The sequence below is a fragment of the Camelus bactrianus genome, chromosome 31, assembly GCF_048773025.1.
Source record: "Camelus bactrianus isolate YW-2024 breed Bactrian camel chromosome 31, ASM4877302v1, whole genome shotgun sequence".
Classification (NCBI taxonomy): domain Eukaryota; kingdom Metazoa; phylum Chordata; class Mammalia; order Artiodactyla; family Camelidae; genus Camelus; species Camelus bactrianus.
In genome coordinates, this window is record NC_133569.1 from 2,421,096 (window position 1) to 2,565,274 (window position 144,179).

Consider the following 144,179-nt stretch of genomic DNA (forward strand, 5'->3'; position numbering starts at 1 on the left):
CGTTCCCTTTGTGCTAGATGAACGAACGTCTCTCCACATGCTCAGTTCTGAGAGATAAGTGTGTGTGAAAGCCGTCCTTCACATAGCTTGTTGGGAACACAAAGTTTCTCTTCAGTTCCAAACTCCACTCCATACATATATATGGGGAGGTACTAGCTCCAACTCGGTTTTACAGTGAAAACTGCAGGAAATTCAAACCGGCACTAGGAAACAGACCGAGAAACCAGAGTAAAAGTTTCTCCTGCAAACCGTTCCCTTTGTGCTAGATGAACGAACGTCTCTATACATGCTCAGTTCTGAGAGATAAGTGTGTGTGAATGCCGTCCTTCACCTAGCTTGTTGGGAACACAAAGTTTCTCTTCAGTTGCAAACTCCACTCCATACATATATATGGGGAAGTACTAGCTCCAGCTCGGTTTTACAGTGAATACTGCAGGAACTTCAAACCGGCACTAGGAAACAGACCGAGATACCAGAGTAAAAGTTTTTCCTGCAAACCGTTCCATTTCTGCTAGATGAACGAACGTCTCTCCACATGCTCAGTTCTGAGAGATAATTGTGTGTGAAAGCCGTCCTTCAACTAGCTTGTTGGGAACACAAAGTTTCTCTTCAGGTTCAAACTCCACTCCATACATATATATGGGGAGGTACTAGCTCCAACTAGGTTTTACAGAGAAAACTGCAGGAACATCAAACCGGCAGTAGGAAACAGACTGAGAAACCAGAGTAAAAGTTTCTCCTGCAGACCGTTCCCTTTGTTCTAGAAGAAAGAACGTCTCTCCACATGCTCAGTTCTGAGAGATAAATTTGTGTGAAAGCCGTCCTTCATCTAGCTTGTTGGGAACACAAAGTTTCTCTTCAGTTGCAAACTACATTCCATACATATATATGGGGAGGTACTAGCTCCAACTCGGTTTTACAGTGAAAACTGCAGTAACTTCAAACCGGCACTAGGAAACAGACCGAGAAACCAGAGAAAAAGTTTCTCCTGCAAACCGTTCCCTTTGTGCTAGATGAACGAACGTCTCTCCACATGCTCATTTCTGAGAGATAAGTTTGTGTGAAAGCCGTCCTTCAACTAGCTTGTTGGGAACACAAAGTTTCTCTTCATTTGTAAACTCCACTCCTTACATATATATAGGGAGGTTCTAGCTCCAACTCGGTTTTACAGTGAAAACTGCAGGAACTTCACACCGGCACTAGGAAACAGACCGAGAAACCAGAGTAATAATTTCTCCTGCAAACCGTTCCCTTTGTGCTAGATGAACGAACGTCTCTCCACATGCTCAGTTCTGAGAGATAAGTGTGTGTGAAAGCCGTCCTTCACCTAGCTTTTTGGGAACACAAAGTTTCTCTTCAGTTGCAACTCCACTCCATACATATATATGGGGAGGTACTAGCTCCAACTAGGTGTTACAGTGAAAACTGCAGGTACTTCAAACAGGCACTAGGAAACAGACCGATATACAAGAGTAAAAGTTTCTCCTGCAACCCGTTCTTTTTTGCTAGATGAACGAACGTCTCTCCACATGCTCAGTTCTGAGAGATAAGTGTGTGTGAAAGCCGTCCTTCACATAGCTTGTTGGGAACACAAAGTTTCTCTTCAGTTGAAAACTCCACTCCATACATATATATGGGGAGGTACTAGCTCCAACTCGGTTTTACAGTGAAAACTGCAGGAACTTCAAACCGGCACTAGGAAACAGACCGAGAAACCAGAGTAATAGTTTCTCCTGCAACCCGTTCCCTTTGAGCTAGATGAACGAACGTCTCTCCACATGCTCAGTTCTGAGAGAAAAATGTGTATGAAAGCCGACCTTCACCTAGCTGGTTGGGAACACAAAGTTTCTCTTCAGTTAAAAACTCCACTCCGTACATATATATGGGGATGTACTAGCTCCAACTCGGTTTTACAGTGAAAACTGCAGGAACTTCAAACCGGCACTAGGAAACAGACTGAGAAACCAGAGTAAAAGTTTCTTCTGCAACCCGTTCCCTTTGTGCTAGATGAACGAACGTCTCTCCACATGCTCATTTCTGAGAGATAAGTGTGTGTGAAAGCCGTCCTTCACCTATCTTGTTGGGAACACAAAGTTTCTCTTCAGTTGCAAACTCCAATCCATACATATATATGTGGAGGTACTATCTCCAACACGGTTTTACAGAGAAAACTGCAGGAAATTCAAAACGGCACTAGGAAACAGACCGAGAAACCAGAGAAATAGTTTCTCCTGCAAACCGTTCCCTTTGTGCTAGATGAACGAACGTCTCTCCACATGCTCAGTTCTGAGAGATAAGTGTGTGTGAAAGCCGTCCTTCACCTAGCTTGTTGGGAACACAAAGTTTCTCTTCAGCTGCAAATTCCACTCCATACATATATATGGGAAGGTACTAGCTCCAACTCTGTTTTATAGTGAAAACTGCAGGAACGTCAAAACGGAAGTAGGAAACAGACCGAGAAACCCGAGTAAAAGTTTCTCCTGCAACCCGTTCCGTTTGTGCTAGATGAACGAACGTCTCTCCACATGCTCAGTTCTGAGAGATAAGTGTGTGTGAAAGCCGTCCTTCAACTAGCTTATTGGGAACACAAAGTTTCTCTTCAGTTGCAAACTCCACTCCGTACATATATATGGGGAGGTACAAGCTCCAACTCGGTTTTACAGTGAAAACTGCAGGAACATCAAACCGGCACTAGGAAACAGACCGAGAAACCAGAGTAATAGTTTCTCCTGCAACCCGTTCCCTTTGTGCTAGATAAACGAACGTCTCTCCACATGCTCAGTTCTGAGAGATAAATGTGTGTGAAAGCCGTCCTTCACCTAGCTTGTTGGGAACACAAAGTTTCTCTTCAGTTGCAAACTCCACTCCGTACATATATATGGGGATGTACTAGCTCCAACTCGGTTTTACAGTGAAAACTGCAGGAACTTCAAACCGGCACTAGGAAACAGACTGAGAAACCAGAGTAAAAGTTTCTTCTGCAACCCGTTCCCTTTGTGCTAGATGAACGAACGTCTATCCACATGCTCAGTTCTGAGAGATAAGTGTGTGTGAAAGCCGTCCTTCACCTAGCTTGTTGGGAACACAAAGTTTCTCTTCAGTTGCAAACTCCACTCCATACATATATATGTGGAGGTACTATCTCCAACACGGTTTTACAGAGAAAACTGCAGGAAATTCAAAACGGCACTAGGAAACAGACCGAGAAACCAGAGAAATAGTTTCTCCTGCAAACCGTTCCCTTTGTGCTAGATGAACGAACGTCTGTCCACATGCTCAGTTCTGAGAGATAAGTGTGTGTGAAAGCCGTCCTTCACTTAGCTTGTTGGGAACACAAAGTTTCTCTTCAGCTGCAAATTCCACTCCATACATATATATGGGTAGGTACTAGCTCCAACTCGGTTTTATAGTGAAAACTGCAGGAACTTCAAACCGGAAGTAGGAAACAGACCGAGAAACCCGAGTAAAAGTTTCTCCTGCAACCCGTTCCCTTTGTGCTAGATGAACGAACGTCTCTCCACATGCTCAGTTCTGAGAGATAAGTGTGTGTGAAAGCCGTCCTTCATCTAGCTTGTTGGGAACACAAAGTTTCTCTTCAGTTGCAAACTACATTCCATACATATATATGGGGAGGTACTAGCTCCAACTCGGTTTTACAGTGAAAACTGCAGTAACTTCAAACCGGCACTAGGAAACAGACCGAGAAACCAGAGTAATAATTTCCCCTGCAAACAGTTCCCTTTGTGCTAGATGAACGAACGTCTCTCCACATGCTCAGTTCTCAGAGATAAGTGTGTGTGAAAGCCGTCCTTCACCTAGATTTTTGGGAACACAAAGTTTCTCTTCAGTTGCAACTCCACTCCATACAAATATATGGGGAGGTACTAGCTCCAACTAGGTGTTACAGTGAAAACTGCAGGAACTTCAAACAGGCACTAGGAAACAGACCGATATACAAGAGTAAATGTTTCTCCTGCAACCCGTTCCTTTTGTGCTAGATGAACGAACGTCTCTCCACATGCTCAGGTCTGAGAGATAAGTGTGTGTGAAAGCCGTCCTTCACATAGCTTGTTGGGAACACAAAGTTTCTCTTCAGTTGAAAACTCCACTCCATACATATATATGGGGAGGTACTAGCTCCAACTCGGTTTTACAGTGAAAACTGCAGGAACTTCAAACCGGCACTAAGAAACAGACCGAGAAACCAGAGTAATAGTTTCTCCTGCAACCCGTTCCCTTTGTGCTAGATGAATGAACGTCTCTCCACATGCTCAGTTCTGAGAGAAAAATGTGTATGAAAGCCGACCTTCACCTAGCTGGTTGGGAACACAAAGTTTCTCTTCAGTTACAAACTCCACTCCGTACATATATATGGGGATGTACTAGCTCCAACTCGGTTTTACAGTGAAAACTGCAGGAACTTCAAACCGGCACTAGGAAACAGACTGAGAAACCAGAGTAAAAGTTTCTTCTGCAACCCGCTCCCTTTGTGCTAGATGAACGAACGTCTCTCCACATGCTCATTTCTGAGAGATAAGTGTGTGTGAAAGCCGTCCTTCACCTATCTTGTTGGGAACACAAAGTTTCTCTTCAGTTGCAAACTCCACTCCATACATATATATGTGGATGTACTATCTCCAACTCGGTTTTACAGAGAAAACTGCAGGAAATTCAAAACGGCACTAGGAAACAGACCGAGAAACCAGAGAAATAGTTTCTCCTGCAAACCGTTCCCTTTGTGCTAGATGAACGAACGTCTCTCCACATGCTCAGTTCTGAGAGATAAGTGTGTGTGAAAGCCGTCCTTCACCTAGCTTGTTGGGAACACAAAGTTTCTCTTCAGCTGCAAATTCCACTCCATACATATATATGGGAAGGTACTAGCTCCAACTCGGTTTTATAGTGAAAACTGCAGGAACTTCAAACCGGAAGTAGGAAACACACCGAGAAACCCGAGTAAAAGTTTCTACTGCAACCCGTTCCCTTTGTGCTAGATGAACGAACGTCTCTCCACATGCTCAGTTCTGAGAGATAAGTGTGTGTGAAAGCCGTCCTTCAACTAGCTTATTGGGAACACAAAGTTTCTCTTCAGTTGTAAACTCCACTCCGTACATATATATGGGGAGGTACAAGCTCCAACTCGGTTTTACAGTGAAAACTGCAGGAACATCAAACCGGCACTAGGAAACAGACCGAGAAACCAGAGTAATAGTTTCTCCTGCAACCCGTTCCCTTTGTGCTAGATAAACGAACGTCTCTCCACATGCTCAGTTCTGAGAGATAAATGTGTGTGAAAGCCGTCCTTCACCTAGCTTGTTGGGAACACAAAGTTTCTCTTCAGTTGCAAACTCCACTCCGTACATATATATGGGGATGTAGTAGCTCCAACTCGGTTTTACAGTGAAAACTGCAGGAACTTCAAACCGGCACTAGGAAACAGACTGAGAAACCAGAGTAAAAGTTTCTTCTGCAACCCGTTCCCTTTGTGCTAGATGAAAGAACGTCTCTCCACATGCTCAGTTCTGAGAGATAAGTGTGTGTGAAAGCCGTCCTTCACTTAGCTTGTTGGGAACACAAAGTTTCTCTTCAGTTGCAAACTCCACTCCATACATATATATATGGAGGTACTATCTCCAACACGGTTTTACAGAGAAAACTGCAGGAAATTCAAAACGGCACTAGGAAACAGACCGAGAAACCAGAGAAATAGTTTCTCCTGCAAACCGTTCCCTTTGTGCTAGATGAACGAACGTCTCTCCACATGCTCAGTTCTGAGAGATAAGTGTGTGTGAAAGCCGTCCTTCACCTAGCTTGTTGGGAACACAAAGTTTCTCTTCAGCTGCAAATTCCACTCCATACATAAATATGTTGAGGTACTAGCTCCAACTCGGTTTTATAGTGAAAACTGCAGGAACTTCAAACCGGAAGTAGGAAACAGACCGAGAAACCCGAGTAAAAGTTTCTCCTGCAACCCGTTCCCTTTGTGCTAGATGAACGAACGTCTCTCCACATGCTCAGTTCTGGGAGATAAGTGTGTGTGAAAGCCGTCCTTCAACTAGCTTGTTGGGAACACAAAGTTTCTCTTAAGTTGCAAACTCCACTCCATACATATATATGGGGAGGTACTGGCTCCAACTCGGATTTACAGTGAAAAATGAAGGAACTTCAAACCGGCACTAGGAAACAGACCGAGAAACCACAGTAATATTTTAACATACAACCCGTTCCCTTTGTGCTAGATGAACGAACGTTTCTCCAAATGCTCAGTTCTGAGAGATAAGTGTGTGTGAAAGCCGTCCTTCACTTAGCTTGTTGGGAACACAAATTTCTCTTCAGTTGCAAACTGCACTCCATACATATATATGGGGAGGTACTAGCTCCAACTCGGTTTTACAGTGAAAACTGCAGGAACTTCAAACCGGCACTAGGAAACAGACCGAGATACCAGAGTAAAAGTCTCCCCTGCAACCCGTTCCCTATGTGCTAGATGAACGAACGTCTCTCCACATGCACAGTTCTGAGAGATAAGTGTGTGTGAAAGCCGTCCTTCACATAGCTTATTGGGAACACAAAGATTCTCTTCAGTTGCAAACTCCACTCCATATATATATATGGGGAGGTTCTAGCTCCAACTCGGATTTACAGTGAAAACTGCAGGAACTTCAAAACGGCACTAGGAAACAGACCGAGAAACCAGAGAAATAGTTCATCCTACAACCCGTTCCCTTTGTGCTAGTTGAACGAACATCTCTCCACATGCTCAGTTCTTAGAGATAAGTGTGTGTGAAAGCCGTCATTCACCTAACTTGTTGGGAACACAAAGTTTCTCTTCAGTAGCAAACTCAACTCCATACATATATATTGGGATGTACTAGCTCCAACTCGGTTTTACAGTGAAAACTGCAGGAACTTCAAACCGGCACTAGGAAACAGACCGAGAATCCAGAGTAATAGTTTCTCCTGCATGCCGTTTCCTTTGTGCTAGATGAACGAACGTCTCTCCACATGTTCAGTTCTGAGAGATAAGTGTGTGTGAAAGCCGTCCTTCACCTAGCTTGTTGGGAACACAAAGTTTCTCTTCATTAGCAAACTCCAATCCATACATATATATGGGGAGGTACTAGCTCCAACTCGGTTTTACAGTGAAAACTGCAGGAACTTCAAACCGGCACTAGGAAACAGACCGAGATACCAGAGTAAAAGTTTCTCCTGCAATCCGTTCCCATTGTGCTAGATGAACGAACGTCTCTCCACATGCTCAGTTCTGAGAGATAAGTGTGTGTGAAAGACGTCCTTCACCTAGCTTGTTGGGAACACAAAGTTTCTCTTCAGTTGCAATTTCCACTCCATACATATATATGGGGTGCTACTAGCTCCAACTCGGTTTTACAGTGAAATCTGCAGGAAATTCAAGCCGGCATTAGGAAACAGACCGAGATACCAGAGTAAACTTTTCCCCTGCAAACCGTTCCCTTTGTGCTAGATGAACGAATGTCTCTCCACATGCTCAGTTCAGAGAGTTAAGTGTGTGTGAAAGCCGTCCTTCACCTAGCTTGTTGGGAACACAAAGTTTCTCTTCAGTTCCAAACTCCACTCCATACATATATATGGGGAGGTTCTAGCTCCAACTCGGTTTTACAGTGAAAACTGCAGGAAATTCAAACCGGCACTAGGAAACAGACCGAGAAACCTGAGTAAAAGTTTCTCCTGCAAACCGTTCCCTTTGTGCTAGATGAACGAACGTCTCTCCACATGCTCAGTTCTGAGAGATAATTGTGTGTGAATGCCGTCCTTCACCTAGCTTGTTGGGAACACAAAGTTTCTCTTCAGTTGCAAAATCCACTCCATACATATATATGGGGAAGTACTAGCTCCAACTCGGTTTTACAGTGAATACTGCAGGAAATTCAAACCGGCACTAGGAAACAGACCGAGATACCAGAGTAAAAGTTTCTCCTGCAAACCGTTCCCTTTGTGCCAGATGAACGAACGTCTCTCCACATGCTCAGTTCTGAGAGATAATTGTGTGTGAAAGCCGTACTTCAACTAGCTTGTTGGGAACACAAAGTTTCTCTTCAGTTTCAAACTCCGCTCCATACATATATATTGGGAGATACTAGCTCCAACTAGGTTTTACAGAGAAAACTGCAGGAACATCAAACCGGCAGTAGGAAACAGACTGAGAATCCAGAGTAAAAGTTTCTCCTGCAACCCGTTCCCTTTGTTCTAGAAGAAAGAACGTCTCTCCACATGCTCAGTTCTGAGAGATAAATTTGTGTGAAAGCCGTCCTTCATCTAGCTTGTTGGGAACACAAAGTTTCTCTTCAGTTGCAAACTACATTCCATATATATATGGGGAGGTACTAGCTCCAACTCGGTTTTACAGTGAAAACTGCAGGAATTTCAAACTGGCACTAGGAAAAAGACCGAGAAACCAGAGTAAAAGTATCTCCTGCAACCCGTTCCCTTTGTGCTAGATGAACGAACGTCTCTCCACATGCTCAATTCTGAGAGATAAGTGTGTGTGAATGCCGTCCTTCACCTAGCTTGTTGGGAACACAAAGTTTCTCTTCAGTTGCAAACTCCACTCCATACATATATATGGGGAGGTACTAGCTCCAGATCCGTTTTACAGTGAAAACTGCTGTAACTTCAAACCGACACTTGGAAAAAGACTGAGAACCCAGAGTAAAAGTTTCCCCTACAACCCGTTCCCATTGTGCTAGATGAAAGAACGTCTCTCCACATGCTCAGTTCTGAGAGATAAGTGTGTGTGAAAGCCGTCCTTCAACTAGCTTGTTGGGAACACAAAGTTTCTCTTCAGTTGAAAACTCCAATCCATACATATATATGGGGAGGTACTAGCTCCAACTCGGTTTTACAGTGAAAACTTCAGGAACTTCAAACCGGCACTAGGAAACAGACTGAGAAACCAGAGTAATAGTTTCTCCTGCAACCCGTTCCATTTGTGCTAGATAAATGAACGTCTCTCCACATGCTCAGTTCTGAGAGATAAATGTGTGTGAAAGCCGTCCTTCACCTAGCTTGTTGGGAACACAAAGTTTCTCTTCAGTTGCAAACTCCACTCCGTACATATATATGGGGAGGTACTAGCTCCAACTCGGTTTTACAGTGAAAACTGCAGGAACTTCAAACCGGCACTAGGAAACAGACTGAGAAACCAGAGTAAAAGTTTCTCCTGCAACCCGTTGCCTTTGTGCTAGATGAACGAACGTCTCTCCACATGCTCAGTTCTGAGAGATAAGTGTGTGTGAAAGCCGTCCTTCACCTAGCTTGTTGGGAACACAAAGTTTCTCTTCAGTTCCAAACTCCTCTCCATACATATATATGGGGAGGTACTAGCTCCAACTCGGTTTTACAGTGAAAACTGCAGGAAATTCAAACCGGCACTAAGAAACAGACCGAGAAACCAGAGTAAAAGTTTCTCCTGCAAACCGTTCCCTTTGTGCTAGATGAACGAACGTCTCTCCACATGCTCAGTTCTGAGAGATAATTGTGTGTGAATGCCGTCCTTCACCTAGCTTGTTGGGAACACAAAGTTTCTCTTCAGTTGCAAACTCCACTCCATACATATATATGGGGAAGTACTAGCTCCAACTCGGTTTTACAGTAAATACTGCAGGAACTTCAAACCGGCACTAGGAAACAGACCGAGATACCAGAGTAAAAGTTTCTCCTGCAAACCGTTCCCTTTGTGCCAGATGAACGAACGTCTCTCCACATGCTCAGTTCTGAGAGATAATTGTGTGTGAAAGCCGTCCTTCACCTAGCTTGTTGGGAACACAAAGTTTCTCTTCAGTTTCAAACTCCACTCCATACATATATATGGGGAGGTACTAGCTCCAACTAGGTTTTACAGAGAAAACTGCAGGAACATCAAACCGGCACTAGGAAACAGACTGAGAAACCAGAGTAAAAGTTTCTCCTGCAACCCGTTCCCTTTGTTCTAGAAGAAAGAACGTCTCTCCACATGCTCAGTTCTGAGAGATAAATTTGTGTGAAAGCCGTCCTTCATCTAGCTTGTTGGGAACACAAAGTTTCTCTTCAGTTGCAAACTACATTCCATATATATATGGGGAGGTACTAGCTCCAACTCGGTTTTACAGTGAAAAATGCAGGAACTTCAAACCGGCACTAGGAAACAGACCGAGAAACCAGAAAAATAGTTTCTCCTGCAACCCGTTCCCTTTGTGCTAGATGAATGAACGTCTCTCCTCATGCTCAGTTCTGAGAGAAAAATGTGTGTGAAAGCCGACCTTCACCTAGCTTGTTGGGAACACAAAGTTTCTCTTCAGTTGCAAACTCCACTCCGTACATATATATGGGGAGGTACTAGCTCCAAATCTGTTTTACAGTGAAAACTGTAGGAACTTCAAACCGGCACTAGGAAACAGACTGAGAAACCAGAGTAAAAGTTTCTCTTGCAACCCGTTCCCTTTGTGCTAGATAAACGAACGTTTCTCCACATGCTCAGTTCTGAGTGATAAGGGTGTGTGAAAGCCGTCCTACACCTAGCTTGTTGGGAACACAAAGTTTCTCTTTAGTTGAAAACTCCACTCCATACATATATATGGGGAGGTACTAGCTCCAACTCGGTTTTACAGTGAAAACTTCAGGAACTTCAAACCGGCACTAGGAAACAGACCGAGAAACCAGAGTAATAGTTTCTCCTGCAACCCGTTCCCTTTGTGCTAGATAAACGAACGTCTCTCCACATGCTCAGTTCTGAGAGATAAATGTGTGTGAAAGCCGTCCTTCACCTAGCTTGTTGGGAACACAAAGTTTCTCTTCAGTTGCAAACTCCAATCCGTACATATATATGGGGAGGTACTAGCTCCAACTCGGTTTTACAGTGAAAACTGCAGGAACTTCAAACCGGCACTAGGAAACAGACTGAGAAACCAGAGTAAAAGTTTCTTCTGCAACCCGTTCCCTTTGTGCTAGATGAACGAACGTCTCTCCACATGCTCAGTTCTGAGAGATAAGTGTGTGTGAAAGCCGTCCTTCACCTAGCTTGTTGGGAACACAAAGTTTCTCTTCAGTTGCAAACTCCATTCCATACATATATATGTGGAGGTACTATCTCCAACTCGGTTTTACAGAGAAAACTGCAGGAAATTCAAAACGGCACTAGGAAACAGACCGAGAAACCAGAGAAATAGTTTCTCCTGCAAACCGTTCCCTTTTTGCTAGATGAACGAACGTCTCTCCACATGCTCAGTTCTGAGAGATAAGTGTGTGTGAAAGCCGTCCTTCACTTAGCTTGTTGGGAACACAAAGTTTCTCTTCAGCTGCTAATTCCACTCCATACATATATATGGGAATGTAATAGCTCCAACTCGTTTTTATAGTGAAAACTGCAGGAACTTCAAACCGGAAGTAGGAAAAAGACCGAGAAACCCGAGTAAAAGTTTCCCTGCAACCCGTTCCCTTTGTGCTAGATGAACGAACGTCTCTCCACATGCTCAGTTCTGAGAGATAAGTGTGTGTGAAAGCCGTCCTTCAACTAGCTTGTTGGGAACACAAAGATTCTCTTCAGTTGCAAACTCCACTCCGTACATATATATGGGGAGGTATTAGCTCCAACTCGGTTTTACAGTGAAAACTGCAGGAATTTCAAACTGGCACTAGGAAACAGACCGAGAAACCAGAGTAAAAGTATCTCCTGCAACCCGTTCCCTTTGTGCTAGATGAACGAACGTCTCTCCACATGCTCAGTTCTGAGAGATAAGTGTGTGTGAAAGCCGTCCTTCACCTAGCTTGTTGGGAACACAAAGTTTCACTTCAGTTGCAAACTCCACTCCATACATATATATGGGGAGGTACTAGCTCCAGATCCGTTTTACAGTGAAAACTGCTGTAACTTCAAACCGACACTAGGAAAAAGACTGAGAACCCAGAGTAAAAGTTTCCCCTACAACCCGTTCCCATTGTGCTAGATGAACGAACGTCTCTCCACATGCTCAGTTCTGAGAGATAAGTGTGTGTGAAAGACGTCCTTCACCTAGCTTGTTGGGAACACAAAGTTTCTCTTCAGTTGAAAACTCCAATCCATACATATATATGGGGAGGTACTAGCTCCAACTCGGTTTTACAGTGAAAACTTCAGGAACTTCAAACCGGCACTAGGAAACAGCCTGAGAAACCAGAGTAATAGTTTCTCCTGCAACCCGTTCCCTTTGTGCTAGATGAACGAACGTCTCTCCACATGCTCAGTTCTGAGAGAAAAATGTGTGTGAAAGCCGACCTTCACCTAGCTTGTTGGGAACACAAAGTTTCTCTTCAGTTGCAAACTCCACTCCGTACATATATATGGGGAGGTACTAGCTCCAAATCGGTTTTACAGTGAAAACTGTAGGAACTTCAAACCGGCACTAGGAAACAGACTGAGAAACCAGAGTAAAAGTTTCTCCTGCAACCCGTTCCCTTTGTGCTAGATAAACGAACGTCTCTCCACATGCTCAGTTCTGAGAGATAAGTGTGTGTGAAAGCCGTCCTACACCTAGCTTGTTGGGAACACAAAGTTTCTCTTTAGTTGAAAACTCCACTCCATACATATATATGGGGAGGTACTAGCTCCAACTCGGTTTTACAGTGAAAAGTTCAGGAACTTCAAACCGGCACTAGGAAACAGACCGAGAAACCAGAGTAATAGTTTCTCCTGCAACCCGTTCCCTTTGTGCTAGATAAACGAACGTCTCTCCACATGCTCAGTTCTGAGAGATAAATGTGTGTGAAAGCCGTCCTTCACCTAGCTTGTTGGGAACACAAAGTTTCTCTTCTGTTGCAAACTCCAATCCGTACATATATATGGGGAGGTACTAGCTCCAACTCGGTTTTACAGTGAAAACTGCAGGAACTTCAAACCGGCACTAGGAAACAGACTGAGAAACCAGAGTAAAAGTTTCTTCTGCAACCCGTTCCCTTTGTGCTAGATGAACGAACGTCTCTCCACATGCTCAGTTCTGAGAGATAAGTGTGTGTGAAAGCCGTCCTTCACCTAGCTTGTTGGGAACACAAAGTTTCTCTTCAGTTGCAAACTCCATTCCATACATATATATGTGGAGGTACTATCTCCAACTCGGTTTTACAGAGAAAACTGCAGGAAATTCAAAACGGCACTAGGAAACAGACCGAGAAACCAGAGAAATAGTTTCTCCTTCAAACCGTTCCCTTTGTGCTAGATGAACGAACGTCTCTCCACATGCTCAGTTCTGAGAGATAAGTGTGTGTGAAAGCCGTCCTTCACCTAGCTTGTTGGGAACACAAAGTTTCTCTTCAGATGCTAATTCCACTCCATACATATATATGGGAATGTACTAGCTCCAACTCGTTTTTATTGTGAAAACTGCAGGAACTTCAAACCAAAGTAGGAAAAAGACCGAGAAACCCGAGTAAAAGTTTCCCTGCAACCCGTTCCCTTTGTGCTAGATGAACGAATGTCTCTCCACATGCTCAGTTCTGAGAGATAAGTGTGTGTGAAAGCCGTCCTTCATCTAGCTTGTTGGGAACACAAAGTTTCTCTTTAGTTGAAAACTCCACTCCATACATATATATGGGGAGGTACTAGCTCCAACTCGGTTTTACAGTGAAAACTTCAGGAACTTCAAACCGGCACTAGGAAACAGACCGAGAAACCAGAGTAATAGTTTCTCCTGCAACCCGTTCCCTTTGTGCTAGATAAACGAACGTCTCTCCACATGCTCAGTTCTGAGAGATAAATGTGTGTGAAAGCCGTCCTTCACCTAGCTTGTTGGGAACACAAAGTTTCTCTTCTGTTGCAAACTCCAATGCGTACATATATATGGGGAGGTACTAGCTCCAACTCGGTTTTACAGTGAAAACTGCAGGAACTTCAAACCGGCACTAGGAAACAGACTGAGAAACCAGAGTAAAAGTTTCTTCTGCAACCCGTTCCCTTTGTGCTAGATGAACGAACGTCTCTCCACATGCTCAGTTCTGAGAGATAAGTGTGTGTGAAAGCCGTCCTTCACCTAGCTTGTTGGGAACACAAAGTTTCTCTTCAGTTGCAAACTCCATTCCATACATATATATGTGGAGGTACTATCTCCAACTCGGTTTTACAGAGAAAACTGCAGGAAATTCAAAACGGCACTAGGAAACAGACCGAGAAACCAGAGAAATAGTTTCTCCTTCAAACCGTTCCCTTTGTGCTAGATGAACGAACGTCTCTCCACATGCTCAGTTCTGAGAGATAAGTGTGTGTGAAAGCCGTCCTTCACCTAGCTTGTTGGGAACACAAAGTTTCTCTTCAGATGCTAATTCCACTCCATACATATATATGGGAATGTACAAGCTCCAACTCGTTTTTATAGTGAAAACTGCAGGAACTTCAAACCAAAGTAGGAAAAAGACCGAGAAACCCGAGTAAAAGTTTCCCTGCAACCCGTTCCCTTTGTGCTAGATGAACGAACGTCTCTCCACATGCTCAGTTCTGAGAGATAAGTGTGTGTGAAAGCCGTCCTTCATCTAGCTTGTTGGGAACACAAAGTTTCTCTTCAGTTGCAAACTACATTCCATATATATATGGGGAGGTACTAGCTCCAACTCGGTTTTACAGTGAAAAATGCAGGAACTTCAAACCGGCACTAGGAAACAGACCGAGAAACCAGAAAAATAGTTTCTCCTGCAACCCGTTCCCTTTGTGCTAGATGAACGAACGTCTATCCACATGCTCAGTTCTGAGAGAAAAATGTGTGTGAAAGCCGAAATTCACCTAGCTTGTTGGGAACACAAAGTTTCTCTTCAGTTGCAAACTCCACTCCGTACATATATATGGGGAGGTACTAGCTCCAAATCGGTTTTACAGTGAAAACTGTAGGAACTTCAAACCGGCACTAGGAAACAGACTGAGAAACCAGAGTAAAAGTTTCTCCTGCAACCCGTTCCCTTTGTGCTAGATAAACGAACGTCTCTCCACATGCTCAGTTCTGAGAGATAAGTGTGTGTGAAAGCCGTCCTACACCTAGCTTGTTGGGAACACAAAGTTTCTCTTTAGTTGAAAACTCCACTCCATACATATATATGGGGAGGTACTAGCTCCAACTCGGTTTTACAGTGAAAACTTCAGGAACTTCAAACCGGCACTAGGAAACAGACCGAGAAACCAGAGTAATAGTTTCTCCTGCAACCCGTTCCCTTTGTGCTAGATAAACGAACGTCTCTCCACATGCTCAGTTCTGAGAGATAAATGTGTGTGAAAGCCGTCCTTCACCTAGCTTGTTGGGAACACAAAGTTTCTCTTCTGTTGCAAACTCCAATCCGTACATATATATGGGGAGGTACTAGCTCCAACTCGGTTTTACAGTGAAAATGCAGGAACTTCAAACCGGCACTAGGAAACAGACTGAGAAACCAGAGTAAAAGTTTCTTCTGCAACCCGTTCCCTTTGTGCTAGATGAACGAACGTCTCTCCACATGCTCAGTTCTGAGAGATAAGTGTGTGTGAAAGCCGTCCTTCACCTATCTTGTTGGGAACACAAAGTTTCTCTTCAGTTGCAAACTCCATTCCATACATATATATGTGGAGGTACTATCTCCAACTCGGTTTTACAGAGAAAACTGCAGGAAATTCAAAACGGCACTAGGAAACAGACCGAGAAACCAGAGAAATAGTTTCTCCTTCAACCCGTTCCCTTTGTGCTAGATGAACGAACGTCTCTCCACATGCTCAGTTCTGAGAGATAAGTGTGTGTGAAAGCCGTCCTTCACCTAGCTTGTTGGGAACACAAAGTTTCTCTTCAGATGCTAATTCCACTCCATACATATATATGGGAATGTACTAGCTCCAACTCGTTTTTATAGTGAAAACTGCAGGAACTTCAAACCGGAAGTAGGAAAAAGACCGAGAAACCCGAGTAAAAGTTTCCCTGCAACACGTTCCCTTTGTGCTAGATGAACGAACGTCTCTCCACATGCTCAGTTCTGAGAGATAAGTGTGTGTGAAAGCCGTTCTTCAAATAGCTTGTTGGGAACACAAAGATTCTCTTCAGTTGCAAACTCCACTCCGTACATATATATGGGGAGGTACTAGCTCCAACTCGGTTTTACAGTGAAAACTGCAGGAATTTCAAACTGGCACTAGGAAACAGACCGAGAAACCAGAGTAAAAGTATCTCCTGCAACCCGTTCCCTTTGTGCTAGATGAACGAACGTCTCTCCACATGCTCAGTTCTGAGAGATAATTGTGTGTGAAAGCCGTCCTTCACCTAGCTTGTTGGGAACACAAAGTTTCTCTTCAGTTGCAAACTCCACTCCATACATATATATGGGGATGTACTAGCTCCAACTCGGTTTTACAGTGAAAACTGCTGTAACTTCAAAGCGACACTAGGAAAAAGACTGAGAACCCAGAGTAAAAATTTCCCCTACAACCCGTTCCCATTGTGCTAGATGAACGAACGTCTCTCCACATGCTCAGTTCAGACAGATAAGTGTGTGTGAAAGCCGTCCTTCACGTAGCTTGTTGGGAACACAAAGTTTCTCTTCAGTTGAAAACTCCACTCCATACATATATATGGGGAGGTACTAGCTCCAACACGGTTTTACAGTGAAAAATTCAGGAAATTCAAACCGGCACTAGGAAACAGACTGAGAAACCAGAGTAATAGTTTCTCCTGCAACCCGTTCCATTTGTGCTAGATAAATGAACGTCTCTCCACATGCTCAGTTCTGAGAGATAAATGTGTGTGAAAGCCGTCCTTCAACTAGCTTGTTGGGAACACAAAGTTTCTCTTCAGTTGCAAACTCCACTCCGTACATATATATGGGGAGGTACTAGCTCCAACTCGGATTTACAGTGAAAACTGCAGGAACTTCAAACCGACAATAGGAAACAGACTGAGAACCCAGAGTAAAAGTTTCCCCTGCAACCCGTTCCCATTGTGCTAGATGAACGAACGTCTCTCCACATGCTCAGTTCCGAGAGATAAGTGAGTGTGAAAGCCGTCCTTCACCTAGCTTGTTGGGAACACAAATTTTCTCTTCAGTTGCAAACTCCACTCCATACATATATATGGGGAGGTACTAGCTCCAACTCGGTTTTACAGTGAAAACTGCAGGAACTTCAAACCGGCACTAGGAAACAGACCGAGAAACCAGAGTAAAAGTTTCTCCTGCAAACCGTTCCCTTTGTGCTAGATGAACGAACGTCTCTCCACATGCTCAGTTCCGAGAGATAAGTGTGTGTGAAAGCCGTCCTTCAACTAGCTTGTTGGGAACACAAAGTTTCTCTTCAGTTGCAAACTCCACTCCATACATATATATGGGGAGATACTAGCTCCAACTCGGTTTTACAGTGAAAACTGCAGGAACTTCAAACCGGCCCTAGGAAACAGACCAAGAAACCAGAGTAAAAGTTTCTCCTGCAACCCGTTCCATTTGTGATAGATGAACGAACGTCTCTCCACATGCTCAGTTCTGTGAGGTAAGTGTGTGTGAAAGCCTTCCTTCATCTAGCTTGTTGGGAACACAAAGTTTCTCTTCAGTTGCCAACTCCACTCCATACATATATATGGGGAAGTACCAACTCCAACTCGGATTTACAGTGAAAACTGCAGGAACTTCAAAGCGGCACTAGGAAACAGACCGAGAAACCAGAGTAAAAGTTTCTCCTGCAACCCGTTCCATTTGTGCTAGATGAACGAACATCTCTCCACATGCTCAGTTCCGAGAGATAAGTGTGTGTGAAAGCCGTCCTTCAACTAGCTTGTTGGGAACACAAAGTTTCTCTTCAGTTGCAAACTCCACTCCATACATATATATGGGGAGGTACAAGTTCCAACTCGGTTTTACAGTGAAAAATGCAGGAACTTCAAACCGGCACTAGGAAACAGACTGAGAAACCAGAGTAAAAGTTTCACCTACAACACATTCCCTTTGTGCTAGATGAACGAACGTCTCTCCACATGCTCAATTCTGAGAGATATTTGTGTGTGTGTAACCCGTCATTCACCTAGCTTTTTGGGAACACAAAATTTCCCTTCAGTTGCAAACTCCACTCCATACATATATATGGGATTTTACTAGCTCCAACTCGGTTTTACAATGAAAACTGCAGGAAATTCAAACCGGCACTAGGAAACAGACAGAGAATCCAGAGAAAAGTTTCCCCTTCAACCCGTTCCCTTTGTTCTATATGAACGAACGTCTCTCCACATGCTCAGTTCTGAGAGATAAGTGTGTGTGAAAGCCGTCCTTCACCTAGCTTGTTGGGAACACAAAGTTTCTCTTCAGTTGCAAACCCCACACCATACATATATATGGGGAGGTAATAGCTCCAACTCGGTTTTACAGTGAAAACTGCAGGAACTTCAAACCGGCACTAGGAAACAGACCGAGAATCCAGAGTAATAGTTTCTCCTGCAACCCGTTCCCTTTGTGCTAGATGAACGAACGTCTCTCCACATGCTGAGTTCTGAGAGATAAATGTGTGTGAAAGCCGTCCTTCAACTAGCTTGCTGGGAACACAAAGTTTCTCTTCAGTTGCAAACACCAATCTGTACATATATATGGGGAGGTACTAGCTCCAAATCGGTTTTACAGTGAAAACTGCTGTAACTTCAAACCGGCACTAGGAAACAGAGAAACCAGAGTAAAAGTTTCTCCTGCAACCCGTTCCCGTTGTGCTAGATGAACGAACGTCTCTCCACATGCTCAGTTCAGAGAGATAAGTGTGTGTTAAAGCCGTCCTTCACCTAGCTTGTTGGGAACACAATGTTTTTCTTCATTTGCCAACACCATTCCGTACATATATATGGGGAGGTACTAGCTCCAACTCGGTTTTACAGTGAAAACTGCAGGAACTTCAAACCGGCACTAGGAAACAGACTGAGAATCCAGAGTAAAAGATTCTCCTGCAATCCGTTCACTTTGTGCTACATGAACGAACGTATCTCCACATGCTAAGTTCTGAGAGATAAGTTTGTGTGAAAGCCGTCCTTCACCTAGCTTGTTGGGAACACAAAGTCTCTCTTCAGTTGCAAACTCCACTCCATACATATATATGGGGAGGTACCAGCTCCAACTCGGTTTTACAGTGAAAACTGCAGGAACTTCATACCGGCAAGACGAAACAGACTGAGAAACCAGAGTAAATGTTTTTCCTGCAACCTGTTCCTTTTGTGCTAGATGAACGAACGTCTCTCCACATGCTCAATTCTGAGAGATAAGTGTGTGTGAAAACCGTTCTTCACCTAGCTTTTTGGGAAAACAAAGTTTCTCTTCATTTGCAAACAACACTCCATAAATATACATGGGGAGGTACTAGCTCCAACTCGGTTTTACAGTGAAAACTGCAGGAACTTCAAACCGGCACTAGGAAACAGACCGAGATACCAGAGTAAAATTATCTCCTGCAACACGTTCCCTTTGTGCTAGATGAACGAAAGTCTCTCCACATGCTCAGTTCTGAGAGATAAGTGTGTGTGAATGCCGTCCTTCACCTAGCTTGTTGGGAACACAAAGTTTCTCTTCAGTTGCAAACTACAATCCATACATATATATGGGGAGGTACTAGCTCTAACTCGGTTTTACAGAGAAAAATGCAGGAACTTCAAACCGGAACTAGGAAACAGACCGAGAAACCAGAGAAAAGTTTCTCCTGCAAACCGTTCCCATTGTGCTAGATGAAAGAACATCTCTCCACATGCTCAGTTCTGAGAGATAATTGTGTTTGAAAGCCGTCCTTCACCTAGCTTGTTGGGAACACAAATTTTCTCTTCAGTTGTAAACTCCACTCCTTACATATATATTTGGATGTACTAGCTCCAACTCGGTTTACAGTGAAAACTGCAGGAACTTCAAACCGGCACTAGGAAAAAGACCGAGAAACCAGAGAAATAGTTTCTCCTGCAAACCGTTCCTTTGTGCTAGATGAATGTACGTCTCTCCACATGCTCAGTTCTGAGAGGTAAGTGAGTGTGAAAGCCGTCCTTCACCTAGCTTGTTGGGAACAGAAAGTTTCTCTTCTGTTGCAAACTCCACTCCATACATATATATGGGGAGGTTCTAGCTCCAACTCGGTTTTACAGTCAAAACTGCAGGAATTCCAAAACGGCTCTAGGAAACAGACCGATATACCAGAGTAAATGTTTCTCCTGGAACCCGTTCCCTTTGTGCTAGATGAACGAACGTCTCTCCACATGCTCAATTCTGAGAGATATTTGTGTGTGTGGAAACCGTCATTCACCTAGCTTTTTGGGAACACAAAATTTCCCTTCAGTTGCAAACTCCACTCCATACATATATATGGGATGGTACTAGCTCCAACTCGGTTTTACAGTGAAAATTTCAGGAACTTCAAACCGGCACTAGGAAACAGTCCGAGAAACCAGAGTAAAAGTTTTTCCTGCAACCCGTTCCCTTTGTGCTAGATGAACGAAAGTCTCTCCACATGCTCAGTACTGAGAGATCAGTGTGTGTGAAAGCCGTCCTTCACCTAGCTTGTTGGGAACACAAAGTTTCTTTTCAGTTGCAAACTACACTCCATACATATACATGGGGAGGTACTAGCTCCAACTCGGTTTTACAGTGAAAACTGCAGGAACTTCAAAACGGCCCTAGGAAACAGACCGAGAAACCAGAGTAAATGTTTCTCCTGCAACCCGTTCCCTTTGTGCTAGATGAACGAACGTCTCTCCACATGCTCAATTGTGAGAGATAAGTGTGTGTGAAAGCCGTCCTTCACCTAGTTGTTGGGAACACAAAGTTTCTCTTCATTTGTAAACTCCACTCCTTACATATATATGGGGAGGTACTAGCTCCAACTCGGTTTTACAATGAAAACTGCAGGAAATTCAAACCGGCACTAGGAAACAGACAGAGAATCCAGAGAAAAGTTTCCCCTTCAACCCGTTCCATTTGTTCTAGATGAACGAACGTCTCTCCACATGCTCAGTTCTGAGAGATAAGTGTGTGTGAAAGCCGTCCTTCACCTAGCTTGTTGGGAACACAAAGTTTCTCTTCAGTTGCAAAACCCACTCCATACATATATATGGGGAGGTAATAGCTCCAACTCGGTTTTACTGTGAAAACTGCAGGAACTTCAAAGCGGCACTAGGAAACAGACCGAGAAACCAGAGTAAAAGTTTCTCCTGCAACCCGTTCCATTTGTGCTAGATGAACGAACATCTCTCCACATGCTCAGTTCCGAGAGATAAGTGTGTGTGAAAGCCGTCCTTCAACTAGCTTGTTGGGAACACAAAGTTTCTCTTCAGTTGCAAACTCCACTCCATACATATATATGGGGAGGTACAAGTTCCAACTCGGTTTTACAGTGAAAAATGCAGGAACTTCAAACCGGCACTAGGAAACAGACTGAGAAACCAGAGTAAAAGTTTCACCTACAACACATTCCCTTTGTGCTAGATGAACGAACGTCTCTCCACATGCTCAATTCTGAGAGATATTTGTGTGTGTGTAACCCGTCATTCACCTAGCTTTTTGGGAACACAAAATTTCCCTTCAGTTGCAAACTCCACTCCATACATATATATGGGATGGTACTAGCTCCAACTCGGTTTTACAATGAAAACTGCAGGAAATTCAAACCGGCACTAGGAAACAGACAGAGAATCCAGAGAAAAGTTTCCCCTTCAACCCGTTCCCTTTGTTCTATATGAACGAACGTCTCTCCACATGCTCAGTTCTGAGAGATAAGTGTGTGTGAAAGCCGTCCTTCACCTAGCTTGTTGGGAACACAAAGTTTCTCTTCAGTTGCAAACCCCACACCATACATATATATGGGGAGGTAATAGCTCCAACTCGGTTTTACAGTGAAAACTGCAGGAACTTCAAACCGGCACTAGGAAACAGACCGAGAATCCAGAGTAATAATTTCTCCTGCAACCCGTTCCCTTTGTGCTAGATGAACGAACGTCTCTCCACATGCTGAGTTCTGAGAGATAAATGTGTGTGAAAGCCGTCCTTCAACTAGCTTGTTGGGAACACAAAGTTTCTCTTCAGTTGCAAACACCAATCTGTACATATATATGGGGAGGTACTAGCTCCAAATCGGTTTTACAGTGAAAACTGCTGTAACTTCAAACCGGCACTAGGAAACAGAGAAACCAGAGTAAAAGTTTCTCCTGCAACCCGTTCCCGTTGTGCTAGATGAACGAACGTCTCTCCACATGCTCAGTTCAGAGAGATAAGTGTGTGTTAAAGCCGTCCTTCACCTAGCTTGTTGGGAACACAATGTTTTTCTTCATTTGCCAACACCATTCCGTACATATATATGGGGAGGTTCTAGCTCCAACTCGGTTTTACAGTGAAAACTGCAGGAACTTCAAACCGGCACTAGGAAACAGACTGAGAATCCAGAGTAAAAGATTCTCCTGCAATCCGTTCACTTTGTGCTACATGAACGAACGTATCTCCACATGCTAAGTTCTGAGAGATAATTTTGTGTGAAAGCCGTCCTTCACCTAGCTTGTTGGGAACACAAAGTCTCTCTTCAGTTGCAAACTCCACTCCATACATATATATGGGGAGGTACCAGCTCCAACTCGGTTTTACAGTGAAAACTGCAGGAACTTCATACCGGCAAGACGAAACAGACTGAGAAACCAGAGTAAATGTTTTTCCTGCAACCTGTTCCTTTTGTGCTAGATGAACGAACGTCTCTCCACATGCTCAATTCTGAGAGATAAGTGTGTGTGAAAACCGTTCTTCACCTAGCTTTTTGGGAAAACAAAGTTTCTCTACATTTGCAAACAACACTCCATAAATATACATGGGGAGGTACTAGCTCCAACTCGGTTTTACAGTGAAAACTGCAGGAACTTCAAACCGGCACTAGGAAACAGACCGAGATACCAGAGTAAAATTATCTCCTGCAACACGTTCCCTTTGTGCTAGATGAACGAAAGTCTCTCCACATGCTCAGTTCTGAGAGATAAGTGTGTGTGAATGCCGTCCTTCACCTAGCTTGTTGGGAACACAAAGTTTCTCTTCAGTTGCAAACTACAATCCATACATATATATGGGGAGGTACTAGCTCTAACTCGGTTTTACAGAGAAAAATGCAGGAACTTCAAACCGGAACTAGGAAACAGACCGAGAAACCAGAGAAAAGTTTCTCCTGCAAACCGTTCCCATTGTGCTAGATGAAAGAACATCTCTCCACATGCTCAGTTCTGAGAGATAATTGTGTTTGAAAGCCGTCCTTCACCTAGCTTGTTGGGAACACAAATTTTCTCTTCAGTTGTAAACTCCACTCCTTACATATATATTTGGATGTACTAGCTCCAACTCGGTTTACAGTGAAAACTGCAGGAACTTCAAACCGGCACTAGGAAAAAGACCGAGAAACCAGAGAAATAGTTTCTCCTGCAAACCGTTCCTTTGTGCTAGATGAATGTACGTCTCTCCACATGCTCAGTTCTGAGAGGTAAGTGAGTGTGAAAGCCGTCCTTCACCTAGCTTGTTGGGAACAGAAAGTTTCTCTTCTGTTGCAAACTCCACTCCATACATATATATGGGGAGGTTCTAGCTCCAACTCGGTTTTACAGTCAAAACTGCAGGAATTCCAAAACGGCTCTAGGAAACAGACCGATATACCAGAGTAAATGTTTCTCCTGGAACCCGTTCCCTTTGTGCTAGATGAACGAACGTCTCTCCACATGCTCAATTCTGAGAGATATTTGTGTGTGTGGAAACCGTCATTCACCTAGCTTTTTGGGAACACAAAATTTCCCTTCAGTTGCAAACTCCACTCCATACATATATATGGGATGGTACTAGCTCCAACTCGGTTTTACAGTGAAAATTTCAGGAACTTCAAACCGGCACTAGGAAACAGTCCGAGAAACCAGAGTAAAAGTTTTTCCTGCAACCCGTTCCCTTTGTGCTAGATGAACGAAAGTCTCTCCACATGCTCAGTTCTGAGAGATAAGTGTGTGTGAAAGCCGTCCTTCACCTAGCTTGTTGGGAACACAAAGTTTCTCTTCAGTTGCAAAACCCACTCCATACATATATATGGGGAGGTAATAGCTCCAACTCGGTTTTACAATGAAAACTGCAGGAAATTCAAACCGGCACTAGGAAACAGACAGAGAATCCAGAGAAAAGTTTCCCCTTCAACCCGTTCCCTTTGTTCTAGATGAACGAACGTCTCTCCACATGCTCAGTTCTGAGAGATAAGTGTGTGTGAATGCCGTCCTTCACCTAGCTTGTTGGGAACACAAAGTTTCTCTTCAGTTGCAAAACCCACTCCATACATATATATGGGGAGGTAATAGCTCCAACTCGGTTTTACTGTGAAAACTGCAGGAACTTCAAACCGGCACTAGGAAACAGACCGAGAATCCAGAGTAATAGTTTCTCCTGCAACCCGTTCCCTTTGTGCTAGATGAACGAACGTCTCTCCACATGCTCAGTTCTGAGAGATAAATGTGTGTGAAAGCCGTCCTTCAACTAGCTTGTTGGGAACACAAAGTTTCTCTTCAGTTGCAAACACCAATCTGTACATATATATGGGGAGGTACTAGCTCCAAATCGGTTTTACAGTGAAAACTGCTGTAACTTCAAACCGGCACTAGGAAACAGAGAAACCAGAGTAAAAGTTTCTTCTGCAACCCGTTCCCGTTGTGCTAGATGAACGAACGTCTCTCCACATGCTCAGTTCAGAGAGATAAGTGTGTGTTAAAGCCGTCCTTCACCTAGCTTGTTGGGAACACAATGTTTCTCTTCATTTGCCAACACCATTCCGTACATATATATGGGGAGGTACTAGCTCCAACTCGGTTTTACAGTGAAAACTGCAGGAACTTCAAACCGGCTCTAGGAAACAGACTGAGAATCCAGAGTAAAAGTTTCTCCTGCAATCCTTTCCCTTTGTGCTACATGAACGAACGTATCTCCACATGCTAAGTTCTGAGAGATAAGTTTGTGTGAAAGCCGTACTTCACCTAGCTTGTTGGGAACACAAAGTCTCTCTTCAGTTGCAAACTCCACTCCATACATATATATGGGGAGGTACCAGCTCCAACTCGGTTTTACAGTGAAAACTGCAGGAACTTCAAACCGGCAAGACGAAAAAGACTGAGAAACTAGAGTAAATGCTTTTCCTGCAACCTGTTCCTTTTGTACTAGATGAACGAACGTCTCTCCACATGCTCAATTCTGAGAGATAAGTGTGTGTGATAACCGTTCTTCACCTAGCTTTTTGGGAAAACAAAGTTTCTCTTCATTTGCAAACACCACTCCATAAATATATATGGGGAGGTACTAGCTCCAACTCGGTTTTACAGTGAAAACTGCAGGAACTTCAAACCGGCACTAGGAAACAGACCGAGATACCAGAGTAAAATTTTCTCCTGCAACCCGTTCCCTTTGTGCTAGATGAACGAAAGTCTCTCCACATGCTCAGTTCTGAGAGATAAGTGTGTGTGAAAGCCGTCCTTCACCTAGCTTGTTGGGAACACAAAGTTTCTCTTCAGTTGCAAACTACACTCCATACATATATATGGGGAGGAACTAGCTCCAACTCGGTTTTACAGTGAAAACTGCAGGAACTTCAAACCGGCACTAGGAAACAGACCGAGAAACCAGAGAAAAGTTTCTCCTGCAAACCGTTCCCTTTGTGCTAGATGAACGAACGTCTCTCCACATGCTCAGTTCTGAGAGATAATTGTGTGTGAAAGCCGTCCTTCACCTAGCTTGTTGGGAACACAAATTTTCTCTTCAGTTGTAAACTCCACTCCTTACATATATATGGGGAGGTACTAGCTCCAACTCGGTTTACAGTGAAAACTGCAGGAACTTCAAACCGGCACTAGGAAACAGACCGAGAAACCAGAGAAATAGTTTCTCCTGCAAACCGTTCCCTTTGTGCTAGATGAATGTACATCTCTCCACATGCTCAGTTCTGAGAGATAAGTGTGTGTGAAAGCCGCCCTTCACCTAGCTTGTTGGGAACACAAAGTTTCTCTTCTGTTGCAAACTCCACTCCATACATATATATGGGGAGGTTCTAGCTCCAACTCGGTTTTACAGTCAAAACTGCAGGAATTCCAAAACGGCTCTATGAAACAGACCGAGATACCAGAGTAAATGTTTCTCCTGGAACCCGTTCCATTTGTGCTAGATGAACGAACGTCTCTCCACATGCTCAGTTCTGAGAGATAAGTGTGATTGAAAGCTGTCCCTCACCTAGCTTGTTGGGAACACATAGTTTCTGTTCAGATGCAAACTCCACTACATATATATATGGGGAGGTACTAGCACCAACTCGATTTTACAGTGAAAATTGCAGGAACTTCAAACCGGCACTAGGAAACAGACCGAGAAACCAGAGTAAAAGTTTCTCCTGCAACACGTTCCATTTGTGCTAGATGAACGAACGTCTCTCCACATGCTCAGTTCTGAGAGATATGTGTGTGTGAAAGCCGCCCTTCACCTAGCTTGTTGGGAACACAAAGTTTCTCTTCAGTTGGTAACTCCACTCCATTCATATATATGGGGAGGTACTAGCTCCAACTCGGTTTTACAGTGAAAACTGCAGGAACTTCAAACCGGCAGTAGGAAACAGACCGAGAAACCAGAGTAATAGTTTCTCCTGCAACCCGTTCCCTTTGTGCTAGATGAAAGAACGTCTCTCCACATGCTCAGTTCTAAAAGATAAGTGTGTGTGAAAGCCGTCCTTCACATAGCTTGTTGGGAACACAAAGTTTCTCTTCAGTTGCAAACTCCACTCCATACATATATATGGGGATGTACTAGCTCCAACTCGGTTTTATAGTGAAAACTGCCGGAACTTCAAACCGGCAGAAGGAAACAGACCGAGAAACCAGAGTAATAGTTTCTCCTGCAACCCGTTCCCTTTGTGCTATATGAACGAACGTCTCTCCACATGCTCAGTTCTGAGAGATAATTGTGTGTGAAAGCCGCCTTTCAACTAGCCTGTTGGGAACACAAAGTTTCTCTTCAGATGCAAACTCCACTCCGTACATATATATGGGGAGGTACTAGATCCAACTCGGTTTTACAGTAAAAAATGCTGGAACTTAAAACCGGCACTAGGAAACAGACCGAGATCCAGAGTAAAAGTTTCTCCTGCAACCCGTTCCCTTTGTGCTAGATGAACGAACGTCTCTCCACATGCTCAGTTCTGAGAGATAAGTATGTGTGAAAACCGTCCTTCACCTAGCTTGTTGGGAACACAAATATCCTCTTCAGTTGAAAACTCCACTCCATACATATATATAGGGAGGTACTAGCTCCAACTCGGTTTTACAGTGAAAACTGCAGGAACTTCAAACAGGCACTAGGAAACAGACCGAGAGACCAGAGTAAAAGTTTCTCCTGCAACCCGTTCCATTTGTGCTAGATGAACGAACGTCTCACCACATGCTCATTTCTGAGAGATAAGTGTGTGTGAAAGCCGTCCTTCACCTAGCTTGTTGGGAACGCAAAGTTTCTCTTCAGTTGCAAACTCCACTCCATACATATATATTGGGAGGTACTAGCTCCAACTCGGTTTTACAGTGAAAACTGCAGGAACTTCAAACCGGCACTAGGATACAGACCGAGAAACCAGAGTAATAGTTTCTCCTGCAACCCGTTCCCTTTGTGCTACATGAACGAACGTCTCTCCACATGCTCAGTTCTGAGAGATAAGTGTGTGTGAAAGCCGTCCTTCACCTAGCTTGTTGGGAACACAAAGTTTCTCTTCAGTTGCAAACTCCAGTCCGTACATATATATGGGGAGGTCCTAGCTCCAACTCGGTTTTACAGTTAAAACTGCAGGAACATCAAACCGGCACTAGGAAACAGACTGAGAAACCAGAGTAAAATTTCTCCTGCAACCCTTTCCATTGTTCTTGATGAACGAAAGTTTCTCCACATGCTCAGTTCCGACAGATAAGTGTGTGTGAAAGCCGTCCTTCACCTAGCTTGTTGGGAACACAAAGTTTCTCTTCATTAGCAAACTCCACTCAATAAATATATATGGGGAAGTACTAGCTCCAACTCGGTTTTACAGTGAAAACTGCAGGAACTTCAAACCGGCACTAGGAAACAGACTGAGAAACAAGAGTAAAAGTTTCTCCTGCAACCCGTTCCCTTTGCGCTAGATGAACGAACGTCTCTCCACATGCTCAGTTCTGAGAGATAATGTGTGTGAAAGCCGTCCTTCACCTAGCTTGTTGGGAACACAAAGTTTCTCTTCAGTTGCAAACACCACTCCATACATATATATGGGGAGGTACCAGCTCCAACTCGGTTTTACAGTGAAAACTGCAGGAACTTCAAACCGGCACTAGGAAACAGACCGAGATACCAGAGTAAATGTTCCTCCTGCAACCCGTTCCCTTTGTGCTAGATGAACGAACGTCTCTCCACCTGCTCAGTTCGGAGAGATAAGTGTGTGTGAAAGCCGTCCTTCACCTAGCTTGTTGGGAACACAAAGTTTCTCTTCAGTTGCAAACACCTCTCCATAAATATATATGGGGAGGTACTAGTTCCAACTCGGTTTTACAGTGAAAACTGCATGAACTACAAACCGGCACTAGGAAACAGACTGAGAAACCAGAGTAAAAGTTTCTCCTGCAACACTTTCTCTTTGTGCTAGATGAAAGAACGTCTCTCCACATGCTCAGATCTGAGAGATAAGTGTGTGTGAAAGCCGTCCTTCACCTAGCTTGTTGGGAACACAAAGATTCTCTTCAGTTGCAAACTCCACTCCATAAATATATATGGGGAGGTACTAGCTGCAAATCGGTTTTACAGTGAAAACTGCAGGAACTTCAAACCGGCACTAGGATACAGACCGAGAAACCAGAGTAATAGTTTCTCCTGCAACCCGTTCCCTTTGTACTACATGAACGAACGTCTCTCCACATGCTCAGTTCTGAGAGATAAGTGTGTGTGAAAGCCGTCCTTCACCTAGCTTGTTGGGAACACAAAGTTTCTCTTCAGTTGCAAACTCCAGTCCGTACATATATATGGGGAGGTCCTAGATCCAACTCGGTTTTACAGTTAAAACTGCAGGAACTTCAAACCGGCACTAGGAAACAGACTGAGAAACCAGAGTAAAATTTCTCCTGCAACCCTTTCCATTGTTCTTGATGAACGAAAGTTTCTCCACATGCTCAGTTCCGACAGATAAGTGTGTGTGAAAGCCGTCCTTCACCTAGCTTGTTGGGAACACAAAGTTTCTCTACATTAGCAAACTCCACTCAATAAATATATATGGGGAAGTACTAGCTCCAACTCGGTTTTACAGTGAAAACTGCAGGAACTTCAAACCGGCACTAGGAAACAGACCGAGAAACCAGAGAAAAGTTTCTCCTGCAACCCGTTCCCTTTGTGCTAGATGAACGAACGTCTCTCCACATGCTCAGTTCTGAGAAATAAGTGTGTTTGAAAGCTGTCCTTCACCTAGCTTGTTGGGAACACATAGTTTCTGTTCAGATGCAAACTCCACTACATATATATATGGGGAGGTACAAGCTCCAACTCGATTTTACAGTGAAAATTGCAGGAACTTCAAACCGGCACTAGGAAACACACCGAGAAACCAGAGTAAAAGTTTCTCCTGCAACCCGTTCCCTTTGCGCTAGATGAACGAACGTCTCTCCACATGCTCAGTTCTGAGAGATAATGTGTGCGAAAGCCGTCCTTCACCTAGCTTGTTGGGAACACAAAGATTCTCTTCAGTTGCAAACTCCACTCCATACATATATATGGGGAGGTACTAGCTGCAACTCGGTTTTACAGTGAAAACTGCAGGAACTTCAACCAGGCACTAGGAAACAGTCCGAGAAACCAGAGTAAAAGTTTCTCCTGCAACCCGTTCCCTTTGTGCTAGATGAATGAACGTCTCTCCACATGCTCAGTTCTGAGAGATAAGTGTGTGTGGAAGCCTTCCTTCACCTAGCTTGTTGGGAACACAAAGTTTCTTTTCAGTTGCAAACTCCACTCCATACATATATATGGGGAGGTACTAGCTCCAACTCGGTTTTACAGTGAAAACTGCAGAAACTTCAAACCGGCACTAGGAAACAGACCGAGATACCAGAGTAAAATTTTCTCCTGCAACCCGTTCCGTTTGTGCTAGATGAACGAAAGTCTCTCCACATGCTCAGTTTTGAGAGATAAGTGTGTGTGAAAGCCGTCCTTCACCTAGCTTGTTGGGTACACAAAGTTTCTCTTCAGTTGCAAACTACACTCCATACATATATAAGGGGAGGTACTAGCTCCAACTCGGTTTTACAGTGAAAACTGCAGGAACTTCAAACCGGCACTAGGAAACAGACCGAGAAACCAGAGAAAAGTTTCTCCTGCAAACCGTTCCCTTTGTGCTAGATGAACGAACGTCTCTCCACATGCTCAGTTCTGAGAGATAAGTGTGTGTGAAAGCCGTCCTTCACCTAGCTTGTTGGGAACACAAATTTTCTCTTCAGTTGTAAACTCCACTCCTTACATATATATGGGGAGGTACTAGCTCCAACTCGGTTTACAGTGAAAACTGCAGGAACTTCAAACCGGCACTAGGAAACAGACCGAGAAACCAGAGAAATAGTTTCTCCTGCAAACCGTTCCCTTTGTGCTAGATGAATGAACGTCTCTCCACATGCTCAGTTCTGAGAGATAAGTGAGTGTGAAAGCCGTCCTTCACCTAGCTTGTTGGGAACACAAAGTTTCTCTTCTGTTGCAAACTCCACTCCATACATATATATGGGGAGGTTCTAGCTCCAACTCGGTTTTACAGTCAAAACTGCAGGAATTCCAAAACGGCTCTAGGAAACAGACCGAGATACCAGAGTAAATGTTTCTCCTGGAACCCTTTCCCTTTGTGCTAGATGAACGAACGTCTCTCCACATGCTCAGTTCTGAGAAATAAGTGTGTTTGAAAGCTGTCCTTCACCTAACTTGTTGGGAACACATAGTTTCTGTTCAGATGCAAACTCCACTACATATATATATGGGGAGGTACTAGCTCCAACTCGATTTTACAGTGAAAATTGCAGGAACTTCAAACCGGCACTAGGAAACACACCGAGAAACCAGAGTAAAAGTTTCTCCTACAACACGTTCCATTTGTGCTAGATGAACGAACGTCTCTCCACATTCACAGTTCTGAGAGATAAGTGTGTGTGAAAGCACCCTTCACCTAGCTTGTTGGGAACACAAAGTTTCTCTTCAGATGAAAACTCCACTCCATACATATATATGGGGAGGTACTAGCTCCAACTCGGTTTTATAGTGAAAACTGCCGGAACTTCAAACCGGCAGAAGGAAACAGACCGAGAAACCAGAGTAATAGTTTCTCCTGCAACCCGTTCCATTTGTGCTAGATGATCGAACGTCTCTCCACATGCTCAGTTCTGAGAGATAATTGTGTGTGAAAGCCGTCCTTCAACTAGCTTGTTGGGAACACAAAGTTTCTCTTCAGATGCAAACACCACTCCGTACATATATATGGGGAGGTACTAGCTCCAACTCTGTTTTACAGTGAAAAATGCTGGAACTTCAAACCGGCACTAGGAAACAGACTGAGAAACCAGAGTAAAAGTTTCTCCTGCAACCCGTTCCCTTTGTGCTAGATGAACGAACGTCTCTCCACATGCTCAGTTCTGAGAGATAAGTGTGTGTGAAAACCGTCCTTCACCTAGCTTGTTGGGAACACAAATATTCTCTTCAGTTGCAAACTCCACTCCATACATATATATGGGGAGGTACTAGCTCCAACTCGCTGTTACAGTGAAAACTGCAGGAACTTCAAACCGGCACTAGGAAACAGACCGAGATACCAGAGTAAAAGTTTCTCCTGCAACCCGTTCCCTTTGTGCTAGATGAACGAACGTCTCACCACATGCTCATTTCTGAGAGATAAGTGTGTGTGAAAGCCGTCCTTCACCTAGCTTGTTGGGAACACAAAGTTTCTGTTCAGTTGCAAACTCCACTCCATACATATATATTGGGAGGTACTAGCTCCAACTCGGTTTTACAGTGAAAACTGCAGGAACTTCAAACCGGCACTAGGATACAGACCGAGAAACCAGAGTAATAGTTTCTCCTGCAAACAGTTCCCTTTTTGCTACATGAACGAACGTCTCTCCACATGCTCAGTTCTGAGAGATAAGTGTGTGTGAAAGCCGTCCTTCACCTAGCATGTTGGGAACACAAAGTTTCTCTTCAGTTGCAAACTCCTGTCCGTACATATATATGGGGAGGTCCTAGCTCCAACTCGGTTTTACAGTTAAAACTGCAGGAACTTCAAACCGGCACTAGGAAACAGACTGAGAAACCAGAGTAAATTTTCTCCTGCAACCCTTTCCATTGTGCTTGACGAACGAAAGTTTCTCCACATGCTCTGTTCCGACAGATAAGTGTGTGTGAAAGCCGTCCTTCACCTAGCTTGTTGGGAACACAAAGTTTCTCTTCATTAGCAAACTCCACTCAATACATATATATGGGGAGGTACAAGCTCCAACTAGGTTTTACAGTGAAAACTGCAGGAACTTCAAACCGGCACTAGGAAACAGACTGAGAAACAAGAGTAAAAGTTTCTCCTGCAACCCGTTCCCTTTGCGCTAGATGAACGAACGTCTCTCCACATGCTCAGTTCTGAGAGATAATGTGTGTGAAAGCCGTCCTTCACCTAACTTGTTGGGAACACAAAGTTTCTCTTCAGTTGCAAACACCACTCCATACATATATATGTGGAGGTACCAGCTCCAACTCGGTTTTACAGTGAAAACTGCAGGAACTTCAAACCGGCACTAGGAAACAGACCGAGATACCAGAGTAAATGTTTCTCCTGCAACCCGTTCCCTTTGTGCTAGATGAACGAACGTCTCTCCACATGCTCATTTCTGAGAGAAAAGTGTGTGTGAAAGCCGTCCTTCACCTAGCTTGTTGGGAACACAAAGTTTCTCTTCAGTTGCAAACACCTCTCCATAAATATATATGGGGAGGTACTAGTTCCAACTCGGTTTTACAGTGAAAACTGCAGGAACTTCAAACCGGCACTAGGAAACAGACTGAGAAACCAGAGTAAAAGTTTCCCCTGCAACACTTTCTCTTTGTGCTAGATGAAAGAACGTCTCTCCACATGCTCAGATCTGAGAGAAAAGTGTCTGTGAAAGCCGTCCTTCACCTAGCTTGTTGGGAACACAAAGATTCTCTTCATTTGCAAACTCCACTCCATACATATATATGGGGAGGTACTAGCTCCAACTCGGTTTTACAGTGAAAACTGCAGGAACTTCAAACCGGCACTAGGAAACAGACTGAGATCCCAGAGTAAAACTTTCTCCTGCAACCCGTTCCCTTTGTGCTAGATGAAAGAACGTCTCTCCACATGCTCAGTTCTAAGAGATAAGTATGTGTGAAAGCCGTCCTTCACATTGCTTGTTGGGAACACAAAGTTTCTCTTCAGTTGCAAACTCCACTCCGTACATATATATGGGGAGGTACTAGATCCAACTCGGTTTTACAGTGAAAACTGCAGGAACTTCAAACCGGCACTAGGAAACAGACTGAGAAACCAGGGTAATAGTTTCTCCTGCAACCCGTTCCCTTTGTGCTAGATGAACGAACGTCTCTCCACATGCTCAGTTCTGAGAGATAAGTGTGTGTGAAAGCCGTCCTTCAACTAGCTTGTTGGGAACACAAAGTTTCTCTTCAGATGCAAACTCCTCTCCGTACATATATATGGGGAGGTACTAGCTCCAACTCGGGTTTACAGTGAAAAATGCAGGAACTTCAAACCGGCACTAGAAAACAGACCGAGAAACCAGAGTAAAAGTTTCTCCTGCAACCCGTTCCCTTTTTGCTAGATGAAAGAACGTCTCTCCACATGCTCAGTTCTGAAAGATAAGTGTGTGTGAATACCGTCCTTCACCTAGCTTGTTGTGAACACAAATTTTCTCTTCAGTTGCAAACTCCACTCCATACATATATATGGGGAGGTACTAGCTCCAACTCCGTTTTACAGTGAAAACTGCAGGAACTTCAAACCGGCACTAGGAAACAGACCGAGAAACCAGAGTAAAAGTTTCTCCTGCAACCCGTTCCCTTTGTGCTAGATGAACGAACGTCTCTCCACATGCTCAGTTCTGAGAGATAAGTGTGTGTGAATGCCGTCCTTCAACTAGCTTGTTGGGAACACAAAGTTTCTCTTCAGATGCAAACCCCTCTCCGTACATATATATGGGGAGGTACTAGCTCCAACTCGGTTTTACAGTGAAAAATGCAGGAACTTAAAACCGGCACTAGAAAACAGACCGAGAAACCAGAGTAAAAGTTTCTCCTGCAACACGTTCCCTTTGTGCTAGATGAAAGAACGTCTCTCCACATGCTCAGTTCTGAAAGATAAGTGTGTGTGAATACCGTACTTCACCTAGCTTGTTGGGAACACAAATTTTCTCTTCAGTTGCAAACTCCACTCCATACGTATATATGGGGAGGTACTAGCTCCAACTCGGTTTTACAGTGAAAACTGCATGAACTTCAAACAGGCACTAGGAAACAGACCGAGAAACCAGAGTAAAAGTTTCTCCTGCAACCCGTTCCCTTTGTGCTAGATGAACGAACGTCTCACCACATGCTCATTTCTGAGAGATAATTGTGTGTGAAAGCCGTCCTTCACCTAACTTGTTGGGAACACAAAGTTTCTGTTCAGTTGCAAACTCCACTCCATACATATATATTGGGAGGTACTAGCTCCAACTCGGTTTTACAGTGAAAACTGCAGGAACTTCAAACCGGTACTAGGATACGGACCGAGAAACCAGAGTAATAGTTTCCCCTGCAACCCGTTCCCTTTGTGCTACATGAACGAACGTCTCTCCACATGCTCAGTTCTGAGAGATAAGTGTGTGTGAAAGCCGTCCTTCACCTAGCTTGTTGGGAGCACAAAGTTTCTCTTCAGTTGCAAACTCCAGTCCGTACATATATATGGGGAGGTCCTAGCTCCAACTCGGTTTTACAGTTAAAACTGCAGGAACTTCAAACCGGCACTAGGACACAGACTGAGAAACCAGAGTAAATTTTCTCCTGCAACCCTTTCCATTGTGCTTGATGAACGAAAGTTTCTCCACATGCTCAGTTCCGACAGATAAGTGTGTGTGAAAGCCGTCCTTCACCTAGCTTGTTGGGAACACAAAGTTTCTCTTCAGTTGCAAACACCTCTCCATAAATATATATGGGGAGGTACTAGTTCCAACTCGGTTTTACAGTGAAAACTGCAGGAACTTCAATCCGGCACTAGGAAAAAGACTGAGAAACCAGAGTAAAAGTTTCCCCTGCAACACTTTCTCTTTGTGCTAGATGAAAGAACGTCTCTCCACATGCTCAGATCTGAGAGAAAAGTGTCTGTGTAAGCCGTCCTTCACCTAGCTTGTTGGGAACACAAAGATTCTCTTCAGTTGCAAACTCCACTCCATACATATATATGGGGAGTTACTAGCTCCAACTCGGTTTTACAGTGAAAAATGCAGGAACTTGAAACCGGCACTAGGAAACAGACTGAGAACCCAGAGTAAAAGTTTCTCCTGCAACCCGTTCCCTTTGTGCTAGATGAAAGAACGTCTCTCCACATGCTCAGTTCTAAGATATAAGTATGTGTGAAAGCCGTCCTTCACATTGCTTGTTGGGAAAACAAAGTTTCTCTTCAGTTGCAAACTCCACTACGTACATATATATGGGGAGGTACTAGATCCAACTCGGTTTTACAGTGAAAACTGCAGGAACTTCAAACCGGCACTAGGAAACAGACTGAGAAACAGAGTAAAAATTTCTCCTGCAACCCGTTCCCTTGTGCTAGATGAACGATCGTCTCTCCATATGCTCAGTTCTGAGAGATAAGTGTGTGTGAAATCCGTCCTTCACCTAGCTTGTTGGGAACAAAAATTTTCTCTTCAGTTGCAACCTCCAAACCATACATATATATGGGGTGGTACTAGATCCAACTCGGTTTTACAGTGAAAACTGCAGGATCTTCAAACCGGCACTAGGAAACAGACCGAGAAACCAGAGTAAAATTTCTCCTGCAACCCGTTCCTTTTGTGCTAGATGAACGAACGTCTCTCCACATGCTCAGTTCTGAGAGATAAGTGTGTGTGAAAGCCGTCCTTCAACTAGCTTGTTGGGAACACAAAGTTTCTCTTCAGATGCAAGCTCCACTCCGTAAATATATATGGGGAGGTACTAGCTCCAACACGGTTTTACAGTGAAAAATGCAGGAACTTCAAACCGGCACTAGAAAACAGACCGAGAACCCAGAGTAAAAGTTTCTCCTGCAAACCGTTCCCTTTGTGCTAGATGAAAGAACGTCTCTCCACATGCTCAGTTCTGAAAGATAAGTGTGTGTGAATACCGTCTTCACCTAGCTTGTTGGGAACACAAATTTTCTCTTCAGTTGCAAACTACACTCCATACATATATATGGTGAGGTACTAGCTCCAACTCGGTTTTACAGTGAAAACTGCATGAACTTCAAACAGGCACTAGGAAACAGACCGAAAAACCAGAGTAAATGTTTCTCCTGCAACCCGTTCCCTTTGTGCTACATGAAAGAACGACTCTCCACATGCTCAGTTCTGAGAGATAAGTGTGTGTGAAAGCCGTCCTTCACCTAGCTTGTTGGGAACACAAAGTTTCTCTTCAGTTGCAAACTCCAGTCCGTAGATATATATGGGGAGGTCCTAGCTCCAACTCGGTTTTACAGTTAAAACTGCAGGAACTTCAAACCGGCACTAGGAAACAGACTGAGAAACCAGAGTAAAGTTTCTCCTGCAACCCGTTCCATTTGTGCTTGATGAACGAACGTCTCTCCACATGCTCAGTTCCGACAGATAAGTGTGTGTGAAAGCCGTCCTTCACCTAGCTTGTTGGGAACACAAAGATTCTCTTCAGTAGCAAACTCCACTCCGTACATATATATGGGGAGGTACTATTTCCAACTCGGTTTTACAGTGAAAACTGCAGGAACTTCAAACCGGCACTAGGAAACAGACTGCGAAACCAGAGTAAAAGTTTCTCCTGCAACCCGTTCCGTTTGTGCTAGATGAACGAACGTCTCTCCACATGCTCAGTTCTGAGAGATAAGTGTGTGTGAAAGCCTTCCTTCACCTAGCTTGTTGGGAACACAAAGTTTCTCTTCATTAGCAAACTCCACTCCATACATATATATGGGGAGGTACTAGCTCCAACTCGGTTTTACAGTGAAAACTGCAGGAACTTCAAACCGGCACTAGGAAACAGACTGAGAAACAAGAGTAAAAGTTTCTCCTGCAACCCGTTCCCTTTGTGCTAGATGAACGAACGTCTCTCCACATGCTCATTTCTGAGAGATAAGTGTGTGTGAAAGCCGTCCTTCACCTAGCTTGTTGGGAACACAAAGTTTCTCTTCAGATGCAAACACCTCTCCATACATATATATGGGGAGGTACTAGTTAAAACTCGGTTTTACAGTGAAAACTGCAGGAACTTCACACCGGCACTAGGAAACAGACTGAGAAACCAGAGTAAAAGTTTCTCCTGCAACACTTTCTCTTTGTGCTAGATGAAAGAACGTCTCTCCACATGCTCAGATCTGAGAGAAAAGTGTCTGTGAAAGCCGTCCTTCACCTAGCTTGTTGGGAACACAAAGATTCTCTTCAGTTGCAAACTCCACTCCATACATATATATGGGGAGGTACTAGCTCCAACTCGGTTTTACAGTGAAAATTGCAGGAACTTCAAACCGGCACTAGGAAACAGACTGAGAAACCAGAGTAAAAGTTTTTCCTGCACCCCGTTCCCTTTGTGCTAGATGAACTAACGACTCTCCACATGCTCAGTTCTGAGAGATAAGTGTGTGAAAGCCGTCCTTCATCTAGCTTGTTGGGAACACAAAGTTTCTCTTCAGTTGCCAACTCCACTCCATACATATTTATGGGGAAGTACTAGCTCCAACTCGGTTTTACAGTGAAAACTGCATGAACTTCAAACAGGCACTAGGAAACAGACCGAGAAACCAGAGTAAAGTTTCTCCTGCAACCCGTTCCCTTTGTGCTAGATGAACGAACGTCTCACCACATGCTCATTTCTGAGAGATAATTGTGTGTGAAAGCCGTCCTTCACCTAACTTGTTGGGAACACAAAGTTTCTGTTCAGTTGCAAACTCCACTCCATACATATATATTGGGAGGTACTAGCTCCAACTCGGTTTTACAGTGAAAACTGCAGGAACTTCAAACCGGTACTAGGATACGGACCGAGAAACCAGAGTAATAGTTTCCCCTGCAACCCGTTCCCTTTGTGCTACATGAACGAACGTCTCTCCACATGCTCAGTTCTGAGAGATAAGTGTGTGTGAAAGCCGTCCTTCACCTAGCTTGTTGGGAGCACAAAGTTTCTCTTCAGTTGCAAACTCCAGTCCGTACATATATATGGGGAGGTCCTAGCTCCAACTCGGTTTTACAGTTAAAACTGCAGGAACTTCAAACCGGCACTAGGACACAGACTGAGAAACCAGAGTAAATTTTCTCCTGCAACCCTTTCCATTGTGCTTGATGAACGAAAGTTTCTCCACATGCTCAGTTCCGACAGATAAGTGTGTGTGAAAGCCGTCCTTCACCTAGCTTGTTGGGAACACAAAGTTTCTCTTCAGTTGCAAACACCTCTCCATAAATATATATGGGGTGGTACAAGTTCCAACTCGGTTTTACAGTGAAAACTGCAGGAACTTCAATCCGGCACTAGGAAAAAGACTGAGAAACCAGAGTAAAAGTTTCCCCTGCAACACTTTCTCTTTGTGCTAGATGAAAGAACGTCTCTCCACATGCTCAGATCTGAGAGAAAAGTGTCTGTGTAAGCCGTCCTTCACCTAGCTTGTTGGGAACACAAAGATTCTCTTCAGTTGCAAACTCCACTCCATACATATATATGGGGAGTTACTAGCTCCAACTCGGTTTTACAGTGAAAAATGCAGGAACTTGAAACCGGCACTAGGAAACAGACTGAGAACCCAGAGTAAAAGTTTCTCCTGCAACCCGTTCCCTTTGTGCTAGATGAAAGAACGTCTCTCCACATGCTCAGTTCTAAGATATAAGTATGTGTGAAAGCCGTCCTTCACATTGCTTGTTGGGAAAACAAAGTTTCTCTTCAGTTGCAAACTCCACTACGTACATATATATGGGGAGGTACTAGATCCAACTCGGTTTTACAGTGAAAACTGCAGGAACTTCAAACCGGCACTAGGAAACAGACTGAGAAACAGAGTAAAAATTTCTCCTGCAACCCGTTCCCTTGTGCTAGATGAACGATCGTCTCTCCATATGCTCAGTTCTGAGAGATAAGTGTGTGTGAAATCCGTCCTTCACCTAGCTTGTTGGGAACAAAAATTTTCTCTTCAGTTGCAACCTCCAAACCATACATATATATGGGGTGGTACTAGATCCAACTCGGTTTTACAGTGAAAACTGCAGGATCTTCAAACCGGCACTAGGAAACAGACCGAGAAACCAGAGTAAAATTTCTCCTGCAACCCGTTCCTTTTGTGCTAGATGAACGAACGTCTCTCCACATGCTCAGTTCTGAGAGATAAGTGTGTGTGAAAGCCGTCCTTCAACTAGCTTGTTGGGAACACAAAGTTTCTCTTCAGATGCAAGCTCCACTCCGTAAATATATATGGGGAGGTACTAGCTCCAACTCGGTTTTACAGTGAAAACTGCATGAACTTCAAACAGGCACTAGGAAACAGACCGAAAAACCAGAGTAAATGTTTCTCCTGCAACCCGTTCCCTTTGTGCTACATGAACGAACGACTCTCCACATGCTCAGTTCTGAGAGATAAGTGTGTGTGAAAGCCGTCCTTCACCTAGCTTGTTGGGAACACAAAGTTTCTCTTCAGTTGCAAACTCCAGTCCGTAGATATATATGGGGAGGTCCTAGCTCCAACTCGGTTTTACAGTTAAAACTGCAGGAACTTCAAACCGGCACTAGGAAACAGACTGAGAAACCAGAGTAAAGTTTCTCCTGCAACCCGTTCCATTTGTGCTTGATGAACGAACGTCTCTCCACATGCTCAGTTCCGACAGATAAGTGTGTGTGAAAGCCGTCCTTCACCTAGCTTGTTGGGAACACAAAGATTCTCTTCAGTAGCAAACTCCACTCCGTACATATATATGGGGAGGTACTATTTCCAACTCGGTTTTACAGTGAAAACTGCAGGAACTTCAAACCGGCACTAGGAAACAGACTGCGAAACCAGAGTAAAAGTTTCTCCTGCAACCCGTTCCGTTTGTGCTAGATGAACGAACGTCTCTCCACATGCTCAGTTCTGAGAGATAAGTGTGTGTGAAAGCCTTCCTTCACCTAGCTTGTTGGGAACACAAAGTTTCTCTTCATTAGCAAACTCCACTCCATACATATATATGGGGAGGTACTAGCTCCAACTCGGTTTTACAGTGAAAACTGCAGGAACTTCAAACCGGCACTAGGAAACAGACTGAGAAACAAGAGTAAAAGTTTCTCCTGCAACCCGTTCCCTTTGTGCTAGATGAACGAACGTCTCTCCACATGCTCATTTCTGAGAGATAAGTGTGTGTGAAAGCCGTCCTTCACCTAGCTTGTTGGGAACACAAAGTTTCTCTTCAGATGCAAACACCTCTCCATACATATATATGGGGAGGTACTAGTTAAAACTCGGTTTTACAGTGAAAACTGCAGGAACTTCACACCGGCACTAGGAAACAGACTGAGAAACCAGAGTAAAAGTTTCTCCTGCAACACTTTCTCTTTGTGCTAGATGAAAGAACGTCTCTCCACATGCTCAGATCTGAGAGAAAAGTGTCTGTGAAAGCCGTCCTTCACCTAGCTTGTTGGGAACACAAAGATTCTCTTCAGTTGCAAACTCCACTCCATACATATATATGGGGAGGTACTAGCTCCAACTCGGTTTTACAGTGAAAATTGCAGGAACTTCAAACCGGCACTGGGAAACAGACTGAGAAACCAGAGTGAGTGTTTCTCCTGCAACCCTTTCCCTATGTGCTAGATGAACGAACGTCTCTCCACATGCTCAATTCTGAGAGATAAACGTGTGTGAAAGCCGCCTTTCACCTAGCTTGTTGGTAACACAAAGTTTCTTTTAAGTTGCAAACTCCACTCCGTACATATATATGGGTAGGTACTAGCTCCAACTCGGTTTTACAGTGAAAACTGCAGGAACTTCAAACCGGCACTAGGAAACAGACTGAGAAACCAGAGAAAAGTTTCTCCTGCAACCCGTTCCATTTGTGCTAGATGAACGAACGTCTCTCCACATGCTCAGTTCTGAGAGATATGTGTGTGTGAAAGCCGTCCTTCACCTAGCTTTTTGGGAACATAAAGTTTCTCTTCAGTTGCAAACTCCACTCCATATATATATATGGGGAGGTACTAGCTCCAACTTGGTTTTACAGTGAAAACTGCAGGAAGTTCAAACTGGCACTAGGAAACAGACTGAGAAACCAGAGTAAAAGTTACTCCAGCAACCCGTTCCCTTTGTGCTAGATGAACGAAATTTTCTCCACATGCTCAGTTCTGAGAGTTAAGTGTGTGTGAATGCCGTCCTTCACCTAGCTTGTTGGGAACACAAAGTTTCTCTTCAGTTGCAAACCCCACTCCATACATATATATGGGGAGGTACTAGCTCCAACTCGGTTTTACAGTGAAAACTGCAGGAACTTCAAACCGGCACTAGGAAACAGACTGAGAAACCAGAGTAAAAGTTTCTCCTGCAACCCGTTCCCTTTGTGCTAGATGAACGAACGTCTCTCCACATGCTCAGTTCTGAGAGATAAGTGTGTGTGAAAGCTGTCCTTCACCTAGCTTTTTGGGAACACAATGTTTCTCTTCAGTTGCAAACTCCACTCCATACATATATATGGGGAGTAACAAGCTCCAACTCGGTTTTACAGTGAAAACTGCAGGAACTTCAAACCGGCACTAGGAAACAGACTGAGAATCCAGAGTAAAAGTTTAACCTGCAACCCGTTCCCTTTGTGCTAGATGAACGAACGTCTCTCCACATGCTCAGTTCTGAGAGATAAGTGTGTGTGAAAGCCGTCCTTCACCTAGCTTGTTGGGAACACAAAGTTTCTCTTCAGTTGCCAACTCCACTCCATACATATATATGGGGAGATACTATCTCCAACTCTGTTTTACACTGAAAACTGCAGGAACTTCAAACCGGCACTAGGAAACAGACTGAGAAACCAGAGTAAAAGTTTTTCCTGCACCCCGTTCCCTTTGTGCTAGATGAACTAACGACTCTCCACATGCTCAGTTCTGAGAGATAAGTGTGTGAAAGCCGTCCTTCATCTAGCTTGTTGGGAACACAAAGTTTCTCTTCAGTTGCCAACTCCACTCCATACATATTTATGGGGAAGTACTAGCTCCAACTCGGTTTTACAGTGAAAACTGCATGAACTTCAAACCGGCACTAGGAAACAGACTGAAACCAGAGAAAAAGTTTCTCCTGGAACCCGTTCCCATTGTGCTAGATGAACGAAGGTCTCTCCACATGATCATTTCTGAGAGATAAGTGTGTGTGAAAGCCGTCCTTCACCTAGCTTGTTGGGAAAACAAAGTTCCTTTTCTGTTGCTAACTCCACTCCATACATATATATGGGGAGGTACTAGCTTCAACTAGGTTTTACAGTGAAAACTGCAGGAACTTCAAACCGGCACTAGGAAACAGACTGAGAAACCAGAGTAAAAGATTCTCCTGCAACCCGTTCCCTTTGTGCTAGATGAACGAACGTCTCTCCACATGCTCAGTTCTGAGAGATAAGTGCGTGTGAAAACCGTTCTGCACTTAGCTTGTTGGGAACACAAAGTTTCTTTTAAGTTGCAAACTCCACTCCTTACATATATATGGGGAGGTACTAGCTCCAACTCTGTTTTACAGTGAAAACTGCAGGAACTTCAAACCGGCACTAGGAAACAGACTGAGAAACCAGAGTAAATGTTTCTCCTGCAACCCGTTCCCTTTGTGCTAGATGAACGAACGTCTCTCCACATGCGAGGTTCTGAGAGATAAGTGTGTGTGAAAGCCGTCCTTCACCTAGCTTGTTGGAAACACAAAGTTTCTCTTCAGTTGCAAACTCCACTCAACACATATATATGGGGAGGTACTAGCTCCAACTCGGTTTTGCTGTGAAAACTGCAGGAAATTCCAACCGGCACAAGGAAACAGACTGAGAAACCAGAGTAAAAGTTTCTCCTGCAACCCGTTCCCTTTGTGCTAGGTGAACGAACGTCTCTCCACATGTTCAGTTCTGAGAGATATTTGTGTGTGAAAGCCGTCCTTCACCTAGCTTGTTGGGAACACAAAGTTTCTCTTCAGTTGCAAACTAAACTCCTTACATATATATGGGGAGGTACTAGCTCCAACTCGGTTTTGCAGTGAAAACTGCAGGAAATTCAAACCGGCACTAGGAAACAGACTGAGAAACCAGAGTAAAAGTTTCTCCTGCAACCAGTTCCCTTTGTGCTAGATGAACGAACGTCTCTCCACATGCTCAGTTCTGAGAGATAAGTGTGTGTGAAAGCAGTCCTTCACCTAGCTTGTTGGGAACACTAAGTTTCTCTTCAGATGCAAACAACACTCCATACATATATATGGGGTGGTACTAGCTCCAACACGGTTTTACAGTGAAAACTGCAGGAACTTCAAACCGGCACTAGGAAACAGACCGAGAAACCAGAGTAAAAGTTTCTCCTGCAACCCGTTACATTTGTGCTAGATGAACGAACGTCTCTCCACATCCTCAGTTCTGAGAGATAAGTGTGTGTGAAAGCCGTCCTTCAACTAGCTTGATGGGAACACAAAGTTTTTCTTCAGTTGCCAAATCCACTCCATAAATATATATGGGGGGTTACTAGCTCCAACTCGGTTTTACAGTGAAACCTGCAGGAACTTCAAACCGCCACTAGGAAACAGACCGATATACCAGAGTATAAGTTTCTCCTGCAACCCGTTCACTTTGTGCTAGATGAACGAACGTCTCTCCACATGCTCAGTTCTGAGAGATAAGTGTGTGTGAAAGCCGTCATTAAACTAGCTTGTTGAGAACACAAAGTTTCTCTTCAGTTGCAAACTCCATTCCATACATATATACGGGGAGGTACTAGCTCCAACTCGGTTTTACAGTGAAAACTGCAGGAACTTCAAACCGGCAGTAGGAAAAAGACTGAGAAACCAGAGTAAAAGTTTCTCCTGCAACACGTTCCCTTTGTGCTAGATGAACGAACGTCTCTCCACATGCTCAGATATGAGAGATAAGTGTGTGTGAAAGCCATACTTCACATAGCTTGTTGGGAACACAAAGTTTCTCTTCAGTTGCAAACTCCACTTCATACATATATATGGGGTGGTACAAGCTCCAACTCGATTTTACAGTGAAAACGGCAGTAACTTCAAACCGGCACTAGAAAACAGCCCGAGAATCCAGAGTAAAATTTCCTCCGGCAAACTCTTCCATTTGTGCTAGATGAACGAACGTCTCTCCACATGCTCAGTTCTGAGAGATAAGTGTGTGTGAAAGCCGTCATAAAACTTACTTGTTGGGAACACAAAGTTTCTCTTCAGTTGCAAACTCCACTCCATACATATATATGGGGAGGTACTAGCTCCAAATCGGTTTTACAGTGAAAACTGCAGGAACTTCAAACCGGCACTAGGAAACAGACTGAGAAACCAGAGTAATAGTTTCTCCTGCAACCCGTTCCATTTGTGCTAGATGAACGAACGTCTCTCCACATGCTCAGTTCTAAGAGATAAGTGTGTGAGAAAGCCGTCCTTCACCTAGCTTGTTGGGAACAGAAAGTTTCTCTTCAGTTGCAAACTCCACTCTGTACATATATATGGGGAGGTCCTAGCTCCAACTCGGTTTTACAGTGAAAACTGCAGGAACTTCAAACCGGCACTAGGAAACAGACTGAGAAACCAGAGTAAAAGTTTCTCCTGCAACCCGTTCCCTTTGTGCTAGATGAACGAACGTCTCTCCACATGCTCAGTTCTGAGAGATAAGTGTGTGTGAAAGCCGTCCTTCACCTAGCTTGTTGGGAAGAAAAATTTTCTCTTCAGATGCCACCTCCACTCCATACATATATATGGGGAGGTACTAGATCCAACTCGGTTTTACAGTGAAAACTGCAGGAGCTTCAAACCGGCACTAGGAAACAGATCGAGATACCAGAGTAAAGTTTCTCCTGCAACCAGTTCCCTTTGTGCTAGATGAACGAACGTCTCTCCACATGCTCAGTTCTGAGAGATAAGAGTGTGTGAAAGCCGTCCTTCACCTAGCTTGTTGGGAACACAAAGTTTCTCTTCAGGTTCAAACTCCACTCCATACATATATATGGGGAGGTACTAGCTCCAAATCGGTTTTATAGTGAAAACTGCAGGAACTTCAAACCGGCAGTAGGAAACAGACCTAGAAACCAGAGTAATAGTTTCTCCTGCAACCCGTTCCCTTTGTGCTAGATGAACGAACGTCTCTCCACATGCTCAGTTCTGAGAGATAAATGTGTGTGAAAGCCGTCCTTCAACTAGTTTGATGGGAACACAAAGTTTCTCTTCAGTTGCAAACTCCACTCCGTACATATATATGGGGAGGTACTAGCTCCAACTCGGTTTTACAGTGAAAAATGCAGGAACTTCAAACCGGCACTAGGAAACAGACCGAGAAACCTGAGTAAAAATTTGTCCTGCAACCCGTTCCCTTTGTGCTAGATGAACGAACGTCTCTCCACATGCTCAGTTCGGAGAGATAAGTGTGTGTGAAAACCGTCCTTCACCTAGCTTGTTGGGAACACAAATTTTCTGTTCAGTTGCAAACTCCACTCCATACATATATATGGGGAGGTACTAGCTCCAACTCGGTTTTACAGTGAAAAATGCAGGAACTTCAAACCGGCACTAGGAAACAGACTGAGAAACCAGAGTAAAAGTTTCTCCTGCAACCCGTTCCCTTAGTGCTAGATGAACGAACGTCTCTCCACAAGCTCAGTTCTGAGAGATAATGTGTGTGAAAGCCGTCCTTCACCTAGCTTGTTGGGAACACAAAGTTTCTCTTCTGTTGCAAACACCACTCCATACATATATATGGGGAGGTACCAGCTCCAAATCGGTTTTACAGTGAAAACTGCAGGAACTTCAAACCGGCACTAGGAAACAGACTGAGAAACCAGAGTAAAAGTTTCTCCTGCAACCCGTTCCCTTTGGGCTAGATGAACGAACGTCTCTCCACATGCTCATTTCTGAGAGATAAGTGTGTGTGAAAGCCTTCCTTCACCTAGCTTGTTGGGAACACAAAGTTTCTCTTCAGTTGCAAACACCTCTCCATACATATATATGGGGAGGTATTAGCCCCAACTCGGTTTTACAGTGAAAACTGCAGGAATTTCAAACCGGCACTAGGAAACAGACTGAGAAACCAGAGTAAAAGTTTCTCCTGCAACACTTTCTCTTTGTGCTAGATGAAAGAATGTATATCCACATGCTCAGATCTGAGAGATAAGTGTCTGTGAAAGCCGTCCTTCACCTACCTTGTTGGGAACACAAAGTTTCTGTTCAGATGCAAACTCCACTCCGTACATATATATGGGGAGGTACTAGCTCCAACTCGGTTTTACAGTGAAAAATGCAGGAACTTCAAACCGGCACTAGGAAACAGACCGAGAAACCTGAGTAAAAATTTCTCCTGCAACCCGTTCCATTTGTGCTAGATGAACGAACGTCTCTCCACATGCTCAGTTCGGAGAGATAAGTGTGTGTGAAAACCGTCCTTCACCTAGCTTGTTGGGAACACAAAGTTTCTCTTCAGTTGCAAACTCCACTCCATACATATATATGGGGAGGTAGTAGCTCCAACTCGGTTTTACAGTGAAAACTGCAGGGACTTCAAACCGGCACTAGGAAACAGACTGAGAAACCAGAGTAAAAGTTTCTCCTGCAACCCGTTCCCTTAGTGCTAGATGAACGAACGTCTCTCCACATGCTCAGTTCTGAGAGATAATGTGTGTGAAAGCCGACCTTAAACTAGCTTGTTGGGAACACAAAGTTTCTCTTCAGTTGCAAACACCACTCCATACATATATATGGGGAGGGACCAGCTCCAACTCGGTTTTACAGTGAAAACTGCAGGAACTTCAAACCGGCACTAGGAATCAGACTGAGAAACCAGAGTAAAAGTTTCTCCTGCAACCCGTTCCATTTGTGCTTGATGAACGAACGACTCTCCACATGCTCAGTTCCGACAGATAAGTGTGTGTGAAAGCCGTACTTCACCTAGCTTGTTGGGAACACAAAGTTTCTCTTCAGTTGCAAACACCTCTCCATACATATATATGGGGAGGTATTAGCCCCAACTCGGTTTTACAGTGAAAACTGCAGGAATTTCAAACCGGCACTAGGAAACAGACTGAGAAACCAGAGTAAAAGTTTCTCCTGCAACACTTTCTCTTTGTGCTAGATGAAAGAATGTATATCCACATGCTCAGATCTGAGAGATAAGTGTCTGTGAAAGCCGTCCTTCACCTAGCTTGTTGGGAACACAAAGATTCTCTTCAGTTGCAAACTCCACTCCATACATATATATGGGGAGGTAATATCTCCAACTCGGGGTTACAGTGAAATCTGCAGGAGCTTCAAACCGGCACTAGTAAACAGACCGAGAAACCAGAGTAAAGTTTCTCCTGCAAACCGTTCCCTTTGTGCTAGATGAACGAACGTCTCTCCACATGCTCAGTTCTGAGAGATAAGTGTGTGTGTAAGCCGTCCTTCACTTAGCTTGTTGGGAACACAAAGTTACTCTTCATGTTCAAACTCCACTCCATACATATATATGGGGAGGTACAAGCTCCAAATCGGTTTTATTGTGAAAACTGCAGGAACTTCAAACAGGCAGTAGGAAACAGACCTAGAAACCAGAGTAATAGTTTCTCCTGCAACCCGTTCCCTTTGTGCTAGATGAACGAACGTCTCTCCACATGCTCAGTTCTGAGAGGTAATTGTGTGTGAAAGCCGTCCTTCAACTAGCTTGTTGGGAACACAAAGTTTCTGTTCAGATGCAAACTCCACTCCATACATATATATGGGGAGGTAGTAGCTCCAACTCGGTTTTACAGTGAAAAATGCAGGAACTTCAAACCGGCACTAGGAAACAGACCGAGAAACCTGAGTAAAAATTTCTCCTGCAACCCGTTCCCTTTGTGCTAGATGAACGAACGTCTCTCCACATGCTCAGTTTGGAGAGATAATTGTGTGTGAAAACCGTCCTTCACCTAGCTTGTTGGGAACACAAATTTTCTCTTCAGTTGCAAAAACCACTCCATACATATATATGGGGAGGGACCAGCTCCAACTCGGTTTTACAGTGAAAACTGCAGGAACTTCAAACCGGCACTAGGAATCAGACTGAGAAACCAGAGTAAAAGTTTCTCCTGCAACCCGTTCCATTTGTGCTTGATGAACGAACGACTCTCCACATGCTCAGTTCCGACAGATAAGTGTGTGTGAAAGCCGTACTTCACCTAGCTTGTTGGGAACACAAAGTTTCTCTTCAGTTGCAAACACCTCTCCATACATTTATATGGGGAGGTATTAGCCCCAACTCGGTTTTACAGTGAAAACTGCAGGAATTTCAAACCGGCACTAGGAAACAGACTGAGAAACCAGAGTAAAAGTTTCTCCTGCAACACTTTCTCTTTGTGCTAGATGAAAGAATGTATATCCACATGCTCAGATCTGAGAGATAAGTGTCTGTGAAAGCCGTCCTTCACCTAGCTTGTTGGGAACACAAAGATTCTCTTCAGTTGCAAACTCCACTCTGTACATATATATGGGGAGGTCCTAGCTCCAACTCGGTTTTACAGTGAAAACTGCAGGAACTTCAAACCGGCACTAGGAAACAGACTGAGAAACCAGAGTAAAAGTTTCTCCTGCAACCCGTTCCCTTTGTGCTAGATGAACGAACGTCTCTCCACATGCTCAGTTCTGAGAGATAAGTGTGTGTGAAAGCCGTCCTTCACCTAGCTTGTTGGGAAGAAAAATTTTCTCTTCAGATGCCACCTCCACTCCATACATATATATGGGGAGGTACTAGATCCAACTCGGTTTTACAGTGAAAACTGCAGGAGCTTCAAACCGGCACTAGGAAACAGATCGAGATACCAGAGTAAAGTTTCTCCTGCAACCAGTTCCCTTTGTGCTAGATGAACGAACGTCTCTCCACATGCTCAGTTCTGAGAGATAAGAGTGTGTGAAAGCCGTCCTTCACCTAGCTTGTTGGGAACACAAAATTTCTCTTCAGGTTCAAACTCCACTCCATACATATATATGGGGAGGTACTAGCTCCAAATCGGTTTTATAGTGAAAACTGCAGGAACTTCAAACCGGCAGTAGGAAACAGACCTAGAAACCAGAGTAATAGTTTCTCCTGCAACCCGTTCCCTTTGTGCTAGATGAACGAACGTCTCTCCACATGCTCAGTTCTGAGAGATAAATGTGTGTGAAAGCCGTCCTTCAACTAGTTTGATGGGAACACAAAGTTTCTCTTCAGTTGCAAACTCCACTCCGTACATATATATGGGGAGGTACTAGCTCCAACTCGGTTTTACAGTGAAAAATGCAGGAACTTCAAACCGGCACTAGGAAACAGACCGAGAAACCTGAGTAAAAATTTGTCCTGCAAACCGTTCCCTTTGTGCTAGATGAACGAACGTCTCTCCACATGCTCAGTTCGGAGAGATAAGTGTGTGTGAAAACCGTCCTTCACCTAGCTTGTTGGGAACACAAATTTTCTGTTCAGTTGCAAACTCCACTCCATACATATATATGGGGAGGTACTAGCTCCAACTCGGTTTTACAGTGAAAAATGCAGGAACTTCAAACCGGCACTAGGAAACAGACTGAGAAACCAGAGTAAAAGTTTCTCCTGCAACCCGTTCCCTTAGTGCTAGATGAACGAACGTCTCTCCACAAGCTCAGTTCTGAGAGATAATGTGTGTGAAAGCCGTCCTTCACCTAGCTTGTTGGGAACACAAAGTTTCTCTTCTGTTGCAAACACCACTCCATACATATATATGGGGAGGTACCAGCTCCAACTCGATTTTACAGTGAAAACGGCAGTAACTTCAAACCGGCACTAGAAAACAGCCCGAGAATCCAGAGTAAAATTTCCTCCGGCAAACTCTTCCATTTGTGCTAGATGAACGAACGTCTCTCCACATGCTCAGTTCTGAGAGATAAGTGTGTGTGAAAGCCGTCATAAAACTTACTTGTTGGGAACACAAAGTTTCTCTTCAGTTGCAAACTCCACTCCATACATATATATGGGGAGGTACTAGCTCCAAATCGGTTTTACAGTGAAAACTGCAGGAACTTCAAACCGGCACTAGGAAACAGACTGAGAAACCAGAGTAATAGTTTCTCCTGCAACCCGTTCCATTTGTGCTAGATGAACGAACGTCTCTCCACATGCTCAGTTCTAAGAGATAAGTGTGTGAGAAAGCCGTCCTTCACCTAGCTTGTTGGGAACAGAAAGTTTCTCTTCAGTTGCAAACTCCACTCTGTACATATATATGGGGAGGTCCTAGCTCCAACTCGGTTTTACAGTGAAAACTGCAGGAACTTCAAACCGGCACTAGGAAACAGACTGAGAAACCAGAGTAAAAGTTTCTCCTGCAACCCGTTCCCTTTGTGCTAGATGAACGAACGTCTCTCCACATGCTCAGTTCTGAGAGATAAGTGTGTGTGAAAGCCGTCCTTCACCTAGCTTGTTGGGAAGAAAAATTTTCTCTTCAGATGCCACCTCCACTCCATACATATATATGGGGAGGTACTAGATCCAACTCGGTTTTACAGTGAAAACTGCAGGAGCTTCAAACCGGCACTAGGAAACAGATCGAGATACCAGAGTAAAGTTTCTCCTGCAACCAGTTCCCTTTGTGCTAGATGAACGAACGTCTCTCCACATGCTCAGTTCTGAGAGATAAGAGTGTGTGAAAGCCGTCCTTCACCTAGCTTGTTGGGAACACAAAGTTTCTCTTCAGGTTCAAACTCCACTCCATACATATATATGGGGAGGTACTAGCTCCAAATCGGTTTTATAGTGAAAACTGCAGGAACTTCAAACCGGCAGTAGGAAACAGACCTAGAAACCAGAGTAATAGTTTCTCCTGCAACACGTTCCCTTTGTGCTAGATGAACGAACGTCTCTCCACATGCTCAGTTCTGAGAGATAAATGTGTGTGAAAGCCGTCCTTCAACTAGTTTGATGGGAACACAAAGTTTCTCTTCAGTTGCAAACTCCACTCCGTACATATATATGGGGAGGTACTAGCTCCAACTCGGTTTTACAGTGAAAAATGCAGGAACTTCAAACCGGCACTAGGAAACAGACCGAGAAACCTGAGTAAAAATTTGTCCTGCAACCCGTTCCCTTTGTGCTAGATGAACGAACGTCTCTCCACATGCTCAGTTCGGAGAGATAAGTGTGTGTGAAAACCGTCCTTCACCTAGCTTGTTGGGAACACAAATTTTCTGTTCAGTTGCAAACTCCACTCCATACATATATATGGGGAGGTACTAGCTCCAACTCGGTTTTACAGTGAAAAATGCAGGAACTTCAAACCGGCACTAGGAAACAGACTGAGAAACCAGAGTAAAAGTTTCTCCTGCAACCCGTTCCCTTAGTGCTAGATGAACGAACGTCTCTCCACAAGCTCAGTTCTGAGAGATAATGTGTGTGAAAGCCGTCCTTCACCTAGCTTGTTGGGAACACAAAGTTTCTCTTCTGTTGCAAACACCACTCCATACATATATATGGGGAGGTACCAGCTCCAAATCGGTTTTACAGTGAAAACTGCAGGAACTTCAAACCGGCACTAGGAAACAGACTGAGAAACCAGAGTAAAAGTTTCTCCTGCAACCCGTTCCCTTTGGGCTAGATGAACGAACGTCTCTCCACATGCTCATTTCTGAGAGATAAGTGTGTGTGAAAGCCTTCCTTCACCTAGCTTGTTGGGAACACAAAGTTTCTCTTCAGTTGCAAACACCTCTCCATACATATATATGGGGAGGTATTAGCCCCAACTCGGTTTTACAGTGAAAACTGCAGGAATTTCAAACCGGCACTAGGAAACAGACTGAGAAACCAGAGTAAAAGTTTCTCCTGCAACACTTTCTCTTTGTGCTAGATGAAAGAATGTATATCCACATGCTCAGATCTGAGAGATAAGTGTCTGTGAAAGCCGTCCTTCACCTACCTTGTTGGGAACACAAAGTTTCTGTTCAGATGCAAACTCCACTCCGTACATATATATGGGGAGGTACTAGCTCCAACTCGGTTTTACAGTGAAAAATGCAGGAACTTCAAACCGGCACTAGGAAACAGACCGAGAAACCTGAGTAAAAATTTCTCCTGCAACCCGTTCCATTTGTGCTAGATGAACGAACGTCTCTCCACATGCTCAGTTCGGAGAGATAAGTGTGTGTGAAAACCGTCCTTCACCTAGCTTGTTGGGAACACAAAGTTTCTCTTCAGTTGCAAACTCCACTCCATACATATATATGGGGAGGTAGTAGCTCCAACTCGGTTTTACAGTGAAAACTGCAGGGACTTCAAACCGGCACTAGGAAACAGACTGAGAAACCAGAGTAAAAGTTTCTCCTGCAACCCGTTCCCTTAGTGCTAGATGAACGAACGTCTCTCCACATGCTCAGTTCTGAGAGATAATGTGTGTGAAAGCCGACCTTAAACTAGCTTGTTGGGAACACAAAGTTTCTCTTCAGTTGCAAACACCACTCCATACATATATATGGGGAGGGACCAGCTCCAACTCGGTTTTACAGTGAAAACTGCAGGAACTTCAAACCGGCACTAGGAATCAGACTGAGAAACCAGAGTAAAAGTTTCTCCTGCAACCCGTTCCATTTGTGCTTGATGAACGAACGACTCTCCACATGCTCAGTTCCGACAGATAAGTGTGTGTGAAAGCCGTACTTCACCTAGCTTGTTGGGAACACAAAGTTTCTCTTCAGTTGCAAACACCTCTCCATACATATATATGGGGAGGTATTAGCCCCAACTCGGTTTTACAGTGAAAACTGCAGGAATTTCAAACCGGCACTAGGAAACAGACTGAGAAACCAGAGTAAAAGTTTCTCCTGCAACACTTTCTCTTTGTGCTAGATGAAAGAATGTATATCCACATGCTCAGATCTGAGAGATAAGTGTCTGTGAAAGCCGTCCTTCACCTAGCTTGTTGGGAACACAAAGATTCTCTTCAGTTGCAAACTCCACTCCATACATATATATGGGGAGGTAATATCTCCAACTCGGGGTTACAGTGAAATCTGCAGGAGCTTCAAACCGGCACTAGTAAACAGACCGAGAAACCAGAGTAAAGTTTCTCCTGCAAACCGTTCCCTTTGTGCTAGATGAACGAACGTCTCTCCACATGCTCAGTTCTGAGAGATAAGTGTGTGTGTAAGCCGTCCTTCACTTAGCTTGTTGGGAACACAAAGTTACTCTTCATGTTCAAACTCCACTCCATACATATATATGGGGAGGTACAAGCTCCAAATCGGTTTTATTGTGAAAACTGCAGGAACTTCAAACAGGCAGTAGGAAACAGACCTAGAAACCAGAGTAATAGTTTCTCCTGCAACCCGTTCCCTTTGTGCTAGATGAACGAACGTCTCTCCACATGCTCAGTTCTGAGAGGTAATTGTGTGTGAAAGCCGTCCTTCAACTAGCTTGTTGGGAACACAAAGTTTCTGTTCAGATGCAAACTCCACTCCATACATATATATGGGGAGGTAGTAGCTCCAACTCGGTTTTACAGTGAAAAATGCAGGAACTTCAAACCGGCACTAGGAAACAGACCGAGAAACCTGAGTAAAAATTTCTCCTGCAACCCGTTCCCTTTGTGCTAGATGAACGAACGTCTCTCCACATGCTCAGTTTGGAGAGATAATTGTGTGTGAAAACCGTCCTTCACCTAGCTTGTTGGGAACACAAATTTTCTCTTCAGTTGCAAAAACCACTCCATACATATATATGGGGAGGGACCAGCTCCAACTCGGTTTTACAGTGAAAACTGCAGGAACTTCAAACCGGCACTAGGAATCAGACTGAGAAACCAGAGTAAAAGTTTCTCCTGCAACCCGTTCCATTTGTGCTTGATGAACGAACGACTCTCCACATGCTCAGTTCCGACAGATAAGTGTGTGTGAAAGCCGTACTTCACCTAGCTTGTTGGGAACACAAAGTTTCTCTTCAGTTGCAAACACCTCTCCATACATTTATATGGGGAGGTATTAGCCCCAACTCGGTTTTACAGTGAAAACTGCAGGAATTTCAAACCGGCACTAGGAAACAGACTGAGAAACCAGAGTAAAAGTTTCTCCTGCAACACTTTCTCTTTGTGCTAGATGAAAGAATGTATATCCACATGCTCAGATCTGAGAGATAAGTGTCTGTGAAAGCCGTCCTTCACCTAGCTTGTTGGGAACACAAAGATTCTCTTCAGTTGCAAACTCCACTCTGTACATATATATGGGGAGGTCCTAGCTCCAACTCGGTTTTACAGTGAAAACTGCAGGAACTTCAAACCGGCACTAGGAAACAGACTGAGAAACCAGAGTAAAAGTTTCTCCTGCAACCCGTTCCCTTTGTGCTAGATGAACGAACGTCTCTCCACATGCTCAGTTCTGAGAGATAAGTGTGTGTGAAAGCCGTCCTTCACCTAGCTTGTTGGGAAGAAAAATTTTCTCTTCAGATGCCACCTCCACTCCATACATATATATGGGGAGGTACTAGATCCAACTCGGTTTTACAGTGAAAACTGCAGGAGCTTCAAACCGGCACTAGGAAACAGATCGAGATACCAGAGTAAAGTTTCTCCTGCAACCAGTTCCCTTTGTGCTAGATGAACGAACGTCTCTCCACATGCTCAGTTCTGAGAGATAAGAGTGTGTGAAAGCCGTCCTTCACCTAGCTTGTTGGGAACACAAAGTTTCTCTTCAGGTTCAAACTCCACTCCATACATATATATGGGGAGGTACTAGCTCCAAATCGGTTTTATAGTGAAAACTGCAGGAACTTCAAACCGGCAGTAGGAAACAGACCTAGAAACCAGAGTAATAGTTTCTCCTGCAACCCGTTCCCTTTGTGCTAGATGAACGAACGTCTCTCCACATGCTCAGTTCTGAGAGATAAATGTGTGTGAAAGCCGTCCTTCAACTAGTTTGATGGGAACACAAAGTTTCTCTTCAGTTGCAAACTCCACTCCGTACATATATATGGGGAGGTACTAGCTCCAACTCGGTTTTACAGTGAAAAATGCAGGAACTTCAAACCGGCACTAGGAAACAGACCGAGAAACCTGAGTAAAAATTTGTCCTGCAAACCGTTCCCTTTGTGCTAGATGAACGAACGTCTCTCCACATGCTCAGTTCGGAGAGATAAGTGTGTGTGAAAACCGTCCTTCACCTAGCTTGTTGGGAACACAAATTTTCTGTTCAGTTGCAAACTCCACTCCATACATATATATGGGGAGGTACTAGCTCCAACTCGGTTTTACAGTGAAAAATGCAGGAACTTCAAACCGGCACTAGGAAACAGACTGAGAAACCAGAGTAAAAGTTTCTCCTGCAACCCGTTCCCTTAGTGCTAGATGAACGAACGTCTCTCCACAAGCTCAGTTCTGAGAGATAATGTGTGTGAAAGCCGTCCTTCACCTAGCTTGTTGGGAACACAAAGTTTCTCTTCTGTTGCAAACACCACTCCATACATATATATGGGGAGGTACCAGCTCCAAATCGGTTTTACAGTGAAAACTGCAGGAACTTCAAACCGGCACTAGGAAACAGACTGAGAAACCAGAGTAAAAGTTTCTCCTGCAACCCGTTCCCTTTGGGCTAGATGAACGAACGTCTCTCCACATGCTCATTTCTGAGAGATAAGTGTGTGTGAAAGCCTTCCTTCACCTAGCTTGTTGGGAACACAAAGTTTCTCTTCAGTTGCAAACACCTCTCCATACATATATATGGGGAGGTATTAGCCCCAACTCGGTTTTACAGTGAAAACTGCAGGAATTTCAAACCGGCACTAGGAAACAGACTGAGAAACCAGAGTAAAAGTTTCTCCTGCAACACTTTCTCTTTGTGCTAGATGAAAGAATGTATATCCACATGCTCAGATCTGAGAGATAAGTGTCTGTGAAAGCCGTCCTTCACCTACCTTGTTGGGAACACAAAGTTTCTGTTCAGATGCAAACTCCACTCCGTACATATATATGGGGAGGTACTAGCTCCAACTCGGTTTTACAGTGAAAAATGCAGGAACTTCAAACCGGCACTAGGAAACAGACCGAGAAACCTGAGTAAAAATTTCTCCTGCAACCCGTTCCATTTGTGCTAGATGAACGAACGTCTCTCCACATGCTCAGTTCGGAGAGATAAGTGTGTGTGAAAACCGTCCTTCACCTAGCTTGTTGGGAACACAAAGTTTCTCTTCAGTTGCAAACTCCACTCCATACATATATATGGGGAGGTAGTAGCTCCAACTCGGTTTTACAGTGAAAACTGCAGGGACTTCAAACCGGCACTAGGAAACAGACTGAGAAACCAGAGTAAAAGTTTCTCCTGCAACCCGTTCCCTTAGTGCTAGATGAACGAACGTCTCTCCACATGCTCAGTTCTGAGAGATAATGTGTGTGAAAGCCGTCCTTAAACTAGCTTGTTGGGAACACAAAGTTTCTCTTCAGTTGCAAACACCACTCCATACATATATATGGGGAGGGACCAGCTCCAACTCGGTTTTACAGTGAAAACTGCAGGAACTTCAAACCGGCACTAGGAATCAGACTGAGAAACCAGAGTAAAAGTTTCTCCTGCAACCCGTTCCATTTGTGCTTGATGAACGAACGACTCTCCACATGCTCAGTTCCGACAGATAAGTGTGTGTGAAAGCCGTACTTCACCTAGCTTGTTGGGAACACAAAGTTTCTCTTCAGTTGCAAACACCTCTCCATACATATATATGGGGAGGTATTAGCCCCAACTCGGTTTTACAGTGAAAACTGCAGGAATTTCAAACCGGCACTAGGAAACAGACTGAGAAACCAGAGTAAAAGTTTCTCCTGCAACACTTTCTCTTTGTGCTAGATGAAAGAATGTATATCTACATGCTCAGATCTGAGAGATAAGTGTCTGTGAAAGCCGTCCTTCACCTAGCTTGGTGGGAACACAAAGATTCTCTTCAGTTGCAAACTCCACTCCATACATATATATGGGGAGGTAATATCTCCAACTCGGGGTTACAGTGAAATCTGCAGGAGCTTCAAACCGGCACTAGGAAACAGACCGAGAAACCAGAGTAAAGTTTCTCCTGCAAACCGTTCCCTTTGTGCTAGATGAACGAACGTCTCTCCACATGCTCAGTTCTGAGAGATAAGTGTGTGTGTAAGCCGTCCTTCACTTAGCTTGTTGGGAACACAAAGTTACTCTTCATGTTCAAACTCCACTCCATACATATATATGGGGAGGTACAAGCTCCAAATCGGTTTTATTGTGAAAACTGCAGGAACTTCAAACAGGCAGTAGGAAACAGACCTAGAAACCAGAGTAATAGTTTCTCCTGCAACCCGTTCCCTTTGTGCTAGATGAACGAACGTCTCTCCACATGCTCAGTTCTGAGAGGTAATTGTGTGTGAAAGCCGTCCTTCAACTAGCTTGTTGGGAACACAAAGTTTCTGTTCAGATGCAAACTCCACTCCATACATATATATGGGGAGGTAGTAGCTCCAACTCGGTTTTACAGTGAAAAATGCAGGAACTTCAAACCGGCACTAGGAAACAGACCGAGAAACCTGAGTAAAAATTTCTCCTGCAACCCGTTCCCTTTGTGCTAGATGAACGAACGTCTCTCCACATGCTCAGTTTGGAGAGATAATTGTGTGTGAAAACCGTCCTTCACCTAGCTTGTTGGGAACACAAATTTTCTCTTCAGTTGCAAAAACCACTCCATACATATATATGGGGAGGGACCAGCTCCAACTCGGTTTTACAGTGAAAACTGCAGGAACTTCAAACCGGCACTAGGAATCAGACTGAGAAACCAGAGTAAAAGTTTCTCCTGCAACCCGTTCCATTTGTGCTTGATGAACGAACGACTCTCCACATGCTCAGTTCCGACAGATAAGTGTGTGTGAAAGCCGTACTTCACCTAGCTTGTTGGGAACACAAAGTTTCTCTTCAGTTGCAAACACCTCTCCATACATTTATATGGGGAGGTATTAGCCCCAACTCGGTTTTACAGTGAAAACTGCAGGAATTTCAAACCGGCACTAGGAAACAGACTGAGAAACCAGAGTAAAAGTTTCTCCTGCAACACTTTCTCTTTGTGCTAGATGAAAGAATGTATATCCACATGCTCAGATCTGAGAGATAAGTGTCTGTGAAAGCCGTCCTTCACCTAGCTTGTTGGGAACACAAAGATTCTCTTCAGTTGCAAACTCCACTCCATACATATATATGGGGAGGTAATATCTCCAACTCGGGGTTACAGTGAAATCTGCAGGAGCTTCAAACCGGCACTAGGAAACAGACCGAGAAACCAGAGTAAAGTTTCTCCTGCAAACCGTTCCCTTTGTGCTAGATGAACGAACGTCTCTCCACATGCTCAGTTCTGAGAGATAAGTGTGTGTGTAAGCCGTCCTTCACTTAGCTTGTTGGGAACACAAAGTTACTCTTCATGTTCAAACTCCACTCCATACATATATATGGGGAGGTACAAGCTCCAAATCGGTTTTATTGTGAAAACTGCAGGAACTTCAAACAGGCAGTAGGAAACAGACCTAGAAACCAGAGTAATAGTTTCTCCTGCAACCCGTTCCCTTTGTGCTAGATGAACGAACGTCTCTCCACATGCTCAGTTCTGAGAGGTAAGTGTGTGTGAAAGCCGTCCTTCAACTAGCTTGTTGGGAACACAAAGTTTCTGTTCAGATGCAAACTCCACTCCATACATATATATGGGGAGGTAGTAGCTCCAACTCGGTTTTACAGTGAAAAATGCAGGAACTTCAAACCGGCACTAGGAAACAGACCGAGAAACCTGAGTAAAAATTTCTCCTGCAACCCGTTCCCTTTGTGCTAGATGAACGAACGTCTCTCCACATGCTCAGTTTGGAGAGATAATTGTGTGTGAAAACCGTCCTTCACCTAGCTTGTTGGGAACACAAATTTTCTCTTCAGTTGCAAACTCCACTCCATACATATATATGGGGAGGTAGTAGCTCCAACTCGGTTTTACAGTGAAAACTGCAGGGACTTCAAACCGGCACTAGGAAACAGACTGAGAAACCAGAGTAAAAGTTTCTCCAGCAACCCGTACCCTTAGTGCTAGATGAACGAACGTCTCTCCACATGCTCAGTTCTGAGAGATAATGTGTGTGAAAGCCGTCCTTAAACTAGCTTGTTGGGAACACAAAGTTTCTCTTCAGTTGCAAACACCACTCCATACATATATATGGGGAGGGACCAGCTCCAACTCGGTTTTACAGTGAAAACTGCAGGAAGTTCAAACCGGCACTAGGAAACAGACTGAGAAACCAGAGTAAAAGTTTCTCCTGCAACCCGTTCCCTTTGTGCGAGATGAACGAACGTCTCTCCACATGCTCATTTCTGAGGGATAAGTGTGTGTGAAAGCCGTCCTTCACCTAGCTTGTTGGGAACACAAAGTTTCTCTTCAGTTGCAAACACCTCTCCATACATATATATTGGGAGGTACTAGCTCCAAATCGGTTTTACAGTGAAAACTGCAGGAACTTCAAACCGGCACTAGGATACAGTCCGAGAAAGCAGAGTAATAGTTTCTCCTGCAACCAGTTCCCTTTGTGGTACATGAACGAACGTCTCTCCACATGCTCAGTTCTGAGAGATAAGTGTGTGTGAAAGCCGTCCTTCACCTAGCTTGTTGGGAACACAAAGTTTCTCTTCAGTTGCAAACTCCAGTCCGTACAGATATAAGGGGAGGTACTAACTCCAACTCGGTTTTACAGTGAAAACTGCAGGAACTTCAAACCGGCACTAGGAATCAGACTGAGAGACCAGAGTAAAAGTTTCTCCTGCAACCCGTTCCATTTGTGCTTGATGAACGAACATCTCTCCACATGCTCAGTTCCGACAGATAAGTGTGTGTGAAAGCCGTACTTCACCTAGCTTGTTGGGAACACAAAGTTTCTCTTCAGTAGCAAACTCCACTCCGTACATATATATGGGGAGGTAATAGCTCCAACTCGGTTTTACAGTGAAAACTGCAGGAACTTCAAACAGGCACTAGGAAAGAGACTGAGAAACCAGAGTAAAAGTTTCTCCTGCAAACCGTTCCCTTTGTGCTAGATGAACGAACGTCTCTCCACATGCTCATTTCTGAGAGATAAGTGTGTGTGAAAGCCGTCCTTCACCTAGCTTGTTGGGAACACAAAGTTTCTCTTCAGGTTCAAACTCCACTCCATACATATATATGGGGAGGTACTAGCTCCAAATCGGTTTTACAGTGAAAACTGCAGGAACTTCAAACCGGCACTAGGATACAGTCCGAGAAAGCAGAGTAATAGTTTCTCCTGCAACCCGTTCCCTTTGTGGTACATGAACGAACGTCTCTCCACATGCTCAGTTCTGAGAGATAAGTGTGTGTGAAAGCCGTCCTTCACCTAGCTTGTTGGGAACACAGAGTTTCTCTTAAGTTGCAAACTCCAGTCCGTACATATATAAAGGGAGGTACTAACTCCAACTCGGTTTTACAGTGAAAACTGCAGGAACTTCAAACCGGCACTAGGAATCAGACTGAGAAACCAGAGTAAAAGTTTCTCCTGCAACCCGTTCCATTTGTGCTTGATGAACGAACATCTCTCCACATGCTCAGTTCCGACAGATAAGTGTGTGTGAAAGCCGTACTTCACCTAGCTTGTTGGGAACACAAAGTTTCTCTTCAGTAGCAAACTCCACTCCGTACATATATATGGGGAGGTACTAGCTCCAACTCGGTTTTACAGTGAAAACTGCAGGAACTTCAAAGAGGCACTAGGAAAGAGACTGAGAAACCAGAGTAAAAGTTTCTCCTGCAACCCGTTCCCTTTGTGCTAGATGAACGAACGTCTCTCCACATGCTCAGTTCTGAGAGATAAGTGTGTGTGAAAGCCGTCCTTCAACTAGCTTGTTGGGAACACAAAGTTTCTCTTCAGTTGCAAACTCCACTCCGTAAATATATATGGGGAGGTACTAGCTCCAACTCGATTTTACAGTGAAAAATGCAGGAACTTCAATCCGGCACTAGGAAACAGACCGAGAAACCTGAGTAAAAATTTCTCCTGCAACCCGTTCCCTTTGTGCTAGATGAACGAACGTCTCTCCACATGCTCAGTTCGGAGAGATAAGTGTGTGTGAAAACCGTTCTTCACATAGCTTGTTGGGAACACAAATTTTCTGTTCAGTTGCAAACTCCACTCCATACATATATATGGGGAGGTACTAGCTCCAACTCGGTTTTACAGTGAAAAATGCAGGAACTTCAAACCGGCACTAGGAAACAGACTGAGAAACCAGAGTAAAAGTTTCTCCTGCAACCCGTTCCCTTAGTGCTAGATGAACGATCGTCTCTCCACATGCTCATTTCTGAGAGATAAGTGTGTGTGAAAGCCGTCCTTCACCTAGCTTGTTGGGAACACAAAGTTTCTCTTCAGTTGCAAACACTTCTCCATACATATATATGGGGAGGTATTAGCCCCAACTCGGTTTTACAGTGAAAACTGCAGGAATTTCAAACCGGCACTAGGAAACAGACTGAGAAACCAGAGTAAAAGTTTCTCCTGCAACACTTTCTCTTTGTGCTAGATGAAAGAATGTATATCCACATGCTCAGATCTGAGAGATAATTGTCTGTGAAAGCCGTCCTTCACCTAGCTTGTTGGGAACACAAAGTTTCTCTTCAGTTGCAAACTCCAATCCATACATATATATGGGGAGGTACTAGCTCCAACTCGGGTTTACAGTGAAATCTGATGGAGCTTCAAACCGGCACTAGGAAACAGACCGAGAAACCAGAGTAAAGTTTCTCCTGCAACCCGTTCCCTTTGTGCTAGATGTACGAACGTCTCTCCACTTGCTCAGTTCTGAGAGATAAGTGTGTGTGAAAGCCGTCCTTCACTTAGCTTGTTGGGAACACAAAGTTTCTCTTCATGTTCTAACTCCACTCCATACATATATATGGGGAGGTACAAGCTCCAAATCGGTTTTATAGTGATAACTGCAGGAACTTCAAACAGGCAGTAGGAAACAGACCTAGAAACCAGAGTAATAGTTTCTCCTGCAACCCGTTCCCTTTGTGCTAGATGAACGAACGTCTCTCCACATGCTCAGTTCTGAGAGGTAGGTGTGTTAAAGCCGTACTTCAACTAGCTTGTTGGGAACACAAAGTTTCTCTTCAGCTGCAAACTCCACTCCGTACATATATATGGGGAGGTACTATCTCCAACTCGGTTTTACAGTGAAAAATGCAGGAACTTCAAACCGGCACTAGGAAACAGACCGAGAAACATGAGTAAAAATTTCTCCTGCAACCCGTTCCCTTTGTGCTAGATGAACGAACGTCTCTCCACATGCTCAGTTCGGAGAGATAAGTGTGTGTGAAAACCGTCCTTCACCTAGCTTGTTGGGAACACAAATTTTCTCTTCAGTTGCAAACTCCACTCCATACATATATATGGGGAGGTACTAGCTCCAACTCGGTTTTACAGTGAAAACTGCAGGGACTTCAAACCGGCACTAGGAAACAGAGAAACCAGAGTAAAAATTTCCCCTGCAACCCGTTCCCTTAGTGCTAGATGAACGAACGTCTCTCCACATGCTCAGTTCTGAGAGATAATGTGTGTGAAAGCCGTCCTTAAACTAGCTTGTTGGCAACACAAAGTTTCTCTTCAGTTGCAAACACCTCTCCATACATATATATGGGGAGGGACCAACTCCAACTCGGTTTTACAGTGAAAAATGCAGGAACTTCAAACCGGCACTAGGAAACAGACTGAGAAACCAGAGTAAAAGTTTCTCCTGCAACCCGTTCCCTTTGTGCTAGATGAACGAACGTCTCTCCACATGCTCATTTCTGAGAGATAAGTGTGTGTGAAAGCCGTCCTTCACCTAGCTTGTTGGGAACACAAAGTTTCTCTTCAGTTGCAAACACCTCTCCATACATATATATGGGGAGGTATTAGCCCCAACTCGGTTTTACAGTGAAAACTGCAGGAATTTCAAACCGGCACTAGGAAACAGACTGAGAAACCAGAGTAAAAGTTTCTCCTGCAACACTTTCTCTTTGTGCTAGATGAAAGAATGTATATACACATGCTCAGATCTGAGAGATAATTGTCTGTGAAAGCCGTCCTTCACCTAGCTTGTTGGGAACACAAAGTTTCTCTTCAGTTGCAAACTCCAATCCATACATATATATGGGGAGGTACTAGCTCCAACTCGGGTTTACAGTGAAATCTGAAGGAGCTTCAAACCGGCACTAGGAAACAGACCGAGAAACCAGAGTAAAGTTTCTCCTGCAACCCGTTCCCTTTGTGCTAGATGAACGAACGTCTCTCCACATGCTCAGTTCTGAGAGATAAGTGTGTTTGAAAGCCGTCCTTCACTTAGCTTGTTGGGAACACAAAGTTTCTCTTCATGTTCTAACTCCACTCCATACGTATATATGGGGAGGTACAAGCTCCAAATCGGTTTTATAGTGAAAACTGCAGGAACTTCAAACAGGCAGTAGGAAACAGACCTAGAAACCAGAGTAATAGTTTCTCCTGCAACCCGTTCCCTTTGTGCTAGATGAACGAACGTCTCTCCACATGCTCAGTTCTGAGAGTTAGGTGTGTGTGAAAGCCGTACTTCAACTAGCTTGTTGGGAACACAAAGTTTCTCTTCAGCTGCAAACTCCACTCCGTACATATATATGGGGAGGTACTATCTCCAACTCGGTTTTACAGTGAAAAATGCAGGAACTTCAAACCGGCACTAGGAAACAGACCGAGAAACATGAGTAAAAATTTCTCCTGCAACCCGTTCCCTTTGTGCTAGATGAACGAACGTCTCTCCACATGCTCAGTTCGGAGAGATAAGTGTGTGTGAAAACCGTCCTTCACCTAGCTTGTTGGGAACACAAATTTTCTCTTCAGTTGCAAACTCCACTCCATACATATATATGGGGAGGTACTAGCTCCAACTCGGTTTTACAGTGAAAACTGCAGGGACTTCAAACCGGCACTAGGAAACAGAGAAACCAGAGTAAAAATTTCTCCTGCAACCCGTTCCCTTTGTGCTAGATGAACGAACGTCTCTCCACATGCTCAGTTCTGAGAGATAATGTGTGTGAAAGCCGTCCTTAAACTAGCTTGTTGGCAACACAAAGTTTCTCTTCAGTTGCAAACACCTCTCCATACATATATATGGGGAGGGACCAGCTCCAACTCGGTTTTACAGTGAAAACTGCAGGAACTTCAAACCGGCACTAGGAAACAGACTGAGAAACCAGAGTAAAAGTTTCTCCTGCAACACGTTCCCTTTGTGCTAGATGAACGAACGTCTCTCCACATGCTCATTTCTGAGGGATAAGTCTGTGTGAAAGCCGTCCTTCACCTAGCTTGTTGGGAACACAAAGTTTCTCTTCAGTTGCAAACACCTCTCCATACATATATATGGGGAGGTACAAGCTCCAACTCGGTTTTACAGTGAAAACTGCAGGAATTTCAAACCGGCACTAGGAAACAGACTGAGAAACCAGAGTAAAAATTTCTCCTGCAACACTTTCCCTTTGTGCTAGATGAAAGAAAGTATATCCACATGCTCAGATCTGAGAGATAAGTGTCTGTGAAAGCCGTCCTTCACCTAGTTTGTTGGGAACACAAAGTTTCTCTTCAGTTGCAAACTCCACTCCATACATATATATGGGGAGGTACAAGCTCCAACTCGGTTTTACAGTGAAAAATGCAGGAACTTCAAACCGGCACTAGGAAACAGACCGAGAAACCAGAGTAAAAGTTTCCCCTGCAACCCGTTCCTTTGTGCTAAATGAACGAACGTCTCTCCACATGCTCAGTTCTGAGAGATAAGTGTGTGTGAAAGCCGTCCTTCACCTAGCTTGTTGGGAACACAAAGTTTCTCTTCAGTTGCAAACTCTACTCCATACATATATATGGGGAGGTACTAGCTCCAACTCGGTTTTACAGTGAAAACTGCAGGAACTTCAAACCGGCACTAGGAAACAGACTGAGAAACCAGAGTAAAAGTTTCTCCTGCAACACGTTCCATTTGTGCTAGATGAACGAACGTCTCTCCACATGCTCAGTTCTGAGAGATAATGTGTGTGAAAGCCGTCCTTCACCTAGCTTGTTGGGAACACAAAGTTTCTCTTCAGTTGCAAACTCCACTCCATACAAATATATGGGGAGGTACTAGCTCCAACTCGGTTTTACAGTGAAAACTGCAGGAACATCAAACCGGCACTAGGAAACAGACCGAGAAACCAGAGTAAAAGTTTCTCCTGCAACCCGTTCCTTTGTGCTAGATGAACGAACGTCTCTCCACATGCTCATTTCTGAGAGATAAGTGTGTGTGAAAGCCGTACTTCACCTAGCTTGTTGGGAACACAAAGTTTCTCTTCAGTTGCAAACTCCATTCCATACATGTATATCGGGAGGTACTAGCTCCAACTCGGTTTTACAGTGAAAAATGCAGGAACTTCAAACCGGCACTAGGAAACAGACTGAGAAACCAGAGTAAAAGTTTCTCCTGCAACCCGTTCCCTTAGTGCTAGATGAACGAACGTCTCTCCACATGCTCAGTTCTGAGAGATAATGTGTGTGTAAGCCGTCTTTAACCTAGCTTGTTGGGAACACAAAGTTTCTCTTCAGTTGCAAACATCACTCCATACATATATATGGGGAGGTACCAGCTCCAAATCGGTTTTACAGTGAAAACTGCAGGAACTTCAAACCGGCACTAGGAAACAGACTGAGAAACCAGAGTAAAAGTTTCTCCTGCAACCCGTTCCCTTTGTGCTAGATGAACGAACGTCTCTCCACATGCTCATTTCTGAGAGATAAGTGTGTGTGAAAGCCGTCCTTCACCTAGCTTGTTGGGAACACAAAGTTTTTCTTCAGTTGCAAACACCTCTCCATACATATATATGGGGAGGTTTTAGCCCAAACTCGGTTTTACAGTGAAAACTGCAGGAACTTCAAACCGGCACTAGGAAACAGACTGAGAAACCAGAGTAAAGTTTCTCCTGCAACACTTTCTCTTTGTGCTAGATGAAAGAATGTATATCCACATGCTCAGATCTGAGAGATAATTGTCTGTGAAAGCCGTCCTTCACCTAGCTTGTTGGGAACACAAAGTTTCTCTTCAGTTGCAAACTCCACTCCATACATATATATGGGGAAGTACTAGCTCCAACTCGGGTTTACAGTGAAATCTGCAGGAGCTTCAAACCGGCACTAGGAAACAGACCGAGAAACCAGAGTAAAGTTTCTTCTGCAAACCGTTCCCTTTGTGCTAGATGAACGAACGTCTCTCCACATGCTCAGTTCTGAGAGATAAGTGTGTGTGAAAGCCGTCCTTCACTAAGCTTGTTGGGAACACAAAGTTTCTCTTCATGTTCAAACCCAACTCCATACATATATATGGGGAGGTACAAGCTCCAAATCGGTTTTATAGTGAAAACTGCAGGAACTTCAAACAGGCAGTAGGAAACAGACCTAGAAACCAGAGTAATAGTTTCTCCTGCAACCCGTTCCCTTTGTGCTAGATGAACGAACGTTTCTCCACATGCTCAGTTCTGAGAGGTAGGTGTGTGTGAAAGCCGTCCTTCAACTAGCTTGTTGGGAACACAAAGTTTCTCTTCAGCTGCAAACTCCACTCCGTACATATATATGGGGAGGTACTATCTCCAACTCGGTTTTACAGTGAAAAATGCAGGAACTTCAAACCGGCACTAGGAAACAGACCGAGAAACATGAGTAAAAATTTCTCCTGCAACCCGTTCCCTTTGTGCTAGATGAACGAACGTCTCTCCACATGCTCAGTTCGGAGAGATAAGTGTGTGTGAAAACCGTCCTTCACCTAGCTTGTTGGGAACACAAATTTTCTCTTCAGTTGCAAACTCCACTCCATACATATATATGGGAGGTACTAGCTCCAACTCGGTTTTACAGTGAAAACTGCAGGGACTTCAAACCGGCACTAGGACACAGACTGAGAAACCAGAGTAAAAGTTTCTCCTGCAACCCGTTCCCTTAGTGCTAGATGAACGAACGTCTCTCCACATGCTCAGTTCTGAGAGATAATGTGTGTGAAAGCCGTCCTTAAACTAGCTTGTTGGCGACACAATGTTTCTCTTCAGTTGCAAACACCACTCCATACATATATATGGGGAGGGACCAGCTCCAACTCGGTTTTACAGTGAAAACTGCAGGAACTTCAAACCGGCACTAGGAAACAGACCGAGAAACCAGAGTAAATGTTTCTCCTGCAACACTTTCCCTTTGTGCTAGATGAAAGAAAGTATATCCACATGCTCAGATCTGAGAGATAAGTGTCTGTGAAAGCCGTACTTCACATAGCTTGTTGGGAACACAAAGTTTCTCTTCAGTTGCAAACTCCACTCCATACATATATATGGGGAGGTACAAGCTCCAACTCGGTTTTACAGTGAAAAATGCAGGAACTTCAAACCGGCACTAGGAAACAGACCGAGAAACCAGAGTAAAAGTTTCCCCTGCAACCCGATCCTTTGTGCTAGATGAACGAACGTCTCTCCACATGCTCAGTTCTGAGAGATAAGTGTGTGTGAAAGCCGTCCTTCACCTAGCTTGTTGGGAACACAAAGTTTCTCTTCAGTTGCAAACTCTACTCCATACATATATATGGGGAGGTACTAGCTCCAACTCGGTTTTACAGTGAAAACTGCAGGAACTTCAAACCGGCACTAGGAAACAGACTGAGAAACCAGAGTAAAAGTTTCTCCTGCAACCCGTTCCTTTGTGCTAGATGAACGAACGTCTCTACACATGCTCATTTCTGAGAGATAAGTGTGTGTGAAAGCTGTCCTTCACCTAGCTTGTTGGGAATACAAAGTTTCTCTTCATTTGCAAACACCATTCCATACATATATATCGGGAGGTACTAGCTCCAACTCGGTTTTACAGTGAAAAATGCAGGAACTTCAAACCGGCACTAGGAAACAGACTGAAAAACCAGAGTAAAAGTTTCTCCTGCAACCCGTTCCCTTAGTGCTAGATGAACGAACGTCTCTCCACATGCTCAGTTCTGAGAGATAATGTGTGTGAAAGCCGTCTTTAACCTAGCTTGTTGGGAACACAAAGTTTCTCTTCAGTTGCAAACACCTCTCCATACATATATATGGGGAGGTACCAGCTCCAAATCGGTTTTACAGTGAAAACTGCAGGAACTTCAAACCGGCACTAGGAAACAGACTGAGAAACCAGAGTAAAAGTTTCTCCTGCAACCCGTTCCCTTTGTGCTAGGTGAACGAACGTCTCTCCACATGCTCATTTCTGAGAGATAAGTGTGTGTGAAAGCCGTCCTTCACCTAGCTTGTTGGGAACACAAAGTTTCTCTTCAGTTGCAAACACCTCTCCATACATATATATGGGGAGGTTTTAGCCCAAACTCGGTTTTACAGTGAAAACTGCAGGAATTTCAAACCGGCACTAGGAAACAGACTGAGAAACCAGAGTAAAAGTTTCTCCTGCAACACTTTCTCTTTGTGCTAGATGAAAGAATGTATATCCACATGCTCAGATCTGAGAGATAATTGTCTGTGAAAGCCGTCGTTCACCTAGCTTGTTGGGAACACAAAGTTTCTCTTCAGTTGCAAACTCCACTCCATACATATATATGGGGAGGTACTAGCTCCAACTCGGGTTTACAGTGAAATCTGCAGGAGCTTCAAACCGGCACTAGGAAACAGACCGAGAAACCAGAGTAAAGTTTCTTCTGCAAACCGTTCCCTTTGTGCTAGATGAACGAACGTCTCTCCACATGCTCAGTTCTGAGAGATAAGTGTGTGTGAAAGCCGTCCTTCACTTAACTTGTTGGGAACACAAAGTTTCTCTTCATGTTCAAACTCCACTCCATACATATATATGGGGAGGTACAAGCTCCAAATCGGTTTTATAGTGAATACTGCAGGAACTTCAAACAGGCAGTAGGAAACAGACCTAGAAACCAGAGTAATAGTTTCTCCTGCAACCCGTTCTCTTTGTGCTAGATGAACGAACGTCTCTCCACATGCTAAGTTCTGAGAGGTAGGTGTGTGTGAAAGCCGTCCTTCAACTAGCTTGTTGGGAACACAAAGTTTCTCTTCAGCTGCAAACTCCACTCCGTACATATATATGGGTATGTACTAGCTCCAACTCGGTTTTACAGTGAAAAATGCAGGAACTTCAAACCGGCACTAGGAAACAGACCGAGAAACATGAGTAAAAATTTCTCCTGCAACCCGTTCCCTTTGTGCTAGATGAACGAAAGTCTCTCCACATGCTCAGTTCGGAGAGATAAGTTTGTGTGAAAACCGTCCTTCACCTAGCTTGTTGGGAACACAAATTTTCTCTTCAGTTGCAAACTCCACTCCATACATATATATGGGGAGGTACTAGCTCCAACTCGGTTTTACAGTGAAAACTGCAGGGACTTCAAACCGGCACTAGGACACAGACTGAGAAACCAGAGTAAAAGTTTCTCCTGCAACCCGTTCCCTTAGTGCTAGATGAACGAACGTCTCTCCACATGCTCAGTTCTGAGAGATAATGTGTGTGAAAGCCGTCCTTAAACAAGCTTGTTGGCGACACAAAGTTTCTCTTCAGTTGCAAACACCACTCCATACATATATATGGGGAGGGACCAGCTCCAACTCGGTTTTACAGTGAAAACTGCAGGAACTTCAAACCGGCACTAGGAAACAGACTGAGAAACCAGAGTAAAAGTTTCTCCTGCAACCCGTTCCATTTGTGCTAGATGAACGAACGTCTCTCCACATGCTCATTTCTGAGGGATAAGTGTGTGTGAAAGCCGTCCTTCACCTAGCTTGTTGGGAATACAAAGTTTCTCTTCAGTTGCAAACACCTCTCCATACATATATATGGGGAGGTACTAGCTCCAACTCGGTTTTACAGTGAAAACTGCAGGAATTTCAAACCGGCACTAGGAAACAGACTGAGAAACCAGAGTAAAAGTTTCTCCTGCAACACTTTCCCTTTGTGCTAGATGAAAGAAAGTATATCCACATGCTCAGATCTGAGAGATAAGTGTCTGTGAAAGCCGTCCTTCACATAGCTTGTTGGGAACACAAAGTTTCTCTTCAGTTGCAAACTCCACTCCATACATATATATGGGGAGGTACAAGCTCCAACTCGGTTTTACAGTGAAAAATGCAGGAACTTCAAACCGGCACTAGGAAACAGACCGAGAAACCAGAGTAAATGTTTCCCCTGCAACCCGATCTTTTGTGCTAGATGAACGAACGTCTCTCCACATGCTCAGTTCTGAGAGATAAGTGTGTGTGAAAGCCGTCCTTCACCTAGCTTGTTGGGAACACAAAGTTTCTCTTCAGTTGCAAACTCTACTCCATACATATATATGGGGAGGTACTAGCTCCAACTCGGTTTTACAGTGAAAACTGCAGGAACTTCAAACCGGCACTAGGAAACAGACTGAGAAACCAGAGTAAAAGTTTCTCCTGCAACACGTTCCATTTGTGCTAGATGAACGAACGTCTCTCCACATGCTCAGTTCTGAGAGATAATGTGTGTGAAAGCCGTCCTTCACCTAGCTTGTTGGGAACACAAAATTTCTCTTCATTTGCAAACACCATTCCATACATATATATGGGGAGGTACCAGCTCCAACTCGGTTTTACAGTGAAAACTGCAGGAACTTCAAACCGGCACTAGGAAACAGACCGAGATACCAGAGTATATGTTTCTCCTGCAAACCGTTCCCTTTGTGCTAGATGAACGAACGTCTCTCCACATGCTCATTTTTGAGAGATAAGTGTGTGTGAAAGCAGTCCTTCACCTAGCTTGTTGGGAACACAAAGTTTTTCTTCAGTTGCAAACACCTCTCCATACATATATATGGGGAGGGACTAGCCCCAACTCGGTTTTACAGTGAAAACTGCAGGAATTTCAAACCGGCACTAGGAAACAGACTGAGAAACCAGAGTAAAAGTTTCTCCTGCAACACTTTCCCTTTGTGCTAGATGAAAGAAAGTATCTCCACATGCTCAGATCTGAGAGATAAGTGTGTGTGAAAGCCGTCCTTCACATAGCTTGTTGGGAACACATAGTTTCTCTTCAGTTGCAAACTCCACTCCATACAAATATATGGGGAGGTACTAGCTCCAACTCGGTTTTACAGTGAAAACTGCAGGAACATCAAACCGGCACTAGGAAACAGACCGAGAAACCAGAGTAAAAGTTTCTCCTGCAACCCGTTCCTTTGTGCTAGATGAACGAACGTCTCTCCACATGCTCTTTTCTGAGAGATAAGTGTGTGTGAAAGCCGTACTTCACCTAGCTTGTTGGGAACACAAAGTTTCTCTTCAGTTGCAAACTCCACTCCATACATGTATATCGGAAGGTACTAGCTCCAAATTGGTTTTACAGTGAAAACTGCAGGAACTTCAATCGGCACTAGGAAACAGACTGAGAAACCAGAGTAAAAGTTTCTACTTCAATCCCGTTCCATTTGTGCTTGATGAACGAACGTCTCTCTACATGCTCAGTTCCCAGATATAAGTGTGTGTGAAAGCCGTCCTTCACCTAGCTTGTTGGGAACACAAAGTTTCTCTTCAGTTGCAAACTCCACTCCATACATATATATGGGGAGGTACTAGCTCCAACTCGGTTTTACAGTGAAAACTGCAGGAATTTCAAACCGGCACTAGGAAACAAACTGAGAAACCAGAGTAAAAGTTTCTCCTGCAACCCGTTCCCTTAGTGCTAGATGAACGAACGTCTCTCCACATGCTCAGTTCTGAGAGACAAGTGTGTGTGAAAACCGTCCTTCACCTAGCTTGTTGGGAACACAAATTTTCTCTTCAGTTGCAAACTCCACTCCGTACATATATATGGGGAGGTACTAGCTCCAACACGGTTTTAAAGTGAAAAATGCAGGAACTTCAAACAGGCACTAGGAAACAGACCGAGAAACCAGAGTAAAAGTTTCTCCTGCAACCCGTACCCTTTGTGCTAGATGAACGAACGTCTCTCCACATGCACAGTTCTGAGAGATATGTGTGTGTGAAAGCCGTCCTTCACCTAGCTTGTTGGGAACACAAAGTTTCTGTTCAGTTGCAAACTCCACTCCATACATATATATTGGGAGGTACTAGTTCCAAATCGGTTTTACAGTGAAAACTGCAGGAACTTCAAACCGGCACAAGGATACAGACCGAGAAACCAGAGTAATAGTTTTTCCTGCAAACCGTTCCATTTGTGGTACATGAACGAACGTCTCTCCACATGCTCAGTTCTGAGAGATAAGTGTGTGTGAAAGCCGTCCTTCACCTAGCTTGTTGGGAACACAAATTTTCTCTTCAGTTGCAAACTCCATTCCGTACATATAGAAAGGGGGGTACTAGCTCCAACTCGGTTTTACAGTGAAAACTGCAGGAACTTCAAACCGGCACTAGGAAACAGTCTGAGAAACCAGAGTAAAAGTTTCTCCTGCAACCCATTCCATTTGTGCTTGATGAACGAACGTCTCTCCACATGCTCAGTTCCGACAGATAAGTGTGTGTGAAAGCCGTACTTCACCTAGCTTGTTGGGAACACAAAGTTTCTCTTCAGTAGCAAACTCCACTCCGTACATATATATGGGGAGGTACTAGCTCCAACTCGGTTTTACAGTGAAAACTGCAGGAACTTCAAACAGGCACTAGGAAAAAGACTTAGAAACCAGAGTAAAAGTTTCTCCTGCAACCCGTTCCCTTTGTGCTAGATGAACGAACGTCTCTCCACATGCTCAGTTCTGAGAGACAAGTGTGTGTGAAAGCCGTCCTTCACCTAGCTTGTTGGGAACAAAAATTTTCTCTTCAGATGCAACCTCAACTCCATACAAATATATAGGGAGGTATTAGATCCAACTCGGTTTTACAGTGAAAACTGCAGGAGCTTCAAACCGGCACTAGGAAACAGACCGAGAAACCAGAGTTAAGTTTCTCCTGCAACCCGTTCCCTTTGTGCTAGATGAACGAACGTCTCTCCACATGCTCAGTTCTGAGAGATAAGTGTGTGTGAAAGCCGTCCTTCACCTAGCTTGTTGGGAACACAAAGTTCTCTTCAGGTTCAAACTCCACTCCATACATATATATGGGGAGGAATTGCCCCAACTCGGTTTTACAGTGAAAACTGCAGGAATTTCAAACCGGCACTAGGAAACACACTGAGAAACCAGAGTAAAAGTTTCTCCTGCAACACTTTCCCTTTGTGCTAGATGAAAGAAAGTATATCCACATGCTCAGATCTGAGAGATAAGTGTCTGTGAAAGCCGTCCTTAAACAAGCTTTTTGGGAACACAAAGTTTCTCTTCAGTTGCAAACTCCACTCCATACATATATATGGGGATGTACTAGCTCCAACTCGGGTTTACAGTGAAAACTGCAGGAGCTTCAAACCGGCACTAGGAAACAGACCGAGAACCAGAGTAAAGTTTCTCCTGCAACCCGTTCCCTTTGTGCTAGATGAACGAACGTCTCTCCACATGTTCAGTTCTGAGGGATATGTGTGTGTGAAAGCCGTCCTTCACCTAGCTTGTTGGGAACACAAAGTTTCTCTTCATTAGCAAACTCCACTCAATACATATATATGGGGAGGTACTAGCTCCAACTAGGTTTTACAGTGAAAACTGCAGGAACTTCAAACCGGCACTAGGAAACAGACTGAGAAACAAGAGTAAAAGTTTCTCCTGCAACCCGTTCCCTTTGCGCTAGATGAACGAACGTCTCTCCACATGCTCAGTTCTGAGAGATAATGTGTGTGAAAGCCGTCCTTCACCTAACTTGTTGGGAAGACAAATTTCTCTTCAGTTGCAAACACCACTTCATACATATATATGGGGAGGTACCAGCTCCAACTCGGTTTTACAGTGAAAACTGCAGGAACTTCAAACCGGCACTAGGAAACAGACCGAGATACCAGAGTAAATGTTTCTCCTGCAACCCGTTCCCTTTGTGCTAGATGAACGAACGTCTCTCCACATGCTCATTTCTGAGAGATAAGTGTGTGTGAAAGCCGTCCTTCACCTAGCTTGTTGGGAACACAAAGTTTCTCTTCAGTTGCAAACACCTCTCCATAAATATATATGGGGAGGTACTAGTTCCAACTCGGTTTTACAGTGAAAACTGCAGGAACTTCAAACCGGCACTAGGAAACAGACTGAGAAACCAGAGTAATAGTTTCTCCTGCAACCCGTTCCCTTTGTGCTACATGAACGAACGTCTCTCCACATGCTCAGTTCTGAGAGATAAGTGTGTGTGAAAGCCGTCCTTCACCTAGCTTGTTGGGAACACAAAGTTTCTCTTCAGTTGCAAACTCCAGTCCTTACATATATATGGGGAGGTCCTAGCTCCAACTCGGTTTTACAGTTAAAACTGCAGGAACTTCAAACCGGCACTAGGAAACAGACTGAGAAACCAGACTAAAATTTCTCCTGCAACCCTTTCCATTGTGCTTGATGAACGAAACTTTCTCCACATGCTCAGTTCCGACAGAGAAGTGTGTGTGAAAGCCGTCCTTCACCTAGCTTGTTGGGAACACAAAGTTTCTCTTCATTAGCAAACTCCACTCAATAAATATATATGGGGAAGTACTAGCTCCAACTCGGTTTTACAGTGAAAACTGCAGGAACTTCAAACCGGCACTAGGAAACAGACTGAGAAACAAGAGTAAAAGTTTCTCCTGCAACCCGTTCCCTTTGCGCTAGATGAACGAACGTCTCTCCACATGCTCAGTTCTGAGAGATAATGTGTGTGAAAGCCGTCTTTCACCTAGCTTGTTGGGAACACAAAGTTTCTCTTCAGTTGCAAACACCACTCCATACATATATATGGGGAGGTACCAGCTCCAACTCGATTTTACAGTGAAAATTGCAGGAACTTAAAACCGGCACTAGGAAACAGACCGAGATACCAGAGTAAATGTTTCTCCTGCAACCCGTTCCCTTTGTGCTAGATGAACGAACGTCTCTCCACCTGCTCATTTCTGAGAGATAAGTGTGTGTGAAAGCCGTCCTTCACCTAGCTTGTTGGGAACACAAAGTTTCTCTTCAGTTGCAAACACCTGTCCATAAATATATATGGGGAGGTACTAGTTCCAACTCGGTTTTACAGTGAAAACTGCAGGAACTACAAACCGGCACTAGGAAACAGACTGAGAAACCAGAGTAAAAGTTTCTCCTGCAACACTTTCTCTTTGTGCTAGATGAAAGAACGTCTCTCCACATGCTCAGATCTGAGAGAAAATTGTGTGTGAAAGCCGTCCTTCACCTAGCTTGTTGGGAACACAAAGATTCTCTTCAGTTGCAAACTCCACTCCATACATATATATGGGGAGGTACTAGCTGCAACTCGGTTTTACAGTGAAAACTGCAGGAACTTCAACCCGGCACTAGGAAACAGTCCGAGAAACCAGAGTAAAAGTTTCTCCTGCAACCCGTTCCCTTTGTGCTAGATGAACGAACGTCTCTCCACATGCTCAGTTCTGAGAGATATGTGTGTGTGGAAGCCGTCCTTCACCTAGCTTGTTGGGAACACAAAGTTTCTTTTCAGTTGCTAACTCCACTCCATACATATATATGGGGAGGTACTAGCTCCAACTCGGTTTTACAGTGAAAACTGCAGAAACTTCTAACCGGCACTAGGAAACAGACCGAGATACCAGAGTAAAATTTTCTCCTGCAACCCGTTCCCTTTGTGCTAGATGAACGAAAGTCTCTCCACATGCTCAGTTCTGAGAGATACGTGTGTGTGAAAGCCGTCCTTCACCTAGCTTGTTGGGTACACAAAGATTCTCTTCAGTTGCAAACTACACTCCATACATATATATGGGGAGGTACTAGCTCCAACTCGGTTTTACAGTGAAAACTGCAGGAACTTCAAACCGGCACTAGGAAACAGACCGAGAAACCAGAGAAAAGTTTCTCCTGCAACCCGTTCCCTTTGTGCTAGATGAACGAACGTCTTTCCACATGCTCAGTTCTGAGAGATAAGTGTGTGTGAAAGCCGTCCTTCACCTAGCTTGTTGGGAACACAAATTTTCTCTTCAGTTGTAAACTCCACTCCTTACATATATATGGGGAGGTACTAGCTCCAACTCGGTTTACAGTGAAAACTGCAGGAACTTCAAACCGGCACTAGGAAACAGACCGAGAAACCAGAGAAATAGTTTCTCCTGCAAACCGTTCCCTTTGTGCTAGATGAATGAACGTCTCTCCACATGCTCAGTTCTGAGAGATAAGTGAGTGTGAAAGCCATCCTTCACCTAGCTTGTTGGGAACACAAAGTTTCTCTTCTGTTGCAAACTCCACTCCATACATATATATGGGGAGGTTCTAGCTCCAACTCGGTTTTACAGTCAAAACTGCAGGAATTCCAAAACGGCTCTAGGAAACAGACCGAGATACCATAGTAAATGTTTCTTCTGGAACCCGTTCCCTTTGTGCTAGATGAACGAACGTCTCTCCACATGCTCAGTTCTGAGAAATAAGTGTGTTTGAAAGCTGTCCTTCACCTAGCTTGTTGGGAACACATAGTTTCTGTTGAGATGCAAACACCACTACATATATATATGGGGAGGTACTAGCTCCAACTCGATTTTACAGTGAACATTGCAGGAACTTCAAACCGGCACTAGGAAACACACCGAGAAACCAGAGTAAAAGTTTCTCCTACAACACGTTCCATTTGTGCTAGATGAACGAACGTCTCTCCACATTCTCATTTCTGAGAGATAAGTGTGTGTGAAAGCCGCCCTTCACCTAGCTTGTTGGGAACACAAAGTTTCTCTTCAGTTGAAAACTCCACTCCATACATATATATGGGGAGGTACTAGCTCCAACTCGGTTTTATAGTGAAAACTGCCGGAACTTCAAACCGGCAGAAGGAAACAGACCGAGAAACCAGAGTAATAGTTTCTCCTGCAACCCGTTACCTTTGTGCTAGATGAACGAACGTCTCTCCACATGCTCAGTGCTGAGAGATAATTGTGTGTGAAAGCCGTCCTTCAACTAGCTTGTTGGGAACACAAAGTTCCTCTTCAGATGCAAACACCACTCCGTACATATATATGGGGAGGCACTAGCTCCAACTCTGTTTTACAGTGAAAAATGCTGGAACTTCAAACCGGCACTTGGAAACAGACTGAGAAACCAGAGTAAAAGTTTCTCCTGCAACCCGTTCCCTTTGTGCTAGATGAACGAACGTCTCTCCACATGCTCAGTTCTGAGAGATAAGTGTGTGTGAAAACCGTCCTTCACCTAGCTTGTTGGGAACACAAATATTCTCTTCAGTTGCAAACTCCACTCCATACATATATATGGGGATGTACTAGCTCCAACTCGGTTTTACAGTGAAAACTGCAGGAACTTCAAACCGGCACTAGGAAACAGACCGAGATACCAGAGTAAAAGTTTCTCCTGCAACCCGTTCCCTTTGTGCTAGATGAACGAACGTCTCACCACATGCTCATTTCTGAGAGATAAGTGTGTGTGAAAGCCGTCCTTCACCTAGCTTGTTGGGAACACAAAGTTTCTGTTCAGTTGCAAACTCCACTCCATACATATATATTGGGAGGTACTAGCTCCAACTCGGTTTTACAGTGAAAACTGCAGGAACTTCAAACCGGCACTAGGATACAGACCGAGAAACCAGAGTAATAGTTTCTCCTGCAACCCGTTCCATTTTTGCTACATGAACGAACGTCTCTCCACATGCTCAGTTCTGATAGATAAGTGTGTGTGAAAGCCGTCCTTCACCTAGCATGTTGGGAACACAAAGTTTCTCTTCATTAGCAAACTCCACTCAATACATATATATGGGGAGGTACTAGCTCCAACTAGGTTTTACAGTGAAAACTGCAGGAACTTCAAACCGGCACTAGGAAACAGACTGAGAAACAAGAGTAAAAGTTTCTCCTAAACCCGTTCCCTTTGCGCTAGATGAACGAACGTCTCTCCACATGCTCAGTTCTGAGAGATAATGTGTGTGAAAGCCGTCCTTCACATAACTTGTTGGGAACACAAAGTTTCTCTTCAGTTGCAAACACCACTCCATACATATATATGTGGAGGTACCAGCTCCAACTCGGTTTTACAGTGAAAACTGCAGGAACTTCAAACCGGCACTAGGAAACAGACCGAGATACCAGAGTAAATGTTTCTCCTGCAACCCGTTCCCTTTGTGCTAGATGAACGAACGTCTCTCCACATGCTCATTTCTGAGAGATAAGTGTGTGTGAAAGCCGTCCTTCACCTAGCTTGTTGGGAACACAAAGTTTCTCTTCAGTTGCAAACACCTCTCCATAAATATATATGGGGAGGTACTAGTTCCAACTCGGTTTTACAGTGAAAACTGCAGGAACTTCAAACCGGCACTAGGAAACAGACTGAGAAACCAGAGTAAAAGTTTCCCCTGCAACACTTTCTCTTTGTGCTAGATGAAAGAACGTCTCTCCACATGCTCAGATCTGAGAGAAAAGTGTCTGTGAAAGCCGTCCTTCACCTAGCTTGTTGGGAACACAAAGATTCTCTTCATTTGCAAACTCCCCTCCATACATATATATGGGGAGGTACTAGCTCCAACTCGGTTTTACAGTGAAAACTGCAGGAACTTCAAACCGGCACTAGGAAACAGACTGAGAACCCAGAGTAAAACTTTCTCCTGCAACCCGTTCCCTTTGTGCTAGATGAAAGAACGTCTCTCCACATGCTCAGTTCTAAGAGATAAGTATGTGTGAAAGCCGTCCTTCACATTGCTTGTTGGGAACACAAAGTTTCTCTTCAGTTGCAAACTCCACTCCGTACATATATATGGGGAGGTACTAGCTCCAACTCGGTTTTACAGTGAAAACTGCAGGAACTTCAAACCGGCACTAGGAAACAGACTGAGAAACCAGAGTAAAAGTTTCTCCTGCAACCCGTTCCCTTTGTGCTAGATGAACGATCGTCTCTCCACATGCTCAATTCTGACAGATAAGTGTGTGTGAAAGCCGTCCTTCACCTAGCTTGTTGGGAACAAAAATTTTCTCTTCAGTTGCAACCTCCACACCATACATATATATGGGGTGGTACAAGATCCAACTCGGTTTTACAGTGAAAACTGCAGGAACTTCAAACCGGCACTAGGAAACAGACCGAGAAACCAGAGTAAAGTTTCTCCTGCAACCCGTACCCTTTGTGCTAGATGAACGAACGTCTCTCCACATGCTCAGTTCTGAGAGATAAGTGTGTGTGAAAGCCGTCCTTAACCTAGCTTGTTGGGAACACAAAGTTTCCCTTCAGTTCCTATCTCCACTCCATACATATATATGGGGAGGTACTAGCTCCAATTCAGTTTTATAGTGAAAACTGCAGGAACTTCAAACCGGCAGAAGGAAACAGACTGAGAAACCAGAGTAATAGTTTCTCCTGCAACCCGTTCCCTTTGTGCTAGATGAACGAACGTCTCTCCACATGCTCAGTTCTGAGAGATAAGTGTGTGTGAAAGCCGTCCTTCAACTAGCCTGTTGGGAACACAAAGTTTCTCTTCAGATGCAAACTCCTCTCCGTACATATTTATGGGGAGGTACTAGCTCCAACTCGGTTTTACAGTGAAAAATGCAGGAACTTCAAACCGGCACTAGAAAACAGACCGAGAAACCATAGTAAAAGTTTCACCTGCAACCCGTTCCCTTTTTGCTAGATGAAAGAACGTCTCTCCACATGCTCAGTTCTAAAATATAAGTGTGTGTGAATACCGTCCTTCACCTAGCTTGTTGTGAACACAAATTTTCTCCTCAGTTGCAAACTCCACTCCATACATATATATGGGGAGGTACTAGCTCCAACTCCGTTTTACAGTGAAAACTGCAGGAACTTCAAACCAGCACTATGAAACAGACCGAGAAACCAGAGTAAAAGTTTCTCCTGCAACCCGTTCCCTTTGTGCTAGATGAACGATCGTCTCTCCACATGCTCAATTCTGAGAGATAAGTGTGTGTGAAAGCCGTCCTTCACCTAGCTTGTTGGTAACAAAAAGTTTCTCTTCAGTTGCAACCTCCACACCATACATATATATGGGGTGGTACTAGATCCAACTCGGTTTTACAGTGAAAACTGCAGGAACTTCAAACCGGCACTAGGAAACAGACCGAGAAACCAGAGTAAAGTTTCTCCTGCAACCCGTTCCCTTTGTGCTAGATGAACGAACGTCTCTCCTCATGCTCAGTTCTGAGAGATAAGTGTGTGTGAAAGCCGTCCTTCACCTAGCTTGTTGGGAACACAAAGTTTCTCTTCAGTTGCTATCTCCACTCCATACATATATATGGGGAGGTACTAGCTCCAACTCGGTTTTATAGTGAAAACTGCAGGAACTTCAAACCGGCACTAGGAAACAGACTGAGAAACCAGAGTAAAAGTTTCTCCTGCAACCCGTTCCCTTTGTGCTAGATGAACGATCGTCTCTCCACATGCTCAATTCTGACAGATAAGTGTGTGTGAAAGCCGTCCTTCACCTAGCATGTTGGGAACACAAAGTTTCTCTTCATTAGCAAACTCCACTCAATACATATATATGGGGAGGTACTAGCTCCAACTAGGTTTTACAGTGAAAACTGCAGGAACTTCAAACCGGCACTAGGAAACAGACTGAGAAACAAGAGTAAAAGTTTCTCCTAAACCCGTTCCCTTTGCGCTAGATGAACGAACGTCTCTCCACATGCTCAGTTCTGAGAGATAATGTGTGTGAAAGCCGTCCTTCACATAACTTGTTGGGAACACAAAGTTTCTCTTCAGTTGCAAACACCACTCCATACATATATATGTGGAGGTACCAGCTCCAACTCGGTTTTACAGTGAAAACTGCAGGAACTTCAAACCGGCACTAGGAAACAGACCGAGATACCAGAGTAAATGTTTCTCCTGCAACCCGTTCCCTTTGTGCTAGATGAACGAACGTCTCTCCACATGCTCATTTCTGAGAGATAAGTGTGTGTGAAAGCCGTCCTTCACCTAGCTTGTTGGGAACACAAAGTTTCTCTTCAGTTGCAAACACCTCTCCATAAATATATATGGGGAGGTACTAGTTCCAACTCGGTTTTACAGTGAAAACTGCAGGAACTTCAAACCGGCACTAGGAAACAGACTGAGAAACCAGAGTAAAAGTTTCCCCTGCAACACTTTCTCTTTGTGCTAGATGAAAGAACGTCTCTCCACATGCTCAGATCTGAGAGAAAAGTGTCTGTGAAAGCCGTCCTTCACCTAGCTTGTTGGGAACACAAAGATTCTCTTCATTTGCAAACTCCCCTCCATACATATATATGGGGAGGTACTAGCTCCAACTCGGTTTTACAGTGAAAACTGCAGGAACTTCAAACCGGCACTAGGAAACAGACTGAGAACCCAGAGTAAAACTTTCTCCTGCAACCCGTTCCCTTTGTGCTAGATGAAAGAACGTCTCTCCACATGCTCAGTTCTAAGAGATAAGTATGTGTGAAAGCCGTCCTTCACATTGCTTGTTGGGAACACAAAGTTTCTCTTCAGTTGCAAACTCCACTCCGTACATATATATGGGGAGGTACTAGCTCCAACTCGGTTTTACAGTGAAAACTGCAGGAACTTCAAACCGGCACTAGGAAACAGACTGAGAAACCAGAGTAAAAGTTTCTCCTGCAACCCGTTCCCTTTGTGCTAGATGAACGATCGTCTCTCCACATGCTCAATTCTGACAGATAAGTGTGTGTGAAAGCCGTCCTTCACCTAGCTTGTTGGGAACAAAAATTTTCTCTTCAGTTGCAACCTCCACACCATACATATATATGGGGTGGTACAAGATCCAACTCGGTTTTACAGTGAAAACTGCAGGAACTTCAAACCGGCACTAGGAAACAGACCGAGAAACCAGAGTAAAGTTTCTCCTGCAACCCGTACCCTTTGTGCTAGATGAACGAACGTCTCTCCACATGCTCAGTTCTGAGAGATAAGTGTGTGTGAAAGCCGTCCTTAACCTAGCTTGTTGGGAACACAAAGTTTCCCTTCAGTTCCTATCTCCACTCCATACATATATATGGGGAGGTACTAGCTCCAATTCAGTTTTATAGTGAAAACTGCAGGAACTTCAAACCGGCAGAAGGAAACAGACTGAGAAACCAGAGTAATAGTTTCTCCTGCAACCCGTTCCCTTTGTGCTAGATGAACGAACGTCTCTCCACATGCTCAGTTCTGAGAGATAAGTGTGTGTGAAAGCCGTCCTTCAACTAGCCTGTGGGAACACAAAGTTTCTCTTCAGATGCAAACTCCTCTCCGTACATATTTATGGGGAGGTACTAGCTCCAACTCGGTTTTACAGTGAAAAATGCAGGAACTTCAAACCGGCACTAGAAAACAGACCGAGAAACCATAGTAAAAGTTTCACCTGCAACCCGTTCCCTTTTTGCTAGATGAAAGAACGTCTCTCCACATGCTCAGTTCTAAAATATAAGTGTGTGTGAATACCGTCCTTCACCTAGCTTGTTGTGAACACAAATTTTCTCCTCAGTTGCAAACTCCACTCCATACATATATATGGGGAGGTACTAGCTCCAACTCCGTTTTACAGTGAAAACTGCAGGAACTTCAAACCGGCACTATGAAACAGACCGAGAAACCAGAGTAAAAGTTTCTCCTGCAACACGTTCCCTTTGTGCTAGATGAACGATCGTCTCTCCACATGCTCAATTCTGAGAGATAAGTGTGTGTGAAAGCCGTCCTTCACCTAGCTTGTTGGTAACAAAAAGTTTCTCTTCAGTTGCAACCTCCACACCATACATATATATGGGGTGGTACTAGATCCAACTCGGTTTTACAGTGAAAACTGCAGGAACTTCAAACCGGCACTAGGAAACAGACCGAGAAACCAGAGTAAAGTTTCTCCTGCAACCCGTTCCCTTTGTGCTAGATGAACGAACGTCTCTCCTCATGCTCAGTTCTGAGAGATAAGTGTGTGTGAAAGCCGTCCTTCACCTAGCTTGTTGGGAACACAAAGTTTCTCTTCAGTTGCTATCTCCACTCCATACATATATATGGGGAGGTACTAGCTCCAACTCGGTTTTATAGTGAAAACTGCAGGAACTTCAAACCGGCAGAAGGAAACAGACCGAGAAACCAGAGTAATAGTTTCTCCTGCAACCCGATCCCTTTGTGCTAGATGAACGAACGTCTCTCCACATGCTCATTTCTGAGAGATATGTGTGTGTGAAAGCCGTCCTTCAACTAGCTTGTTGGGAACACAAAGTTTCTCTTCAGATGCAAACTCCTCTCCGTACATATATATGGGGAGGTACAAGCTCCAACTCGGTTTTACAGTGAAAAATGCAGGAACTTCAAACCGGCACTAGAAAACAGACCGAGAAACCAGAGTAAAAGTTTCTCCTGCAACCCGTTCCCTTTGTGCTAGATGAAAGAACGTCTCTCCACATGCTCAGTTCTGAAAGATAAGTGTGTGTGAATACCGTCCTTCACCTAGCTTGTTGGGAACACAAATTTTCTCTTCAGTTGCAAACTCCACTCCATACATATATATGGGGAGGTATTAGCTCCAACTCGGTTTTACAGTGAAAACTGCATGAACTTCAAACAGGCACTAGGAAACAGACCGAGAAACCAGAGTAAAAGTTTCTCCTGCAACCCGTTCCCTTTGTGCTAGATGAACGAACGTCTCACCACATGCTCATTTCTGAGAGATAATTGTGTGTGAAAGCCGTCCTTCACCTAACTTGTTGGGAACACAAAGTTTCTGTTCAGTTGCAAACTCCACTCCATACATATATATTGGGAGGTACTAGCTCCAACTCGGTTTTACAGTGAAAACTGAAGGAACTTCAAACCGGTACTAGGATACGGACCGAGAAACCAGAGTAATAGTTTCCCCTGCAACCCGTTCCCTTTGTGCTACATGAATGAACGTCTCTCCACATGCTCAGTTCTGAGAGTTAAGTGTGTGTGAAAGCCGTCCTTCACCTAGCTTGTTGGGAACACAAAGTTTCTCTTCAGTTGCAAACTCCAGTCCGTACATATATATGGGGAGGTCCTAGCTCCAACTCGGTTTTACAGTTAAAACTGCAGGAACTTCTAACCGGCACTAGGAAACAGACTGAGAAACCAGAGTAAAATTTCTCCTGCATCCCTTTCCATTGTGCTTGATGAACGAAAGTTTCTCCACATGCTCAGTTCCGACAGAGAAGTGTGTGTGAAAGCCGTCCTTCACCTAGCTTGTTGGGAACACAAAGTTTCTCTTCATTAGCAAACTCCACTCCATACATATATATGGGGAGGTACTAGCTCCAACTCGGTTTTACAGTGAAAACTGCAGGGACTTCAAACCGGCACTAGGACACAGACTGAGAAACCAGAGTAAAAGTTTCTCCTGCAACCCGTTCCCTTAGTGCTAGATGAACGAACGTCTCTCCACATGCTCAGTTCTGAGAGATAATGTGTGTGAAAGCCGTCCTTAAACTAGCTTGTTGGCGACACAAAGTTTCTCTTCAGTTGCAAACACCACTCCATACATATATATGGGGAGGGACCAGCTCCAACTCGGTTTTACAGTGAAAACTGCAGGAACTTCAAACCGGCACTAGGAAACAGACTGAGAAACCAGAGTAAAAGTTTCTCCTGCAACCCGTTCCATTTGTGCTAGATGAACGAACGTCTCTCCACATGCTCATTTCTGAGGGATAAGTGTGTGTGAAAGCCGTCCTTCACCTAGCTTGTTGGGAATACAAAGTTTCTCTTCAGTTGCAAACACCTCTCCATACATATATATGGGGAGGTACTAGCTCCAACTCGGTTTTACAGTGAAAACTGCAGGAATTTCAAACCGGCACTAGGAAACAGACTGAGAAACCAGAGTAAAAGTTTCTCCTGCAACACTTTCCCTTTGTGCTAGATGAAAGAAAGTATATCCACATGCTCAGATCTGAGAGATAAGTGTCTGTGAAAGCCGTCCTTCACATAGCTTGTTGGGAACACAAAGTTTCTCTTCAGTTGCAAACTCCACTCCATACATATATATGGGGAGGTACAAGCTCCAACTCGGTTTTACAGTGAAAAATGCAGGAACTTCAAACCGGCACTAGGAAACAGACCGAGAAACCAGAGTAAATGTTTCCCCTGCAACACGATCCTTTGTGCTAGATGAACGAACGTCTCTCCACATGCTCAGTTCTGAGAGATAAGTGTGTGTGAAAGCCGTCCTTCACCTAGCTTGTTGGGAACACAAAGTTTCTCTTCAGTTGCAAACTCTACTCCATACATATATATGGGGAGGTACTAGCTCCAACTCGGTTTTACAGTGAAAACTGCAGGAACTTCAAACCGGCACTAGGAAACAGACTGAGAAACCAGAGTAAAAGTTTCTCCTGCAACACGTTCCATTTGTGCTAGATGAACGAACGTCTCTCCACATGCTCAGTTCTGAGAGATAATGTGTGTGAAAGCCGTCCTTCACCTAGCTTGTTGGGAACACAAAATTTCTCTTCATTTGCAAACACCATTCCATACATATATATGGGGAGGTACCAGCTCCAACTCGGTTTTACAGTGAAAACTGCAGGAACTTCAAACCGGCACTAGGAAACAGACCGAGATACCAGAGTATATGTTTCTCCTGCAAACCGTTCCCTTTGTGCTAGATGAACGAACGTCTCTCCACATGCTCATTTTTGAGAGATAAGTGTGTGTGAAAGCCGTCCTTCACCTAGCTTGTTGGGAACACAAAGTTTCTCTTCAGTTGCAAACACCTCTCCATACATATATATGGGGAGGTACTAGCCCCAACTCGGTTTTACAGTGAAAACTGCAGGAATTTCAAACCGGCACTAGGAAACAGACTGAGAAACCAGAGTAAAAGTTTCTCCTGCAACACTTTCCCTTTGTGCTAGATGAAAGAAAGTATCTCCACATGCTCAGATCTGAGAGATAAGTGTGTGTGAAAGCCGTCCTTCACATAGCTTGTTGGGAACACATAGTTTCTCTTCAGTTGCAAACTCCACTCCATACAAATATATGGGGAGGTACTAGCTCCAACTCGGTTTTACAGTGAAAACTGCAGGAACATCAAACCGGCACTAGGAAACAGACCGAGAAACCAGAGTAAAAGTTTCTCCTGCAACCCGTTCCTTTGTGCTAGATGAACGAACGTCTCTCCACATGCTCTTTTCTGAGAGATAAGTGTGTGTGAAAGCCGTACTTCACCTAGCTTGTTGGGAACACAAAGTTTCTCTTCAGTTGCAAACTCCACTCCATACATGTATATCGGAAGGTACTAGCTCCAAATTGGTTTTACAGTGAAAACTGCAGGAACTTCAATCGGCACTAGGAAACAGACTGAGAAACCAGAGTAAAAGTTTCTACTTCAATCCCGTTCCATTTGTGCTTGATGAACGAACGTCTCTCTACATGCTCAGTTCCCAGATATAAGTGTGTGTGAAAGCCGTCCTTCACCTAGCTTGTTGGGAACACAAAGTTTCTCTTCAGTTGCAAACTCCACTCCATACATATATATGGGGAGGTACTAGCTCCAACTCGGTTTTACAGTGAAAACTGCAGGAATTTCAAACCGGCACTAGGAAACAGACTGAGAAACCAGAGTAAAAGTTTCTCCTGCAACCCGTTCCCTTAGTGCTAGATGAACGAACGTCTCTCCACATGCTCAGTTCTGAGAGACAAGTGTGTGTGAAAACCGTCCTTCACCTAGCTTGTTGGGAACACAAATTTTCTCTTCAGTTGCAAACTCCACTCCGTACATATATAAGGGGAGGTACTAGCTCCAACACGGTTTTAAAGTGAAAAATGCAGGAACTTCAAACAGGCACTAGGAAACAGACCGAGAAACCAGAGTAAAAGTTTCTCCTGCAACCCGTACCCTTTGTGCTAGATGAACGAACGTCTCTCCACATGCACAGTTCTGAGAGATATGTGTGTGTGAAAGCCGTCCTTCACCTAGCTTGTTGGGAACACAAAGTTTCTGTTCAGTTGCAAACTCCACTCCATACATATATATTGGGAGGTACTAGCTCCAAATCGGTTTTACAGTGAAAACTGCAGGAACTTCAAACCGGCACAAGGATACAGACCGAGAAACCAGAGTAATAGTTTTTCCTGCAAACCGTTCCATTTGTGGTACATGAACGAACGTCTCTCCACATGCTCAGTTCTGAGAGATAAGTGTGTGTGAAAGCCGTCCTTCACCTAGCCTGTTGGGAACACAAATTTTCTCTTCATTTGCAAACTCCATTCCGTACATATAGAAAGGGGGGTACTAGCTCCAACTCGGTTTTACAGTGAAAACTGCAGGAACTTCAAACCGGCACTAGGAAACAGTCTGAGAAACCAGAGTAAAAGTTTCTCCTGCAACCCATTCCATTTGTGCTTGATGAACGAACGTCTCTCCACATGCTCAGTTCCGACAGATAAGTGTGTGTGAAAGCCGTACTTCACCTAGCTTGTTGGGAACACAAAGTTTCTCTTCAGTAGCAAAGTCCACTCCGTACATATATATGGGGAGGTACTAGCTCCAACTCGGTTTTACAGTGAAAACTGCAGGAACTTCAAACAGGCACTAGGAAAAAGACTTAGAAACCAGAGTAAAAGTTTCTCCTGCAACCCGTTCCCTTTGTGCTAGATGAACGAACGTCTCTCCACATGCTCAGTTCTGAGAGATAAGTGTGTGTGAAAGCCGTCCTTCACCTAGCTTGTTGGGAACAAAAATTTTCTCTTCAGATGCAACCTCAACTCCATACAAATATATAGGGAGGTATTAGATCCAACTCGGTTTTACAGTGAAAACTGCAGGAGCTTCAAACCGGCACTAGGAAACAGACCGAGAAACCAGAGTTAAGTTTCTCCTGCAACCCGTTCCCTTTGTGCTAGATGAACGAACGTCTCTCCACATGCTCAGTTCTGAGAGATAAGTGTGTGTGAAAGCCGTCCTTCACCTAGCTTGTTGGGAACACAAAGTTCTCTTCAGGTTCAAACTCCACTCCATACATATATATGGGGAGGAATTGCCCCAACTCGGTTTTACAGTGAAAACTGCAGGAATTTCAAACCGGCACTAGGAAACACACTGAGAAACCAGAGTAAAAGTTTCTCCTGCAACACTTTCCCTTTGTGCTAGATGAAAGAAAGTATATCCACATGCTCAGATCTGAGAGATAAGTGTCTGTGAAAGCCGTCCTTAAACAAGCTTTTTGGGAACACAAAGTTTCTCTTCAGTTGCAAACTCCACTCCATACATATATATGGGGATGTACTAGCTCCAACTCGGGTTTACAGTGAAAACTGCAGGAGCTTCAAACCGGCACTAGGAAACAGACCGAGAACCAGAGTAAAGTTTCTCCTGCAACCCGTTCCCTTTGTGCTAGATGAACGAACGTCTCTCCACATGTTCAGTTCTGAGGGATATGTGTGTGTGAAAGCCGTCCTTCACCTAGCATGTTGGGAACACAAAGTTTCTCTTCATTAGCAAACTCCACTCAATACATATATATGGGGAGGTACTAGCTCCAACTAGGTTTTACAGTGAAAACTGCAGGAACTTCAAACCGGCACTAGGAAACAGACTGAGAAACAAGAGTAAAAGTTTCTCCTGCAACCCGTTCCCTTTGCGCTAGATGAACGAACGTCTCTCCACATGCTCAGTTCTGAGAGATAATGTGTGTGAAAGCCGTCCTTCACCTAACTTGTTGGGAACACAAATTTCTCTTCAGTTGCAAACACCACTTCATACATATATATGGGGAGGTACCAGCTCCAACTCGGTTTTACAGTGAAAACTGCAGGAACTTCAAACCGGCACTAGGAAACAGACTGAGAAACAAGAGTAAAAGTTTCTCCTGCAACCCGTTCCCTTTGTGCTAGATGAACGAACGTCTCTCCACATGCTCATTTCTGAGAGATAAGTGTGTGTGAAAGCCGTCCTTCACCTAGCTTGTTGGGAACACAAAGTTTCTCTTCAGTTGCAAACACCTCTCCATAAATATATATGGGGAGGTACTAGTTCCAACTCGGTTTTACAGTGAAAACTGCAGGAACTTCAAACCGGCACTAGGAAACAGACTGAGAAACCAGAGTAATAGTTTCTCCTGCAACCCGTTCCCTTTGTGCTACATGAACGAACGTCTCTCCACATGCTCAGTTCTGAGAGATAAGTGTGTGTGAAAGCCGTCCTTCACCTAGCTTGTTGGGAACACAAAGTTTCTCTTCAGTTGCAAACTCCAGTCCTTACATATATATGGGGAGGTCCTAGCTCCAACTCGGTTTTACAGTTAAAACTGCAGGAACTTCAAACCGGCACTAGGAAACAGACTGAGAAACCAGACTAAAATTTCTCCTGCAACCCTTTCCATTGTGCTTGATGAACGAAACTTTCTCCACATGCTCAGTTCCGACAGAGAAGTGTGTGTGAAAGCCGTCCTTCACCTAGCTTGTTGGGAACACAAAGTTTCTCTTCATTAGCAAACTCCACTCAATAAATATATATGGGGAAGTACTAGCTCCAAATCGGTTTTACAGTGAAAACTGCAGGAACTTCAAACCGGCACTAGGAAACAGACTGAGAAACAAGAGTAAAAGTTTCTCCTGCAACCCGTTCCCTTTGCGCTAGATGAACGAACGTCTCTCCACATGCTCAGTTCTGAGAGATAATGTGTGTGAAAGCCGTCTTTCACCTAGCTTGTTGGGAACACAAAGTTTCTCTTCAGTTGCAAACACCTCTCCATACATATATATGGGGAGGTACTAGCTCCAACTCGGTTTTACAGTGAAAACTGCAGGAATTTCAAACCGGCACTAGGAAACAGACTGAGAAACCAGAGTAAAAGTTTCTCCTGCAACACTTTCCCTTTGTGCTAGATGAAAGAAAGTATATCCACATGCTCAGATCTGAGAGATAAGTGTCTGTGAAAGCCGTCCTTCACATAGCTTGTTGGGAACACAAAGTTTCTCTTCAGTTGCAAACTCCACTCCATACATATATATGGGGAGGTACAAGCTCCAACTCGGTTTTACAGTGAAAAATGCAGGAACTTCAAACCGGCACTAGGAAACAGACCGAGAAACCAGAGTAAATGTTTCCCCTGCAACACGATCCTTTGTGCTAGATGAACGAACGTCTCTCCACATGCTCAGTTCTGAGAGATAAGTGTGTGTGAAAGCCGTCCTTCACCTAGCTTGTTGGGAACACAAAGTTTCTCTTCAGTTGCAAACTCTACTCCATACATATATATGGGGAGGTACTAGCTCCAACTCGGTTTTACAGTGAAAACTGCAGGAACTTCAAACCGGCACTAGGAAACAGACTGAGAAACCAGAGTAAAAGTTTCTCCTGCAACACGTTCCATTTGTGCTAGATGAACGAACGTCTCTCCACATGCTCAGTTCTGAGAGATAATGTGTGTGAAAGCCGTCCTTCACCTAGCTTGTTGGGAACACAAAATTTCTCTTCATTTGCAAACACCATTCCATACATATATATGGGGAGGTACCAGCTCCAACTCGGTTTTACAGTGAAAACTGCAGGAACTTCAAACCGGCACTAGGAAACAGACCGAGATACCAGAGTATATGTTTCTCCTGCAAACCGTTCCCTTTGTGCTAGATGAACGAACGTCTCTCCACATGCTCATTTTTGAGAGATAAGTGTGTGTGAAAGCCGTCCTTCACCTAGCTTGTTGGGAACACAAAGTTTCTCTTCAGTTGCAAACACCTCTCCATACATATATATGGGGAGGTACTAGCCCCAACTCGGTTTTACAGTGAAAACTGCAGGAATTTCAAACCGGCACTAGGAAACAGACTGAGAAACCAGAGTAAAAGTTTCTCCTGCAACACTTTCCCTTTGTGCTAGATGAAAGAAAGTATCTCCACATGCTCAGATCTGAGAGATAAGTGTGTGTGAAAGCCGTCCTTCACATAGCTTGTTGGGAACACATAGTTTCTCTTCAGTTGCAAACTCCACTCCATACAAATATATGGGGAGGTACTAGCTCCAACTCGGTTTTACAGTGAAAACTGCAGGAACATCAAACCGGCACTAGGAAACAGACCGAGAAACCAGAGTAAAAGTTTCTCCTGCAACCCGTTCCTTTGTGCTAGATGAACGAACGTCTCTCCACATGCTCTTTTCTGAGAGATAAGTGTGTGTGAAAGCCGTACTTCACCTAGCTTGTTGGGAACACAAAGTTTCTCTTCAGTTGCAAACTCCACTCCATACATGTATATCGGAAGGTACTAGCTCCAAATTGGTTTTACAGTGAAAACTGCAGGAACTTCAATCGGCACTAGGAAACAGACTGAGAAACCAGAGTAAAAGTTTCTACTTCAATCCCGTTCCATTTGTGCTTGATGAACGAACGTCTCTCTACATGCTCAGTTCCCAGATATAAGTGTGTGTGAAAGCCGTCCTTCACCTAGCTTGTTGGGAACACAAAGTTTCTCTTCAGTTGCAAACTCCACTCCATACATATATATGGGGAGGTACTAGCTCCAACTCGGTTTTACAGTGAAAACTGCAGGAATTTCAAACCGGCACTAGGAAACAGACTGAGAAACCAGAGTAAAAGTTTCTCCTGCAACCCGTTCCCTTAGTGCTAGATGAACGAACGTCTCTCCACATGCTCAGTTCTGAGAGACAAGTGTGTGTGAAAACCGTCCTTCACCTAGCTTGTTGGGAACACAAATTTTCTCTTCAGTTGCAAACTCCACTCCGTACATATATAAGGGGAGGTACTAGCTCCAACACGGTTTTAAAGTGAAAAATGCAGGAACTTCAAACAGGCACTAGGAAACAGACCGAGAAACCAGAGTAAAAGTTTCTCCTGCAACCCGTACCCTTTGTGCTAGATGAACGAACGTCTCTCCACATGCACAGTTCTGAGAGATATGTGTGTGTGAAAGCCGTCCTTCACCTAGCTTGTTGGGAACACAAAGTTTCTGTTCAGTTGCAAACTCCACTCCATACATATATATTGGGAGGTACTAGCTCCAAATCGGTTTTACAGTGAAAACTGCAGGAACTTCAAACCGGCACAAGGATACAGACCGAGAAACCAGAGTAATAGTTTTTCCTGCAAACCGTTCCATTTGTGGTACATGAACGAACGTCTCTCCACATGCTCAGTTCTGAGAGATAAGTGTGTGTGAAAGCCGTCCTTCACCTAGCCTGTTGGGAACACAAATTTTCTCTTCATTTGCAAACTCCATTCCGTACATATAGAAAGGGGGGTACTAGCTCCAACTCGGTTTTACAGTGAAAACTGCAGGAACTTCAAACCGGCACTAGGAAACAGTCTGAGAAACCAGAGTAAAAGTTTCTCCTGCAACCCATTCCATTTGTGCTTGATGAACGAACGTCTCTCCACATGCTCAGTTCCGACAGATAAGTGTGTGTGAAAGCCGTACTTCACCGAGCTTGTTGGGAACACAAAGTTTCTCTTCAGTAGCAAAGTCCACTCCGTACATATATATGGGGAGGTACTAGCTCCAACTCGGTTTTACAGTGAAAACTGCAGGAACTTCAAACAGGCACTAGGAAAAAGACTTAGAAACCAGAGTAAAAGTTTCTCCTGCAACCCGTTCCCTTTGTGCTAGATGAACGAACGTCTCTCCACATGCTCAGTTCTGAGAGATAAGTGTGTGTGAAAGCCGTCCTTCACCTAGCTTGTTGGGAACAAAAATTTTCTCTTCAGATGCAACCTCAACTCCATACAAATATATAGGGAGGTATTAGATCCAACTCGGTTTTACAGTGAAAACTGCAGGAGCTTCAAACCGGCACTAGGAAACAGACCGAGAAACCAGAGTTAAGTTTCTCCTGCAACCCGTTCCCTTTGTGCTAGATGAACGAACGTCTCTCCACATGCTCAGTTCTGAGAGATAAGTGTGTGTGAAAGCCGTCCTTCACCTAGCTTGTTGGGAACACAAAGTTCTCTTCAGGTTCAAACTCCACTCCATACATATATATGGGGAGGAATTGCCCCAACTCGGTTTTACAGTGAAAACTGCAGGAATTTCAAACCGGCACTAGGAAACACACTGAGAAACCAGAGTAAAAGTTTCTCCTGCAACACTTTCCCTTTGTGCTAGATGAAAGAAAGTATATCCACATGCTCAGATCTGAGAGATAAGTGTCTGTGAAAGCCGTCCTTAAACAAGCTTTTTGGGAACACAAAGTTTCTCTTCAGTTGCAAACTCCACTCCATACATATATATGGGGATGTACTAGCTCCAACTCGGGTTTACAGTGAAAACTGCAGGAGCTTCAAACCGGCACTAGGAAACAGACCGAGAACCAGAGTAAAGTTTCTCCTGCAACCCGTTCCCTTTGTGCTAGATGAACGAACGTCTCTCCACATGTTCAGTTCTGAGGGATATGTGTGTGTGAAAGCCGTCCTTCACCTAGCTTGTTGGGAACACAAAGTTTCTCTTCATTAGCAAACTCCACTCAATACATATATATGGGGAGGTACTAGCTCCAACTAGGTTTTACAGTGAAAACTGCAGGAACTTCAAACCGGCACTAGGAAACAGACTGAGAAACAAGAGTAAAAGTTTCTCCTGCAACCCGTTCCCTTTGCGCTAGATGAACGAACGTCTCTCCACATGCTCAGTTCTGAGAGATAATGTGTGTGAAAGCCGTCCTTCACCTAACTTGTTGGGAACACAAATTTCTCTTCAGTTGCAAACACCACTTCATACATATATATGGGGAGGTACCAGCTCCAACTCGGTTTTACAGTGAAAACTGCAGGAACTTCAAACCGGCACTAGGAAACAGACTGAGAAACAAGAGTAAAAGTTTCTCCTGCAACCCGTTCCCTTTGTGCTAGATGAACGAACGTCTCTCCACATGCTCATTTCTGAGAGATAAGTGTGTGTGAAAGCCGTCCTTCACCTAGCTTGTTGGGAACACAAAGTTTCTCTTCAGTTGCAAACACCTCTCCATAAATATATATGGGGAGGTACTAGTTCCAACTCGGTTTTACAGTGAAAACTGCAGGAACTTCAAACCGGCACTAGGAAACAGACTGAGAAACCAGAGTAATAGTTTCTCCTGCAACCCGTTCCCTTTGTGCTACATGAACGAACGTCTCTCCACATGCTCAGTTCTGAGAGATAAGTGTGTGTGAAAGCCGTCCTTCACCTAGCTTGTTGGGAACACAAAGTTTCTCTTCAGTTGCAAACTCCAGTCCTTACATATATATGGGGAGGTCCTAGCTCCAACTCGGTTTTACAGTTAAAACTGCAGGAACTTCAAACCGGCACTAGGAAACAGACTGAGAAACCAGACTAAAATTTCTCCTGCAACCCTTTCCATTGTGCTTGATGAACGAAACTTTCTCCACATGCTCAGTTCCGACAGAGAAGTGTGTGTGAAAGCCGTCCTTCACCTAGCTTGTTGGGAACACAAAGTTTCTCTTCATTTGCAAACTCCACTCAATAAATATATATGGGGAAGTACTAGCTCCAAATCGGTTTTACAGTGAAAACTGCAGGAACTTCAAACCGGCACTAGGAAACAGACTGAGAAAAAAGAGTAAAAGTTTCTCCTGCAACCCGTTCCCTTTGCGCTAGATGAACGAACGTCTCTCCACATGCTCAGTTCTGAGAGATAATGTGTGTGAAAGCCGTCTTTCACCTAGCTTGTTGGGAACACAAAGTTTCTCTTCAGTTGCAAACACCACTCCATACATATATATGGGGAGGTACCAGCTCCAACTCGATTTTACAGTGAAAATTGCAGGAACTTAAAACCGGCACTAGGAAACAGACCGAGATACCAGAGTAAATGTTTCTCCTGCAACCCGTTCCCTTTGTGCTAGATGAACGAACGTCTCTCCACCTGCTCATTTCTGAGAGATAAGTGTGTGTGAAAGCCGTACTTCACCTAGCTTGTTGGGAACACAAAGTTTCTCTTCAGTTGCAAACACCTGTCCATAAATATATATGGGGAGGTACTAGTTCCAACTCGGTTTTACAGTGAAAACTGCAGGAACTACAAACCGGCACTAGGAAACAGACTGAGAAACCAGAGTAAAAGTTTCTCCTGCAAAACTTTCTCTTTGTGCTAGATGAAAGAACGTCTCTCCACATGCTCAGATCTGAGAGAAAAGTGTGTGTGAAAGCCGTCCTTCACCTAGCTTGTTGGGAACACAAAGATTCTCTTCAGTTGCAAACTCCACTCCATACATATATATGGGGAGGTACTAGCTGCAACTCGGTTTTACAGTGAAAACTGCAGGAACTTCAACCCGGCACTAGGAAACAGTCCGAGAAACCAGAGTAAAAGTTTCTCCTGCAACCCGTTCCCTTTGTGCTAGATGAACGAACATCTCTCCACATGCTCAGTTCTGAGAGATATGTGTGTGTGGAAGCCGTCCTTCACCTAGCTTGTTGGGAACACAAAGTTTCTTTTCAGTTGCTAACTCCACTCCATACATATATATGGGGAGGTACTAGCTCCAACTCGGTTTTACAGTGAAAACTGCAGAAACTTCAAACCGGCACTAGGAAACAGACCGAGATACCAGAGTAAAATTTTCTCCTGCAACCCGTTCCCTTTGTGCTAGATGAACGAAAGTCTCTCCACATGCTCAGTTCTGAGAGATAAGTGTGTGTGAAAGCCGTCCTTCACCTAGCTTGTTGGGTACACAAAGATTCTCTTCAGTTGCAAACTACACTCCATACATATATATGGGGAGGTACTAGCTCCAACTCGGTTTTACAGTGAAAACTGCAGGAACTTCAAACCGGCACTAGGAAACAGACCGAGAAACCAGAGAAAAGTTTCTCCTGCAACCCGTTCCCTTTGTGCTAGATGAACGAACGTCTTTCCACATGCTCAGTTCTGAGAGATAAGTGTGTGTGAAAGCCGTCCTTCACCTAGCTTGTTGGGAACACAAATTTTCTCTTCAGTTGTAAACTCCACTCCTTACATATATATGGGGAGGTACTAGCTCCAACTCGGTTTACAGTGAAAACTGCAGGAACTTCAAACCGGCACTAGGAAACAGACCGAGAAACCAGAGAAATAGTTTCTCCTGCAAACCGTTCCCTTTGTGCTAGATGAATGAACGTCTCTCCACATGCTCAGTTCTGAGAGATAAGTGAGTGTGAAAGCCATCCTTCACCTAGCTTGTTGGGAACACAAAGTTTCTCTTCTGTTGCAAACTCCACTCCATACATATATATGGGGAGGTTCTAGCTCCAACTCGGTTTTACAGTCAAAACTGCAGGAATTCCAAAACGGCTCTAGGAAACAGACCGAGATACCATAGTAAATGTTTCTTCTGGAACCCGTTCCCTTTGTGCTAGATGAACGAACGTCTCTCCACATGCTCAGTTCTGAGAAATAAGTGTGTTTGAAAGCTGTCCTTCACCTAGCTTGTTGGGAACACATAGTTTCTGTTGAGATGCAAACTCCACTACATATATATATATGGGGAGGTACTAGCTCCAACTCGATTTTACAGTGAACATTGCAGGAACTTCAAACCGGCACTAGGAAACACACCGAGAAACCAGAGTAAAAGTTTCTCCTACAACACGTTCCATTTGTGCTAGATGAACGAACGTCTCTCCACATTTTCATTTCTGAGAGATAAGTGTGTGTGAAAGCCGCCCTTCACCTAGCTTGTTGGGAACACAAAGTTTCTCTTCAGTTGAAAACTCCACTCCATACATATATATGGGGAGGTACTAGCTCCAACTCGGTTTTATAGTGAAAACTGCCGGAACTTCAAACCGGCAGAAGGAAACAGACCGAGAATCCAGAGTAATAGTTTCTCCTGCAACCCGTTCCCTTTGTGCTAGATGAACGAACGTCTCTCCACATGCTCAGTGCTGAGAGATAATTGGGTGTGAAAGCCGTCCTTCAACTAGCTTGTTGGGAACACAAAGTTCCTCTTCAGATGCAAACACCACTCCGTACATATATATGGGGAGGCACTAGCTCCAACTCTGTTTTACAGTGAAAAATGCTGGAACTTCAAACCGGCACTTGGAAACAGACTGAGAAACCAGAGTAAAAGTTTCTCCTGCAACCCGTTCCCTTTGTGCTAGATGAACGAACGTCTCTCCACATGCTCAGTTCTGAGAGATAAGTGTGTGTGAAAACCGTCCTTCACCTAGCTTGTTGGGAACACAAATATTCTCTTCAGTTGCAAACTCCACTCCATACATATATATGGGGATGTACTAGCTCCAACTCGGTTTTACAGTGAAAACTGCAGGAACTTCAAACCGGCACTAGGAAACAGACCGAGATACCAGAGTAAAAGTTTCTCCTGCAACCCGTTCCCTTTGTGCTAGATGAACGAACGTCTCACCACATGCTCATTTCTGAGAGATAAGTGTGTGTGAAAGCCGTCCTTCACCTAGCTTGTTGGGAACACAAAGTTTCTGTTCAGTTGCAAACTCCACTCCATACATATATATTGGGAGGTACTAGCTCCAACTCGGTTTTACAGTGAAAACTGCAGGAACTTCAAACCGGCACTAGGATACAGACCGAGAAACCAGAGTAATAGTTTCTCCTGCAACCCGTTCCATTTTTGCTACATGAACGAACGTCTCTCCACATGCTCAGTTCTGATAGATAAGTGTGTGTGAAAGCCGTCCTTCACCTAGCATGTTGGGAACACAAAGTTTCTCTTCATTAGCAAACTCCACTCAATACATATATATGGGGAGGTACTAGCTCCAACTAGGTTTTACAGTGAAAACTGCAGGAACTTCAAACCGGCACTAGGAAACAGACTGAGAAACAAGAGTAAAAGTTTCTCCTAAACCCGTTCCCTTTGCGCTAGATGAACGAACGTCTCTCCACATGCTCAGTTCTGAGAGATAATGTGTGTGAAAGCCGTCCTTCACATAACTTGTTGGGAACACAAAGTTTCTCTTCAGTTGCAAACACCACTCCATACATATATATGTGGAGGTACCAGCTCCAACTCGGTTTTACAGTGAAAACTGCAGGAACTTCAAACCGGCACTAGGAAACAGACCGAGATACCAGAGTAAATGTTTCTCCTGCAACCCGTTCCCTTTGTGCTAGATGAACGAACGTCTCTCCACATGCTCATTTCTGAGAGATAAGTGTGTGTGAAAGCCGTCCTTCACCTAGCTTGTTGGGAACACAAAGTTTCTCTTCAGTTGCAAACACCTCTCCATAAATATATATGGGGAGGTACTAGTTCCAACTCGGTTTTACAGTGAAAACTGCAGGAACTTCAAACCGGCACTAGGAAACAGACTGAGAAACCAGAGTAAAAGTTTCCCCTGCAACACTTTCTCTTTGTGCTAGATGAAAGAACGTCTCTCCACATGCTCAGATCTGAGAGAAAAGTGTCTGTGAAAGCCGTCCTTCACCTAGCTTGTTGGGAACACAAAGATTCTCTTCATTTGCAAACTCCCCTCCATACATATATATGGGGAGGTACTAGCTCCAACTCGGTTTTACAGTGAAAACTGCAGGAACTTCAAACCGGCACTAGGAAACAGACTGAGAACCCAGAGTAAAACTTTCTCCTGCAACCCGTTCCCTTTGTGCTAGATGAAAGAACGTCTCTCCACATGCTCAGTTCTAAGAGATAAGTATGTGTGAAAGCCGTCCTTCACATTGCTTGTTGGGAACACAAAGTTTCTCTTCAGTTGCAAACTCCACTCCGTACATATATATGGGGAGGTACTAGCTCCAACTCGGTTTTACAGTGAAAACTGCAGGAACTTCAAACCGGCACTAGGAAACAGACTGAGAAACCAGAGTAAAAGTTTCTCCTGCAACCCGTTCCCTTTGTGCTAGATGAACGATCGTCTCTCCACATGCTCAATTCTGAGAGATAAGTGTGTGTGAAAGCCGTCCTTCACCTAGCTTGTTGGGAACAAAAATTTTCTCTTCAGTTGCAACCTCCACACCATACATATATATGGGGTGGTACAAGATCCAACTCGGTTTTACAGTGAAAACTGCAGGAACTTCAAACCGGCACTAGGAAACAGACCGAGAAACCAGAGTAAAGTTTCTCCTGCAACCCGTACCCTTTGTGCTAGATGAACGAACGTCTCTCCACATGCTCAGTTCTGAGAGATAAGTGTGTGTGAAAGCCGTCCTTAACCTAGCTTGTTGGGAACACAAAGTTTCCCTTCAGTTCCTATCTCCACTCCATACATATATATGGGGAGGTACTAGCTCCAATTCAGTTTTATAGTGAAAACTGCAGGAACTTCAAACCGGCAGAAGGAAACAGACTGAGAAACCAGAGTAATAGTTTCTCCTGCAACCCGTTCCCTTTGTGCTAGATGAACGAACGTCTCTCCACATGCTCAGTTCTGAGAGATAAGTGTGTGTGAAAGCCGTCCTTCAACTAGCCTGTTGGGAACACAAAGTTTCTCTTCAGATGCAAACTCCTCTCCGTACATATTTATGGGGAGGTACTAGCTCCAACTCGGTTTTACAGTGAAAAATGCAGGAACTTCAAACCGGCACTAGAAAACAGACCGAGAAACCATAGTAAAAGTTTCACCTGCAACCCGTTCCCTTTTTGCTAGATGAAAGAACGTCTCTCCACATGCTCAGTTCTAAAATATAAGTGTGTGTGAATACCGTCCTTCACCTAGCTTGTTGTGAACACAAATTTTCTCCTCAGTTGCAAACTCCACTCCATACATATATATGGGGAGGTACTAGCTCCAACTCCGTTTTACAGTGAAAACTGCAGGAACTTCAAACCGGCACTATGAAACAGACCGAGAAACCAGAGTAAAAGTTTCTCCTGCAACCCGTTCCCTTTGTGCTAGATGAACGATCGTCTCTCCACATGCTCAATTCTGAGAGATAAGTGTGTGTGAAAGCCGTCCTTCACCTAGCTTGTTGGTAACAAAAATTTTCTCTTCAGTTGCAACCTCCACACCATACATATATATGGGGTGGTACTAGATCCAACTCGGTTTTACAGTGAAAACTGCAGGAACTTCAAACCGGCACTAGGAAACAGACCGAGAAACCAGAGTAAAGTTTCTCCTGCAACCCGTTCCCTTTGTGCTAGATGAACGAACGTCTCTCCTCATGCTCAGTTCTGAGAGATAAGTGTGTGTGAAAGCCGTCCTTCACCTAGCTTGTTGGGAACACAAAGTTTCTCTTCAGTTGCTATCTCCACTCCATACATATATATGGGGAGGTACTAGCTCCAACTCGGTTTTATAGTGAAAACTGCAGGAACTTCAAACCGGCAGAAGGAAACAGACCGAGAAACCAGAGTAATAGTTTCTCCTGCAACCCGATCCCTTTGTGCTAGATGAACGAACGTCTCTCCACATGCTCATTTCTGAGAGATATGTGTGTGTGAAAGCCGTCCTTCAACTAGCTTGTTGGGAACACAAAGTTTCTCTTCAGATGCAAACTCCTCTCCGTACATATATATGGGGAGGTACAAGCTCCAACTCGGTTTTACAGTGAAAAATGCAGGAACTTCAAACCGGCACTAGAAAACAGACCGAGAAACCAGAGTAAAAGTTTCTCCTGCAACCCGTTCCCTTTGTGCTAGATGAAAGAACGTCTCTCCACATGCTCAGTTCTGAAAGATAAGTGTGTGTGAATACCGTCCTTCACCTAGCTTGTTGGGAACACAAATTTTCTCTTCAGTTGCAAACTCCACTCCATACATATATATTGGGAGGTACTAGCTCCAACTCGGTTTTACAGTGAAAACTGAAGGAACTTCAAACCGGTACTAGGATACGGACCGAGAAACCAGAGTAATAGTTTCCCCTGCAACCCGTTCCCTTTGTGCTACATGAATGAACGTCTCTCCACATGCTCAGTTCTGAGAGATAAGTGTGTGTGAAAGCCGTCCTTCACCTAGCTTGTTGGGAACACAAAGTTTCTCTTCAGTTGCAAACTCCAGTCCGTACATATATATGGGGAGGTCCTAGCTCCAACTCGGTTTTACAGTTAAAACTGCAGGAACTTCAAACCGGCACTAGGAAACAGACTGAGAAACCAGAGTAAAATTTCTCCTGCATCCCTTTCCATTGTGCTTGATGAACGAAAGTTTCTCCACATGCTCAGTTCCGACAGAGAAGTGTGTGTGAAAGCCGTCCTTCACCTAGCTTGTTGGGAACACAAAGTTTCTCTTCATTAGCAAACTCCACTCAATAAATATATATGGGGAAGTACTAGCTCCAACTCGGTTTTACAGTGAAAACTGCAGGAACTTCAAACCGGCACTAGGAAACAGACTGAGAAACAAGAGTAAAAGTTTCCCCTGCAACCCGTTCCCTTTGCGCTAGATGAACGAACGTCTCTCCACATGCTCAGTTCTGAGAGATAATGTGTGTGAAAGCCGTCCTTCACCTAGCTTGTTGGGAACACAAAGTTTCTCTTCAGTTGCAAACTCCAATCCATACATATATATGGGGAGGTACCAGCTCCAACTCGGTTTTACAGTGAAAACTGCAGGAAATTCAAACCGGCACTAGGAAACAGACAGAGATACCAGAGTAAATGTTTCTCCTGCAACCCGTTCCCTTTGTGCTAGATGAACGAACGTCTCTCCACCTGCTCATTTCTGAGAGATAAGTGTGTGTGAAAGCCGTCCTTCACCTAGCTTGTTGGGAACACAAAGTTTCTCTTCAGTTGCAAACACCTCTCCATAAATATATATGGGGAGGTACAAGTTCCAACTCGGTTTTACAGTGAAAACTGCAGGAACTACAAACCGGCACTAGGAAACAGACTGAGAAACCAGAGTAAAAGTTTCTCCTGCAACAATTTCTCTTTGTGCTAGATGAAAGAACGTCTCTCCACATGCTCAGATCTGAGAGAAAAGTGTGTGTGAAAGCCGTCCTTCACCTAGCTTGTTGGGAACACAAAGATTCTCTTCAGTTGCAAACTCCACTCCATACATATATATGGGGAGGTACTAGCTGCAACTCGGTTTTACAGTGAAAACTGCAGGAACTTCAACCCGGCACTAGGAAACAGTCCGAGAAACCAGAGGAAAAGTTTCTCCTGCAACCCGTTCCCTTTGTGCTAGATGAACGAACGTCTCTCCACATGCTCAGTTCTGAGAGATATGTGTGTGTGGAAGCCGTCCTTCACCTAGCTTGTTGGGAACACAAAGATTCTTTTCAGTTGCAAACTCCACTCCATACATATATATGGGGAGGTACTAGCTCCAACTCGGTTTTACAGTGAAAACTGCAGAAACTTCAAACCGGCACTAGGAAACAGACCGAGATACCAGAGTAAAATTTTCTCCTGCAACCCGTTCCCTTTTTGCTACATGAACGAACGTCTCTCCACATGCTCAGTTCTGAGAGATAAGTGTGTGTGAAAGCCGTCCTTCACCTAGCATGTTGGGAACACAAAGTTTCTCTTCATTAGCAAACTCCACTCAATACATATATATGGGTAGGTACTAGCTCCAACTAGGTTTTACAGTGAAAACTGCAGGAATTTCAAACCGGCACTAGGAAACAGACTGAGAAACAAGAGTAAAAGTTTCTCCTGCAACCCGTTCCCTTTGCGCTAGATGAACGAACGTCTCTCCACATGCTCAGTTCTGAGAGATAATGTGTGTGAAAGCCGTCCTTCACCTAACTTGTTGGGAACACAAAGTTTCTCTTCAGTTGCAAACACCACTCCATACATATATATGTGGAGGTACCAGCTCCAACTCGGTTTTACAGTGAAAACTGCAGGAACTTCAAACCGGCACTAGGAAACAGACCGAGATACCAGAGTAAATGTTTCTCCTGCAACCCGTTCCCTTTGTGCTAGATGAACGAACGTCTCTCCACATGCTCATTTCTGAGAGATAAGTGTGTGTGAAAGCCGTCCTTCACCTAGCTTGTTGGGAACACAAAGTTTCTCTTCAGTTGCAAACACCTCTCCATAAATATATATGGGGAGGTACTAGTTCCAACTCGGTTTTACAGTGAAAACTGCAGGAACTTCAAACCGGCACTAGGAAACAGACTGAGAAACCAGAGTAAAAGTTTCCCCTGCAACACTTTCTCTTTGTGCTAGATGAAAGAACGTCTCTCCACATGCTCAGATCTGAGAGAAAAGTGTCTGTGAAAGCCGTCCTTCACCTAGCTTGTTGGGAACACAAAGATTCTCTTCATTTGCAAACTCCCCTCCATACATATATATGGGGAGGTACTAGCTCCAACTCGGTTTTACAGTGAAAACTGCAGGAACTTCAAACCGGCACTAGGAAACAGACTGAGAACCCAGAGTAAAACTTTCTCCTGCAACCCGTTCCCTTTGTGCTAGATGAAAGAACGTCTCTCCACATGCTCAGTTCTAAGAGATAAGTATGTGTGAAAGCCGTCCTTCACATTGCTTGTTGGGAACACAAAGTTTCTCTTCAGTTGCAAACTCCACTCCGTACATATATATGGGGAGGTACTAGCTCCAACTCGGTTTTACAGTGAAAACTGCAGGAACTTCAAACCGGCACTAGGAAACAGACTGAGAAACCAGAGTAAAAGTTTCTCCTGCAACCCGTTCCCTTTGTGCTAGATGAACGATCGTCTCTCCACATGCTCAATTCTGAGAGATAAGTGTGTGTGAAAGCCGTCCTTCACCTAGCTTGTTGGGAACAAAAATTTTCTCTTCAGTTGCAACCTCCACACCATACATATATATGGGGTGGTACAAGATCCAACTCGGTTTTACAGTGAAAACTGCAGGAACTTCAAACCGGCACTAGGAAACAGACCGAGAAACCAGAGTAAAGTTTCTCCTGCAACCCGTACCCTTTGTGCTAGATGAACGAACGTCTCTCCACATGCTCAGTTCTGAGAGATAAGTGTGTGTGAAAGCCGTCCTTAACCTAGCTTGTTGGGAACACAAAGTTTCCCTTCAGTTCCTATCTCCACTCCATACATATATATGGGGAGGTACTAGCTCCAATTCAGTTTTATAGTGAAAACTGCAGGAACTTCAAACCGGCAGAAGGAAACAGACTGAGAAACCAGAGTAATAGTTTCTCCTGCAACCCGTTCCCTTTGTGCTAGATGAACGAACGTCTCTCCACATGCTCAGTTCTGAGAGATAAGTGTGTGTGAAAGCCGTCCTTCAACTAGCCTGTTGGGAACACAAAGTTTCTCTTCAGATGCAAACTCCTCTCCGTACATATTTATGGGGAGGTACTAGCTCCAACTCGGTTTTACAGTGAAAAATGCAGGAACTTCAAACCGGCACTAGAAAACAGACCGAGAAACCATAGTAAAAGTTTCACCTGCAACCCGTTCCCTTTTTGCTAGATGAAAGAACGTCTCTCCACATGCTCAGTTCTAAAATATAAGTGTGTGTGAATACCGTCCTTCACCTAGCTTGTTGTGAACACAAATTTTCTCCTCAGTTGCAAACTCCACTCCATACATATATATGGGGAGGTACTAGCTCCAACTCCGTTTTACAGTGAAAACTGCAGGAACTTCAAACCGGCACTATGAAACAGACCGAGAAACCAGAGTAAAAGTTTCTCCTGCAACCCGTTCCCTTTGTGCTAGATGAACGATCGTCTCTCCACATGCTCAATTCTGAGAGATAAGTGTGTGTGAAAGCCGTCCTTCACCTAGCTTGTTGGTAACAAAAATTTTCTCTTCAGTTGCAACCTCCACACCATACATATATATGGGGTGGTACTAGATCCAACTCGGTTTTACAGTGAAAACTGCAGGAACTTCAAACCGGCACTAGGAAACAGACCGAGAAACCAGAGTAAAGTTTCTCCTGCAACCCGTTCCCTTTGTGCTAGATGAACGAACGTCTCTCCTCATGCTCAGTTCTGAGAGATAAGTGTGTGTGAAAGCCGTCCTTCACCTAGCTTGTTGGGAACACAAAGTTTCTCTTCAGTTGCTATCTCCACTCCATACATATATATGGGGAGGTACTAGCTCCAACTCGGTTTTATAGTGAAAACTGCAGGAACTTCAAACCGGCAGAAGGAAACAGACCGAGAAACCAGAGTAATAGTTTCTCCTGCAACCCGATCCCTTTGTGCTAGATGAACGAACGTCTCTCCACATGCTCATTTCTGAGAGATATGTGTGTGTGAAAGCCGTCCTTCAACTAGCTTGTTGGGAACACAAAGTTTCTCTTCAGATGCAAACTCCTCTCCGTACATATATATGGGGAGGTACAAGCTCCAACTCGGTTTTACAGTGAAAAATGCAGGAACTTCAAACCGGCACTAGAAAACAGACCGAGAAACCAGAGTAAAAGTTTCTCCTGCAACCCGTTCCCTTTGTGCTAGATGAAAGAACGTCTCTCCACATGCTCAGTTCTGAAAGATAAGTGTGTGTGAATACCGTCCTTCACCTAGCTTGTTGGGAACACAAATTTTCTCTTCAGTTGCAAACTCCACTCCATACATATATATGGGGAGGTATTAGCTCCAACTCGGTTTTACAGTGAAAACTGCATGAACTTCAAACAGGCACTAGGAAACAGACCGAGAAACCAGAGTAAAAGTTTCTCCTGCAACCCGTTCCCTTTGTGCTAGATGAACGAACGTCTCACCACATGCTCATTTCTGAGAGATAATTGTGTGTGAAAGCCGTCCTTCACCTAACTTGTTGGGAACACAAAGTTTCTGTTCAGTTGCAAACTCCACTCCATACATATATATTGGGAGGTACTAGCTCCAACTCGGTTTTACAGTGAAAACTGAAGGAACTTCAAACCGGTACTAGGATACGGACCGAGAAACCAGAGTAATAGTTTCCCCTGCAACCCGTTCCCTTTGTGCTACATGAATGAACGTCTCTCCACATGCTCAGTTCTGAGAGATAAGTGTGTGTGAAAGCCGTCCTTCACCTAGCTTGTTGGGAACACAAAGTTTCTCTTCAGTTGCAAACTCCAGTCCGTACATATATATGGGGAGGTCCTAGCTCCAACTCGGTTTTACAGTTAAAACTGCAGGAACTTCAAACCGGCACTAGGAAACAGACTGAGAAACCAGAGTAAAATTTCTCCTGCATCCCTTTCCATTGTGCTTGATGAACGAAAGTTTCTCCACATGCTCAGTTCCGACAGAGAAGTGTGTGTGAAAGCCGTCCTTCACCTAGCTTGTTGGGAACACAAAGTTTCTCTTCATTAGCAAACTCCACTCAATAAATATATATGGGGAAGTACTAGCTCCAACTCGGTTTTACAGTGAAAACTGCAGGAACTTCAAACCGGCACTAGGAAACAGACTGAGAAACAAGAGTAAAAGTTTCCCCTGCAACCCGTTCCCTTTGCGCTAGATGAACGAACGTCTCTCCACATGCTCAGTTCTGAGAGATATTGTGTGTGAAAGCCGTCCTTCACCTAGCTTGTTGGGAACACAAAGTTTCTCTTCAGTTGCAAACTCCAATCCATACATATATATGGGGAGGTACCAGCTCCAACTCGGTTTTACAGTGAAAACTGCAGGAAATTCAAACCGGCACTAGGAAACAGACAGAGATACCAGAGTAAATGTTTCTCCTGCAACCCGTTCCCTTTGTGCTAGATGAACGAACGTCTCTCCACCTGCTCATTTCTGAGAGATAAGTGTGTGTGAAAGCCGTCCTTCACCTAGCTTGTTGGGAACACAAAGTTTCTCTTCAGTTGCAAACACCTCTCCATAAATATATATGGGGAGGTACAAGTTCCAACTCGGTTTTACAGTGAAAACTGCAGGAACTACAAACCGGCACTAGGAAACAGACTGAGAAACCAGAGTAAAAGTTTCTCCTGCAACAATTTCTCTTTGTGCTAGATGAAAGAACGTCTCTCCACATGCTCAGATCTGAGAGAAAAGTGTCTGTGAAAGCCGTCCTTCACCTAGCTTGTTGGGAACACAAAGATTCTCTTCAGTTGCAAACTCCACTCCATACATATATATGGGGAGGTACTAGCTGCAACTCGGTTTTACAGTGAAAACTGCAGGAACTTCAACCCGGCACTAGGAAACAGTCCGAGAAACCAGAGGAAAAGTTTCTCCTGCAACCCGTTCCCTTTGTGCTAGATGAACGAACGTCTCTCCACATGCTCAGTTCTGAGAGATATGTGTGTGTGGAAGCCGTCCTTCACCTAGCTTGTTGGGAACACAAAGATTCTTTTCAGTTGCAAACTCCACTCCATACATATATATGGGGAGGTACTAGCTCCAACTCGGTTTTACAGTGAAAACTGCAGAAACTTCAAACCGGCACTAGGAAACAGACCGAGATACCAGAGTAAAATTTTCTCCTGCAACCCGTTCCCTTTTTGCTACATGAACGAACGTCTCTCCACATGCTCAGTTCTGAGAGATAAGTGTGTGTGAAAGCCGTCCTTCACCTAGCATGTTGGGAACACAAAGTTTCTCTTCATTAGCAAACTCCACTCAATACATATATATGGGTAGGTACTAGCTCCAACTAGGTTTTACAGTGAAAACTGCAGGAATTTCAAACCGGCACTAGGAAACAGACTGAGAAACAAGAGTAAAAGTTTCTCCTGCAACCCGTTCCCTTTGCGCTAGATGAACGAACGTCTCTCCACATGCTCAGTTCTGAGAGATAATGTGTGTGAAAGCCGTCCTTCACCTAACTTGTTGGGAACACAAAGTTTCTCTTCAGTTGCAAACACCACTCCATACATATATATGTGGAGGTACCAGCTCCAACTCGGTTTTACAGTGAATACTGCAGGAACTTCAAACCGGCACTAGGAAACAGACCGAGATACCAGAGTAAATGTTTCCCTGCAAACCGTTCCCTTTGTGCTAGATGAACGAACGTCTCTCCACATGCTCATTTCTGAGAGATAAGTGTGTGTGAAAGCCGTCCTTCACCTAGCTTGTTGGGAACACAAAGTTTCTCTTCAGTTGCAAACACCTCTCCATAAATATATATGGGGAGGTACTAGTTCCAACTCGGTTTTACAGTGAAAACTGCAGGAACTTCAAACCGGCACTAGGAAACAGACTGAGAAACCAGAGTAAAAGTTTCCCCTGCAACACTTTCTCTTTGTGCTAGATGAAAGAACGTCTCTCCACATGCTCAGATCTGAGAGTAAAGTGTCTGTGAAAGCCGTCCTTCACCTAGCTTGTTGGGAACACAAAGATTCTCTTCAGTTGCAAACTCCACTCCATACATATATATGGGGAGGTACTAGCTCCAACTCGGTTTTACAGTGAAAACTGCAGGAACTTCAAACCGGCACTAGGAAACAGACTGAGAACCCAGAGTAAAACTTTCTCCTGCAACCCGTTCCCTTTGTGCTAGATGAAAGAACGTCTCTCCACATGCTCAGTTCTAAGAGATAAGTATGTGTGAAAGCCGTCCTTCACATTGCTTGTTGGGAACACAAAGTTTCTCTTCAGTTGCAAACTCCACTCCGTACATATATATGGGGAGGTACTAGCTCCAACTCGGTTTTACAGTGAAAACTGCAGGAACTTCAAACCGGCACTAGGAAACAGACTGAGAAACCAGAGTAAAAGTTTCTCCTGCAACCCGTTCCCTTTGTGCTAGATGAACGATCGTCTCTCCACATGCTCAATTCTGAGAGATAAGTGTGTGTGAAAGCCGTCCTTCACCTAGCTTGTTGGGAACAAAAATTTTCTCTTCAGTTGCAACCTCCACAACATACATATATATGGGGTGGTACTAGGTCCAACTCGGTTTTACAGTGAAAACTGCAGGAACTTCAAACCGGCACTAGGAAACAGACCGAGAAACCAGAGTAAAGTTTCTCCTGCAACCCGTACCCTTTGTGCTAGATGAACGAACGTCTCTCCACATGCTCAGTTCTGTGAGATAAGTGTGTGTGAAAGCCGTCCTTAACCTAGCTTGTTGGGAACACAAAGTTTTTCTTCAGTTCCTATCTCCACTCCATACATATATATGGGGAGGTACTAGCTCCAATTCAGTTTTATAGTGAAAACTGCAGGAACTTCAAACCGGCAGAAGGAAACAGACTGAGAAACCAGAGTAATAGTTTCTCCTGCAACCCGTTCCCTTTGTGCTAGATGAACGAACGTCTCTCCACATGCTCAGTTCTGAGAGATAAGTGTGTGTGAAAGCCGTCCTTCAACTAGCCTGTTGGGAACACAAAGTTTCTCTTCAGATGCAAACTCCTCTCCGTACATATTTATGGGGAGGTACTAGCTCCAACTCGGTTTTACAGTGAAAAATGCAGGAACTTCAAACCGGCACTAGAAAACAGACCGAGAAACCAGAGTAAATGTTTCTCCTGCAACCCGTTCCCTTTTTGCTAGATGAAAGAACTTCTCTCCACATGCTCAGTTCTGAAAGATAAGTGTGTGTGAATACCGTCCTTCACCTAGCTTGTTGTGAACACAAATTTTCTCTTCAGTTGCAAACTCCACTCCATACATATATATGGGGAGGTACTAGCTCCAACTCCGTTTTACAGTGAAAACTGCAGGAACTTCAAACCGGCACTAGGAAACAGACCGAGAAACCAGAGTAAAAGTTTCTCCTGCAACCTGTTCCCTTTGTGCTAGATGAACGATCGTCTCTCCACATGCTCAATTCTGAGAGATAAGTGTGTGTGAAAGCCGTCCTTCACCTAGCTTGTTGGGAACAAAAATTTTCTCTTCAGTTGCAACTTCCACACCATACATATATATGGGGTGGTACTAGATCCAACTCGGTTTTACAGTGAAAACTGCAGGAACTTCAAACCGGCACTAGGAAACAGACCGAGAAACCAGAGTAAAGTTTCTCCTGCAACCCGTTCCCTTTGTGCGAGATGAACGAACGTCTCTCCACATGCTCAGTTCTGAGAGATAAGTGTGTGTGAAAGCCGTCCTTCACCTAGCTTGTTGGGAACACAAAGTTTCTCTTCAGTTGCTATCTCCACTCCATACATATATATGGGGAGGTACTAGCTCCAACTCGGTTTTATAGTGAAAACTGCAGGAACTTCAAACCGGCAGAAGGAAACAGACCGAGAAACCAGAGTAATAGTTTCTCCTGCAACCCGATCCTTTGTGCTAGATGAACGAACGTCTCTCCACATGCTCAGTTCTGAGAGATAAGTGTGTGTGAAAGCCGTCCTTCACCTAACTTGTTGGGAACACAAAGTTTCTCTTCAGATGCAAACTCCTCTCCGTACATATATATGGGGAGGTACTAGCTCCAACTCGGTTTTACAGTGAAAACTGAAGGAACTTCAAACCGGTACTAGGATACGGACCGAGAAACCAGAGTAATAGTTTCCCCTGCAACCCGTTCCCTTTGTGCTACATGAACGAACGTCTCTCCACATGCTCAGTTCTGAGAGATAAGTGTGTGTGAAAGCCGTCCTTCACCTAGCTTGTTGGGAGCACAAAGTTTCTCTTCAGTTGCAAACTCCAGTCCGTACATATATATGGGGAGGTCCTAGCTCCAACTCGGTTTTACAGTTAAAACTGCAGGAACTTCAAACCGGCACTAGGACACAGACTGAGAAACCAGAGTAAATTTTCTCCTGCAACCCTTTCCATTGTGCTTGATGAACGAAAGTTTCTCCACATGCTCAGTTCCGACAGATAAGTGTGTGTGAAAGCCGTCCTTCACCTAGCTTGTTGGGAACACAAAGTTTCTCTTCATTAGCAAACTCCACTCAATACATATATATGGGGAGGTACTAGCTCCAACTAAGTTTTACAGTGAAAACTGCAGGAACTTCAAACCGACACTAGGAAACAGACTGAGAAACAAGAGTAAAAGTTTCTCCTGCAACCCGTTCCCTTTGCGCTAGATGAACGAACGTCTCTCCACATGCTCAGTTCTGAGAGATAATTTGTGTGAAAGCCGTCCTTCACCTAGCTTGTTGGGAACACAAAGTTTCTCTTCAGTTGCAAACACCACTCCATACATATATATGGGGAGGTACCAGCTCCAACTCGGGTTTACAGTGAAAACTGCAGGAACTTCAAACCTGCACTAGGAAACAGACCGAGATACCAGAGTAAATGTTTCTCCTGCAACCCGTTCCCTTTGTGCTAGATGAACGAACGTCTCTCCACATGCTCATTTCTGAGAGATATGTGTGTGCGAAAGCCGTCCTTCACCTAGCTTGTTGGAAACACAAAGTGGCTCTTCAGTTGCAAACACCTCTCCATAAATATATATGGGGAAGTACTAGTTCCAACTCGGTTTTACAGTGAAAACTGCAGGAACTTCAATCCGGCACTAGGAAACAGACTGAGAAACCAGAGTAAAAGTTTCCCCTGCAACACTTTCTCTTTGTGCTAGATGAAAGAACGTCTCTCCACATGCTCAGATCTGAGAGAAATGTGTCTGTGAAAGCCGTCCTTCACCTAGCTTGTTGGGAACACAAAGATTCTCTTCAGTTGCAAACTCCACTCCATACATATATATGGGGAGGTACTAGCTCCAACTCGGTTTTACAGTGAAAACTGCAGGAACTTCAAACCGGCACTAGGAAACAGACTGAGAACCCAGAGTAAAAGTTTCTCCTGCAACCCGTTCCCTTTGTGCTAGATGAAAGAACGTCTCTCCACATGCTCAGTTCTAAGAGATAAGTATGTGTGAAAGCAGTCCTTCACATTGCTTTTTGGGAAAACAAAGTTTCTCTTCAGTTGCAAACTCCACTCCGTACATATATATGGGGAGGTACTAGCTCCAACTCCGTTTTACAGTGAAAACTGCAGGAACTTCAAACCGGCACTAGGAAACAGACTGAGAAACCAGAGTAAAAATTTCTCCTGCAACCCGTTCCCTTGTGCTAGATGAACGATCGTCTCTCCATATGCTCAGTTCTGAGAGATAAGTTTGTGTGAAAGCCGTCCTTCACCTAGCTTGTTGGGAACAAAAATTTTCTCTTCAGTTGCAACCTCCAAACCATACATATATATGGGGTGGTACTAGATCCAACTCGGTTTTACAGTGAAAACTGCAGGAACTTCAAACCGGCACTAGGAAACAGACCGAGAAACCAGAGTAAAATTTGTCCTGCAACCCGTTCCCTTTGTGCTAGATGAACGAACGTCTCTCCACATGCTCAGTTCAGAGAGATAAGTGTGTGTGAAAGCCGTCCTTCACCTAGCTTGTTGGGAACACAAAGTTTCTCTTCAGTTGCTATCTCCACTCCATACATATATATGGGGAGGTACTAGTTCCAACTCGGTTTTATAGTGAAAACTGCAGGAACTTCAAACCGGCAGAAGGAAACAGACCGAGAAACCAGAGTAATAGTTTCTCCAGCAACCCGTTCCCTTTGTGCTAGATGAACGAACGTCTCTCCACATGCTCAGTTCTGAGAGATAAGTGTGTGTGAAAGCCGTCCTTCAACTAGCTTGTTGGGAACACAAAGTTTCTCTTCAGATGCAAGCTCCACTCCATACATATATATGGGGAGGTACTAGCTCCAACTCGGTTTTACAGTGAAAAATGCAGGAACTTCAAACCGGCACTAGAAAACAGACCGAGAACCCAGAGTAAAAGTTTCTCCTGCAAACCGTTCCCTTTGTGCTAGATGAAAGAACGTCTCTCCACATGCTCAGTTCTGAAAGATAAGTGTGTGTGAATACCGTCTTCACCTAGCTTGTTGGGAACACAAATTTTCTCTTCAGTTGCAAACTCCACTCCATACATATATATGGTGAGGTACTAGCTCCAACTCGGTTTTACAGTGAAAACTGCATGAACTTCAAACAGGCACTAGGAAACAGACCGAGAAACCAGAGTAAAAGTTTCTCCTGCAACCCGTTCCCTTTGTGCTAGATGAACGAACCTCTCTCCACATGCTCAGTTCTGAGAGATAAGTGTGTGTGAAAGCCGTCCTTCACCTAGCTTGTTGGGAACACAAAGTTTCTGTTCAGTTGCAAACTCCACTCCATACATATATATTGGGAGGTACTAGCTCCAACTCGGTTTTACAGTGAAAACTGCAGGAACTTCAAACCGGCACTAGGATACCGACCGAGAATCCAGAGTAATAGTTTCTCCTGCAACCCGTTCCCTTTGTGCTACATGAACGAACGTCTCTCCACATGCTCAGTTCTGAGAGATAAGTGTGTGTGAAAGCCGTCCTTCACCTAGCTTGTTGGGAACACAAAGTTTCTCTTCAGTTGCAAACTCCAGTCCGTAGATATATATGGGGAGGTCCTAGCTCCAACTCGGTTTTACAGTTAAAACTGCAGGAACTTCAAACCGGCTCTAGGAAACAGACTGAGAAACCAGAGTAAAGTTTCTCCTGCAACCCGTTCCATTTGTGCTTGATGAACGAACGTCTCTCCACATGCTCAGTTCCGACAGATAAGTGTGTGTGAAAGCCGTCCTTCACCTAGCTTGTTGGGAACACAAAGATTCTCTTCAGTAGCAAACTCCACTCCGTACATATATATGGGGAGGTACTATTTCCAACTCGGTTTTACAGTGAAAACTGCAGGAACTTCAAACCGGCACTAGGAAACAGACTGCGAAACCAGAGTAAAAGTTTCTCCTGCAACCCGTTCCGTTTGTGCTAGATGAACGAACGTCTCTCCACATGCTCAGTTCTGAGAGATAAGTGTGTGTGAAAGCCTTCCTTCACCTAGCTTGTTGGGAACACAAAGTTTCTCTTCATTAGCAAACTCCACTCCATACATATATATGGGGAGGTACAAGCTCCAACTCGGTTTTACAGTGAAAACTGCAGGAACTTCAAACCGGCACTAGGAAACAGACTGAGAAACAAGAGTAAAAGTTTCTCCTGCAACCCGTTCCCTTTGTGCTAGATGAACGAACGTCTCTCCACATGCTCAGTTCTGAGAGATAATGTGTGTGAAAGCCGTCCTTCACCTAGCTTGTTGGGAACACAAAGTTTCTCTTCAGTTGCAAACACCACTCCATACATTTATATGGAGAGGTACAAGCTCCAACTCGGTTTTACAGTGAAAACTGCAGGAACTTCAAACCAGCACTAGGAAAGAGACCGAGATACCAGAGTAAATGTTTCCCTGCAACCCGTTCACTTTGTGCTATATGAACGAACGTCTCTCCACATGCTCAGTTCTGAGAGATAAGTGTGTTTGAAAGCCGTCATTAAACTAGCTTGTTGAGAACACAAAGTTTCTCTTCAGTTGCAAACTCCATTCCATACATATATACGGGGAGGTACTAGCTCCAAATCGGTTTTAAAGTGAAAACTGCAGGAACTTCAAACCGGCAGTAGGAAAAAGACTGAGAAACCAGAGTAAAATTTTCTCCTGCAACACGTTCCGTTTGTGCTAGATGAACGAACGTCTCTCCACATGCTCAGATCTGAGAGATAAGTGTGTGTGAAAGCCATACTTCATATAGCTTGTTGGGAACACAAAGTTTCTCTTCAGTTGCAAACTCCACTCCATACATATATATGGGGTGGTACAAGCTCCAACTCGATTTTACAGTGAAAACGCAGTAACTTCAAACCGGCACTAGAAAACAGACCGAGAATCCAGAGTAAAATTTCCTCCGGCAAACTGTTCCATTTGTGCTAGATGAACGAACGTCTCTCCACATGCTCAGTTCTGAGAGATAAGTGTGTGTGAAAGCCGTCATTAAACTTGCTTGTTGGGAACACAAAGTTTCTCTTCAGTTGCAAACTCCACTCCATACATATATATGGGGAGGTACTAGCTCCAAATCGGTTTTACAGTGAAAACTGCAGGAACTTCAAACCGGCACTAGGAAACAGACTGAGAAACCAGAGTAATAGTTTCTCCTGCAACCCGTTCCCTTTGTGCTAGATGAACGAACGTCTCTCCACATGCTCAGTTCTGAGAGATAAGTGTGTGTGAAAGCCGTCCTTCACCTAGCTTGTTGGGAACACAAAGTTTCTCTTAAGTTGCCAACTCCACTCCATACATATATATGGGGAGGTAGTATCTCCAACTCTGTTTTACACTGAAAACTGCAGGAACTTCAAACCGGCACTAGGAAACAAAATGAGAAACCAGAGTAAAAGTTTTTCCTGCACCCCGTTCCCTTTGTGCTAGATGACCTAACGACTCTCCACATGCTCAGTTCTGAGAGATAAGTGTGTGAAAGCCGTCCTTCATCTAGCTTGTTGGGAACACATAGTTTCTCTTCAGTTGCCAACTCCACTCCATACATATTTATGGGGAAGTACTAGCTCCAAATCGGTTTTACAGTGAAAACTGCATGAACTTCAAACCGGCACTAGGAAACAGACTGAAACCAGAGTAAAAGTTTCTCCTGGAACCCGTTCCCATTGTGCTAGATGAACGAATGTCTCTCCACATGCTCATTTCTGAGAGATAAGTGTGTGTGAAAGCCGTCCTTCACCTAGCTTGTTGGGAAAACAAAGTTCCTTTTCATTTGCTAACTCCACTCCTTACATATATATGGGGAGGTACAAGCTTCAACTAGGTTTTACAGTGAAAACTGCAGGAACTTCAAACCGGCACTAGGAAACAGACTGAGAAACCAGAGTAAAAGATTCTCCTGCAACCCGTTCCCTTTGTGCTAGATGAACGAACGTCTCTCCACATGCTCAGTTCTGAGAGATAAGTGCGTGTGAAAACCGTTCTGCACCTAGCTTGTTGGGAACACAAAGTTTCTTTTAAGTTGCAAACTCCACTCCTTACATATATATGGGGAGGTACTAGCTCCAAATCTGTTTTACAGTGAAAACTGCAGGAACTTCAAACCGGCACTAGGAAACAGACTGAGAAACCAGAGTAAATGTTTCTCCTGCAACCCGTTCCCTTTGTGCTAGATGAACGAACGTCTCTCCACATGCGCAGTTCTGAGAGATAAGTGTGTGTGAAAGCCGTCCTTCACCTAGCTTGTTGGGAACACAAAGTTTCTCTTCAGTTGCAAACTCCACTCAACACATATATATGGGGAGGTACTAGCTCCAACTCGGTTTTGCTGTGAAAACTGCAGGAACTTCCAACCGGCACAAGGAAACAGACTGAGAAACCAGAGTAAAAGTTTCTCCTGCAACACGTTCCCTTTGTGCTAGATGAACGAACGTCTCTCCACATGCTCAGTTCTGAGAGATATTTGTGTGTGAAAGCCGTCCTTCACCTAGCTTGTTGGGAACACAAAGTTTCTCTTCAGTTGCAAACTCCACTCCTTACATATATATGGGGAGGTACTAGCTCCAACTCGGTTTTGCAGTGAAAACTGCAGGAAATTCAAACCGGCACTAGGAAACAGACTGAGAAACCAGAGTAAAAGTTTCTCCTGCAACCCGTTCCCTTTGTGCTAGATGAACGAACGTCTCTCCACATGCTCAGTTCTGAGAGATAAGTGTGTGTGAAAGCCGTCCTTCACCTAGCTTGTTGGGAACACTAAGTTTCTCTTCAGATGCAAACAACACTCCATACATATATATGGGGAGGTACTAGCTCCAACACGGTTTTACAGTGAAAACTGCAGGAACTTCAAACCGGCACTAGGAAACAGACCGAGAATCCAGAGTAAAAGTTTCTCCTGCAAACCGTTACATTTGTGCTAGATGAACGAACGTCTCTCCACATCCTCAGTTCTGAGAGATAAGTGTGTGTGAAAGCCGTCCTTCAACTAGCTTGTTGGGAACACAAATTTTTTCTTCAGTTGCCAAATCCACTCCATAAATATATATGGGGGGTTACTAGCTCCAACTCGGTTTTACAGTGAAACCTGCAGGAACTTCAAACCGCCACTAGGAAACAGACCGATATACCAGAGTATAAGTTTCTCCTGCAACCCGTTCACTTTGTGCTAGATGAACGAACGTCTCTCCACATGCTCAGTTCTGAGAGATAAGTGTGTTTGAAAGCCGTCATTAAACTAGCTTGTTGAGAACACAAAGTTTCTCTTCAGTTGCAAACTCCATTCCATACATATATACGGGGAGGTACTAGCCCCAAATCGGTTTTACAGTGAAAACTGCAGGAACTTCAAACCGGCAGTAGGAAAAAGACTGAGAAACCAGAGTAAAAGTTTCTCCTGCAACACGTTCCCTTTGTGCTAGATGAACGAACGTCTCTCCACATGCTCAGATCTGAGAGATAAGTGTGTGTGAAAGCCATACTTCACATAGCTTGTTGGGAACACAAAGTTTCTCTTCAGTTGCAAACTCCACTCCATACATATATATGGGGTGGTACAAGCTCCAACTCGATTTTACAGTGAAAACGGCAGTAACTTCAAACCGGCACTAGAAAACAGACCGAGAATCCAGAGTAAAATTTCCTCCGGCAAACTGTTCCATTTTTGCTAGATGAACGAACGTCTCTCCACATGCTCAGTTCTGAGAGATAAGTGTGTGTGAAAGCCGTCATTAAACTTGCTTGTTGGGAACACAAAGTTTCTCTTCAGTTGCAAACTCCACTCCATACATATATATGGGGAGGTACTAGCTCCAAATCGGTTTTACAGTGAAAACTGCAGGAACTTCAAACCGGCACTAGGAAACAGACTGAGAAACCAGAGTAATAGTTTCTCCTGCAACCCGTTCCATTTGTGCTAGATGAACGAACGTCTCTCCACATGCTCAGTTCTAAGAGATAAGTGTGTGAGAAAGCCGTCCTTCACCTAGCTTGTTGGGAACAGAAAGTTTCTCTTCAGTTGCAAACTCCACTCTGTACATATATATGGGGAGGTCCTAGCTCCAACTCGGTTTTACAGTGAAAACTGCAGGAACTTCAAACCGGCACTAGGAAACAGACTGAGAAACCAGAGTAAAAGTTTCTCCTGCAACCCGTTCCCTTTGTGCTAGATGAACGAACGTCTCTCCACATGCTCAGTTCTGAGAGATAAGTGTGTGTGAAAGCCGTCCTTCACCTAGCTTGTTGGGAAGAAAAATTTTCTCTTCAGATGCCACCTCCACTCCATACATATATATGGGGAGGTACTAGATCCAACTCGGTTTTACAGTGAAAACTGCAGGAGCTTCAAACCGGCACTAGGAAACAGATCGAGATACCAGAGTAAAGTTTCTCCTGCAACCAGTTCCCTTTGTGCTAGATGAACGAACGTCTCTCCACATGCTCAGTTCTGAGAGATAAGAGTGTGTGAAAGCCGTCCTTCACCTAGCTTGTTGGGAACACAAAGTTTCTCTTCAGTTGAAAACTCCACTCCATACATATATATGGGGAGGTACTAGCTCCAACTCGGTTTTACAGTGAAAACTGCAGGAACTTCAAACCGGCACTGGGAAACAGACCGAGAAACCAGAGTAATAGATTCTCCTGCAACACTTTCTCTTTGTGCTAGATGAAAGAACGTCTCTCCACATGCTCAGATCTGAGAGAAAAGTGTCTGTGAAAGCCGTCCTTCACCTAGCTTGTTGGGAACACAAAGATTCTCTTCATTTTCAAACTCCACTCCATACATATATATGGGGAGGTACTAGCTCCAACTCGGTTTTACAGTGAAAACTGCAGGAACTTCAAACCGGCACTAGGAAACAGACTGAGAACCCAGAGTAAAACTTTCTCCTGCAACCCGTTCCCTTTGTGCTAGATGAAAGAACGTCTCTCCACATGCTCAGTTCTAAGAGATAAGTATGTGTGAAAGCCGTCCTTCACATTGCTTGTTGGGAACACAAAGTTTCTCTTCAGTTGCAAACTCCACTCCGTACATATATATGGGGAGGTACTAGCTCCAACTCGGTTTTACAGTGAAAACTGCAGGAACTTCAAACCGGCACTAGGAAACAGACTGAGAAACCAGAGTAAAAGTTTCTCCTGCAACCCGTTCCCTTTGTGCTAGATGAACGATCGTCTCTCCACATGCTCAATTCTGAGAGATAAGTGTGTGTGAAAGCCGTCCTTCACCTAGCTTGTTGGGAACAAAAATTTTCTCTTCAGTTGCAACCTCCACACCATACATATATATGGGGTGGTACTAGATCCAACTCGGTTTTACAGTGAAAACTGCAGGAACTTCAAACCGGCACTAGGAAACAGACCGAGAAACCAGAGTAAAGTTTCTCCTGCAACCCGTACCCTTTGTGCTAGATGAACGAACGTCTCTCCACATGCTCAGTTCTGAGAGATAAGTGTGTGTGAAAGCCGTCCTTAACCTAGCTTGTTGGGAACACAAAGTTTCTCTTCAGTTCCTATCTCCACTCCATACATATATATGGGGAGGTACTAGCTCCAATTCAGTTTTATAGTGAAAACTGCAGGAACTTCAAACCGGCAGAAGGAAACAGACTGAGAAACCAGAGTAATAGTTTCTCCTGCAACCCGTTCCCTTTGTGCTAGATGAACGAACGTCTCTCCACATGCTCAGTTCTGAGAGATAAGTGTGTGTGAAAGCCGTCCTTCAACTAGCCTGTTGGGAACACAAAGTTTCTCTTCAGATGCAAACTCCTCTCCGTACATATTTATGGGGAGGTACTAGCTCCAAATCGGTTTTAAAGTGAAAAATGCAGGAACTTCAAACCGGCACTAGAAAACAGACCGAGAAACCAGAGTAAAAGTTTCTCCTGCAACCCGTTCCCTTTTTGCTAGATGAAAGAACGTCTCTCCACATGCTCAGTTCTGAAAGATAAGTGTGTGTGAATACCGTCCTTCACCTAGCTTGTTGTGAACACAAATTTTCTCTTCAGTTGCAAACTCCACTCCATACATATATATGGGGAGGTACTAGCTCCAACTCCGTTTTACAGTGAAAACTGCAGGAACTTCAAACCGGCACTAGGAAACAGACCGAGAAACCAGAGTAAAAGTTTCTACTGCAACCTGTTCCCTTTGTGCTAGATGAACGATCGTCTCTCCACATGCTCAATTCTGAGAGATAAGTGTGTGTGAAAGCCGTCGTTCACCTAGCTTGTTGGGAACAAAAATTTTCTCTTCAGTTGCAACCTCCACACCATACATATATATGGGGTGGTACTAGATCCAACTCGGTTTTACAGTGAAAACTGCAGGAACTTCAAACCGGCACTAGGAAACAGACCGAGAAACCAGAGTAAAGTTTCTCCTGCAACCCGTTCCCTTTGTGCTAGATGAACGAACGTCTCTCCACATGCTCAGTTCTGAGAGATAAGTGTGTGTGAAAGCCGTCCTTCACCTAGCTTGTTGGGAACACAAAGTTTCTCTTCAGTTGCTATCTCCACTCCATACATATATATGGGGAGGTACTAGCTCCAACTCGGTTTTATAGTGAAAACTGCAGGAACTTCAAACCGGCAGAAGGAAACAGACCGAGAAACCAGAGTAATAGTTTCTCCTGCAACCCGATCCTTTGTGCTAGATGAACGAACGTCTCTCCACATGCTCAGTTCTGAGAGATAAGTGTGTGTGAAAGCCGTCCTTCAACTAGCTTGTTGGGAACACAAAGTTTCTCTTCAGATGCAAACTCCTCTCCGTACATATATATGGGGAGGTACTAGCTCCAACTCGGTTTTACAGTGAAAACTGCAGGAACTTCAAACCGGCACTAGAAAACAGACCGAGAAACCAGAGTAAAAGTTTCTCCTGCAACCCGTTCCCTTTGTGCTAGATGAAAGAACGTCTCTCCACATGCTCAGTTCTGAAAGATAAGTGTGTGTGAATACCGTCCTTCACCTAGCTTGTTGGGAACACAAATTTTCTCTTCAGTTGCAAACTCCACTCCATACATATATATGGGGAGGTACTAGCTCCAACTCGGTTTTACAGTGAAAACTGCATGAACTTCAAACAGGCACTAGGAAACAGACCGAGAAACCAGAGTAAAAGTTTCTCCTGCAACCCGTTCCCTTTGTGCTAGATGAACGAACGTCTCACCACATGCTCATTTCTGAGAGATAATTGTGTGTGAAAGCCGTCCTTCACCTAACTTGTTGGTAACACAAAGTTTCTGTTCAGTTGCAAACTCCACTCCATACATATATATTGGGAGGTACAAGCTCCAACTCGGTTTTACAGTGAAAACTGAAGGAACTTCAAACCGGTACTAGGATACGGACCGAGAAACCAGAGTAAAAGTTTCTCCTGCAACCCGTTCCCTTAGTGCTAGATGAACGAACGTCTCTCCACATGCTCAGTTCTGAGAGATAATGTGAGTGAAAGCCGTCCTTAAACTAGCTTGTTGGCGACACAAAGTTTCTCTTCAGTTGCAAACACCACTCCATACATATATATGGGGAGGGACCAGCTCCAACTCGGTTTTACAGTGAAAACGGCAGTAACTTCAAACCGGCACTAGAAAACAGACCGAGAATCCAGAGTAAAATTTCCTCCGGCAAACTGTTCCATTTTTGCTAGATGAACGAACGTCTCTCCACATGCTCAGTTCTGAGAGATAAGTGTGTGTGAAAGCCGTCATTAAACTTGCTTGTTGGGAACACAAAGTTTCTCTTCAGTTGCAAACTCCACTCCATACATATATATGGGGAGGTACTAGCTCCAAATCGGTTTTACAGTGAAAACTGCAGGAACTTCAAACCGGCACTAGGAAACAGACTGAGAAACCAGAGTAATAGTTTCTCCTGCAACCCGTTCCATTTGTGCTAGATGAACGAACGTCTCTCCACATGCTCAGTTCTAAGAGATAAGTGTGTGAGAAAGCCGTCCTTCACCTAGCTTGTTGGGAACAGAAAGTTTCTCTTCAGTTGCAAACTCCACTCTGTACATATATATGGGGAGGTCCTAGCTCCAACTCGGTTTTACAGTGAAAACTGCAGGAACTTCAAACCGGCACTAGGAAACAGACTGAGAAACCAGAGTAAAAGTTTCTCCTGCAACCCGTTCCCTTTGTGCTAGATGAACGAACGTCTCTCCACATGCTCAGTTCTGAGAGATAAGTGTGTGTGAAAGCCGTCCTTCACCTAGCTTGTTGGGAAGAAAAATTTTCTCTTCAGATGCCACCTCCACTCCATACATATATATGGGGAGGTACTAGATCCAACTCGGTTTTACAGTGAAAACTGCAGGAGCTTCAAACCGGCACTAGGAAACAGATCGAGATACCAGAGTAAAGTTTCTCCTGCAACCAGTTCCCTTTGTGCTAGATGAACGAACGTCTCTCCACATGCTCAGTTCTGAGAGATAAGAGTGTGTGAAAGCCGTCCTTCACCTAGCTTGTTGGGAACACAAAGTTTCTCTTCAGTTGAAAACTCCACTCCATACATATATATGGGGAGGTACTAGCTCCAACTCGGTTTTACAGTGAAAACTGCAGGAACTTCAAACCGGCACTGGGAAACAGACCGAGAAACCAGAGTAATAGATTCTCCTGCAACACTTTCTCTTTGTGCTAGATGAAAGAACGTCTCTCCACATGCTCAGATCTGAGAGAAAAGTGTCTGTGAAAGCCGTCCTTCACCTAGCTTGTTGGGAACACAAAGATTCTCTTCATTTTCAAACTCCACTCCATACATATATATGGGGAGGTACTAGCTCCAACTCGGTTTTACAGTGAAAACTGCAGGAACTTCAAACCGGCACTAGGAAACAGACTGAGAACCCAGAGTAAAACTTTCTCCTGCAACCCGTTCCCTTTGTGCTAGATGAAAGAACGTCTCTCCACATGCTCAGTTCTAAGAGATAAGTATGTGTGAAAGCCGTCCTTCACATTGCTTGTTGGGAACACAAAGTTTCTCTTCAGTTGCAAACTCCACTCCGTACATATATATGGGGAGGTACTAGCTCCAACTCGGTTTTACAGTGAAAACTGCAGGAACTTCAAACCGGCACTAGGAAACAGACTGAGAAACCAGAGTAAAAGTTTCTCCTGCAACCCGTTCCCTTTGTGCTAGATGAACGATCGTCTCTCCACATGCTCAATTCTGAGAGATAAGTGTGTGTGAAAGCCGTCCTTCACCTAGCTTGTTGGGAACAAAAATTTTCTCTTCAGTTGCAACCTCCACACCATACATATATATGGGGTGGTACTAGATCCAACTCGGTTTTACAGTGAAAACTGCAGGAACTTCAAACCGGCACTAGGAAACAGACCGAGAAACCAGAGTAAAGTTTCTCCTGCAACCCGTACCCTTTGTGCTAGATGAACGAACGTCTCTCCACATGCTCAGTTCTGAGAGATAAGTGTGTGTGAAAGCCGTCCTTAACCTAGCTTGTTGGGAACACAAAGTTTCTCTTCAGTTCCTATCTCCACTCCATACATATATATGGGGAGGTACTAGCTCCAATTCAGTTTTATAGTGAAAACTGCAGGAACTTCAAACCGGCAGAAGGAAACAGACTGAGAAACCAGAGTAATAGTTTCTCCTGCAACCCGTTCCCTTTGTGCTAGATGAACGAACGTCTCTCCACATGCTCAGTTCTGAGAGATAAGTGTGTGTGAAAGCCGTCCTTCAACTAGCCTGTTGGGAACACAAAGTTTCTCTTCAGATGCAAACTCCTCTCCGTACATATTTATGGGGAGGTACTAGCTCCAAATCGGTTTTAAAGTGAAAAATGCAGGAACTTCAAACCGGCACTAGAAAACAGACCGAGAAACCAGAGTAAAAGTTTCTCCTGCAACCCGTTCCCTTTTTGCTAGATGAAAGAACGTCTCTCCACATGCTCAGTTCTGAAAGATAAGTGTGTGTGAATACCGTCCTTCACCTAGCTTGTTGTGAACACAAATTTTCTCTTCAGTTGCAAACTCCACTCCATACATATATATGGGGAGGTACTAGCTCCAACTCCGTTTTACAGTGAAAACTGCAGGAACTTCAAACCGGCACTAGGAAACAGACCGAGAAACCAGAGTAAAAGTTTCTACTGCAACCTGTTCCCTTTGTGCTAGATGAACGATCGTCTCTCCACATGCTCAATTCTGAGAGATAAGTGTGTGTGAAAGCCGTCGTTCACCTAGCTTGTTGGGAACAAAAATTTTCTCTTCAGTTGCAACCTCCACACCATACATATATATGGGGTGGTACTAGATCCAACTCGGTTTTACAGTGAAAACTGCAGGAACTTCAAACCGGCACTAGGAAACAGACCGAGAAACCAGAGTAAAGTTTCTCCTGCAACCCGTTCCCTTTGTGCTAGATGAACGAACGTCTCTCCACATGCTCAGTTCTGAGAGATAAGTGTGTGTGAAAGCCGTCCTTCACCTAGCTTGTTGGGAACACAAAGTTTCTCTTCAGTTGCTATCTCCACTCCATACATATATATGGGGAGGTACTAGCTCCAACTCGGTTTTATAGTGAAAACTGCAGGAACTTCAAACCGGCAGAAGGAAACAGACCGAGAAACCAGAGTAATAGTTTCTCCTGCAACCCGATCCTTTGTGCTAGATGAACGAACGTCTCTCCACATGCTCAGTTCTGAGAGATAAGTGTGTGTGAAAGCCGTCCTTCAACTAGCTTGTTGGGAACACAAAGTTTCTCTTCAGATGCAAACTCCTCTCCGTACATATATATGGGGAGGTACTAGCTCCAACTCGGTTTTACAGTGAAAACTGCAGGAACTTCAAACCGGCACTAGAAAACAGACCGAGAAACCAGAGTAAAAGTTTCTCCTGCAACCCGTTCCCTTTGTGCTAGATGAAAGAACGTCTCTCCACATGCTCAGTTCTGAAAGATAAGTGTGTGTGAATACCGTCCTTCACCTAGCTTGTTGGGAACACAAATTTTCTCTTCAGTTGCAAACTCCACTCCATACATATATATGGGGAGGTACTAGCTCCAACTCGGTTTTACAGTGAAAACTGCATGAACTTCAAACAGGCACTAGGAAACAGACCGAGAAACCAGAGTAAAAGTTTCTCCTGCAACCCGTTCCCTTTGTGCTAGATGAACGAACGTCTCACCACATGCTCATTTCTGAGAGATAATTGTGTGTGAAAGCCGTCCTTCACCTAACTTGTTGGTAACACAAAGTTTCTGTTCAGTTGCAAACTCCACTCCATACATATATATTGGGAGGTACAAGCTCCAACTCGGTTTTACAGTGAAAACTGAAGGAACTTCAAACCGGTACTAGGATACGGACCGAGAAACCAGAGTAAAAGTTTCTCCTGCAACCCGTTCCCTTAGTGCTAGATGAACGAACGTCTCTCCACATGCTCAGTTCTGAGAGATAATGTGAGTGAAAGCCGTCCTTAAACTAGCTTGTTGGCGACACAAAGTTTCTCTTCAGTTGCAAACACCACTCCATACATATATATGGGGAGGGACCAGCTCCAACTCGGTTTTACAGTGAAAACTGCAGGAACTTCAAACCGGCACTAGGAAACAGACTGAGAAACCAGAGTAAAAGTTTCTCCTGCAACCCGTTCCATTTGTGCTAGATGAACGAACGTCTCTCCACATGCACAGTTCTGAGGGATAAGTGTGTGTGAAAGCCGTCCTTCACCTAGCTTGTTGGGAATACAAAGTTTCTCTTCAGTTGCAAACACCTCTCCATACATATATATGGGGAGGTACTAGCTCCAACTCGGTTTTACAGTGAAAACTGCAGGAATTTCAAACCGGCACTAGGAAACAGACTGAGAAACCAGAGTAAAAGTTTCTCCTGCAACACTTTCCCTTTGTGCTAGATGAAAGAAAGTATATCCACATGCTCAGATCTGAGAGATAAGTGTCTGTGAAAGCCGTCCTTCACATAGCTTGTTGGGAACACAAAGTTTCTCTTCAGTTGCAAACTCCACTCCATACATATATATGGGGAGGTACAAGCTCCAACTCGGTTTTACAGTGAAAAATGCAGGAACTTCAAACCGGCACTAGGAAACAGACCGAGAAACCAGAGTAAATATTTCCCCTGCAACCCGATCCTTTGTGCTAGATGAACGAACGTCTCTCCACATGCTCAGTTCTGAGAGATAAGTGTGTGTGAAAGCCGTCCTTCACCTAGCTTGTTGGGAACACAAAGTTTCTCTTCAGTTGCAAACTCTACTCCATACATATATATGGGGAGGTACTAGCTCCAACTCGGTTTTACAGTGAAAACTGCAGGAACTTCAAACCGGCACTAGGAAACAGACTGAGAAACCAGAGTAAAAGTTTCTCCTGCAACACGTTCCATTTGTGCTAGATGAACGAACGTCTCTCCACATGCTCAGTTCTGAGAGATAATGTGTGTGAAAGCCGTCCTTCACCTAGCTTGTTGGGAACACAAAATTTCTCTTCATTTGCAAACACCATTCCATACATATATATGGGGAGGTACCAGCTCCAACTCGGTTTTACAGTGAAAACTGCAGGAACTTCAAACCGGCACTAGGAAACAGACCGAGATACCAGAGTATATGTTTCTCCTGCAAACCGTTCCCTTTGTGCTAGATGAACGAACGTCTCTCCACATGCTCATTTTTGAGAGATAAGTGTGTGTGAAAGCCGTCCTTCACCTAGCTTGTTGGGAACACAAAGTTTCTCTTCAGTTGCAAACACCTCTCCATACATATATATGGGGAGGTACTAGCCCCAACTCGGTTTTACAGTGAAAACTGCAGGAATTTCAAACCGGCACTAGGAAACAGACTGAGAAACCAGAGTAAAAGTTTCTCCTGCAACACTTTCCCTTTGTGCTAGATGAAAGAAAGTATCTCCACATGCTCAGATCTGAGAGATAAGTGTGTGTGAAAGCCGTCCTTCACATAGCTTGTTGGGAACACATAGTTTCTCTTCAGTTGCAAACTCCACTCCATACAAATATATGGGGAGGTACTAGCTCCAACTCGGTTTTACAGTGAAAACTGCAGGAACATCAAACCGGCACTAGGAAACAGACCGAGAAACCAGAGTAAAAGTTTCTCCTGCAACCCGTTCCTTTGTGCTAGATGAACGAACGTCTCTCCACATGCTCTTTTCTGAGAGATAAGTGTGTGTGAAAGCCGTACTTCACCTAGCTTGTTGGGAACACAAAGTTTCTCTTCAGTTGCAAACTCCACTTCATACATGTATATCGGAAGGTACTAGCTCCAAATTGGTTTTACAGTGAAAACTGCAGGAACTTCAATCGGCACTAGGAAACAGACTGAGAAACCAGAGTAAAAGTTTCTACTTCAATCCCGTTCCATTTGTGCTTGATGAACGAACGTCTCTCTACATGCTCAGTTCCCAGATATAAGTGTGTGTGAAAGCCGTCCTTCACCTAGCTTGTTGGGAACACAAAGTTTCTCTTCAGTTGCAAACTCCACTCCATACATATATATGGGGAGGTACTAGCTCCAACTCGGTTTTACAGTGAAAACTGCAGGAATTTCAAACCGGCACTAGGAAACAGACTGAGAAACCAGAGTAAAAGTTTCTCCTGCAACCCGTTCCCTTAGTGCTAGATGAACGAACGTCTCTCCACATGCTCAGTTCTGAGAGACAAGTGTGTGTGAAAACCGTCCTTCACCTAGCTTGTTGGGAACACAAATTTTCTCTTCAGTTGCAAACTCCACTCCGTACATATATAAGGGGAGGTACTAGCTCCAACACGGTTTTAAAGTGAAAAATGCAGGAACTTCAAACAGGCACTAGGAAACAGACCGAGAAACCAGAGTAAAAGTTTCTCCTGCAACCCGTACCCTTTGTGCTAGATGAACGAACGTCTCTCCACATGCACAGTTCTGAGAGATATGTGTGTGTGAAAGCCGTCCTTCACCTAGCTTGTTGGGAACACAAAGTTTCTGTTCAGTTGCAAACTCCACTCCATACATATATATTGGGAGGTACTAGCTCCAAATCAGTTTTACAGTGAAAACTGCAGGAACTTCAAACCGGCACAAGGATACAGACCGAGAAACCAGAGTAATAGTTTTTCCTGCAAACCGTTCCATTTTTGGTACATGAACGAACGTCTCTCCACATGCTCAGTTCTGAGAGATAAGTGTGTGTGAAAGCCGTCCTTCACCTAGCCTGTTGGGAACACAAATTTTCTCTTCAGTTGCAAACTCCATTCCGTACATATAGAAAGGGGGGTACTAGCTCCAACTCGGTTTTACAGTGAAAACTGCAGGAACTTCAAACCGGCACTAGGAAACAGTCTGAGAAACCAGAGTAAAAGTTTCTCCTGCAACCCATTCCATTTGTGCTTGATGAACGAACGTCTCTCCACATGCTCAGTTCCGACAGATAAGTGTGTGTGAAAGCCGTACTTCAACTAGCTTGTTGGGAACACAAAGTTTCTCTTCAGTAGCAAACTCCACTCCGTACATATATATGGGGAGGTACTAGCTCCAACTCGGTTTTACAGTGAAAACTGCAGGAACTTCAAACAGGCACTAGGAAAAAGACTTAGAAACCAGAGTAAAAGTTTCTCCTGCAACCCGTTCCCTTTGTGCTAGATGAACGAACGTCTCTCCACATGCTCAGTTCTGAGAGATAAGTGTGTGTGAAAGCCGTCCTTCACCTAGCTTGTTGGGAACAAAAATTTTCTCTTCAGATGCAACCTCAACTCCATACAAATATATAGGGAGGTATTAGATCCAACTCGGTTTTACAGTGAAAACTGCAGGAGCTTCAAACCGGCACTAGGAAACAGACCGAGAAACCAGAGTTAAGTTTCTCCTGCAACCCGTTCCCTTTGTGCTAGATGAACGAACGTCTCTCCACATGCTCAGTTCTGAGAGATAAGTGTGTGTGAAAGCCGTCCTTCACCTAGCTTGTTGGGAACACAAAGTTCTTTTCAGGTTCAAACTCCACTCCATACATATATATGGGGAGGAATTGCCCCAACTCGGTTTTACAGTGAAAACTGCAGGAATTTCAAACCGGCACTAGGAAACACACTGAGAAACCAGAGTAAAAGTTTCTCCTGCAAAACTTTCCCTTTGTGCTAGATGAAAGAAAGTATATCCACATGCTCAGATCTGAGAGATAAGTGTCTGTGAAAGCCGTCCTTAAACAAGCTTTTTGGGAACACAAAGTTTCTCTTCAGTTGCAAACTCCACTCCATACATATATATGGGGATGTACTTGCTCCAACTCGGGTTTACAGTGAAAACTGCAGGAGCTTCAAACCGGCACTAGGAAACAGACCGAGAACCAGAGTAAAGTTTCTCCTGCAACCCGTTCCCTTTGTGCTAGATGAACGAACGTCTCTCCACATGTTCAGTTCTGAGGGATATGTGTGTGTGAAAGCCGTCCTTCACCTAGCTTGTTGGGAACACAAAGTTTCTCTTCATTAGCAAACTCCACTCAATACATATATATGGGGAGGTACTAGCTCCAACTAGGTTTTACAGTGAAAACTGCAGGAACTTCAAACCGGCACTAGGAAACAGACTGAGAAACAAGAGTAAAAGTTTCTCCTGCAACCCGTTCCCTTTGCGCTAGATGAACGAACGTCTCTCCACATGCTCAGTTCTGAGAGATAATGTGTGTGAAAGCCGTCCTTCACCTAACTTGTTGGGAACACAAATTTCTCTTCAGTTGCAAACACCACTTCATACATATATATGGGGAGGTACCAGCTCCAACTCGGTTTTACAGTGAAAACTGCAGGAACTTCAAACCGGCACTAGGAAACAGACCGAGATACCAGAGTAAATGTTTCTCCTGCAACCCGTTCCCTTTGTGCTAGATGAACGAACGTCTCTCCACATGCTCATTTCTGAGAGATAAGTGTGTGTGAAAGCCGTCCTTCACCTAGCTTGTTGGGAACACAAAGTTTCTCTTCAGTTGCAAACACCTCTCCATAAATATATATGGGGAGGTACTAGTTCCAACTCGGTTTTACAGTGAAAACTGCAGGAACTTCAAACCGGCACTAGGAAACAGACTGAGAAACCAGAGTAATAGTTTCTCCTGCAACCCGTTCCCTTTGTGCTACATGAACGAACGTCTCCCCACATGCTCAGTTCTGAGAGATAAGTGTGTGTGAAAGCCGTCCTTCACCTAGCTTGTTGGGAACACAAAGTTTCTCTTCAGTTGCAAACACCTCTCCATAAATATATATGGGGAGGTACTAGTTCCAACTCGGTTTTACAGTGAAAACTGCAGGAACTTCAAACCGGCACTAGGAAACAGACTGAGAAACCAGACTAAAATTTCTCCTGCAACCCTTTCCATTGTGCTTGATGAACGAAACTTTCTCCACATGCTCAGTTCCGACAGAGAAGTGTGTGTGAAAGCCGTCCTTCACCTAGCTTGTTGGGAACACAAAGTTTCTCTTCATTAGCAAACTCCACTCAATAAATATATATGGGGAAGTACTAGCTCCAACTCGGTTTTACAGTGAAAACTGCAGGAACTTCAAACCGGCACTAGGAAACAGACTGAGAAACAAGAGTAAAAGTTTCTCCTGCAACCCGTTCCCTTTGCGCTAGATGAACGAACGTCTCTCCACATGCTCAGTTCTGAGAGATAATGTGTGTGAAAGCCGTCTTTCACCTAGCTTGTTGGGAACACAAAGTTTCTCTTCAGTTGCAAACACCACTCCATACATATATATGGGGAGGTACCAGCTCCAACTCGATTTTACAGTGAAAATTGCAGGAACTTAAAACCGGCACTAGGAAACAGACCGAGATACCAGAGTAAATGTTTCTCCTGCAACCCGTTCCCTTTGTGCTAGATGAACGAACGTCTCTCCACCTGCTCATTTCTGAGAGATAAGTGTGTGTGAAAGCCGTCCTTCACCCAGCTTGTTGGGAACACAAAGTTTCTCTTAAGTTGCAAACACCTGTCCATAAATATATATGGGGAGGTACTAGTTCCAACTCGGTTTTACAGTGAAAACTGCAGGAACTACAAACCGGCACTAGGAAACAGACTGAGAAACCAGAGTAAATGTTTCTCCTGCAACACTTTCTCTTTGTGCTAGATGAAAGAACGTCTCTCCACATGCTCAGATCTGAGAGAAAAGTGTGTGTGAAAGCCGTCCTTCACCTAGCTTGTTGGGAACACAAAGATTCTCTTCAGTTGCAAACTCCACTCCATACATATATATGGGGAGGTACTAGCTGCAACTCGGTTTTACAGTGAAAACTGCAGGAACTTCAACCCGGCACTAGGAAACAGTCCGAGAAACCAGAGTAAAAGTTTCTCCTGCAACCCGTTCCCTTTGTGCTAGATGAACGAACGTCTCTCCACATGCTCAGTTCTGAGAGATATGTGTGTGTGGAAGCCGTCTTCACCTAGCTTGTTGGGAACACAAAGTTTCTTTTCAGTTGCTAACTCCACTCCATACATATATATGGGGAGGTACTAGCTCCAACTCGGTTTTACAGTGAAAACTGCAGAAACTTCAAACCGGCACTAGGAAACAGACCGAGATACCAGAGTAAAATTTTCTCCTGCAACCCGTTCCCTTTGTGCTAGATGAACGAAAGTCTCTCCACATGCTCAGTTCTGAGAGATAAGTGTGTGTGAAAGCCGTCCTTCACCTAGCTTGTTGGGTACACAAAGATTCTCTTCAGTTGCAAACTACACTCCATACATATATATGGGGAGGTACTAGCTCCAACTCGGTTTTACAGTGAAAACTGCAGGAACTTCAAACCGGCACTAGGAAACAGACCGAGAAACCAGAGAAAAGTTTCTCCTGCAACCCGTTCCCTTTGTGCTAGATGAACGAACGTCTTTCCACATGCTCAGTTCTGAGAGATAAGTGTGTGTGAAAGCCGTCCTTCACCTAGCTTGTTGGGAACACAAATTTTCTCTTCAGTTGTAAACTCCACTCCTTACATATATATGGGGAGGTACTAGCTCCAACTCGGTTTACAGTGAAAACTGCAGGAACTTCAAACCGGCACTAGGAAACAGACCGAGAAACCAGAGAAATAGTTTCTCCTGCAAACCGTTCCCTTTGTGCTAGATGAATGAACGTCTCTCCACATGCTCAGTTCTGAGAGATAAGTGAGTGTGAAAGCCATCCTTCACCTAGCTTGTTGGGAACACAAAGTTTCTCTTCTGTTGCAAACTCCACTCCATACATATATATGGGGAGGTTCTAGCTCCAACTCGGTTTTACAGTCAAAACTGCAGGAATTCCAAAACGGCTCTAGGAAACAGACCGAGATACCATAGTAAATGTTTCTTCTGGAACCCGTTCCCTTTGTGCTAGATGAACGAACGTCTCTCCACATGCTCAGTTCTGAGAAATAAGTGTGTTTGAAAGCTGTCCTTCACCTAGCTTGTTGGGAACACATAGTTTCTGTTGAGATGCAAACTCCACTACATATATATATGGGGAGGTACTAGCTCCAACTCGATTTTACAGTGAACATTGCAGGAACTTCAAACCGGCACTAGGAAACACACCGAGAAACCAGAGTAAAAGTTTCTCCTACAACACGTTCCATTTGTGCTAGATGAACGAACGTCTCTCCACATTCTCATTTCTGAGAGATAAGTGTGTGTGAAAGCCGCCCTTCACCTAGCTTGTTGGGAACACAAAGTTTCTCTTCAGTTGAAAACTCCACTCCATACATATATATGGGGAGGTACTAGCTCCAACTCGGTTTTATAGTGAAAACTGCCGGAACTTCAAACCGGCAGAAGGAAACAGACCGAGAAACCAGAGTAATAGTTTCTCCTGCAACCCGTTCCCTTTGTGCTAGATGAACGAACGTCTCTCCACATGCTCAGTGCTGAGAGATAATTGTGTGTGAAAGCCGTCCTTCAACTAGCTTGTTGGGAACACAAAGTTCCTCTTCAGATGCAAACACCACTCCGTACATATATATGGGGAGGCACTAGCTCCAACTCTGTTTTACAGTGAAAAATGCTGGAACTTCAAACCGGCACTTGGAAACAGACTGAGAAACCAGAGTAAAAGTTTCTCCTGCAACCCGTTCCCTTTGTGCTAGATGAACGAACGTCTCTCCACATGCTCAGTTCTGAGAGATAAGTGTGTGTGAAAACCGTCCTTCACCTAGCTTGTTGGGAACACAAATATTCTCTTCAGTTGCAAACTCCACTCCATACATATATATGGGGATGTACTAGCTCCAACTCGGTTTTACAGTGAAAACTGCAGGAACTTCAAACCGTCACTAGGAAACAGACCGAGATACCAGAGTAAAAGTTTCTCCTGCAACCCGTTCCCTTTGTGCTAGATGAACGAACGTCTCACCACATGCTCATTTCTGAGAGATAAGTGTGTGTGAAAGCCGTCCTTCACCTAGCTTGTTGGGAACACAAAGTTTCTGTTCAGTTGCAAACTCCACTCCATACATATATATTGGGAGGTACTAGCTCCAACTCGGTTTTACAGTGAAAACTGCAGGAACTTCAAACCGGCACTAGGATACAGACCGAGAAACCAGAGTAATAGTTTCTCCTGCAACCCGTTCCATTTTTGCTACATGAACGAACGTCTCTCCACATGCTCAGTTCTGATAGATAAGTGTGTGTGAAAGCCGTCCTTCACCTAGCATGTTGGGAACACAAAGTTTCTCTTCATTAGCAAACTCCACTCAATACATATATATGGGGAGGTACTAGCTCCAACTAGGTTTTACAGTGAAAACTGCAGGAACTTCAAACCGGCACTAGGAAACAGACTGAGAAACAAGAGTAAAAGTTTCTCCTAAACCCGTTCCCTTTGCGCTAGATGAACGAACGTCTCTCCACATGCTCAGTTCTGAGAGATAATGTGTGTGAAAGCCGTCCTTCACATAACTTGTTGGGAACACAAAGTTTCTCTTCAGTTGCAAACACCACTCCATACATATATATGTGGAGGTACCAGCTCCAACTCGGTTTTACAGTGAAAACTGCAGGAACTTCAAACCGGCACTAGGAAACAGACCGAGATACCAGAGTAAATGTTTCTCCTGCAACCCGTTCCCTTTGTGCTAGATGAACGAACGTCTCTCCACATGCTCATTTCTGAGAGATAAGTGTGTGTGAAAGCCGTCCTTCACCTAGCTTGTTGGGAACACAAAGTTTCTCTTCAGTTGCAAACACCTCTCCATAAATATATATGGGGAGGTACTAGTTCCAACTCGGTTTTACAGTGAAAACTGCAGGAACTTCAAACCGGCACTAGGAAACAGACTGAGAAACCAGAGTAAAAGTTTCCCCTGCAACACTTTCTCTTTGTGCTAGATGAAAGAACGTCTCTCCACATGCTCAGATCTGAGAGAAAAGTGTCTGTGAAAGCCGTCCTTCACCTAGCTTGTTGGGAACACAAAGATTCTCTTCATTTGCAAACTCCCCTCCATACATATATATGGGGAGGTACTAGCTCCAACTCGGTTTTACAGTGAAAACTGCAGGAACTTCAAACCGGCACTAGGAAACAGACTGAGAACCCAGAGTAAAACTTTCTCCTGCAACCCGTTCCCTTTGTGCTAGATGAAAGAACGTCTCTCCACATGCTCAGTTCTAAGAGATAAGTATGTGTGAAAGCCGTCCTTCACATTGCTTGTTGGGAACACAAAGTTTCTCTTCAGTTGCAAACTCCACTCCGTACATATATATGGGGAGGTACTAGCTCCAACTCGGTTTTACAGTGAAAACTGCAGGAACTTCAAACCGGCACTAGGAAACAGACCGAGAAACCAGAGTAAAGTTTCTCCTGCAACCCGTACTCTTTGTGCTAGATGAACGAACGTCTCTCCACATGCTCAGTTCTGAGAGATAAGTGTGTGTGAAAGCCGTCCTTAACCTAGCTTGTTGGGAACACAAAGTTTCCCTTCAGTTCCTATCTCCACTCCATACATATATATGGGGAGGTACTAGCTCCAATTCAGTTTTATAGTGAAAACTGCAGGAACTTCAAACCGGCAGAAGGAAACAGACTGAGAAACCAGAGTAATAGTTTCTCCTGCAACCCGTTCCCTTTGTGCTAGATGAACGAACGTCTCTCCACATGCTCAGTTCTGAGAGATAAGTGTGTGTGAAAGCCGACCTTCAACTAGCCTGTTGGGAACACAAAGTTTCTCTTCAGATGCAAACTCCTCTCCGTACATATTTATGGGGAGGTACTAGCTCCAACTCGGTTTTACAGTGAAAAATGCAGGAACTTCAAACCGGCACTAGAAAACAGACCGAGAAACCATAGTAAAAGTTTCACCTGCAACCCGTTCCCTTTTTGCTAGATGAAAGAACGTCTCTCCACATGCTCAGTTCTAAAATATAAGTGTGTGTGAATACCGTCCTTCACCTAGCTTGTTGTGAACACAAATTTTCTCCTCAGTTGCAAACTCCACTCCATACATATATATGGGGAGGTACTAGCTCCAACTCCGTTTTACAGTGAAAACTGCAGGAACTTCAAACCGGCACTATGAAACAGACCGAGAAACCAGAGTAAAAGTTTCTCCTGCAACCCGTTCCCTTTGTGCTAGATGAACGATCGTCTCTCCACATGCTCAATTCTGAGAGATAAGTGTGTGTGAAAGCCGTCCTTCACATAGCTTGTTGGTAACAAAAATTTTCTCTTCAGTTGCAACCTCCACACCATACATATATATGGGGTGGTACTAGATCCAACTCGGTTTTACAGTGAAAACTGCAGGAACTTCAAACCGGCACTAGGAAACAGACCGAGAAACCAGAGTAAAGTTTCTCCTGCAACCCGTTCCCTTTGTGCTAGATGAACGAACGTCTCTCCTCATGCTCAGTTCTGAGAGATAAGTGTGTGTGAAAGCCGTCCTTCACCTAGCTTGTTGGGAACACAAAGTTTCTCTTCAGTTGCTATCTCCACTCCATACATATATATGGGGAGGTACTAGCTCCAACTCGGTTTTATAGTGAAAACTGCAGGAACTTCAAACCGGCAGAAGGAAACAGACCGAGAAACCAGAGTAATAGTTTCTCCTGCAACCCGATCCCTTTGTGCTAGATGAACGAACGTCTCTCCACATGCTCATTTCTGAGAGATATGTGTGTGTGAAAGCCGTACTTCAACTAGCTTGTTGGGAACACAAAGTTTCTCTTCAGATGCAAACTCCTCTCCGTACATATATATGGGGAGGTACAAGCTCCAACTCGGTTTTACAGTGAAAAATGCAGGAACTTCAAACCGGCACTAGAAAACAGACCGAGAAACCAGAGTAAAAGTTTCTCCTGCAACCCGTTCCCTTTGTGCTAGATGAAAGAACGTCTCTCCACATGCTCAGTTCTGAAAGATAAGTGTGTGTGAATACCGTCCTTCACCTAGCTTGTTGGGAACACAAATTTTCTCTTCAGTTGCAAACTCCACTCCATACATATATATGGGGAGGTATTAGCTCCAACTCGGTTTTACAGTGAAAACTGCATGAACTTCAAACAGGCACTAGGAAACAGACCGAGAAACCAGAGTAAAAGTTTCTCCTGCAACCCGTTCCCTTTGTGCTAGATGAACGAACGTCTCACCACATGCTCATTTCTGAGAGATAATTGTGTGTGAAAGCCGTCCTACACCTAACTTGTTGGGAACACAAAGTTTCTGTTCAGTTGCAAACTCCACTCCATACATATATATTGGGAGGTACTAGCTCCAACTCGGTTTTACAGTGAAAACTGAAGGAACTTCAAACCGGTACTAGGATACGGACCGAGAAACCAGAGTAATAGTTTCCCCTGCAACCCGTTCCCTTTGTGCTACATGAATGAACGTCTCTCCACATGCTCAGTTCTGAGAGATAAGTGTGTGTGAAAGCCGTCCTTCACCTAGCTTGTTGGGAACACAAAGTTTCTCTTCAGTTGCAAACTCCAGTCCGTACATATATATGGGGAGGTCCTAGCTCCAACTCGGTTTTACAGTTAAAACTGCAGGAACTTCAAACCGGCACTAGGAAACAGACTGAGAAACCAGAGTAAAATTTCTCCTGCATCCCTTTCCATTGTGCTTGATGAACGAAAGTTTCTCCACATGCTCAGTTCCGACAGAGAAGTGTGTGTGAAAGCCGTCCTTCACCTAGCTTGTTGGGAACACAAAGTTTCTCTTCATTAGCAAACTCCACTCAATAAATATATATGGGGAAGTACTAGCTCCAACTCGGTTTTACAGTGAAAACTGCAGGAACTTCAAACCGGCACTAGGAAACAGACTGAGAAACAAGAGTAAAAGTTTCCCCTGCAACCCGTTCCCTTTGCGCTAGATGAACGAACGTCTCTCCACATGCTCAGTTCTGAGAGATAATGTCTGTGAAAGCCGTCCTTCACCTAGCTTGTTGGGAACACAAAGTTTCTCTTCAGTTGCAAACTCCAATCCATACATATATATGGGGAGGTACCAGCTCCAACTCGGTTTTACAGTGAAAACTGCAGGAAATTCAAACCGGCACTAGGAAACAGACAGAGATACCAGAGTAAATGTTTCTCCTGCAACCCGTTCCCTTTGTGCTAGATGAACGAACGTCTCTCCACCTGCTCATTTCTGAGAGATAAGTGTGTGTGAAAGCCGTCCTTCACCTAGCTTGTTGGGAACACAAAGATTCTCTTCAGTTGCAAACTCCACTCCATACATATATATGGGGAGGTACTAGCTGCAACTCGGTTTTACAGTGAAAACTGCAGGAACTTCAACCCGGCACTAGGAAACAGTCCGAGAAACCAGAGGAAAAGTTTCTCCTGCAACCCGTTCCCTATGTGCTAGATGAACGAACGTCTCTCCACATGCTCAGTTCTGAGAGATATGTGTGTGTGGAAGCCGTCCTTCACCTAGCTTGTTGGGAACACAAAGTTTCTTTTCAGTTGCAAACTCCACTCCATACATATATATGGGGAGGTACTAGCTCCAACTCGGTTTTACAGTGAAAACTGCAGAAACTTCAAACCGGCACTAGGAAACAGACCGAGATACCAGAGTAAAATTTTCTCCTGCAACCCGTTCCCTTTTTGCTACATGAACGAACGTCTCTCCACATGCTCAGTTCTGAGATATAAGTGTGTGTGAAAGCCGTCCTTCACCTAGCATGTTGGGAACACAAAGTTTCTCTTCATTAGCAAACTCCACTCAATACATATATATGGGTAGGTACTAGCTCCAACTAGGTTTTACAGTGAAAACTGCAGGAATTTCAAAACGGCACTAGGAAACAGACTGAGAAACAAGAGTAAAAGTTTCTCCTGCAACCCGTTCCCTTTGCGCTAGATGAACGAACGTCTCTCCACATGCTCAGTTCTGAGAGATAATGTGTGTGAAAGCCGTCCTTCACCTAACTTGTTGGGAACACAAAGTTTCTCTTCAGTTGCAAACACCACTCCATACATATATATGTGGAGGTACCAGCTCCAACTCGGTTTTACAGTGAATACTGCAGGAACTTCAAACCGGCACTAGGAAACAGACCGAGATACCAGAGTAAATGTTTCCCTGCAAACCGTTCCCTTTGTGCTAGATGAACGAACGTCTCTCCACATGCTCATTTCTGAGAGATAAGTGTGTGTGAAAGCCGTCCTTCAACTAGCTTGTTGGGAACACAAAGTTTCTCTTCAGTTGCAAACACCTCTCCATAAATATATATGGGGAGGTACTAGTTCCAACTCGGTTTTACAGTGAAAACTGCAGGAACTTCAAACCGGCACTAGGAAACAGACTGAGAAACCAGAGTAAAAGTTTCCCCTGCAACACTTTCTCTTTGTGCTAGATGAAAGAACGTCTCTCCACATGCTCAGATCTGAGAGTAAAGTGTCTGTGAAAGCCGTCCTTCACCTAGCTTGTTGGGAACACAAAGATTCTCTTCAGTTGCAAACTCCACTCCATACATATATATGGGGAGGTACTAGCTCCAACTCGGTTTTACAGTGAAAACTGCAGGAACTTCAAACCGGCACTAGGAAACAGACTGAGAACCCAGAGTAAAACTTTCTCCTGCAACCCGTTCCCTTTGTGCTAGATGAAAGAACGTCTCTCCACATGCTCAGTTCTAAGAGATAAGTATGTGTGAAAGCCGTCCTTCACATTGCTTGTTGGGAACACAAAGTTTCTCTTCAGTTGCAAACTCCACTCCGTACATATATATGGGGAGGTACTAGCTCCAACTCGGTTTTACAGTGAAAACTGCAGGAACTTCAAACCGGCACTAGGAAACAGACTGAGAAACCAGAGTAAAAGTTTCTCCTGCAACCCGTTCCCTTTGTGCTAGATGAACGATCGTCTCTCCACATGCTCAATTCTGAGAGATAAGTGTGTGTGAAAGCCGTCCTTCACCTAGCTTGTTGGGAACAAAAATTTTCTCTTCAGTTGCAACCTCCACAACATACATATATATGGGGTGGTACTAGGTCCAACTCGGTTTTACAGTGAAAACTGCAGGAACTTCAAACCGGCACTAGGAAACAGACCGAGAAACCAGAGTAAAGTTTCACCTGCAACCCGTACCCTTTGTGCTAGATGAACGAACGTCTCTCCACATGCTCAGTTCTGAGAGATAAGTGTGTGTGAAAGCCGTCCTTAACCTAGCTTGTTGGGAACACAAAGTTTTTCTTCAGTTCCTATCTCCACTCCATACATATATATGGGGAGGTACTAGCTCCAATTCAGTTTTATAGTGAAAACTGCAGGAACTTCAAACCGGCAGAAGGAAACAGACTGAGAAACCAGAGTAATAGTTTCTCCTGCAACCCGTTCCCTTTGTGCTAGATGAACGAACGTCTCTCCACATGCTCAGTTCTGAGAGATAAGTGTGTGTGAAAGCCGTCCTTCAACTAGCCTGTTGGGAACACAAAGTTTCTCTTCAGATGCAAACTCCTCTCCGTACATATTTATGGGGAGGTACTAGCTCCAACTCGGTTTTACAGTGAAAAATGCAGGAACTTCAAACCGGCACTAGAAAACAGACCGAGAAACCAGAGTAAACGTTTCTCCTGCAACCCGTTCCCTTTTTGCTAGATGAAAGAACTTCTCTCCACATGCTCAGTTCTGAAAGATAAGTGTGTGTGAATACCGTCCTTCACCTAGCTTGTTGTGAACACAAATTTTCTCTTCAGTTGCAAACTCCACTCCATACATATATATGGGGAGGTACTAGCTCCAACTCCGTTTTACAGTGAAAACTGCAGGAACTTCAAACCGGCACTAGGAAACAGACCGAGAAACCAGAGTAAAAGTTTCTCCTGCAACCTGTTCCCTTTGTGCTAGATGAACGATCGTCTCTCCACATGCTCAATTCTGAGAGATAAGTGTGTGTGAAAGCCGTCCTTCACCTAGCTTGTTGGGAACAAAAATTTTCTCTTCAGTTGCAACCTCCACACCATACATATATATGGGGTGGTACTAGATCCAACTCGGTTTTACAGTGAAAACTGCAGGAACTTCAAACCGGCACTAGGAAACAGACCGAGAAACCAGAGTAAAGTTTCTCCTGCAACCCGTTCCCTTTGTGCGAGATGAACGAACGTCTCTCCACATGCTCAGTTCTGAGAGATAAGTGTGTGTGAAAGCCGTCCTTCACCTAGCTTGTTGGGAACACAAAGTTTCTCTTCAGTTGCTATCTCCACTCCATACATATATATGGGGAGGTACTAGCTCCAACTCGGTTTTATAGTGAAAACTGCAGGAACTTCAAACCGGCAGAAGGAAACAGACCGAGAAACCAGAGTAATAGTTTCTCCTGCAACCCGATCCTTTGTGCTAGATGAACGAACGTCTCTCCACATGCTCAGTTCTGAGAGATAAGTGTGTGTGAAAGCCGTCCTTCACCTAACTTGTTGGGAACACAAAGTTTCTCTTCAGATGCAAACTCCTCTCCGTACATATATATGGGGAGGTACTAGCTCCAACTCGGTTTTACAGTGAAAACTGAAGGAACTTCAAACCGGTACTAGGATACGGACCGAGAAACCAGAGTAATAGTTTCCCCTGCAACCCGTTCCCTTTGTGCTACATGAACGAACGTCTCTCCACATACTCAGTTCTGAGAGATAAGTGTGTGTGAAAGCCGTCCTTCACCTAGCTTGTTGGGAGCACAAAGTTTCTCTTCAGTTGCAAACTCCAGTCCGTACATATATATGGGGAGGTCCTAGCTCCAACTCGGTTTTACAGTTAAAACTGCAGGAACTTCAAACCGGCACTAGGACACAGACTGAGAAACCAGAGTAAATTTTTTCCTGCAACCCTTTCCATTGTGCTTGATGAACGAAAGTTTCTCCACATGCTCAGTTCCGACAGATAAGTGTGTGTGAAAGCCGTCCTTCACCTAGCTTGTTGGGAACACAAAGTTTCTCTTCATTAGCAAACTCCACTCAATACATATATATGGGGAGGTACTAGCTCCAACTAAGTTTTACAGTGAAAACTGCAGGAACTTCAAACCGACACTAGGAAACAGACTGAGAAACAAGAGTAAAAGTTTCTCCTGCAACCCGTTCCCTTTGCGCTAGATGAACGAACGTCTCTCCACATGCTCAGTTCTGAGAGATAATTTGTGTGAAAGCCGTCCTTCACCTAGCTTGTTGGGAACACAAAGTTTCTCTTCAGTTGCAAACACCACTCCATACATATATATGGGGAGGTACCAGCTCCAACTCCGTTTTACAGTGAAAACTGCAGGAACTTCAAACCTGCACTAGGAAACAGACCGAGATACCAGAGTAAATGTTTCTCCTGCAACCCGTTCCCTTTGTGCTAGATGAACGAACGTCTCTCCACATGCTCATTTCTGAGAGATAAGTGTGTGCGAAAGCCGTCCTTCACCTAGCTTGTTGGGAACACAAAGTGGCTCTTCAGTTGCAAACACCTCTCCATAAATATATATGGGGAGGTACTAGTTCCAACTCGGTTTTACAGTGAAAACTGCAGGAACTTCAATCCGGCACTAGGAAACAGACTGAGAAACCAGAGTAAAAGTTTCCCCTGCAACACTTTCTCTTTGTGCTAGATGAAAGAACGTCTCTCCACATGCTCAGATCTGAGAGAAATGTGTCTGTGAAAGCCGTCCTTCACCTAGCTTGTTGGGAACACAAAGATTCTCTTCAGTTGCAAACTCCACTCCATACATATATATGGGGAGGTACTAGCTCCAACTCGGTTTTACAGTGAAAACTGCAGGAACTTCAAACCGGTACTAGGAAACAGACTGAGAACCCAGAGTAAAAGTTTCTCCTGCAACCCGTTCCCTTTGTGCTAGATGAAAGAACGTCTCTCCACATGCTCAGTTCTAAGAGATAAGTATGTGTGAAAGCAGTCCTTCACATTGCTTTTTGGGAAAACAAAGTTTCTCTTCAGTTGCAAACTCCACTCCGTACATATATATGGGGAGGTACTAGCTCCAACTCCGTTTTACAGTGAAAACTGCAGGAACTTCAAACCGGCACTAGGAAACAGACTGAGAAACCAGAGTAAAAATTTCTCCTGCAACCCGTTCCCTTGTGCTAGATGAACGATCGTCTCTCCATATGCTCAGTTCTGAGAGATAAGTTTGTGTGAAAGCCGTCCTTCACCTAGCTTGTTGGGAACAAAAATTTTCTCTTCAGTTGCAACCTCCAAACCATACATATATATGGGGTGGTACTAGATCCAACTCGGTTTTACAGTGAAAACTGCAGGAACTTCAAACCGGCACTAGGAAACAGACCGAGAAACCAGAGTAAAATTTGTCCTGCAACCCGTTCCCTTTGTGCTAGATGAACGAACGTCTCTCCACATGCTCAGTTCTGAGAGATAAGTGTGTGTGAAAGCCGTCCTTCACCTAGCTTGTTGGGAACACAAAGTTTCTCTTCAGTTGCTATCTCCACTCCATACATTTATATGGGGAGGTACTAGTTCCAACTCGGTTTTATAGTGAAAACTGCAGGAACTTCAAACCGGCAGAAGGAAACAGACCGAGAAACCAGAGTAATAGTTTCTCCTGCAACCCGTTCCCTTTGTGCTAGATGAACGAACGTCTCTCCACATGCTCAGTTCTGAGAGATAAGTGTGTGTGAAAGCCGTCCTTCAACTAGCTTGTTGGGAACACAAAGTTTCTCTTCAGATGCAAGCTCCACTCCATACATATATATGGGGAGGTACTAGCTCCAACTCGGTTTTACAGTGAAAAATGCAGGAACTTCAAACCGGCACTAGAAAACAGACCGAGAACCCAGAGTAAAAGTTTCTCCTGCAAACCGTTCCCTTTGTGCTAGATGAAAGAACGTCTCTCCACATGCTCAGTTCTGAAAGATAAGTGTGTGTGAATACCGTCTTCACCTAGCTTGTTGGGAACACAAATTTTCTCTTCAGTTGCAAACTCCACTCCATACATATATATGGTGAGGTACTAGCTCCAACTCGGTTTTACAGTGAAAACTGCATGAACTTCAAACAGGCACTAGGAAACAGACCGAGAAACCAGAGTAAAAGTTTCTCCTGCAACCCGTTCCCTTTGTGCTAGATGAACGAACCTCTCTCCACATGCTCAGTTCTGAGAGATAAGTGTGTGTGAAAGCCGTCCTTCACCTAGCTTGTTGGGAACACAAAGTTTCTGTTCAGTTGCAAACTCCACTCCATACATATATATTGGGAGGTACTAGCTCCAACTCGGTTTTACAGTGAAAACTGCAGGAACTTCAAACCGGCACTAGGATACCGACCGAGAATCCAGAGTAATAGTTTCTCCTGCAACCCGTTCCCTTTGTGCTACATGAACGAACGTCTCTCCACATGCTCAGTTCTGAGAGATAAGTGTGTGTGAAAGCCGTCCTTCACCTAGCTTGTTGGGAACACAAAGTTTCTCTTCAGTTGCAAACTCCAGTCCGTAGATATATATGGGGAGGTCCTAGCTCCAACTCGGTTTTACAGTTAAAACTGCAGGAACTTCAAACCGGCTCTAGGAAACAGACTGAGAAACCAGAGTAAAGTTTCTCCTGCAACCCGTTCCATTTGTGCTTGATGAACGAACGTCTCTCCACATGCTCAGTTCCGACAGATAAGTGTGTGTGAAAGCCGTCCTTCACCTAGCTTGTTGGGAACACAAAGATTCTCTTCAGTAGCAAACTCCACTCCGTACATATATATGGGGAGGTACTATTTCCAACTCGGTTTTACAGTGAAAACTGCAGGAACTTCAAACCGGCACTAGGAAACAGACTGCGAAACCAGAGTAAAAGTTTCTCCTGCAACCCGTTCCGTTTGTG